We start from the raw sequence: 126,860 nt of genomic DNA on the forward strand, positions 1-126,860 counted from the left end.
CCACACCGTAGTTATGCTTCACCGCGAGCTCAGTAGCCCAGCACTGGAATTGCGCTCTTGTCCACTCAAACTTGTGATCATGGTTTCGGAACTTGCAAGGACCAGTGTTTTCTTCTGGCTCATCTTCCTTGTGCATAGCTGACCTCTGGAGAATTGGGTTGTACTCATAGTTAGGTGTGGAAACAATGAGCACCGTCGGACGGAATGAGCTCAAGACAATGTTGCCAAATAAACTTGCTTGGTCCTCCTCCATGTGCTCGATCACCTGCAGTTAAACTTGAGTTAGTTGAATCATGTGTCGACACAAAAATTCCATTCTAAAATCTAGAGAAGCAATAAAGAAAGCACAAAGCTTACAGATTTGAGCATAACCATGTTACCACATTGTAATAGGTTAACTCGAACAAAGCTTGCAGATTTATACAGACGAGCATCCTACATAAGTGTTGTTTTAGTTTTACAGATACGCCTTATGTGCAGTATGATCCTAGATCCAATCGATTAATTGCAAAGTGCTGTGTTTGGAACTAACACAACATAAGAGTACAACAAAACAGTACAAGAGGAAAGGTTTGTTACCTCGAGACAAGTGCCAATGTCAACCCCATATAAGCGAGAATCATAGTCTGTTATTGATCCATCGTAGAGCACAGCTGATGGAACACTAGTCTGCATCAAGGATTTCTTGCTCAGCTTCTGGTGAAGGCTCTGCGATACCGGGAGAGGTGAAACAAATTAAAGTTAATGCATTGGAAAGGACAACACAATGGTTCAAAGGATGAACCAAATATCAACAGCCACTAGGTCTAGGATATGCTCTGCACCTTTGCTGCTCGTGTGAGGCCTTTTCGAGAAATATCAACACCGACAATCTTTTCAAGTGTTGTTGAATGCTCAAGCAGGGAATCAAGAAGACTACCAGATCCACAGCCAAAATCAACCTGAAAATGCACCTTCGACAGTGAAAAACAATAATTTTCGTAAATAAGGAACTAAAGAATGAAGGGGAATATACAAGTGTGGTAGCATGCAGCTCGTTGATGTGCCGGACAGCAAATTCAACTCTTTGTTTAGATAATGGAGGACTGAACAAAGCTTTCTCCATTCTATCTTCTAATGGTTCAGTTACCTGCAAAACTTTTACAGAGAACTCCAGGAAGCAGCTCTCTGCAAGGATGTTTAAAATATGCACATGATGCTGTTGCCCAATTCAAAAAGAAGTTACACAAAGCAAATTACAAAATTAGGTGTTAACATGGGCAACTTACCTCTAGATATCTTGGAAAGGTCATGTGAGAACTCAGTAACTGCAGCCAAGATCAAATCCCTAGGAGGTGGTTCAGCTACAAAACATGCAGTTTGATTGACTGATAGCTGAGTTACACATGATTCAAGCTGATAACTAACAGCGCTCGTCCCTATCTCAAACTCAAACTCATTGTTGCTTTCCAACAAATATATCTTTGCTTCATCCTTCATCACGAGGGAAGCAGTGTAACTTATGCAAGTCAATGATCCGTGGGTTGGAAAAACACCAGAATCTGGACCCTCAATGTGTGTTAAAGTTGCACTGTTTTCAAGCTGCTGTTTTGGTGTATCCATAGAAGAAGGTCCAACTGCACTGCACATTCTTGAATCATTGCCTCCAGTCTTACCATAAACAGAAAAGCACATTGCAAACTCTTGCATAAAATTATTCAGATGTACCTTAAAGTGGTGAGTGCACTCAGAAAGAGATGGATTGTCCATCTTTGTATTTAGTTGCTTGAAATAATTGTTGAACCAAATCAAGACCTTCAATGCAGAATTCTGAATAGCATCAGATTCCTTGCTCGAAGTGTCAGCTGCAGAATACTCTAGTAAAATTTCCTGCTTCCTTGAATATATTTTCACCTTACATTTGAACATATCCGGGTTTTCCTTGTTGATCCTAACATCATTTGTGTACTGATTTTCTACAGTCTTTAATGGCACTTCCCTTTCTTCAGAGCTCGCAGCTGATCCTACCACTTCACAGGAGGCGCTCACCCTACTGACAGCAAAATGGGGCTCTGGTAGCCTCTGAAGGCGACAGAATGAACAAAGGAGATCTCGTGGACAGAGGCCTTTCCAACTAGAACGAGAGTATACAGATGGAAGCTCTGCTGCAAGAATTGAGTCCCTAGACATCTTATAATTTCCATCAGGTAACTTGCCCAGAAGGATCCTGAGGAACCAAAAGCATGTCAGTATGTCACAAAAAAGAACTAGAACAAGGACGGGAAGAGAAAGTTCGGTGCATAAACAGTAGATAAAAGAAGTCCAAATACAAAAAGCCAGAGCATGAAACCAATATCTACAACTAGATGATGATTACTCATTTACTCTGGAAAAAAAAAACTGATCGTTTATACCAATTATTTAAAACAGAATGCATTCTTGTTTCTAGCATACAAGTGAAATATTCAACAAGGCTGTACCTGTAATAGGTACATAGATTGACATCTTCAGTGTGAAGTTCTGAATCTCTCCTTGTATATCCGATATTTGCCAAAATCGCATCTCCATAAATTGTTTGACCAGAAATGTAGGAAGCTCGCTTATTTACTTGGCAGTTGATGTTGCCATCTCCATGACAAGCAAGCACATTCTTTGATAAATCAGAAACAAATTGAACGTTTGGAGCTGCGAAATATAACCTTATCTCGGAGGATGCTTTTCCAATTGTTCTGTAGTAAGACAAATGCTTCAAAATTGTCATGCACGGAAAGAATATTGGAAAGGCTCAGAAGTCAGGAATTCACTGCTTAGTTTTGCTTTACCTACCTCGAGACAAGAACATGGGAGGAATCAATCACTGAGAGCTTTGCTGCGATATAACCCATGTAATGTTCGTTATGCTGTAAATTAATTCTTACTGTCTTTGGTTCATCCTCCAATACACAAGGAACAAGAATCGCTTCTACTTCTATGGGGTCTGACATATCAGACCAGCGCTTAAGTGCCAAGTCAACAGCCTCCAGAGAATAGGGCTTTTGACTCTGAATCCAGAAGTTGTTGTCACTCACGAAAACACCAGGAGATTGTTTCGCGGCATTGTAGATTAATGACAAAATCAAGAGAGGGTCAAATTCTGCCTTAGGGTCAATAACTTTACACAATGTATTGACCTTCATATCACATGCTGCAACAGCAGACATAGGTATCCTCCCAATGAGGTCCCCAGTTCTTCGGAGAGTCACACTCAAGTGGCCAACAAGAGGATGAGAAGATGATAGGAAGTTCTGGAATGAAGTACATGTCCATGTTAGAAAAGGTGTATATTGGATCTTTCTTAAAAAAGAAAAATACACCGAAGCTCAAAGGATGACATGAATAACTAATAGCATGCTTCTACTAGTAGACAGAATGATTCAGAAATGAATAACCAATAGAATGATTCAACTAATAGACAGAATGTTTCAACTAGTACCCCAATAATCTTATAAAGGTATTAACATAGTAGAAAAGTGAGTCAGATTAGATTACAGCTGCAAAAGATTAACATAGAAAAATGACAAATTAAAATTGAAACCGTATGTTCGGTTGGCCTTTGCTGCTTACCCCACGAACTGCCAGTTACAGTACTATAGGGTCCTCATTCTCAAATCGTGAGAAAAGATTCACAACGTTTATTATCACACACTGCCACAACAGAGACAAACTAGCAATCTAACAAGGAGTCTACTGCAATTCTCAAACGGCACAAGAGCAGCAGTGCATGTACTTTACTCACGAACTATGACAGACACAATGTCAAGACCAGGCTAAAATACTGACCTCGTCTACCAAGAAACCAGATATGCGAGCGATCAGTTCATCCCACGCTTCTTCTGGTGTACTGGGAATATTTGTTGCGGGTTGAATACCAAGCTGCAATGAAAAAAAAAACAGTGGTCGCCACAGGTCATTGCATGAGAACATGAGTACAGGTCAAATATCTAGCTTATCTCAAAATTAAGCATGCATTGCCCAAACCAACCACAGAATCAGAACTTCAATTCCTGAATACCAGATACTCTTGCTTCCAAACACGACATAAACGGTCACTCCATGTAACAGAGCAACAATTCAGTTAACAGAAATGCCCCATTTGCCATATCAAAATTTTCTATCTCCTAAATTCTCAGTTCCAGTTTCGTTAAAAAAAACAGCTCTAGTGTAATTTGCAAACCCCCTATTCTCTATCAACCAACGTTCAGGTTCAGAAACAACCAACTCCGCAACGTCACCAATCACAGCACGAAAGCACCGCATCGCACGCACCTTGTCGAGCGCGATCTGCGCGGCGGCCTGCTCGGCGTCCTTCTTCCTGAGGAAGGTGCCTGGGGTGGTCACGGAGAGGCCTGGGAGGTCGAGCGCGCAGCGGTATACGCTCCTGGTCTGCGGCGCGAGGCCCGGGCACCCGCCCATGTCCTCCCGCACCTCCTCCACCGTGTACCGCGCCTTCGCGCCGAACCGCTGGTGGAGCACCGCCTTGGGCGTCGGCGCCGCCGCCGGCATCGCGGGTCAAGCCCTAGCGCGGACGCCGGTGAGACCTGTTGGGGGTGGAATCGATCGGTGAGGGTTAGAGAGCGAGGGGATCGGCGGCGAGGGGTTGGTTGATCGCGGATTAGGGGAGGGGTTAAACCCCGAGAGGCCGAGACGGGGGGAGAGAGAGAAGGGTGCGTTGCGGCTCTTGCAAGCTAGAGAGAGAGGGGAGAGAGGAGGGGTTGATATTTTGCTATTGGCTATTGCCCTAAAAATGGGTTTAGTATTGATATTTTTTTAAAATTTTGTCATATGTCATGTTATAAATTGGATCTAGACTTCTTAGTTTGTTTATTTTGGCTTCTGTTTTTGATTTTTTTCTATTATCAGAAGCTAGAAGTCAGAATAAACGGAATTATTGAAAAGTGGTTTCTAAGAAATCAGAAGCCTGTTTTTGAGAAAATGAACTAAAGCTGAGAAACTATATAAGAGTAGTGTACTGAGAAATTAAAAATTTATTGTAATAACCAACAGCTAAAATCCAAAAACACCTTTAAAAAAACAAAATGCAGAATCCTAAATAAACAGACCCTAAATACATGAGACAGGTCTCATAAAATTATTTTTTATCGTGTCAGTGTGCTATGATTAAATTATAATTTCAAGTGCACAACATTTCTAGATATTGATATGGTGGTAAAAATATCATTTTATTTGTTGGTGAATGCAGTAAGTAGAAATTTCATTTGGGATTTCATTCTTAGGTACTCCCATTGGCCCTAGAGTCTAGGGCGAATCGTGCTTCGTTTAACATTATCGTGGCTTTTTCGATGCAAATAATTGTTTTCAACATTAGGATAAGACAATTAAATTCATTTTAAAATACATACCGACAAAAATACCGAAATAAGTAAATATATCAGAGATGTAATTGGTTAGATTGTACTACATAAACGACAACGCAACATAACAACCACAAATTGATCTTTGTTACTGTCAAAGCACGAATAAGTACCAATCACATTAACACATTTCGCATGCTGTGCACACATGCACAAATGGCAAGAGAAATAGGAGTAATATTTTGGATGATAGTATCAAACATCATGCTGGTAGCAAACCTCATCAAGCTAGGTCATTTTCAGCAGATATTTTAAAAATTCATTATCTATAATATTATTATAGTACTTTTATTTTTTTTCATCTCTAGCAACTACCGTATTTCCTACCTTATATTACTTTCCTCATCCTTTCAAACCTACCATCACCTCGAATTTGAGTAACTCACTCCATATCACTGTAGCACTTGAATTGAAGCTCTACTAGAGCACGGCTCCAACCGGCAAATCAACAGAAGCAATAGTAAAGAATGGTACAATATTGCCGATCGGCTTTTGCTGACTCTGCTGGAGATAGCCTTACCACATAGGAGCACTCACACGTGTATGAAATGTGTGCAACTATACCTTAGTGGGTGAAGCATATATATATACGAGCAACCGGAATTTAACCTCAAGACTCCCAACTAATCATGGGGTTCTTCATGTAGACACCCATTGGTTCTTCATGTAGACACCCATTTTAATACCAGTAACGATTCATGCCTTCCCACATTTAAATTGCCAAGGGATGTAAAATTTTCCTCAAGTACAATCGTGCATGAACAAAATTATGTAGTTGAAACAAATGATCACAATAATGAGATATTGTCTACTGTCATCAAACCAAAATGCTTGGCTTCATCCTACTCGGGCACCAACAAGAGGAGATTCTCTAAAAAAAGATGTACTTGTTGTTGTGTTGCGTTATACCAAAGTTGATAATATATTCAAAATTAATCATCATTTAATCATGTCTCACTAGAACTAATTTATAACAAAATAAACTTTGTTACAAACTAATCTTTGTAAGACATATGATCAAATGATAATCAACTTTAGACATATTATAAAAGGTCGATCAACTTTGAAATATATAATCAATTTTCCCTTTGAGTGCTGATGAGTTGAAGATCAAAAGAGAGGAACCTATCACATTGAGCAATGATGGATGGTAGCTGAAGACACAGAATTCAGAAGACAGAGCTGCAGATCAAAAGTACAAGACACATAATTCAGCGTGAGAAGTAACTGTGGTAACATGCAGCAGTTCCTCTACAGCAGAGAATCCATTTCCATTAAAACGTTTCATGCTTGGTACATGAAAATCCCAAGTCACTGAATAGATTTCAAAGATGGTGAACCGGCCAATGCGTATTTAACCCTGCAGTCGCACACAAAATCAGCAGAATCCATACGCAATGACAGGAGCTCAAAATTTGAGACGTCATTCCATATCTTCAAGGTCCATAGACGATTGGCTACATACATTATGGCATTGTAATAACTCGATAGAAATGCAAACTCCAATCAGGCTATGTTGCTAGCGCTAGGGGGCTAAAATCTAGTATGTTATGAGCCACCAAGAACGGAAAACATGATAGATCGGCTGATACACCACACATGTCAACAAAACAGGTTTGCTGTTAAACTTCACCTAAAAGGATCGACAACCATTCAAGTAACCAGTCAAAATTTGGTTCTAAGTAATGCATGCTAATCTGCTTCAGGAACCAAAGTCAGCCCACTATGCTGTTCATGTCTAGAAGATCAACGGTCAGGCTTCAGCATCATCACACGTCTAAGGTTCTGCTGTATCAACTGCTTTTCCTTTCCCTGTCACCTTGATCTTTCTCAGACGGCGGCCCTCGAATAGCGCTTCGTACAGAAGCCTTTTACTTCCCGACTTCCACCAGAAGGGCCCTGGTCCTCCTAAATGCTTCCTTTTCTTCAACTCGTTTCCTTTGTAAGCTATACGTACAAAAAAAATTGAATTTCAGAATCTTGGCTTATCAAGCTTTGCTGGTAAAACAAGCATACAAGAAACAGAAAAGGATCCTCAGATAGTTCATAGCTTCCATGACATTTTCCAGAAATGAACTAACCCAAGAGTGAAAGTAAGATCAAGATCCAACACCCTTTTATCTAGGTCAAATGATCAACATTCAAGAGCAACTTAAGAAAGAAATCAATGCAAAATGTTTGCATGTTTGAAGCTCTCGGACATGTTTGAAGCTCTCATGTTAAACACTTGAAACAAATGTTTGCATGTTTTGTTATGCGATCTAATGCATGTCCCTCACTTGGATTCCTTACAATCATAACACCCACTCAGATCATCCCTTTTTTAAGGAATTCACATAATTAATTATACGGCGTCAGCATAGCAAGCTGCAGCACAAGCTCTAGGTATCAGTGCCACAGGTAACCAGCTAATTTGGTGTAAGGTTTCATGATGTTTTATGTAATTCAATCATCAGTGATTTTAGCTGTGTATTTTTGGTTACTCACTATATTTGGAAAAAACCGACCCCTGCTGTTCCTGCAGTGATGCATAGGTTGGACCTAAAACTGGCCAAAATTGTTGCTGAATCTTCAGGACTTTTAAAACAGTCTTCAAGCCCTCCTTTGATGGTGCAGTTGCAACTGCATCAAAACTTGGACCGTCCCCAACTAGGACCTGCATTTGTCATGAAAACAAATATTGATCCCACAGCTGTAATGCATGACAATGTCAAAAGGCTGAATCATCTGCAATCACAATCCACAATGTGGTTGGGTGAACATTTTAGCGTGCCTATGACCAAATAACTAAGCAAACCCTATTTCCATTTCATCATTGCTGTCTTGCCTAACACTAAAAGCAAACAATGAAACTTTTGATGTTCGTATGAACATAAAACTATTGCTTTTGTTAGACAATTAACACACTGGGCGTTTGGATGATGTTAAAACAGCTGATTCAAATTAAACATAGTTGAGATAATTATGATATTTACACGATCCCATTCTTACAAAACCAGTGTTATTGGAAAGAATACAAACCTTAACAACTTCAGTAGCTGATGAGGATATCGACCGAAGATTGTATCTGCACATCGCAGATAAGACAACAACGAAAACAATGAGTGACTATTGTTCGGGGACTGCTCAAATAAATATGCCTACCACCAAAACATTTGTTAAATTAAGATGAATCTTTTTAAAAAAAAAAAGGGTATCATTTCCTACAAATTCTAACCCTAAAGATGCTATGCATGACAGTGTCCACATTGACAGCCCAATGGTAGTACAGTAGCATCCAGGCAATCATTCCTTTGGATCTTGATCTTGCAACTTGGCATTAGCATCGCAGTCACCCATTTTTAGTTAAAACAAATACATCTTTTCAACTTGCACAACATGACAATCAATACCTAGAATTTTTTTATGTGGGATTAGTGTCCACCTTACAGCATAGAAGTAGCACAGTATAACGTCCTACCTTAATGTATTATTATATTTTTATTTTTCATTTTAACTTCTTAAATCAAGAGAGAACCAGGTACCTACCCTCCCTCAAGTATCACCAACAATCTTCCCTCAGAGCAAGCAGTTAACATGGATGTCATCCTAGAGTATCCAGCTGGAGTGACCTATCATTGAGGAAGCGAAGTTAAATAAAAACTACCAGGCTTGACATAATTTGGCTTCTGCATGTAATTGCATACCAGACTATGTCAATACGACACAAACATTACAAAGAAGCGCCTGAGTTTACAGGAACAAACTAGAAAGCAAGCATGAATAATATCAAAGTCAAGGGTTGTACTGAAAGTTTAGCTTCCAACCTTCATTTTGGGAACTAAAATCATCTTATATTTGACTAAGCTCTGGACCTACCACCAAATTACAGGGGCGGATCCAGGAAACAAGAGTATTGGTGTCAATCTTTGAACATAGTGGTGTCAATGTCTATCTACAAGAGATAATTGCAACTTTCAAAGAGAGTTTGTTGCGGACCTAGCAAGAAGTCATTGGGGTCACTTGACCCCAATGCTAACATGCAGCAGAGCCCCTGACCAAATACAACAAAAGGAACTGTGATCTTTCACCCATACCGTGATAACAAGTTCTAGATTTACCTAAAGAAGTACGAATGATACATGAGGTTGAACCCTAATGACTAAATCTAATGCTTAAAAGCATCCCTCAAGAGGTACAAACAGGATGGCTCCAGTTACAAATCTAGCCTCTACAAGTGAGGAAGCCCAAATAAACTCAATTTTCTACACAATGTAAAAATGAAGGTCAGACTAACTTCCAAGAGGAGAAAGTCATCAGCATAAGCGTGGAGTCTGACCATCCATTTCCCAGTAGAAACAAAGTACAAATGTAATGCACATACAGCCATACAGGGCGGGAGGACAGCAACTGCATTTCAGAATTTAGCAATCAAAAAATTAGGAGGAATCTTACATCACAACAACCCAGAGGGTCACCTCTAGCTGCATCGAATCCTGCAGATATTATAGTGATGTCGGGGGCAAATTCTGCAGCTGCACAATACAAGAAAATTCAAAACAATAAAAAAACAAATGCAGTATGAGCGTACAAGGAAACAGTGAGGAAATATTGCAAAAAGAGGTGTCCATGAAGGCATGAACATTAAATAATCTAAATACTATAAGCAGACGTGTTTTCCCCCACAAAATAATAACACCCAACCATATCAAGCAAACAAGTCATCTTTCAATGTGGTAAATATATTAGTTCTGTGCCTTTCTAATAAGAATCTAAAATGTCAGAATGCAGGTCTCCTTGAAGACAAAGCACATAAGAACAACGAAAATATTGAGAACAGCATGGGCTTCTTTTGATTTCTACACATTACAGAGAAGCAAGGCTAGGCTGAGAAATTACTGTCATTAGCAACTTTTGAAAATAGCACACATCTCAATGTTATTTATATCATTACCTATTGGAAGCACAATGTTCTGAAAAGCAAAGATGTAGTCATTGTCTCCAACACCACCACGGCTCCAAGGTACATTAACTGAGAATCCTTGACCATCACGAATTCCCACCTGAGGTGATATTCATGCAAGAAATTACAACTGGATGAAAAGGTGGCATGTCAATTCTAAAAAGAGATGACACAACACAACCACCCCTGATTTGGTTAACCAGATGTAGTTGGGTCCAGTTGGGTGTATTACAACAACAGCAGCAGCATTTGTCCCAAGCAAGTTGGGGTAGGCTAGAGATAAAACACACAAGATCCAACTAAAAAGATGATGTGAAAACAATAATGATAATAAAGGTACTAGTAATAGTAAAAAAAAAGTAATAACGGTACAAGGAGATTGATGCATAAGTTATAGTTCTGGCACATAGATTGCTAACTTCCACGCGCTTCTATCCAATTGGATGTATTACAATATTAAAAATGAACTTCCAATGTGTATTAGATATTCGTCACTCTAGATAATTCTGAAGTCTAATGTGATATATAGTATTTGTTTAGACTCTAGTCTAGAGCTGGCCAAATAGGCCGAGCCTAATGGGCCAGCACGTGGCCCGGTACTGTGGACACGACCCATTTATAATCGGGCTGGACTGGCACAACACGACGGGCTAAGTCGTGCCTGGGTCAGAACCGCAGCACGCCATGGCCCATGGCATGTCCAGCACGGCCTGGCCCATCAGCAACGGTCGGCACGGCACGACTTCAGGCAATCGGCTAGCAGCAATGCAGCACTACAGCAACATGCAACCATGCAAGTGCAGCAGCAGAGCGTCAGTGACTCATCGTAGGGCGGCCGTGTGGTGCACCCATGCCCGCCTGCCTGCTCAGTTGCTCTCACATGCAACAGTGCTCAAAGAGATGGGACATGGTCACATGGGAGCTCAGAGGCAATAGTGCTCATACGTCTCTAGTCTATACTCTCTCTCACACACACTCTCACTCTCACTCTCTCTCACATGCAACAGTGCTCATAGGGATGGCCGGATGTGGGGCATGGGAGCTCAAAGGCTCAGAGCTGAATTTTTCTGATTTTTTTATTTTCCTTCTTTTCGATTTGTTCACGTGCTAATGGGCTTAACGGGCCAAAAAAGCCCATCAGGCCTACCATGCCACGGGCCAACACGACCCGGCCCAGCCTTACGTGGGCCGTGTCTGGATCGAAGGCTCGGCACGAAGGCCAGCATGGCACAACCCGCTTGGCTAACGGGCCTAACCAGGCCGTGCCGTTGCCGAGCCCAGGCCGTGTCGTGTTAGGCCGCCCATTTGGCCAGGTCTACTCTAGTCCTAGTACCCTATTCTATAGAGCTGTTAGATTTAGCCAGATATGGACATTTCACTTACAAACAAACAAGAATAGTTGCTAATCAATTGGTTAACTCTAAAATATCCAATGCAGTCGCAAAAGAACACTCTAAAATATCTGAGTAATGCTGATATGTGAAAATAGAGTTTTTTCTTGTAATCTATTCAGCTAACTTGTCAAATTTTCATTTAACTATACAGTTGGAAGAAATAATCTAATGCCGTGAATCTGTCAAAGATAGTCACCTCATGTGCTGCTCCAGTTCCAGGGTAGAAGTTTCCATCCTCATGACGATGTAACGATATGTACAAGACCTGAAAATTAAAAACAGAAAAAAAAGGTTCCACATGAGAAATACAAATTTGGGGACAGCTAATGAGCTCATGGAAATATATTATACAGAATGGTGGACAGAAGGACAGTGCAGGGGGTGCTGATAGTTGATCTGTAAACGAACCAAATTACTCTAGATATGACGAACGACCCTAAATATGACTAAGAGAAGATTCATGGCACATGAGCATAATAAAATGTGATTAAGATCACAGATTAGACGGCACCATTAAGGTGTTGAATTCAGTTTAGTTGGATAACATACCAACTCTTGTGGTAGAACAAAGATACTAGCTCTAGAAGAGAGCTATGACTCCACATCCTTGTGCCTCCTAAAAGTCCACATCATGACCGAAAACAAAAACATGGTGGATATAATTTTGAAAAAGGGGGGATATGTATTTCCAACTCCACTTAGGAGGTCGGTAAAACTACATACTGCTCATTGAAGCGGCACACCATTTAACATGCCATTGCTATTAACTGTTCCATGCGATCCTTCCATAGGCGGTGAATTTGAGAACAGCTCAGCAGCATGTGGTAGGAAAAGGAAATAAAAGAATAGGCCATAAAAAAGAGAATCGTGGACAATGTCAAAACAATACTAGAATAAGAAAACAGTGTGAAATTTCAGAAAATGCTGGGTTTGACTTTTGCTATCCTGACCAGAAAAAAAGGAAGGCCACAAACATAATTAAAAGGAAAGGAGCCAACTCACTGATTTATCCCCTTCAAATATCTCTTGTGTTCCATTTCCATGGTGCACATCCTGCAATAATAATTGAGAAAACTAATGATGAGATCATTAATATTAATTTGCATTATTGAATATGAAATAGATATATTTGTGCAAGCTTTTAGCTAGTATTACCCAATCAACTATGAGGACTTTCTTGGCACCTGCTCTTTGTGCAGCTAATGCAGCCACTGCTGCATTGTTGTGAAGACAAAAACCCATTGCTTGCTTCACCCCTGCATGATGCCCAGGAGGTCTCACCTGTCTTCCAGTAGACACGATCAGTATTGTTCACAGCATATAAAATCCCAATTGTGTCACTGTGCACGGTGCAGAATTGGAAGTTAGATTAAAAATTGAAGTTACAAGATCATCAGCATGGTACCATTGCGAAGCCATTGCGAACACACCCGGATATTATCAAGCTAGCAAGATCAGCACATAGTCCTGCTGCAAGTTTGGCGGCACATGCTGAGTGCCCATTTGCATAAGTATCCGAAGTGAAATAACTGCAAATTGAATAATTAGCCCCAGAATGATGTTCTAGCAATCAAAATCTTTTCAGGACTGCTAGCTCACAAAAATGCCAAGATAGGCTAAGCATGCATTAATTATACTCAAAACAGTAAGCGCTAAACTAAAGGATCATGTTTTTTTCAAGAACGAACTAATCAAATAGTACCTGTAAAGCATGTTCTTTGTCTGCTCGACACTTTCGATGTGGTCTGGAGTATGGACCTAGAAGTTAACACAATTTGAGAGTATTGGGATTATCAAAGAGATTATGAAATGAAAAATCTATAGTGGGGGAGTACATGGCAGCAAAGCTAATCCGGCTGCAAAACAACTTGCTAACCGTTTACTTACCATTAGGAGTTCCTCCTTGGTGATTTCTCGAGGAGGTACCAAAGCACATTTTGAGGGAAAGACTCCTGAAGTATGAAATATGAGTTAGTGTGTACTGATGACAACCAGAATAGAAAGGACGTTCACAAGTCCACTTTGTTGACAGGAAATCATGTTTCTGTATTTGCTACAGAACCACAATCAATGTAGGTGTTGTCTATAAGATTGAAATATCATCTATAGTTTTTTTACTACAATGGAAAGAACATTTAATGACACGAATGAAACTCCGCGTTTGACATGTATAAAATGTATCAGAGCCCAGAGGCTACACAAAAATTCAATTGAACAACCAAACTATAACAGAGGTAAATAATTGTATGCACCTGCAGCAGCAAGACTAGCAGCAATTGCGCGAATGCGGTCTGGTCTTTCTGGATGTGGATTTGGCTTAACTTCTATCTGATAGCATAAAAGAATACAATACAATCAGTTCAACAATAATTACAGACACTATGCGCTGATAGAGAAAACTAGAGGAGGTCAAAAGATGGGAACTTACAGGAAGCAATCTAAGAAATGCAACTGATTTTGCAAAAGGATTCATATAACCTTATGTTGAAACAGAATCTATGGCCTTACATTCAAGAAAATAAACTGCATCGTTTAGATGCAAACCAACAATATAAATTGTATGCATAAGTTCTTATGTTTGTTTTTCTATGTGGTATTGAACAGGCATATATCAGGCGCAACATGCAATCAAATAAAAAGGTCACCAAAGTGAACAACAATTAAGATTTATACAGAACATCCTGCAACTTGTAAAATGAGAGCTACCACCATTGAAGTAAGAGCTCAAATCCAAACATTATATCATCATATCTGCTAGCTCAAATTGCATAAGTCGGTAACTTACCTCACAGTGGAGCAGCATTCTTTCGTCAAAACCAATCGCCGTAGATGCCTGCAATTCTGTATAGAATAGTGTGAGTGTATGAGATATTTGAAACAGTACAGTATGCATATGAAAAATCGATGCTGTAGTCATGCATTCAATTGCTTCAAACTACTGTGTGAAGGTGAACATACATTGGGTCACAGTGTCACAACATTCTATTTCCTTCTTTATCATGATTCCAATGTTTTAGATGGTTTCTTAAAATGCATTACATAGATGCCTTGCCATTTGTTGGAGATAAGAAATTTGAACCAAAAAGTGTTAATTTGACTAAGTCACCAGGTCATGTTTTAGAAGCCATATCAACAGCAAAGGCAGGTTTCTCCAGCCGGGAGAGGAACATGCAGCAGGCAAATTGACTACATATTTGGAAACAGGGACAGGGCTAATGCGTATCCATCTGTTTGCTTCGGACCATATCGCTGGTCCAAACTCGAAACAATTTGTGAATCACATGTATGGATAAAAGGATGCTCACTTGGAAAGATTTTGTGAGATGGAATTTCTATTAGTATGTAGCCAATTTCAGTAGCATCCTTGCATGGCCACTCCTTGTCCACAGATTGAAGTCAAACATTAAAAAAACTTATTTTAATATCCTTTTGTATCGAGTTCACGAAGGTACAATTTGATTTTTATTTGTTCATATTAGTTGACAATGACCTTATTAACTAAGGTGTATTAGGAATCTTTTCCGATTTAGTTACTTAGTCTATTCTGTATTAAAGAATTTCCCTAGATTGAAACAATGAAACAAGGCTAGGTCAATTAACCTAGTTTCTCCCTCGCTCTCGTGTTTCTATCTTTCTTCTTTTTCCTTTTTAGTTAGTTGGTTGATCGACCTTGCCATCCTTGGATCTGACCCGAGTGGTGGCATACTAATCACACATTAGTTCAAGCAATGAAATACAACTAATATTTTAAAGGTGTGCATTATTTGGTGAAAACAAATCTTGATACTCAAAGTAAGAAACAAGAATTAAAATTTAAAACCAATATCTGACACATGATATAATAAGTAATGGCAAAACATATCTACAAGTGCAAACAGCACCTTTGTCAGCAGATACCAAAGCTGCCTCTGCAATTTGAGTTTTGAAAACATCATATCCAGCTACATCAGATCCCTTAAGCTCATGGCAATTCTAGAATATGAGAACAAGAACCAAGAAGACACGAGTCAAAACAATGTTATTGGATGTACTGAGACAAAATTTGTAGAGTCGCACAGCTCGCTGACCACCAAAAAAAATTATCCTACCAGGCAATATGCAAGCTCGTCCATGTTTGGCACTGTGCAGTTCAAGCAAAACCACCTATTCACAACAAGGTGAGTAGTGGGTTCCCAGTCACTGTCATCTTCCTCTTCGTCATTAAAGAAAAAAAGATCGTCCACTGTGCCCCCAGCTTGTTCTCTCTCAGACTCTTGTGGTAGATCATCACCAGCCATGCAGCTCCCACTTTTGCCATCCAGACAGACATCACGGTCAGCGCTCTCAACATGCCCTGACCTTGCTATAGAACGTCTAACCTCTTCTACTATAGCATCAGCATGATCACAGTTAAAACTGCAGGCTCCAGAGTTCTCTTTCGAAGCCTTCCCCTCATTATGACTCTCAATCAACGAGGAAATGGCATTCGCTCCAGCACAAGACGATTTTCCATCACCGTCACAGCTTTCGCATTTGCCATGACAAGCTTGATCAGAAACTACACAGTTCTCAAGGCCACGGGAGGGTATCTCAACCTTTTTGCCACTAAGTGGTCTCATATCAGATGCCATAAGAAAGTATCTAGTGTGACGCTCAAAACTGTATGCAAAAAATATCAGCAGATAAACAAAAGTAGCTAAAGAAACACACTTGAAAAATATAGCACCAAGCATTATTAATTACCCTAATAATTGCAGGGCGCCATATCTCACTGTAAGCAAGCAGACCTAATCGCATCCCACCTGGACCACAGGTCGTGACGCCCACAACCATAATAGAACAGTTGCATCAACATTACTGACTACCAATTAAACATCACCACGAGCAGGGGCGGATCCACCACTGAGGCGAGGTCGGGAGGCCGCCCGAGGTGTCCCGGCGGCGGAACGAGCAGAGGAACGCGCTGGCGCCTGTCGGAGTTGGAGACGAGGTGAACCGCGACGGAATCGAGCTGGACAAGGAGAAGAGAGGAGACGGGGAAGGCGAGGTTGCAGATTGGGTAGAGAGGGGAGGAAAGCTCCGCTTTTAATAAGGATTAATTCTCGGAAACCCTAACGGCAGCCCAATGGGCTAAATGGGCTGCTCGGCATTGCCTGGAGTAGCCGCCAACCGCTGCCCTGTTTCCTCTCTTTTTTTCCTTTTTTCCATAAAAATTCCACATTTCAAATTTTTACAAACTCAAATTCGAAATTTATGAAAATTCCTAAATTTTCCAACAGTTCTTAATGAAAGATTAAGTTGTGTCCCATTGCATATTGTCATTGAAATATTACACTTAGATATTGAATATTCAATCTATATGTGGAATCATGCTTAAACATTTAATTCAAGAACGCACACTATGCCATATTATACCTTGTTGGAAATATATCAGAATTGTTTTAAGTTTTATGCATACTCTAATTTGTAATATGGTATAACCATTAGCAATAATATTTATTATACCTTAGTCAAGATTTTATTGTTTCCCCCACTAATCCATTTATACTTACCTTTACTTAATTTATAGGTTTATATTTTCTTATTGTCTTTTGTTGGGTAATTAATATGTTCTCTTCATTACTGAGGTATTATTATTTACTTAGACTATGTGTCTCCTTAACTCAAAATTATTCGTGTATCTATCACTGGTCGAGACGGTAAGCGTCGTAGTGAGCAAGGTAAGGATAGGAGACGGTGCTGCTCAAACCCTAGATCAAGGTGGAGGTAACCGATGGTGAGTTTCCGAGAGGAAGAAGGGATGACACGGCCGTGCCCCGTGAGGCCAATGCGCATCGGGCGAAGGGCATATGGGTTCTCTATAGAATTTTTAGACATCACGAGGGTAGGGGTAGACAGTGAAAGGCAAATCCATATATATCTCTGGTCTTCATCACAGATCTGACGACTCTCATTACAGCGCTTTGGTTGCTTTCTATTCATTTTCGCTTTCTGAGTTGCTAGAAGATTTACTTCAGTTTTTATTAGAAAAATACAACCAATTTTAGACTCTACACTACAGTTTTAAAATAAATGTTCGCACTTTGACTAATAGACTAACATTCGTATCATGGGGGCACACACACTTGGAATGCAAAAGATTTTGTATTCTCATTGCAAAAGTTCAACAAAAAACTGCATAGTTCCCTCATTGCAAGAAGAGCGATCATATGTCCGTGCGGCTTTTCATTACTGCAGCATACTCTCCTCTACATTGTCAGGCTCATTACTTAAACACACAACCTGATAGAGGCAACATACAACACGCGCTATACCAGTCATATGGCTTCCACAATAACTTTTTCATTATAACTGCAATCTAGTTTATATTCAACTAAGTATTGTTGAATTAGCAATACATACATGAAATTCTTTAAAATAGTTTGGAGATTACAAAAGACTAGAGTTGCCATACTTCATGGCAAAGTAAATAGATGTGTAAACATAGATATTTCTTACCAGATATTTTATATGGTAAGAAATATCTATATTTTAGATAAAAATGAAAAAAAAAATAGAATTTAGATATTTTGTAAGATAATATGTGGAATGTGCCGCATACCAACATTCCAAATATCTTGCATCAAAGGACAATATAAATATGGGTGGCATCCTCCCCCACTAGCACTAAGTAACTACAAATTAGAATATGGCTTTAAACCTAGATAGTTTCACCATATATTGCTAAAGTATAATATGTCATAAATGTATCGAATACAAAACTTATTTAGGTTATGATCTCATAGAGTCATTTCACATTACATGAATAGAAGTATATAATCTCGTATTGTATTCTTCCTTACTTAGACTATGTGTCTTCGCTCTAGCTCAAAATTATTCCTGGATCCATCATTGACCACGAGTCGCAGTGACAACACTGGTGTTACACTTGCAAAGGTACTTTCCAGAAATGAGGTTGTCACCAAATGCATATAGATGCTTGTGCAGTCGCAACAACCAACTTTTGCCGCACAATCCATAAAACCCTTCCAAAACCTCACGTCTCTCATATAATAACTTTTCCGCACAGCCACACTAAAACCCTAGCAAAACACTGCCTCTATCCACTATCACTAAGCCAACCGCAACATCACCAAAAGTTGTTTCCTTTTCACATTTTCGGCAGGAAACAAACCCAAATTCTAACACCTCCCAAGTCCCAACCCTAACCTCCCACACATAAATAAATAATCAATCTACCGGGCACAATTTACAGCTAGCCATGGGGTTCACTTGAACCCCTAAACATGAAAATTCTTTGGAAAAAAAATCCACCATCAGCCCACCACACAACAAACTACCCTGGCACCAAACTGGATGGAACGGGGGATAATCCATCTCGGCAAAAATGATGTGGATTTCATCGTACACAGAAAATGAAAAATGCTGCAGACCAAAAAAAAATCGCTCCTAGAACCATCCATCAAGGCAAGCCTGGGATTCCTTAGCAACAGAGGATGAAATCAACCCAAGCCCAGACGGATCCACACTCCTCACCAGTCCAGCGGAGAGGAGGACGAAGTTGATGGTGCGCTCCGCTTCGGTGGGAGGCTTCGAGACGAACAAACCAGGGAGCCGCGAGGAATTCGGCGAGCTGCGATGATCGGTGGCCTTTTCCCGGCGTCGCGAGGAGGGGAGGGGAGGGTTAGGGGCCGTAGGGATGGAGGGGCCTAGGACGCATTTTTATTTCCTCGTAAGGCTATTTTCAGGTAATTTTTACAATTTTGCCCCACAACTTCAGGTTCTCCAAACTTTTTTTGTAATTTTTTCTATTTATGCAGGGTTTGATATGATATGAGTCGAGACCTTGAAATGAATGAATTGAGTGTTTTTCTATTGCAACGGATGCTAAATAAACTCTATCATGAAATATAAATATTGCAAGAAATAATATCATCAGTCTCCATGTACAAAGGACGGAGCTAGCATCGGGACAAGCAAGGTCACAAGAACAATAGAGGAAGGACGGCACATATCCTTTGATATGGTTCAGTGCTCGTAGCAGCGACCAGCCATGAACACTACAGAAGTAGAAGGCAAGGTCACAGAGGACGAAGAAGATGATGGTTTTGTGGAGACATGGATGGTTGGATACCTAATGAATATGGATCGGATTTGGGCTCCCCAAGTTGTAGAATCTAGGTCTCGAGGTAAGTGATAAGTGTTTTGGTGATTAATGACACTTATATCATTGTGACTAAAAATTTATTTTGAAGGGAATCAAAAATTTAGTACACAATGATAATTGGATATTCTTAGTCCCTAAAGCGATTATATGGTCAATCAAAGGACATATACATCAAGTTTAATGATCTTCTAGTTCTAAGTGTCACAAAGAAGATGAATGACACTTAGAGTAGTGTAAATTTTCTTTCTTAGTCTTTTAACCGTACTATAAAGAGGGGCTAAGAGTAGTAGCTTGACCTAGTTGAGTCTAGACTTAGTTTGATGCACATTTGTAAAATTATAGCACTAGGTAGCTCAGAGAAGCCCATGGTCGAGATATCGAGAAGTTAGAGCTCAAGAAAATTTGAATTGGACGAGCTCAAGAAAAATTTGATTCATCGGATGATCTGACAGAGTAGTAATTGTACTCACTGGAGCTTTATTCTTCCAAGTCAGAAAACTCTTTAGAGCAAACCGGATGGTCCGGCGATCAATGGTTCTTTAACACCGGAGCATTTCCTATGCAACTTGAGTCTGAAAAAATTTGAAGTCCACGCCGGATGGTCTGGCGTTAGAAGTTGGGTACGCCGGAATGTTTTCTGCAAAGAGGTTGGAATGGCTATTTGGCGTGCCTTTGTTCACTGGATGGTGCGGCATATGTCAGGAATACATGACAGAGCTTTTTGTGCAGAGATGGTTGCAGTGGATGGTTCAGATGGTTTTGCTCGTCGGATAGTCCGGCGTGGCTATTGAAGTTTCGCCGGAACATTTCTTGCAGAAAGGTTTTCATTTGGTGCGTCGGCGTGGATCTAGTCGCCGGATGTTTCGGTGTGTGACTGGGTTTTTCGTCGGAGCTTTTTGTTATAACTACAACGGCTAATGACAGTTTTCAATGGCTAGTTAACAGCTAAAAATCAGAGGAATTAACATCGGATGTTCTGGCGCAGTGGAGACAGAGCACGCCAAACCTTCTGGCATTCATAGAAAATAGGGGTCGTTGGGCAATGGTTAGTTTTGGATCTCTAGCCTATAAATACCCACATCTCGTCCCCCTACCATCTCTTGCAACCCGGAGGGTTCATACACTTAGTGTGTCATCGAGAAGCAAAAGAGCACTTGCGTTGATTTACAAGTCCATAATTGAAGATTAAATACATCATTAGTACTTAGAGAGTAGCAAGTGTGCATCTAGCTGTAGTCTAGGCTTGATCCTGGTCAAATGAAGTTATTGGCTTGTTACTCTTGGTGGTTGGCAACACCTAGCTAGTCTTGGTGATTGGAGGTGTTCTCGGTGAGCTCTTGGAGTTTTTGTGGGAGCCATAAGAAGAGCTTGTACTTGTTTTGATGTCTGTCAATCCGGAGATAGAGAAATAACAATCATAAGTGAGCACTTGAGTCTTGGTGACTCAAGGGAGAGCGATATCCTTAGTGGATGCTCCAACGAGTACTAGTGGAGTGTCAACTCCTTGATACATTGGGGGAAAAATCCAGTGCCTTCTAGCCTATCTCTTTACAATCCCGTATTTACTTTGAGCATCTACTTTCTTGCAAGCTTTCGTTTCCGCATTTCTTTTGTGTCTTTGCTTGCTTATTTTTGTTGTCTTCTATTAGCTTGATTGTATAGTCGCATTCCCTTTCATCTAGATTAAGGTTACTATTTATTCTAAAAATTGGTATAAATTTTAATTAGTATCCAATTCATCTCTCCTCTTAAATCATTCGATCCTTTCACAAGTGAGAGTTGCAAGCGTACTACATGTAATCAAACGATCACCACTGATCTTCCCTCCAAACCTAACTAGTGGACCACAAAACACACGACACAAGTGGGGAATATTATAACAAGGACATCATTGCAAGTGGGTAGTAGGCTAGAAGCTATGTGCAGCGACTAAACGGGCATACAGTCAAGGCAGGCGGCACGATGAATCGAAGATGCGGTGGCTAGTGCCACAATAATGGACTAAGGTCATTTCTAACAGATACTCTAAAAAGTCATCCTCTATAACACTATTATCACATCCTCTAACATTATTATAGCATTTTTTATTTTTTTTATTTCCAGCAGTTACCTTATTTCCTATCTTCCATTATTCTTCTTTTTCCTTCGGGCCCACAGTCATATACGTGAACAGTGATGCGGCCACCGGTTTCTGTCCGCAAATCTACCGCCAACTCCTCCCGGTCGCATCACTGTAGCCGGCCTGTAGCGGTAAAAACCGTACCTGCTGGAGTGCTTTGCGGGCAAATGGATAGGCAAAAAGTACGTGAACAAGTTCATATTAATTCTACTGTGGTTACATAACAAAGTTCAGCTAGAGTCGTGTTTTTCTGACTTCTCGAGGCTACCATCAAGCAACACAATTAAACAAAAAAGTTGAATCAGAATAGTGCATTTTATACATTTATGTTGTATTTCCTTTTTTGTGCGATTGTGTTAATTAAATACGAGAATTTGCACCTACGTTTGATGGATACTTAGGTTCAGCACTGAGTTGCATGAGCTATTATCAATACCGCAAACTTTTCACAAGCACAAAAAAATTAGCCCTAGCGCACAAAATTCACATCGCATGAATCTATGATGGCAAGGCTCGCAACAGCCAACTCACACGAGTAAGAGTAGATTTGGAGTCAGGCATTGTTTGGATGCTTAAGTTATAGGATTTGTTTGGCAGAGCTACAACTCTAAGAATTTTAAAATTGGGTATTTTTAGCTCTAAAAATTCGTGCACTAGAGCTATAGGTATACTAAAGATGTTTAGGTGACTCATTTTATTTCTATTTAATCTAAAAATAGAGACTTAAACTATTTTATCTTAGACTATAAATATAAGATCTGACTAGAGCTCGACCAATCAGGATCATACTTTAACCGTTTCCAAACAAATAAAGAGGTAGTGTCTAATTTACCCCATTGGCAACAGAGGAAGATTGTGAGGCTTATGGGTGACAAAAAAAAGAAAGAAAGAAAAGAAAACACAGAAAATATGAAGATGAGAGCAAATTAAGTTCAGATATTCTCCCCCGCCCTAAGATATAAGAAGATAATATTTAATCGATATGTTCTAGCAATGGACGTCATTTTGACCTTCTGCTGAAACACAACGATTTTAGAGTGTTCGGGCCTTCAGGCAAAGGCACAAAATGACAATGTAAGGTAGTCAAATCTTCCCAAGAAAAACACGAGTTGAATACGTAGCGTGTATTAATTAAACCAAAATTGTGAATTATTCCCAACAACAACGTTCCCATATAGCATTAAAGTAAAATAACAATAGTATTTGACCATTGAAGTGTCATTTTTCATAGGCTTACGATTGCAGCGGTGCTTCACAGAGTTGGGGCAATTGGAGTGTTATTATCCAACTATCCCATATAGCATGAATAAAAATGCCAAAGGGCAGGCAGAATCTCTGTTGTGTTTGTGTGGAACATAGGTACATCGATAAATCATGAATCAGGCACAAAACTACACACATATTACACAAGCAGAAAAGCAATGTAGATCCCACGCTCTGCCGGTTTGGAGCCTCGCTAAGCACCCTTCTTCCATGGTTGGATGACCGCAACGACGATGATCACAACAATCACCAGCAGTAGGATGATGGCGTAGCACATCCACTTCCTCGAGTTCTTCTGCAGCTTCTTTGCATTCTGGAGGGCGCTCACACCTTGCTGTATATGATTGGTAGCATTTGAAACCTTGAAACAGCAAAAGAAGCGAGTTCAGTTAGTTTACTTCAGAAAAGTTGGTGCTTATTCTATTTTCAGTGAACTTGGTTCTGAAGTTGGCAGTTCTTACGTGTGTCTCGATGTGGTTGATCATGTCTCCTTGTGCCTCAACCAGAACTGCCATATCCAGGAATATCTACAAGGCAAAAACAAGGAAATGGAGTAAATTAAACATATTGTCTCTTGATGTTCACAAGACTATGGTGTATGGAAGGAAACCATGGCCTACGTAAGTGGAAACTAGAATTGAACACATGGGTTACTGCGGATATATATATCTCTTAAACATGCATGTGTGTGAGGACTTTGAATCTGACACAAAAATGCCTAGTTATTCAAATTAATCCCATGTCCTTCTCCAATATTATTTCCCACTCCATCATAATCACATCGCCTAAGGACACAACAATTATCAATCTAGCTTTATTTGTCTAGAATGTTCTGCTAGAATCTAGGCACTATATTAAGGGAAACTCCTGTTCATCATATGTCCATCTAATGGTAGGTGATAAAAATGGTAATGCCACACTATCTACAGATGTGTTTTGCACTCAGCTTTAGATAAGAATACTAGATACTCCTGTCATTGGATGAACATCTAACGGTAGATGATAGATGTGATAACGTGGCACTTTTCTTAGATGGGTTTTGCACTAAGCTTTATATAAGATACTAGATTAGATATAAGGGCTTATGCAAAAATGAAAGGTCACCTGCTGCAACTCCAGAAGCTTCCTCTCTAGATCCCTTACAGCATCATGTCTCTCTTGTATTTCAGCAACAGTGTCCAATATCTGGAAAAAAACAAGAGATCATAATAATTAGATTTTGATGATGTAAACAAACAGGACTAGACTTGACGCCCTAAACAAGAAATCCCATAACAAGTACTAGTAATGAATAAAACACACACCTGGCCTCTTCCCTGCTGTTGGATCGCATCTTTGAAAATCTGCTCACTTTTTCCAGTTTCTATTAAATCATCAATTGTCTGCAGGGTCCAAAATAACAACATGACACAAAATATAAAGTTAACCATATATCAAATTCATTGAAAATTGACAACATGAGGATAAGTATAAATTTAAACACAGGAAAATCACGTGCTGCCAGTATTTACCTCTTCATCAGGACGATTACCAGTAACTGTAAAAACCCTTCTCTCAACAACCTCCCGATACTCCTGCCGGATCGCTTCTCTCAAAACCTGCCCAGATGTTGACAGGGTATCACTTTCTAATACGATAACAAATTAAATTCGTTCCACAACTTCTTTGATCATTAGACTATACGCAGGTGTTCATAATGATTAAATCGCCTGGAAGCTCTTCTAGAGTCATACCATAAGCAAGCAAATGCATGTAGACAGCAGAACCATCAGCTGAACATAATTCGTTAATGTTTTAGATGTTTTACTTAATAAAACATACAACTATAAATCCACTTTCCCTGCTTATGACGAGTTAGATATTCATACTTATGCTTCGATGGTTGTTAGGCATGGAAAGGAGAATGCTTTCTCTCTGCTGCTCTGAAGCATATTTAATAGTTCCGCGGAGCAGGCTGATATCTGGAAGTAATTAATTGTATATTTGTATTTTAAGATGACTGTGCTGTTACGTATATATATATCTGATTTTGGAGCCTCTTATGAAGCACCCACACCTCTTCTCTGTGATAACACTGGTGCCATACATATTGCTAATAATACTGTGAAGCATGAACTCATAAAGCATATTGGTGTTGATGCTTCCTTTACTTAATCTCATTGTCATCAGAAAACAATTGCTCTTCAGTATGTGCCATCAGAGTTGCAAGTTGCAGACTTCTTCACTAAAGAACAAACTCAAGCACATCATCGGCTCTATTTGCTCAAACTCAATGTTTCTGAGCCTCCTATACCACCTTGACTTTGAGGGGCGAGGGGGGAGTGTTACATGTATATCTGACCCATATCCACAAGGTGGCCATGAGGACTCTATATATTGTCATCACGACTAATGGATGGATTATCTTCTCTCTCCCACAATTCCAGTCAAGGTAACATGTGCATTACAGGGAACATGCAATCACAGAACAGCAGAAATCATATGTATCGCAAGTCAGACATTTCCGTCAAAGTAACACAGTACCTGAAAATCGTCCATCCGTTCCTTCAATTTCTTTTTCACTGCTCTGTAGAAATTGTCAAGCACAGTGAATAAACAACAATCTCATGCAAGCTACAGAACTAAAGACACCGATATACACTATAAATTTACCCAGTAGTCTGCTCTCTTGATCGATCTACTGCAGACCCCTTTCCACATCCAGGTTTCTGCCTATTCGATAAGTTCTGTTCCACAAGACAGCAAACAATAAGAAATCAGTTGGTGACAACATCGCATAAGTTGGCACAGCCAGAAGTTCAGTAAATGCTACAAACTCATGTAGAGGCATGTGAGCAAGCATGTTCATAAGTTTTGTTGTAATTTGGACACAATAGTCTGAGCTTTCAGAAAAGAAAAGAAAAAATGTTTGTTTCAAGTGGATTTGGGTAGCAGTGCTTAATAGAAAGGTCCATCCTAATGCCATATATCAAAAAACAAGAAGGCCCTCTTTTCCTATTACAGCTACCAGCACTATATAATTGATAAAGTTACAAATTATTTACATAATTTCCACTATAAGCATACCCTTCTTTTAATTCATACAGGTACTGCTAATATAAATGCTATTAACTAGCAGGGTCAAGCGAGAACATACATCTTTTTCCAGTTCATCAACTTTTGTCTTTGCCAGACGAGCAATTTTCCCCACTTCATCAATATCTTTCTCCATCCGCTGCTTAATTGCTACAAAAAAGAATTGTTGCATATGGACATAAGTATAGTGGCATTTCAAAAGGGTTTTCAGATAAGATTAAATCTGCTAAAAAAATACTCACCTTTCATGGCACTTGCTTTTGTAACTGCTTTTGATTCCTCATTAGCAGTCTACATGCAGATGTACATGTACTAAGTGAAATGCATGGCTTCAAATAAAGTAATCATGAAATGTGATGTTCAGACACAACCCATTGCGCTATTAAAATCACATCACCAGCATAAGATAAGGACCAGAAACAACAAGAAATGAATGGGGGATGAATGAACCTGAAGCTTATTCAAGAGGTTTGCGAGCTTAGCAGTTAGGCCCTCGATCGCATCGACCTGTTATATCGCAGATCATCGTGTTATAATCAGAAGGGCAAAAGTTGGACTAACAGCGTAAATGTGGCCAGATAAATAGATGCACATGGAAGGAAACTCCGTGAGACCCTTCACAGATAGACCCCCGAGAGACCCTGATCCACCCCGTTCCTTCTCAATCCAACGGCCTAGCTGAACACATGTAGGAGTGGAGGACACGTGTCATGTGGAGGCAGGGGTCTATCTGTGAGAGCCGGCCTCCTAGAATTTCCTTCCGATGCACACAGTAAAGTATTTATGTAGACAGCACCTTTTTCAAGAAATCTTTTAAGTTGTCTGAAGCATCAGCCTGATGCATTCCCATTTCAATATCCCCATCCCTCGAAGAATCCCGACGAGGGAGCTCAAATGAATCCTGTAAAATAGGAATGTTCATAATATGTTACACATGTACTGCAGTGACTGGACAAAAGACGGTTAGATTGTAAATCCAATATGAGAAGCCAAATGTTCTACTTGCAGCAGCTTAAAATAACAGGACTGCGGCCCAATAAAGCATAGGCACAATAAATATCAACATTCTATTCCTAACAGAGCAGAACTCTATTCCCAACAGAGCAGATAAAATTCCAATGAGTATTTCACTTCCTTCCCATTGCGAATTGTACGTGAATCAATACTGCAATGCACCATGCGGTAAAAAAAAAATGTTGTAGACCATCTAATGCTTAAAGAACGAGCTTTCCAGCATAACAACTCCAATAAATACAAAGCCCCATGAATTAGCACTTCAACAGAAACACTTTTACCACTAGTGTTTTTTTCAGAGTCCAAGGGACAGAGCCCCAGTCCATCATTGCATTGCAAAACAGGACCAACAAACGTTTACAGCTCCAAGTTTAGGACCTTTCACTCAGGTCTACAAAAGATCGAAATACAACCGCAGCTCAGAGCGCCTCATCATATGCTCCGTCAGAACACGGCTGTTAACTAGTGTTAACTCGATCATTGTGACTGTTTAATTAATCCAATAACACAATAACCAACCAATGCAATTGCGCATTGAGATGGCTCTAGCAGCACAGTTCACTCCATAGCTAGAGAAAAGCTCAGAGGAAAACAGAACCTTCATCCTTGATACATCCCACTATTCAACTGCATCCGTACCAAACCACGTAGATCTAACGCGACCAACCTAAAAGCGGCAACCCTACCGCACGCAGCCGAGAAACCCGGCCGGTTCCTTCCACCGCCCGCTTCGCATTCCGACTCCCCGCCACGCTGAAGCAATCCCTTCCCCAGCCGAGAATCTCCACCGCTGCTACCTCCGATTACGCGAACCTAATTTGGCTCCGCGGAGGTTCCTCCCTGGACTGGGAAGAACGCGCTGAAGAGGGCGGTGCCGACTTGCCCGCCCCAGATCTCGAGCTCGCGCGCCGGATCCCGGCGAGCGGTTGAGGAAGTGAGAGGAGTCGTCCCGGAGCAGAGGGGGGCGAGAGGGGGTGCCTACCGAGAGTAGGTTGTTCATGGCGGCGAGGCGGCCGGCGCTGCGACGAGGGAGGAACAGGCAGGCGGCGAGGAGAGAGGGGGGGGGGGGGGGGGGAGGAGGAGGAGGTGTGGCCGTTGCGCCGAGGAGACGCTTAAAGGTTAAAGCGGATGAGAGGGAAGGGAAGGCCAGTGAAATGCAACTTGATTATTTATTTTTTTATATGAGTAAACTCATCTCTCCGTTAATTCTTTTAACTATTGTATGATTTTTTTATTTACTTTTTCAGTATAAATTTTAACATAAAAGAACAGTCATGATGAATATATATGTTCGTATACTTTTGTCTATTCATCTTTACGTGTTGATGCTATCATGCTTCATGTAACGTGTATATCACCACATATGCAAGTATTTTTTTTAACACTTTCTCGCTGTTTTTCACCGGAGCTTGCAAGCCGACTGTGAAAGCTCGTACATTGTTTGTCTCCGTTTTTCTATCGATGGTAGGACGGGTGAAGTGTGTTGGCTCTCATCAGGGACGATTGCAGTTGAAGGGACCGTGAATTAGACTCGGCACTCTAATTATCAGCTTTTCAAATTTAAGATCGACTTTGTTCGCTGCATTGTTTTCTTTATTCGTACCCGTGTACGTAATAGAAGGATCCTCATGCAATTTCAAATGCGTTACCAGCCCTTTTCCAAAATTTCGGCACAACTCCATTTTTTCCTCCTCATGAAAAAGGCTTGCATTGGTGGCAAGAAAAGTCCATGTTCAGTCCAACAATGGTGTGTTTGGTTCTCAGATGAGATTTTGTAGAGCTGCATCGTATAATTTGGTTGAGTAGAGTATGTTGAAAAGAAGAGTGCTTGATTGATTATATCTGTCTGGACACGTTGAGCTAAGTTCTTGATTGATTATATCTGTCTGGACACGTTGAGTTAAGTTTCTATTTGGTTGATCGAATCTAAGGTTATATGAGTAAATACAAGAGTTGAGATTGTGATTAGTTACTCGTATAAAGATAATTTTGTGATACTAACAATTGGCTCTCATGCATGAGTAAATGTAAAAGTCTGCATTCGAGCTTTACTCTCAAGTCAGACTAAAAACGTGTATTTGCATCTATCGTGTAAAACTAAAACAGTAAATATGAATAATAAAATATATTTATCTTTAAAATTATATGTATTCACTGGATTAGACTGGAGTAAAATCTAGCCGCCAAACACCCATAATGGTTCCTTGACTGCTCCCTCGGCCAGGAAAGCGAGTTCACTGCCTCGTGTAGCCGTAGCAAAATTCTGATTTTTTTTTTCATCCTTCGGTTTTGTGAACTGTGACAGGACTGGCTGGTGGCTGATGCTCTTTTTTGGAGTACTCCTCCGCGCTGGAACACCGCGTCGGGTCGGCTGCCACTGCCAGACACAAACAGACGGCGGCGACATCGGGCCCACGCGCACCAGACTCCAGTTGTGGCGCTACGGGCGGTGGCGGTTGGTGCGCGGGGCCCGCAGGGGGGGGGGGGGGGAGCGATCCGAGCTGGAGGACAGCGGTGCGTTAGCCACGAAAGGACGTTTGCTTAGCGCTTAATTTAAGCGTTACAAATTTCCAATCATAGTGCTGCCCCATGTTCCTGGACTAGTCCCTCGGTGCAAAATAAATATCGTTTTAAATTAGATGTAGTTAATTATTTTGAATTTTAGCTATAAATTATTTTTTATATATTAGGTTTAGGTATTTTAAAAGGTATGTATAGATTTATCTAAAAAGTATTTTTATAATAATATATTTTTTATGTTTTATCAACATATTATAATAAAAAGTAGTATTTAAAGTTATATTTTTAGACATATCGATATCCAAAACAACACTTATTTTGGACTAGACGTAGTAGTATATTACTCCTTTCGATCATAAATATATGTCATTTTAGATAAGACATAGTTTTCAATGTATAGCTTTGACAACTATTTTCTATTAAAATATATTTATAAATATATTAAATTGTGATATTATTAAAAATATTTTTCAAGATAAATCTACATGTAAGATGGTAAGGTTTTTAAACCAAATATTTATGTAGCTATTATTAGTTAAGGTTTTAAAAGTTTGATCGATCTTTTTTAAAAAGATATATATTTATAACTAGATAAAGTATTGTATAAAGATTTTTTTTAACATAACATTGGTACTGGCAGATAAATAAGAGACAGGTTGGCACTGGACGCTCTCGACTGCGTCTGAGCATCGATCTTCTATCATGGAGAACGTTCTTAGTTGTGACAACGTTCTTAATACGTGCTTGCATGTTTGAGTGCGAAGCACCCCTTTTATGTGGTGACAATTTTGTGGGGTGAAATTTGTCCAGATGTCCTAGTTTTTCTTAGGAATAATTCTTTATATACTACTAGCTAAAACTTAAATTCTTGATATGTCCTTAGAATTCACATGTCATTGACTGAGTGGTCTCATGTGTCATAGACACGTGATGACATATAAAGGATTTGTGAGTTTTAGCGATGATAAATAAAAAATTATCACTTTTTCTTATCTCTAAGCTTCTTCATGAACAATTGGGTTCTAAAAAGAATGTCTATATGGAGATCTAACTGAACCAATGGCCTTAATGCTTCCTTCTTCTTCTCATTTTTTCCTCTTTCTTCTGACCCACTTGCTCCCGCCCCTGTCCATACACGCCACAACGGGGTTGGATCTCGTTGCCGTGTCGGCCATTGCCGACGAGACCCTACCGTTGTCGCCCCCGTAGTCATTATCGCCCCCGCCCTATACCCTACCCACCGGTCGTCCTCCTCCACCTTGGGCGGCAATGCCCCACCACCTCGGCACCCCACCCACAAACCCCCACTATAACCAAGACGGCCTATAGCCATGGCCTTCTCTATAAGCTCATGGTTAGAGGGAGACTTGACGGAGCCCGAATCCACAAACACTAACTCTAGAAGCTTGCTAGAGAAGTTTCCTCTCGCTGGAGACGGAGAAGATGGCTGGAGCTCATCGGAGATGAAGAAAGTAGGGGTGGAGAAGGGGAAGAAGAAATTTGAGTGAGTAAGGGGGCTAAAACCCTTAATTGAAATATAAGATTTCCTTAAAAGCGTGAGTAAACAAATTTGATTCTACAATGCTAAAAACTTGAATGCTCGGCGAAGTTACCTGACTTAGAGCTTGTCCAATATTAGACCAAACCCTATTTGGGAGTGACCGAAAGCAAAATTTATCTTTCACATAATGAGAAATTCCAATATTAGACCAAACCCCATTTGGGACTCTGGTATTTCATATCGGTCATTACAAATTCTGAAGAAATCCTACAAAAATCTCAAGTTCCACTTGGCGCCTAAAGTTTAGAAGCCCGAAATTCCTCGAAGCCATCGTCTCCTAGATCATGGCTAGATCATCGTCGAGGCACTGGATTGGTGTGACTGAGCATTTTTCAGTGTTCGTCCGCAAACCAGATTCTGCACTAAAGACACTCAGATACCCTTGATCACATCGAGGACTTCGATAGCCAGCCTAAGGAATAACACCACGTCATCCGGGTATAGAGAGACTCGGTGCGGGATGAGACGCAAGGACATAGGCTGCAACAGGCCCTCATCGATGGCTATGTTGATTAGGTTGTTGAGGACATCCATGACAATGATAAATAACATCGACGAAAGCGGGTCTCCCTACCGCAAACCCTGGCGATGCCAAATTTCTTCTCCAGGCTCACCATTGAGAAGTGGACCTAGTGGAGGAAGTGGAAAGTAGTACACTGATCAGGTTGCACCAATTCCGCCTGAAACCAAGGCACCAGAGGACCTCTAATAGAAACGGCCATGAGACGGAGTCAAATACTTTTGAAATGTTGAGTTTCAAAAGCATCCTTGGGTCGTTCTGTTGGTGCAAGGCAACGGTTGTTCGTTGAACTAGGAGGAAATTTCCCTAAATACATCGTCCGTGCACAAAGGCACTCTGGTTTGGCAACACCATCAATGGCAGTCACTATACTAGCTGATTGGCTGTCGACTTTGCAACCAGCTTGGTAAAGCTACGTATTAGGCTTATTCGCCAGGACTCTTTCACTTGGAAAGCAAAGTTAAGGAGGCGCAGGTGTTGGACCTTGCCACCCTGCACCGCCACCAAAGCCGCCATTAGACCATCTTTGATGATTGGCCAACAAGATTTATAGAACCGGCCGGTGAAGCAATCAGCCCCGACACTTTGTTCGGTGGCAGCAGCTTGATGGTCGGCCACACCTCATCCTTGATGAACAGTGCTTCGAACAGCTCCAGGTCATGCTGAACTCCGTGGAAGGCAGCCAGATCAAGAGTGATTTACCCACAAAATTCTTCCTTTTCTGGTGTTGAACATGCGAGTGAAAGAATTTCATGTTCACGTCGCCTTCCTTGAGCCAACACAGCCTGGAGCGCAACCTGGCAATCGTACGCTCAAGAGAGGCTAGACCCAAGTAGGCAAGAACGTGAAAAATTCCACTAGGACATGCGGACACATAGTTTATCAAGACGGTTCATTTGCGTAGATTTATGTTAGAGGGGTAGGTGAGAAAAAATTATGTGATATGTAAGAGAATCAACTGATAGATAAGTATCAGATCGAAGGGATGAACAATGGTGATAGATCATTTGTGCGCAAGGGCATAAGGAGTTGCATTTCCTGCCCAACCAATGCTTCTTGAGGCTTCGGCGTAACCACAACTCATCTGCCGATAACTGCCGAGAGTCCTACTCAATTTCCAAACGGTGAATGATTTCCTTCACTAGCTGGAGTTGCAATTTGATGTTACCCAACTTTCTCTCTCCCCAGCTCTGTAAAGTTCATGGCCAATGTCTTGAGCTTCACCGGAAACCACTCCAGTGGGCATGACTGATCCACCGGCGCAGACCAGGATTGCTAGACAGTGTCATGGATGCCATCAAGGGTTGTGCTCCAGTAGCTCTCAAAGTGGAACCTTCGTTTGCCATGGGGGTTGTCTGTCCTTGAGGCCGAACAGCAGCGAGCAATGATAAGAGACCATCATTGCCGAGCTCTGTAACAGACAGCGAGGGATTTCAATTTTGTCTTATAATTTTTTTCACTGGTGAAAAGATCCAAATTCACAAAATTTCACCGAAATTTTGATCATTTTTTTCCTATACTTTGTGGGTCTTACATGTCAATGAAAGAAAAATCCGAAATTAAATATTTTGTTTCCCTCCAAAATTTCCAAAATTCGAGAAATTTAGTTGAATTTTCGGCAAAATTTTAACCCCTGCAGACAGTCAGGATAGATCCGCTCCCAATCGTGTGAGCAGAAGACTCTGTCACGCCCGTTGGACCATGTATAGCGACGTCCGATCAGAGGCAGCTCCTTGAGGTCCATGCCATCCTGAAACTTGCGGAAGCGTCCCATGGCACGATTGAGATTTGAATGCACCGGCCCTCTCGCAGTTGCGAGCCGCCTGCTGCGGCGCGGCGTGAAATCGGGCGGCGACATTATTTATACGTTTCGGCGACACCGAAAGCGACATCAGCGCGGTGCAGAGCCCGATGTCAATGCGGTCACAGGGCGGTGTAAGTGCCCCTGGTCCAACGCCGTCCAGGGAGGCGGCGCCGCCGTGGCCGACACGGCCGAGGATCGGCGGTGTGGACATGGGTGAAGGCGTGCAGCTACCTCGACGTGTCGCGTCGTGTTGGCCGGGTCAGAGACATCAGCAGCCAAAGGAGGAGACGAAGGCCGGCGCGCCACGGCGAGTCCGGGAGGCTGCGGGCAGTTGTACGTCTTGTGTCCTAGCACCCGGCACCGCCGACAGCGAGTGGGCTGGCGGCACCGCACCTTCTTATGTCTTGGGGCCAAGCAATTGAAGCACTTACCCAACAACTCAGCAGGGTTCACGTAACCGACCGGAACTGACCTCCGACGGTAACCGCGATTACCGATTAAAAATTCAAAAAAATTTAGAGAAAATTCATTCGGCAAATTTTGAATTTTTGCGAAAAAAATCGTGTTTTTACCCTCTTGGTAACCGCTCGGTTTTGATCGGTTATCGAGTGATTTAGCTCGGTTACCGAGCGATTTTCTCGCATTTTTGATTTGGTCGGTTACCGAGCGGTTTGGGTCGGTAACCGCTCGATTTTCTCGATTTATCGAATTTCAGCGCAGTTCAACAAAAAACCTAAAAAAGGGTTCAATATTGTAAAATCAATAACTAATTCATCTGAGCTTCAAATCAAGTGAAACAAATTTTGTTGGCTTCCTTGTAACATGATCTACATGATAAAAGTATTTATACTCATAAAAAAGTTCAAAATTTTCTGTGAGAAATTTTATTTGTTAAACCAAGTTAAATGCATAGTTTACTCTTTGCTAATCAAAAATCATGAAACTAATTTTGTTAGTCTTCTTACATGATCCTATATCTTTTAAAAATATATGAACTCATGAATTAGTTATTGTAACATGCATGATTGTATAAATATGTTGCGACTAGATTAATTCATAACTGACCCATCACACCTCAAAAATTAGTGAAACCACTTTCATTAGCTTATTTATATTATGATTTACGTAGAAAAAATAATAGTAGATATGAAAAAGTTAATTACAGTGCTGTTTCTTAACATATTCACTTTATGCTTGTGAACTTTGTAAAAATCATAGAGAATTTAATAAAACTCTAAATAAAGTGAAATCAATTTTAAAGATTCTCTTAAAATACGTTTTATACAAGAAAAATATGTGTTTGCATGTTACACTTTTTCTTAACGTGAGTTAATAATTGAGCCGCACAGTTCAATTTTTTTCATTTTTTCAAACTTTCTCCCTATAGAATATGATGCAAACGATATTATTTTTGAAAACTTTTTTCACAGAAGGTCTTAGAATTGTGTCTAGTTTTTTTAAGATATTTTTTGAATTTTTTTTTGAAGTTTTTTATTTTTTCAATTTTTTTGAATTCAAATTTCGGTTACCGTTCGGTTTTTGAAACCGGACCGGACCGGGAAGGTCGGTAACCGCGATTTTTTGGCGGTTACCGACGGTTTTCTGAACCCTGCAACTCAGCCAAGACATTGTGACGTTGCCGAGGTGGACCTCTTGCCATTCCTCTGCGTCTGGACCGCACTCTGAAAATGGAGCATGGTATATCTGAGACCGCGGAGCAAGAATTTTTATTTTTTATATATGTTATTTTTTCAATATTTACAAAATTACACGACCGTTTCAACAAATTAAAAAATAAATTACCGTCGCCTGTTCATCGGACGAGATTAAGGTCTCGCCTGATGAAAGAGGAGACCTTGTGAGCCCCGCTAATTAGAAAATTAAAGAATATAAAAATAGGATCAGACCACGTCTCACCTATTTAACGAGCAGATCTTACTCTCGCCCACTGAACACTCCCTCTCGTGTTGTGTTGGTCTATATTTGTTTTTTTATTTAACTTGTGATTTTATCTGAGAGTACATGAGTGGTCCAAAAAAATTAAACATTTTTATAAGTAAACTAGAGCTCACTAGCACCCCATTTTAACTGGTTTGATCCCAAAAGCCTGAGCCGCTATTTAATTAAAATTCTCAAAAAAACCTAATTTTATAACTTCTAGGCAAATTTTAATGCCTCAAATAAATACCCAAAAATCAGGAAAAAATCACTAATATTCTTCTTATGTGATGTAATAATTTATAAAAATATTTCCAACTATAGATTATTTGGTGAAAAAGTGAGTTCATTTGTAATGCTCCTTTTATATGCATTTTTATTATTTTATGTGATATTCTCTTTTTAATTCAATTTGAATTCAAACATGTATAAATTCATCCAAATGCTGCACAATCAAGGGGTAAGTTCGCTAAAAGATTATTAAAAAAATTGCACCAAATAACCTAGGGTAAGTTTACTAAAAGATCATAGGTACAATGTGGTATCTGATAGACAGTTGAGGTATATACCTAATATACATATATTTATAAAGTATAGTCACAAAAGATAACTGCTATGGTTTTATAAATCACAAGTTTGTAATGTAGGATAGAGGTAACTTATGGCTTCATAAATCATAGCCAAAGTTAGATACGGCTTCATAAATCATAGTCAAATATTGTTATAATAATTTATGTTTCGTATAATAATGGCTCGTACAAGCTTTAAATTATTGGTTAAACTTTGGCTATGATTTGAACATAGTTTTTATAGGTAGTGAGATTGCTTTGCTAAGCTTACCTATTATTCATGTAATTATATTTTATCATGTGCTATATATCTGTCTCAATTGTTTTAGTCCAACTATAAGTTAGACATTGAATCCAAATCTTTTAAGTTGTTTTATTGTTATTTTGTATAGCTTTTTCCTTTCAATTATTTATGTAAATTATATGTATAAGTTATCCCTATCATACATTCCAACCTTATGATTTATGAAGCCATATTAGTTATCTTTCATGTTCTAAATGTATGTATATTATGTATATACCTCAATTATCTATCAGTTTATACCACATTGCACCGATGATCTTTTAGTGAAATTGCCCTAGGTTATTTGGTGCAATTTTTTATGATAATCTTTTAGTGATCTTACCCCTTGATTGTGCTGTATTTGGATGAATTTGTGCATATTTGAATTCAAGTTGAATTAAAAAGAGAATACCGCATGAAATGATAAAAATGCATATAAATGGAGCATTATAGTCGGTGTATAGAGTAGGGAGTCCCCTGTTCGGTGGGCCCACACCGGTCAATTACAGTTGGCAGAAGATTATTTTTGAACCAGGGTCCCACCGCGTGACCTGTCTGCGCCTTCACGACTAGGATCCTTACCACATAAGGAAATCTCACGACCAGCCTTGCTTATCGCGAGGCAGGTACTTACCAATCCAGTCTATTCTCATTAGATACTTTCCACTCAAATGTCTTTCCTTCCCTAGGCACTCCTCCTCGGCGGACAAGGTCGTGGCCAGTACAGAGTGCCATGCCCTGTCCCATAGCATTTATTGGGCTCGCAGGCATGACACGCTGCTTCTCAGGCGCGCATGCGAGACCGGTGATGGGACAGGGTAGGCCGGCTGATCGGGGTGAGGTGAGCATGGAGGTGTCCGATGGATGAGACGAGCTCAACAATATCATCAGAGCAAAGAGGGTGTGTGCATCACCTGTTGTAATAGCATAAGGGTGGAATGTTTAGTTAGGATGGGTCTTCTCTCTTTGAGTCTATTTGTAAGTTCTCCTACTCTCTAGACTGGTATATAAGGAGAGGAGGAAGGGAAGGAAAGGGAGGACTGATGGGTAACTAAATCAAAAAATACTCATAACCAAATATACAGGACATAGAGCTGTTATCATTTGAGAGGTCTGAACCTAGATAACCCTTGTGTTCTTGAATTCATCACATAAGCATACGCACACCGCAAGCGTTGTTTACGCCCCCTTCGACTGGTACACCTCGAAATCATTGTCAAGGATTAACCCTCGACAATTACAAAGGAACTCATTTTTTTACCGAATAACCTATGGTTGAAAATATCTTTATAAATTATTACATCACATGAGAAGAATATTAGTGATTTTTTCCTGATTTTTAGAAATTTATTTGAGACATTAAAAATTACTAGAAGTTATAAAAGTATTTTTTTAGAATTTTAATTAAATATTGGCTTAGATTTTTTATCAAATCAATTAAAATGGGTTTCTAGTGAGTTATAATTTACTCATAAAAAAGTTTAAAATTTTTAGACCACTCATATACTCTAGATAAAATCGTTAGTTAAATGGAAAAAAAATAGATACGTACCAACAAACAGGAGAGGGAGTAGGCGCAAAAATAAAAGATTCTGCCTATTCTACTTGGAAAAGCTAATTCGTGCCGATTTTATTAGGCAAGCTAACTTGTTCCCATTTTTTCCGCCGCAAAACTGCAAATGCTGCTTAGGCATCCTTAGGCTGTGTTGAAAAGGCTCCAGAGACCAGCCGGTGCACTCTAGCCAGATGGGTAAATATGTAAGAAAGGTTGTAGCTACTGCCAGTCGATAGAGGCCTAGCTTACGACATCAGCCCACGGAAGCGACATGACAAAAATGGCCGGCCTCTTGACGGCGACCAGGCAACGTTCAGTACGCATCTTATTACCAAACTACCTGGAGGGCATCAAAATGTGTAATTCAGTATCGAGTACCAGCAGCGATCAAACTCCTCGCTTTTTGGCAATCATGTTTTTATTTACCAGCAACAAAAAAAATGATTCACATACACAGATGGTGCAAAAAAGTTTAACCCAGCATGGATAACGGGGCAAAATTTTAGTCAGGGGCATGACTCAAGAGCAGGCAATTAAGCCAACTCAAAAGGAAAAGAAAAAGAAACTGCCCTTTGCTATATTTGGATTTTTCACAAAATGCACGGACTATAGCGTACAGTGATACGGAATGTTGCTGCAGGACCGAGAAGCTGCACAATCTGAGCCATTGGAGACGACTGCATTTGTGGGTAATCGACAAAATCCTCAAACCAGAAATGACTATTGACAAATCAATTTTGTCCTCCATCATTCCATCATTGATCAAAAATGTCATTCCGTCAATGGCGAGCACTGTATTTAGGTGGAAACTGTTGATTCCAAAAAGGCAAGCCGATTCTTAGTGAGAGATATCTTCTCCTCTGCCTCAGATGCTTTTTCACGAACTCCACGAACAATTTCTTCAGGGGCCTTTTCTACAAACTACACCACAAAAGAAGTACGTGATTCACAGGACATTAAAACATGTAGTTTGAACACTAGCACAGAGAACAAGAAAGTCATGTACATTTTGGGAATTGAGGCGAGTCAACAGAGCGTCATATTCTGACTGCATCTTAGAGAGGCGCTTAGAGAGGCGCTTAACCTCCTCAGACACATCAACCATATCGGCCAAAGGTAGATAGGCCTCCAAACCCTCATCAGCAACAATGTGAACCGACTGATTTGCATGGCCTGGTAATTGTGGATACAGATTGTTGTTGACAAACTGCATAAAGAAATATTGTACTTGAACAAGTTACAAGGGACCCACCTGGTGCTGATTCAGTAAAATGTACATTCTGAACGTCAAGCTTTGAAAGTAAAGCTAGGACCTGCTTCTCCTTCTGCATGAATACATAAAGGTTAAATTAATTCTTGCTGAGACTAGAGACATAAGGATACAACATTTGTAAAGCCACGGGTGTGCAACAAGAATCATAATGTAAATGTTTTAGTTGTAACTTCTAATACCAATTAAAGCCTTACAGGGTATCCGCAACATCAAAGATGCAGGACAGCTGTGAAAAGCGCTGAGCTCACCCAACTAAGGACTATGCGTATGTTTTTTTCCAGTAGCAACTTTGATTTGACTACTGAAATTGACCAAATAATCATTGCTTCTGCTACCAAAACATGCATATACACGTGCATGAAATTGCACCTCAAAATTGCTACATCAAAAGGTGATATAATAAGATGCTGTGAACTAAATGGGCCTGTGAACTTACCGATATGTATCCCAGGACATCTGCAGTAGCAACAATAGATGCTGATATCCGTTTAGCAGGCTCGACAGAATATTCTGCTCGAACATTTCTGATTCCTCTTATCTGTTTTTGTATTGCCGGTCAAATAAAATGGTTACCATAAACCGTAGCATCACTAGCAAAGTAAGATCATATAACCCAAGTGCAAATTTTACCAATGATTGCAAGTTCTGAAATCTTTTAATGGACCTCAAATCCTTAGGAAGGTCGATGGTGGGCCAGGGAGTAACCATAAGTGCTTGTTTTCTGTATGGAAATGCCTGAAATAAGAACAATAATGATATGCTACCGATGATGCTTATGGACATGACAGATGAACAATGTTATAAGTAAAAAATTAACAGTCATGTTCCACTACCTGCCATAGTTCTTCAGTGACAAAAGGCATGAAGGGATGCAGTAGCTTCAGTATGTTTTCGAACACATACAATAGAACACTTTGTGCTGTAGAAGAAGCTAAATCGTCACCCGAGTGATAGAGGCGTGTTTTGCTAGCTTCAATATACCTGAATGAGAATTAATTGGTGAATTCTTTGCATCAACAGATGAGAATTCTTTGTATCAACAAATGAAGCTAACTTCCATTTCTCGTATTTTAAATCCAGCATTTATCAACTAAAACAGTAATTTACTAAGATATACTAAGAAATACAGTGGTCTGGAAGATCTCATGTTACTCTATGTTGATGGTCATAATCTATATATTTATCCTGTTCTTGTAGAATCCTTGTTTCCAGACCACTGCCTGGTGAATTCTTTGCATCTACAGATGAGAACTCTTCGTATTTTCCTAGTTATCAAACTTCATTCGTAGTTATTCTGCCTCTTAGTCATTTTATGCTACAGTTATATCACCTTTTACTCGTTTGTCTTTATGTAGAATCCTTATGGATAGAACCCAATAGCATGGGTGGAGGCCCTTGTATCAAACCAGAGATAAGTTTTTAGTTCATGTATTACTCGTAGTGAAGAATGACCTCAATTCCCAGTTGGTAGCTGGTAACAAATCAACATTTAGATATAAGCCAAGTCCCAGACAAAAGCTACACATAAATTTTAGTTTGTGTCCCATCAGATATTCAGATCTGCATAGTTAAAGTGGGATGGAACCTGAAAATTTAGACGACCAGGTCTGTGTAATAAGAAATGAACATTATATGGGACCAAATATGAAGTTATTCTCTATTTTACATGGTGGGCATAAAGGATTTTTAGCAGTGTAGATCGAGTTCCCCAGGTCCCCTCTATCCCCAGGTCCATTACTGGAGGAATAAATATTGAATGGTCATCAAAGTAAGCAAGATCATTCTTGGGTTCTGCAAAATCTTACCAATCAGCAAAATCCCCCCAGAAGAAGTCATATATTTCTCTAGCAGCATCTCCAAAGAAAAACTTGTCATAGCTTGTGCTGACCTTATCAATGAGTTCGTGTAGTCCTGTAACCTGGATTATAGATGATGCTATTCATCAACAAACTGCAGAAAAAGCTAAATAAGTCATGATATTAATGGACTTACCACCCAGCATTCTGGCAATGGCAGTTTCTGAAGTGACGCTTCTGTGTCGAACTGGACAAGAGATGAAGAAGTATCAGCAAGAATTTAAAACACAGAACCAAATTTAGTAAATGCACCATGTGCAATTCGATATTCAGTGAGGAACCTTATTTGCTAACAAGACATCCCATGCAGAGACATCACTTTTATCAGGCAAATTCTGCAACAAAAATTTGCCTGCGTTCCATAGCTTGTTTGTGAAAGCTTTATTTGATGTCAACCTTTCTGTAGAGAGATTGAGGTCCTGAAGTGAAAAAGTGCATTAACAACACAGAAGCAAACAAACGTGATCACAAAGAAATGCCAAAAAAATACTTTATGGAAAAACAAACCTGGCCTGCAGTGCCCAAAGAAAGTGTAAATCTCAAAGCATCTGTCCCGTAGTCTTTGATGGTATCTAGGGGGTCAATGACATTCCCCAATGTTTTTGACATTTTTCGACCCTGTAATGCAGATTGTAATTTAGCATCTTCAGATGAACACAAAGTAAGGACTTAGGACCATGTCAAACAGACTTCACAATGGACCACCAATTGGTCTAACTGGTGACATCACATGCTCATCAGGACAAATGGTAATGATATGGTGAGGCCTGCTGCCATAGCATGTAACAGGATTTCTTTCAGGACCTCAGTCTTGAGGGAATGAATACATAGCATGAGCCCAACTGCTAGAGAGCAGTTATACAGTACATTAGCAGCCAAAACATGAGGCCCAGAGCCAAGTGCATCATTTGTGCAGCTAGGGTTCAGTTCAGGCTAAAAATCTAATCTTCAAGTAAGTTTGCCAGTTTTTTTATCTTCTGCTGGTCATGTCTGCAAAAGCTGTTTCCTTGTGAACCTCAAGGTGGGTAGCATGGGACAAACAGGCAATGACAGCAGCAAATAGCAGCTCCTAGAGTCCCAGTAATAATATAGTAACGATATCATATACAACATGCCTCCAAAAAAACGGATGTGTATTTTTCATAGAAGCTTATGGCTTACGAAGTTTGATCATGTTACATTCGCACTACAACAAAAGGTTAATTTTGATTATTCAACCCTCAAAACTACATAACGTAAACAAGTGATTAATGTGCCTCATCTCACCTCAGAGTCCCGGATAAGACCATGAAGATAGACATAAGAAAATGGTACAGATCCTGTAAACTCAATTCCCATCATGACCATTCGTGCAACCCAGAAGAACAAAATGTCATGGCTGTCGAAAAAACATAAGATCAAATATGGTAAGTGTAATAATAGAGCATCAATGCAAAGAAAAGCAAGTCAGCAACAACGCATATGTTACTCCACTGAGAAGAAAAGGTAAATTAAGATGTTGCCAAGCTAACAGACCCTGTCTCCAGAACAGTTGAAGGATAAAAATGCTTATAATCCTCCCTGGATAGATCTGGCCAACCAAGTGTGCTGAAAGGCCACAGAGCACTGCAGGGCAATAGCAACAAGTCAAAACTACAGAAACTGTGCTTTGTTGTTGTTGAACCTTTAGTACTTCATGTATAAAATATTTGTACTCCTGCCACTTACAGTTCTAAACAAGGTGAATATTCTAAAAGGGTCAGGTGCTAGGTGGATTGGCACCTGGCACCTAATCGCCATGGCAGGCTAGGCGACAATAAGGTACTAGGGCTAGGCTAGCACCTAAGCAGGTGAAGCACCCGCCTTTTAGAACAGTGTTCATACAAATAAGCTTCGTTCAATCAGTTACAGAGCAAAAGGAGAAAAGGTAATATAGTAGCTCAGACAGAACTCTAAACTTGGAGGCAATTAACAAGTTCAGTCTAGCCTTTTGACCAAATTGAAAGTTCTTGTGGAGTCTAGGACCATGAGCGCTACCACACAATGAGAATAACAATTCGTCTGCTTGTTGCAGCTGTGCATTACAGATACTACAAGCAAGGGGCTAAAAACAATTTAGAAGCATCGAGGGGGCAGATATTGGTGAGTTAAAAGCATTGCATGGTATAGCACCAAAGTTTCAGGAGAAAACTGGTGGTTTATATCTTTATAAATATAAGTAAAGTTGTATCCACAATGCAAGCCTGCAAGTAGTCCAAAATGTGTAGGGTCATAAAATCCGATGCTATTAGGGAGGGGGGCTACAACTTCGAAAACAATACAAGAAATGCAGACCTTGAGAACCAAGTATCAAGAACATCGGGATCTTGGTATATTTCAATTGATTTTCCATATTTTTCCTGAGCTTTTGCAAGTGCCTCCTCTTCAGTTCTAGCAACAATATAGTCTTCTTCACACTTTTTTCCAACAACATACCAAACCGGTATACGATGACCCCACCACAATTGTCTACTTATACACCAATCCTTTATGTTTGTTAACCAATGATTATATATCTGCAGCAGAAGCACACAGAAAAAGGAATTAAGTAGTGGCAAGGTTAACAGTTTCTGTAAAAATACATTCAACAGTCTTTTCCCAGCGCATAATGCTATGAGAGAACTATCTCTCTAAAGAGTAGAAGTGAAAGATTCATGCAATACCTTTTCAAATCTCTCTGGAAGAATGGTTAATTGCCCTTTTTCAACAGCATGGAGGGCCTTTTCAGCCAATGGCTCCATTGTGACAAACCATTGCTTACTAATCAAAGGCTCAATCACCTAGGATCAAACAGAAGTAGGTTCATCAAGCCCTATAGAAAACATCAATAGCGTACAAATATCACCAGGAACAGGAAAAAAGATCACACTTCACCACCCCGTTGAGATCTAGGAACTCGAAGCGTATGAGGTTCCTTCTTTACTGCCAAGTTAGTCTCAACAAGGTCAGACCACAACTTCTCTCGTGCCTCGAAACGGTCCATACCACTGAAAAAGGAGACGGGGAGTTAATACCAGAAATATGTTGTACATAGGCCAGAGCAAGGATTACTGTAGAAGTATTGCCCTTCCTTTCTCCATGTGCATTGGTTGAACCAAGTACTTAGTCTTTGTACATAGAAGGCAAATTCAAGTTACATGACAAAGAGAAGCATATATGGGCCTATAAGTAGATAAAAACTGAGACTGCATAAATGACGTAACATGGAATAGAAATTAGAAATTACAGAGGAAAATTGCAAGCGAACAGATAAATTCACACAATAATAAGAAAAGAAAAGTTTAGTTTGCGTGCAGGTTGGAAAGAAAAGAATACCTGTATAATCCAGCAACATCATTAAGTGTACCATCTTTGTTCATAACATTAAGAATTGGCAGCCCAAGCTTTCGAGCAATATGATAATCGTTATGATCATGTCCAGGGCTAATCTTCAGCACCCCTGTTCCAAATTCTGGATCAACATACTGTAAATCATAGAATCAATAGTTATTATTAACAGGAATCATGCAACTTGTATGGGATAGAGAAGGACACTTCTAAGGAAACCATTCATCTTTTACAACCTGAGGAAGGCTACACTGCGGCCCTTAAGCACTCCCTTCAAATATCTCTAGATCAAATTTGACCCAATTTCCAACATGACAGCATAAAACAAATGTTTCCGATTCAGTCATCCAGAGGTCAACCATAAATGAGGGCATATAAGCATGAAGTGTTTATAGAAAACATGCAGATCAAACAAAGATAGCCAGCTTGGGATGAAAAAGTTGGCATAAGTCAAAACTTAACCACGGAACAACATCAACAGCAGCTTTCTTGAATTCAAATCGCAGCAATGGCATAAATGAGAGAACACTAGAGCCCAGTTAATATGGTTTCTAGCCTTTTGCATAGCTTTGATTTGATTAATATTGCAAAAACCCTTTGTGAAATTGCTCGAAACATAAAGAATACTACATAGAACATTCAGTTTTGTACTTACCCGGTCAGCAATAATAGGGACATGTCTCCCAAATGTCAAGGGTACAATAGCTAATTTGCCAACATATTGTGCATAACGCTTATCCTGCATTGCCAGTTCACATATTAAACGTAAGATTTGTCACAAGATCAGCTGTTCAAGAAATAAATAACCTGGCACTGTTATAACATAGCCTGTAACAGAACACAAGAAAAAATTTAATGATTCTGCACAACACTGGAGAGCTCATACCTCTGGATTAACAGCAATTGCAACATCACCAAATAGAGTTTCAGGTCTAGTTGTTGCAATAGTCAGAAAATCATCCCTGCACCATAAGTATAAAAATCAAATATTTGTAAGCAATTTTCATCAATATACAGTGTCAATTGTGTTGCTTTTTTTCTTTTCTTTTTCTCAAATGCGCAGGAGAGTTGCGGTTCATTTCATTAAAGAGAAAGAGGTATTAACAGAGAACAACAACACGCCACAAACAAAATGAACAAAACGACCATATTTTGCTTGATTCCTCGTATAATAAGGCTAAAGATGAATTGTACTTCATGCAAAGATATTATCCAGAAAATGACCATATTTAAACATAACATCAAGGAAAAGAGAATCTGGTGGCAAACACAATCATGCATTTATGTATCATTGGTGTCATGTCCATTCACAATCGAATAATGATGAAATGTCTCGACACACTATCAATGATGTAATGAAAAGCACCTGGTTCCGCCAGCAACACGATACTTGATAAAGTACAAATTTCCAGGTTCTTCAGAGTATTCTACTTCCTGATTAGAAAAAACAGGTCAGAACCAAATCTTGAGTTGGCTCATGCAGAATTATCAACGATGTATTGATGTTTTGCAGCAGTTCTGTGAACTGTATCGAATTTCCATTTGGTTAAATTTAAATTAATATCTGCACAGATAGATGTGTAACTATTTGTAAAAAAAAAAAAGGCTAGTTTTTCACATACTAAATCGGATACTGCAGTTTGCAGGTTAGGTGACCAGTTGACCAAATAAGATCCTGTGAATGAAAATACAATTCGTTAACAACATTTACCAAAGTGACCCAAGGTAAAGCTAGTGCATATTCGAGACAAAAGCACAAGACTCCAAAAAAAATCCTAAATTTCTGTCTGGCAAGAGCACTGACAGCCAAAAAAAGATTTTGAATGATAAGCATGGACATCCTCGACATGAAAACACCCTAAGCATAACAAAGGGAACCATATGTGACACTAAAAAAAACATAGGTACAGTATGAACTGTCAATAACATGTGTTTTTTATCGGATAAATGCATGTTTTACTACATTGGATAGAACAAATGGTGCCTCCTTTCAATCTAGTTGCCATTTAGCGGAGATAGTTGTTCTGAACTTTTAATCAATAAATATGATCACCATTTGACAATGGTTAGACTGGATATCTTGTTAAACATAAAAATGAATGCTGTAAAGTGCAAATAGTTATAAGATTTTACCGCATAACATATAGCATATAAACCACTTTCTGTAAAAAATACGAGTAACAATAAGAGAGAACTTAGTTTTCTAGTACACACTAACAGCGGACACACTTATAGCGCAGTGGCATGACCGTCCGTCGAGAAGGTGCCCGCCCGGGCTCGAACCCTGGCGCCGCAGGTCGCTGTGCCCACCTCCTGTGCAACGGTGCGGAAGGGTCCCAGGCTGCCACGAGCAGCGCTGGTTGAGGTTCCCACCAGGCCTGGTTCGGTGGGCCCCAACTCTTAAGATAATGGTAGGGTGGACGTCTCTCACCCTAGTCGAGTTTTTTTTTTTTAGTACACACTAACAAGGCTCGGTTCATTATTTGCACGGGTCCAGAACCACACCCACACAGTTTTGGCTTAATGGTTTTTTTTCAACCAAGATATCCAATTATTCTAATTTAGAATGTTATGAAATTACTGAAGAAAGCAAGCCTAACTAGGAAGTCAAGAGTTTTCACATCCAGACCAGCATTCCACAATTTGCCTATCTTATCAGCAGTAAGCCAGTAACGAACGAAAAAATGTGTTCGATACATTTTGGGGTCAAAGCTTTAAACTTGTGGCAGGCAGGGATCTGGGAAACTTCTAAAAAATTTGTTGGAATTGATAATAGAAAAGCATGTAGAAGAAGTTACTAATCCATCCCAGCCCTACTTTAGAAGTGTATCTGTGTCTAGCTACAGCTAAATGTTCTGGCAGTGAAAATTTTTTGAGCTTATTTAGTAGTTAATCTACCAGCACTAAGTATGCTAATATAGTCGGCAAGAAATTATGGCCAAGCGAATTGTGTTGTACAACAGAAGATCTTTAGGAATAGAAGAGAAAATAGAAAAAGGGTATACTACATTCAACACAAAGATCAGTACACGATCATGCACACTTTCTCTTTTGTAATACCATGATAAAGTATTGTACCTTGATATATAAGCCCTTTATCATGAAGCCTAACGAATGCTTCAACAACCGCACCTATAAAACAGAACCACCAATACATCAGCTGTGCATATAACCATCAAGATCTGACATTCCGCTTGAGGGCACAATTTACCACCACTATAGTGTGCTCTATATCATACGATGATGACAACACCTATAAATGCTTCTTCTGCAAAGGCTAGGTCAAAGCAAGGCTCTAAAGGTCGGTAATCAGTATTCATTTGATCATCCATCTAGTAGTATTATACAGCCTAACCAGCCCAACTATGCAGCCTAACTGGTGATTAAGTGGTAAGTGGTAACATGTAGGGGCACCTGTTCCCTGCATCTATATGGCCTAGTAGACCTCTTTTTTTAGATCACTGGGAAAAGTCTACAAGTGTCCGTAAATCACTTAAGGTCTAAGGAAACTTCAGGTCTAGCCGATAGAAGATCAGAGTACTTTGGTTCACCATTCAAACTTTGTTCTCATTCATAAAAGTAAGCAGAAATGTCACACTAGGAAGCAGAGTTAGATACCCCAGACCATAATCATGATCCTGACTATATGCAAGTTACACAATACAATGGATGCATCATGCAACTGTGTTGCCTCATCAATATGATAATTTCAGGAGAAGATAGGGAACACAATAACTATAGATACGAAATCCTTTAGAATAAGGAAACAAGCTAGTAACTAGCCACTAAGATAATGACACAATAACACAGGCACTACTAAATGCAAATAGCATCATTTGAAATGGAAAATAACAGCTACACTTACGACTTAATTGTTCATCAAGAGTGAAACGTTCACGACTCCAATCACAAGATGCGCCCAATCGCCTAATCTGATTAGTGATAGTGCCCCCATATCTGTAAGGGAAACAGTGTTTAGAATGAAAACACATTGCTTTTGCACTTTTGCAGACAAACCATCTTTACAAAGACTTCCTGAATTCTAACCAATAAAAATCCTTCTGAAACTAATCGAACAATCATAATAATCTTCTATCGCAGGTTCACTCATTTCACAGTTTACTAGTTTAGAAGTACAATGAAGCATAATTGGTCATCCTGATGATAAGTATTAGGACATAGGAAACCCAACATCACTTGAGAGCGAGATATGAAGTAAACAATCAGAGTAATCAACAGCAAGGATAGCCTCAGATCAGCTAAGGCCATAGTTTTAAGTTGCATAAGGAAACACTCAAAAATTGGTCTAGAATTAGAGAAGGACTAACTTTTCTTTCCACTCCCAAACTTTTTTAGTGAACTCCTCTCGTGTCAGATCTGTCCTTTTGATGCCTTCAGCAGCTAACATCTTTTCCACGACCAACTGAAACATAAATGCAAAAAACTTAAATAGGAAATCCACAAATTACTTCACAAAGATTTTTTGAACTCGAAATGGAGTTTACATCAAATGTGCAACAAGATCTACAAACCTGAGTTGCAATCCCAGCATGGTCAGTCCCAGGTATCCAAAGTGCAGGTCTTCCTTTCATACGAAAATATCTAACCATTATATCCTGAGTCACTTAAATAAATGGTGATACTTTTAGTAAGAAAAATACCATAGGGCCAAACAATTGGAACGAAGCAAAACTGAGCCTTATCTACTTTCATACTACATGAGATCTATGCTACAAGGGTGTTGTATACACAGACATCTAGGAATCTAGAGTACATCAAATGAACTTAAACAGGTTGACTGTAACGTGACAGTTCAAACTTCTAGAGATTAGCTTTAGACAGGTTTTACAAATCACCTCTGCTTATTACAGCTAATTGCACCTAGTGGTCACTTTACTATCTAGTATCTATGAACCATTTCATTGATTCATTAAGAGAAATCAGTTGCCACTTGCCAGTGCAATTGAAAGATAGCATTGTCAAAGGTGTAACAAAAAATGAGAAAGGTGGCATGATAAAAGAACATATTAAATATAAGATTAATAATCATGAGAAGGTAATGAATGGATGATCTGCTGAATCTTAAGATCAATTGGTATGCACAATCAGATTATAGTTATTCAACAGAATAAACGCAATACAATTGGAATTTAATCATCCAACCTCAAGGGTGACAAACATAGCATGGCCCATATGCAGTGATCCGGTAACATTTGGAGGTGGCATTGGGATGACAAATGGATCTCCTCCACGGTCAAAGTTAGGCTTAAAGAATCCTTGAGATTCCCACCTAATAAAGCATGCAGTATAAGGAAAGTTTGTTGTAGCACAGAAAAAACTGTAGTGTATTACATCATGAACTCATAGTTCATTGGAACAAGAAAACAAGGCAACTTGCAAAACATTAAGCTCATAAATGTTTGTAAAGCAATGTTCAAGTACCATTTGTTTTATCGATTAGGACTATCATGTTTTCCACCCTTGCCGTCCTGCATGGGTGTGAATCAAACTACTGTGGCCCCTGCATGGCTTTGTTATCTGCATTGTCCTACTTTCCTAAGCGAGGATGGATGTCTGCATGTAAGTTCCGTTTTCCTAATGAGAGCTGGTTTTTACTGCAATTGAAAGTAGGTTGATTTATTTTGTGTTGTCCTAAACTACATGTTTCCAAAGTACCAACTAAGCTGCCATCTCTCAACTTATTGCTCATAGCAGGAGAACAGAAATGGGTTCAAGCATGCAATGCTCCCATGTAAGAGTAAGACATCAATGTATCAAAGGAAAGGAAGCTCACAAATATGAAATATTGAGTGAGCTACTATACTAAACCCCTGACAGTATTAGTTAGAACATCAGGACCTCTGCAAATTCCATGTGCCTTCTAATTTCCCATCTCTATCACAGTTCATTATAACCGCTAGCATAAATGGCCAAGAGCACCCAAATTGTCCTCACAAAGCGCTAACAATTGATAACCATCGAAGGGCCACTACCAAAAATCTACATTACAGAATCAAAGCATGTGTACATGCGCCAAATCACAGCTCAAATCAGCAACATCATACTTATCATGACTTCGTGAAAAAAGCATAAACGAACCAGCAAACACGCAAAAATTGCTCATAGACACGCGAAATTACCACTTGTAAATGCGCTCCTCATTGGTGAAGTCGAACGACTTGGCGACCTCCGGGGAGGTGAACACATCCCCCTCGGAGGCAATCGCTGCAACGGGGCCAACCCAAACAATCCAGTCAACGGACAATCCACTCTCGAACAACTAAAGCAACGAGACGAGCCCGCTGTTACCTGCACAGAACCTGCGGGCGGCGCAGCGCGAGCCCCACGCCGGGCGGCGGTGGGCGGAGAGGAGGAGCGGGTTGAGGCGGCGGAGGCAGGCGGAGGAGGAGGAGGAGAGGAGGGCGGAGGAGCCCGCGAGCGCCATTGGCGCGGCGCGCGGCCTCGGTGGGGATAAACCCTAGTAGGAGAGCAGGTGGGGATCGGCTGCGCTGCGAGGAAGGGGTTTGGATGTGGAAAAGGATAACGCGGGAGGATGGCGGTCCGTGGCTCCGTGCCCGTGGGGAAGCGGTTCACTTGTCTTTGGTTTTCGAATGCGATAAGATGGTATGGTATGAAATGATACAAGTAGGTAGGTAATTCAGTGACACAGAATATATTTAGTTGAATATATAAGATGATATATGAACATATTTAGTTAAATATATAGGATGATATACGAACGTGTTTAGTTATTTAAAAGTTATATATTTTATTCATATATAATTTAATTATTTTATAGAAATAATAATTTTTATATTTATTATTATAAACAAACTATGCTAACGAGTACTTAATCATTACTAATTTCAGTTAATTATAACTTAAGTTATCAATAATTATCACCGGTGAGCTTGTTGTGGCGCTCTTCTGCTGCATTTGGTGCTTCTTCGGCAATCACAATGCGGCTTTCAGCTTCTACAGCTTGGGCTCTTTCTTCTGCAAGTTGGACATGTAGGGTCTTCCCACTTTTGCTTCTTCGGCTCGACGAATGTATCTTCTTAACTCCGTTGTTTGTTGGTCATACAACGGTAAGGTCGCTTTCTCACATCCCTAAGCCTTTTAAGATCTGCATCCGTGCCATCCAAGTGGAGCGATTTTTCTCCACCGGAGGAAAGAACCTTATTGATGTACGACCGATGGACTTCTCGTAGATCTGGCACAGGTGCCACAGAGCTTTGCAAGCGACAACTTGGTAGGTGTTGACAAACCTAAACCCTATGGTGATCACACTTCATAGCTTCTTCTCTGTTAGTCCTCATTGGCTCTAATGTGGATGGTGACTCCACAGCATTAAGTGTCGTATTCTTCAAACTCCTTGATAATATACTCCGGTGTTTCATGATACCAAGTCTAGTCATGGTAATGTACTCTAAGAAGAGCTATATGGTTGTTGCTATCCAAACAAACATAAGCCTTTTGTAACATACACCCCCCATACACACTCGTATATTAGTACTAGTATTGGTCTATAGCTGCATAGCACTACTAAGATAATATAGTTTGTAGTTAAACAATAGATGCGGATATTCTATCTAGTTATATATATTGGTTTTGAAGCGTGAATTGCGTTGAATTTTCGTATCAGAGCTAAGCTGTCGTATCGCTAGTTGATCAAGGATTTTTGGTTTTCTTAGTAGGAGACACATTGATTTAACACTCTTATCATTTATATCATGCTTTTATCAGCAAGCTTCATTGACACCTTATATCATGCTTTTTGTCAGCAAAGCTATATTGCCACCCCTATTATTTGTATCATGTTATTATCAGCAAGCTATGTTCACACCCTCATATGTAATTTGTATCATCAACCTAAATATTCTTTGTATTTGACTCCAACGGCGCTAAAGCGCCCCTGGGTCACCCCCGTTCTTAAAACTTTATAATTCTAATCCCTGAATCAGACGCTGGTAAAATCAAGTCTTACAACAGGTGGTAACATAGTCATACAACAAAGGGAGTGGTGAAATAACTCCATCAAGCTAATCATACATAAATGATTATGCTAAGACCTACGAGAAACACAGTTCGCAACATCAGAGTGCACAGCTGGGCTAGTATGATGAACACATCACTCCACAGGCAACTCAGATGTGGACGCGACTGAGACCTACTCGTCAATCTCACCGCCCGCGTGAGTAAAGTACGGATCTTCTTCTGAAAACATGAGTAAGGGTGAGTACAAACGTACTCAGCGAGTCTCAACTCTTGCCCTATCACAAGGGGTATAAATGCATGCATATGGTATAGACAATGGTAAAGCTGTAAGGTTAACTTTTGTGAAAAATGTTGAGTTTACACATGCCTAAGGGTTCATTTTTGTAAGACGGGTTTTGTGGAAACAACATATCATCATTATTAAGAGAAGGGGGTTTCGGCTGTGGTGGAAGGTCGCTAGGGTCCAAGTTTTATTATTGCCAGACACTCTGTCCGCAGCAACTCACGACACACTGCCAAACCTATTTCCCAAAAACAGGGACACCTTGCCCACTCACACTCCAAGGAAACACACGCATCCCAAGCTAGTTGTTGTGATCGAATCATAGTTTGTCCATGACTGGCATAGCTATTCGAATGGTTTTACTTCTGCAGAGTGATATACTTTACCCACAAGCTGAATTTGGCAACATACCACTATCACGACAGTGCGGCTCAACAAAGCCATTACCCGCTCAATCATCATCTCACTAGCCATCTACGGGAGCTAACTAGGGGTTCTTGACATTTAACTATGCCTCCAATCGGGTCGCCAAACCTGCACCTGCTTGCACTTGCTCCATGGCATCCCGTTGCACTGCTGCCTCCGGACGACCAGTAGACTTGCATCTCCACCATATACAGGATCGAGTGAATGTATGGTGAAGACTAGGTAGGATGTCACACCAACTCAATCCTTAACCGAGCAAAGATAAACATCTCCACACTAAGGCTGTCACACAGACATCACTTATACATCCAAGGCATTCCTGATGGGAATCTTGATTTGCCCAGCTCTAAAAGATTCTCATTTGTTATCATTATCCAGTGAACCTTTCCATCCCTAACAACTCACAAAATATCAAGCACCAAGTCTCACCCATTTCATAAAACTAAATGTGATTACTCATGAAGTAATAATAAAGATTATAACCCTAAGCATACTAGTACAAGGCGTTTCGTCTTAGCATAAATAAAATAGCCAAGACGAAGGTCCTAGGGTTACCAAGATTTATACTCAGGTTGATAACAATTAGGCTGGCCAATCTACAATAGGTCATAACTAGATCAATAGTTTTAATTAAATCGACAAGTAATATTTCATGCAGTTATTTAGTGAAAAACGGTTGCTACGGGTTGTGGTGATAAAATCTAGGTTCAATATGATTAATGAGGGAAATAGATTGGAACTTTCCTTCGTTGAAGTCCTCGAGGGGATCCTTCTCGAAATCTTGCGCTCTTGGCTCGTCCTCCTACTCCTCAAACTCTCTAGTCTCTAAAACGCAGGCACACCAACAACACAAACACACAAATAAATACAAATAAAATATACATAAATTTAAAATAAATATAAAACTGATGGGAAATGATAAGATTTGAATTTAGATGAATATTAGTGGAAGAATCGTAGAAATCGGATTTAAGACGAAGGAGATATGAGCTTTGGAAGCTACCCAGCAAATTAAGACGGGAAAAACAAAAGGGGAGAATATTCCTCAGAAAAAGGATTTTTAGAAAAAGATATAGTTTATTGTGCTAGGGTACTATTCATTTTGGGTCATTTACTATGCATCTAGGCTTTTACTGTGCGAACGAGCTGCAGATCTATGTTGGGCTGGGCTACTGTTTACTTGGGATGCGCGGGCCGCTCGGGTTTGCAGGCCACTGGGCCATGGCGATCCAATCTAGCCCACAGGAGAACGGCGCCCAGCCGAACAAGTACCAAGTGGCGCTACCGCTTGGCCGTCGGCTCACGGCGGCAGACTCGTCGGCGCATCGCCAGAATGGCCTTCCCGACCACTGTTCTCAACAGCGACAATACCGGGAGCAAACCAGAGATGATGGAAATCCATTTAGGGGGTTCTCGAGCTATGGAGAGGGGCGAAGGCAAGCCGGTGGCAAGCCACCATTGCCGCAGGCCACCGAGCCCATGGGGAGCTCGATGGAGGGCGAGGGAGAGGGAGAGGAGGATAAGCGGGGGAGAGGTTGACAGTGGTACTTGGGGTGCTCTAGGTGGTTGGATGGCAGAGGAGTCGGGGCGGTGGAGGAGATCGAGAGTGAGGGGCAGTCGGAGCTCGTTGGTGGGAAAAAAGAGAGGAGAAGGAGGGTGACTACCTTGCTTGGGGAATTTGGCGGGTTGGGAAGGGCGGTGGCTCGATTGGGACTTAAATAGGTGGAGGAGGGAGGTCGCCCACGGTAATTGTCTGGTAAACGCGGTGGACGCGCAAGCGTGGCATGCAGCTTTGGTCGAGGGTGGGGCTGGCGTCAACTCTCACCAGTGTTGGAGGTGACCTCGCGTGCGTGCTAGCACAGGGAACACGAGAGAGAGGTGGGAGGAGAGACAAGGGTGGTGGTTTGCGCGGGTGCTTTGCGGTCGTCTCTGGCTCTGTGTTGACGACCTCACAGGGAGGGGCAGGGAGACAAGGCGGCGAGGGCGGCACAACAACTAGCTATGATGACAGTTGTTTGTCAGTCTCGGGGCGTGCGGGGAGCAGAAGAGTCTGGTGTAACATGTGTGCGATGCAAGGAGGAAGGAGATGATGGCGGGCTGGACTAGTGTAAGCAGACACAGGAGAGAGGGAGAGAGCGGGGATGGGCTGGGCTGAGAGGGAGAAAATGGGTCGGTGGAAGAAAACGGGCCAATCGGGGAAAAGGAAAAAGAAAGGATGGGCTGGCTGAGAGAAAAAGATGGATTGAGCCTGAGAAGAAAAGGAAAAAGGTTTTGACTTTTGGAATTGATTTGGAAATGTTTTGAACTGATTTCTTTTGAACAAAATTTGAAATTCGATTTTTCTGAAAACTGGGATGTTACAGTCGCCCACAATATCATAAACCTGCTCTAGGTTTACACATGTCAGTTAGATAGTTTGAGACACTTCCATATGGGGCCATCTAGGGAGCCGGTTGATTACTCCCATGGGGCGTATATTACTTAAATAATGAGTTGAGGACCAATCAAACCGCTCGGTAATGGATCACAACAAAATGTTTTAACGGGACCAAGTTTGATATACTTGCTTACAAATAAGAGCCTGTCAGCTGCTGCTCTCATATATCTCGCAATATACACTCAAACACCATACACTAATATTAGTATACATCAACATTACTATAGTTAGCTGCGCTAAAAAAAAACATTACTATAGTTAGCTGCGCTAAAAAAAACATTACTATAGTTGTAAGTGGGGGGGGGGGGGGTCTTCGAGCATCAGACTACGTTAGATTTCCTTGGGTGCCATATTGCTAGTTGACAAGGGAATTTCAACATTCTTACAAAAGAAGCAAGCTGTGTTCACACCGTGTTAATACATCATATTCTTATCAATGCTTTTTATCTGTTATTTTCCAGTATTTTTAATACTTTGTTACACATTGTTATTCACAAAAATACATTTGAAGTTATAATTTTATAGAGCAGAAATATAGATGGTTCACGCTATCCATAAATAATCATCAGTCTTTAATTTAGTAATTTTACCCCCAAAAAAAATCATTATTTGTCACTCAAAAGACTGCTATTTTGATTATATATTCCACTCGTGTCAATGGCACATGAGTCAGAGTGGCAAACGACTGAAACCTACCCTTTGGAGTGGCAAAATAGCAAATAAGATGGTAACATGAACAAAAATGTTGATTATATAAATAGAGGTCTGATTTGGCACAGCTGAAACTTATGTGTCTTTTTGGAAAACTACTTATATGAAAAGCTATTTATAGCTTCTAAGAAAAACGGTTAGCTTATAGGTTTAATTTTTAGGCTCTTAGCACACCAGTTTTTTAGAAAAATCGATCTTAACCAGCTTATCAGCTTTTAGTTCATTTCAGAGAAGCCAGCTTACCAGAAAAGCAATAAACCAGCAATAAGTTTAACGTTTATTTTAACTTATTAACTTTTTTGAGAAGCAGAGACTGCTGACAAGCAGAAACAAAGGACATAACTATGTTATTGTGATAAACAACTGTTGTCTGATTTAATTCACAAACTTGGAGTTTATGCACCAAGTACAAACACAAAATTGCTAAAATCTACCATGCCATAGTTGATACTTGATACTAGAATTTGTATAAGGCTCAAAGCACATTATTACCCTATGATGGCACACAACAGTGCTATATTAGCATGGCTAGAGATTAACATTGTAAACTGTGTTTCTTTAAAGGAACTAGGGATAACCATGTACTTCTAAGAAAATACATTGTTGCTCAAGGTTCGCGGTCTTGATCTTTTTTCCCTTCTTATTTGACAAGATTGAATTTGTATGTTTAGCTAGTACTACAATTTGAAAATAAGCGTGCTAAATGTGCATAACGTTTTTATAATTTTTTTATCCAGTCATACAAGTATTTTTTTGGAGGAAGTAACTCTTTGTATCGAATATATGCCGTATAGGGTTTTTGAGAGGCAAAAGAAAGTCCTAAAGAACAGTGAGCCAAAATGATTGCGTTTGCCGGGAGTCGAACCCGGGTCTATTGCTTGGAAGGCAATTATCCTAACCGTTGGACTACAAACGCCTTGCTGATACTTTCTTTCTATAATAAGAATTATAAATAATTATCTTTTCCACACGCTCCGATAACCCAGCGCAACGATGATCGAAACCGTGGACAAGTGGTCTTCCTCGCTCGGCTTCCCGCTCCACGCCATGGTCGCCTCCCTCCTCCGCCTCTCCCGCCCCCGCCGCGCGCTCCTCCCCCTCTCCTCCCTCCGCCCCCCGCTCTCCACCCAGCCCCACGCCTCGACCCCGTCCCCTACCCCTTCCTCCGCCCGCGGCCTCCCGCGTTTCATCTCCTTCCTCGCCGCCACCGCCGTGGCCTCCGTGGGAACAACTGTCGCCCTCTGCGACTCCGGCCTCGACCACCGGTGCCGCCCTCATCTAATCACATCACAATTGCTTCTGTTCCGTCACTCGCGCAGTTGAGGTTTAGCTGAGTTGACCCGCCGCGCCTTGTCTGCCTGGTTTGCTTTGGCTCAGGGCCGGGGGCAAGGAGAGCACCGAGCTGGTGGTACGCGGGGAGCGCAAGGTCGTGCCGCAGGAGTTCATCAACGAGCTCGCGTCATTCCTCGGGGTGAGTTCGATGATCGGGTCGTCGTTGCCTTCAGTTTGCGGGCCGCGATGGTCATGTGTCAAGTGTTCGATGTTTGTGCTGGTGGGTGAGTGGACGACTGATCGAGTGTATATGTGGATGTGTGTGGGTTTTGCAGGAGAATCTGACGGTGGACTACGAGGAGAGGACCTTCCATGGCACGCCACAGAACAGCTTCCACAAGGCGGCCAACGTGCCTGATGTCGTCGTGTTCCCAAGGTGATGCAACTATCTCTTTTGTTGAAATGAAGCTTCAGAAGAGAAAGTAATCAAGTGCTTGCCTATAATAGGTTGTCGTGCCAGACCTTACAAATTCATGTATCTGCACTTGATAGTATTGGAATGTGCTGAACCTGTTTCGTATCTCGGTCATGTCTTTATCGAATGATCCTTTTATGGTAATGCTGTAATGCCTTCATCATCAAATTGCAGCTCGCAGGATGAGGTACAAAAGATTGTGATGGCCTGTAACAAGTACAAGGTATGTTTTTCTTCTTATCAAGTCATTAGTGCAAATAATTAAGGAGGATAGAGAAAACACCATCTGTACTTACCCGTCAGGGAGAATTATTGCGTTAGATTTTACCATGTTTTGACAGTTTCCAGGACAGTCCCATAACCACTAAGCTGTTGACTATATTTCAAACTAGTTATATTATCTGTTTCAAATATGTGTGTTTGGTGTTGCTCTGAGTGATCGCTAATCACATGTCATTAGTGCATAACTGAACTTATAACTGAACTTTCTCAAGTTCTGCATGCTGGAGTTGTTATATATTTTTGTTATAGAATGCAACAGTATCCTGTGTAGAAACATAGAAATTGACTTTTCCTAGGACAAGCACAAGCTATGCTGTCATTCCACAAATAGAGAAATGAATTTTCATATATTCTATAAATGAGGTTCCTTAGCTTGATTGCTGGTTTTCTTGCTACAGGCTGAATAACAATTAAGAAGCAGGCAGTTTGCATGTCTTACAAATTCTGATTTGCACAGTGAAATTTCATGTATAAAGGTTGTGTCATGGATCTAATTTACGTTCTTTTTCCTTGTGCTAAGGTTCCAATTGTACCATATGGTGGGGCTACCTCACTTGAGGGTCACACACTGGCACCTCATGGTGGTGTTTGCATTGACATGTCTTTGATGAAGGTAGACATTGAGCAATATAATTTAAACCATATAGCTATAACTAAATGCTAATAATGATATGAAAACGATGTATTTGCCAATGAGCTAAAACTGTATGCTAATACTTAAAAAAAGCGCTAGGGTGTTTGGTCCACCTCTTTTTTACTTTTTGTTATGCCAAACAATTTCTTAGCAGTGAGTCAGTGATATTGACAGGTGTTTTTTTAAAAAAAATAACCAACGCTGGATACGAAGATATTTATCTGTTAATTTTCCGTTCTTCTACTCTGTGGTGTGGTTCATCATGCCATAAACTCTTGACAGAAAATCAAATCCCTGCATGTCGAGGATATGGATGTAGTTGTTGAAGCCGGAGTTGGATGGATTGAGCTTAATGAATACCTGAAGCCCTATGGCCTCTTTTTCCCTCTTGATCCAGGAAAGCTCCTTGTTCCTCGTTCATTAAAAAATAATAATCTAATTTCGTATGCTCATTATTTTGTTCAAGACACCCTGTTACGAACTCCTGAATAAATCGCTCAATGTAGAATTGCGTACAATTTAACTTGATTGCAGTTGATCAGCCATAATTCTCTATGTATTTGTGTAAGTTCATTGTATCATCTAGAAACTCAACTCTTAATTAGTAGTTGTCTGGAAGTCTTGATTGAGGTATTAGTAGAATGCAGTTATATTCATTAATTCCACTTTTGCTATTATTTCCTTTAAGTCTATAAAATAATATATATGTTTAATTCCCAGTATCATGATCTGGAGGTATCAGTAGAGCCCTAATCATATCTGGAAGTTAAATAATCATGTTAAATTCTACATGCTTCCCAAACTCAGCACTTGTGTGATTTAAGCTTGGTTCTTTAGCTCAAATAAATTAATCTGATTTGCAGGGCCTGGGGCCACCATTGGAGGAATGTGTGCTACTCGCTGCTCTGGTTCATTAGCTGTGAGGTAATTATCTGTTTATCCTTATATTTTCAGGCTATTGTCAAGGTTCTACAGTACAACCATAAACTGTCATAAAAAAGGAATGTGCAAACATAAGCCATATGTCAGTGCATATATTTATTTGCTAGCTTTTTATAATTACTAAACATAAGCCATATGTCAGTGCATATATTTATTTGCTAGCTTTTTATAATTATTGTTAAATGGTTTTTATGGTTTCCTTCCTAGATTGTAGGTATGGAACAATGCGGGATAATGTAATTAATCTTAAGGTATTTTTCCACCTGTCCTCAACAAAACTATTTTGCATTAGCTTCACATACAAATAGTAAATTCTTCTTGGTATTGCAGGCTGTTTTACCAAATGGCGATGTTGTCAAGACAGGCTCCCGGGCTCGAAAGAGTGCAGCTGGGTATGCAGGACACTCTCCTGATTGTTTGAGTTACAAAAGCTTGTATTTTTGGAAGTGAATAATATTTTCAGTGTTTGGTGCTTGCTTTATCCATATATGTGTTCTATACACATCTTATTTAATTCTTGCCATCATGTTTTGCAACTTTCTTTACCTCTGCTTTTTTGAATGTCAGGTATGACCTTGCTCGTTTGATCATTGGGAGTGAAGGAACTTTGGGTGTAATTACAGAAGTGACTTTACGACTTCAAAAGCTTCCATCTCATTCTGCGGTGAGTATTTTGTTTTGATTTAGTCAATATCAGATTTAATGTTTTGCTAGCAGTGTGAACTTGTTTGTATAGACTTGGATCTCAACATATTGCTGTGTAGGATACCCACCCTTAATGTACCACATTGATTATTTTGGAAAAATTTCCATTCTCTTTAACGAGAAACACCTTCTCCATGTTATGACATACAACTGTTGTCTTGCATCTTCAGAAAGATTGTATGCAAGCACTTAAATAGAAGACAAAACCCTCAGCCTTATTGTCTCTGCTATTTTAGGTTGCAATGTGCAATTTTCAAACAATTAAGGATGCTGCTGATGTTGCTATTGCAACCATGCTTTCTGGGATACAGGTATGTCTTCTCCCTACTGATTTTCTTTCTTTACAATGACCATTTGAAGCGCAGGTGTGAAATATTTGATCTCCTGTGATTCGTATGGAGTGAATGTGCATGCCTCTAACTCCATGTTTGTGCATGTGATGTAATATGCTTGTTGCAAGTCAACTGGTTGCATATCATGGTCATGGTCTTTGAATTATTGTTTGGCCTTTTGTAGGTGGTAGGTTAACATTGAAAATTTAAATGCATTTTACAACTCGTATCTATGTGCATCAGTGGGCAATCCTGTAAGGTTTTTGCAGGTCTCCAATACTTATGTTTTCTGCGTGACTAGGTTTCAAGAGTGGAATTGTTGGATGAGGTTCAGATAAGGGCAATAAACATGGCAAATGGTAAAAACTTGTCTGAAGTGCCAACCTTGATGTTTGAATTCATAGGGACAGGTAACACAAGTTATTATATTATCAGTTATAGTGTTATACTGCATTATGCATCTATTGTGGCAATACTCATTCCTCGCAGATGAATCTATTTTAATAAAAACTGGCACATGAACTTAGTCAGATGAATAAGAGGCTTTTTATGTAGCCAAGGCGGTTCAAAGTCTGCTATGTGCAATCACCAACCACACAAAATGTTTATCATCACAATTCTTGCCACACCTCAGAAATTTGTAAGAGTTATATTCTTCATCTGCTTACAGCTTGTGAATTTGAACTTATTTGTGATCAATAATAGTGGTTAAAGATTAAAGAATGATAACATAGATCCTGTCGTGTCAATATGCTTGCTTCTGTTCTTTACAATCTCAATTAGCGAAGGTTTACTCTTGCAGTTTAGGTTCCGTGCACACATAATTCTCTAATAAACAAAATTCAGTCTGTGCACGGTACACTCTACTGTTGAGACAACTTTTTTGGAACATTATATCTGATAAAAAAAATGAGTGGTATTTTTCAATATTTGTTTTGTGAAGTTGATTTGATAACATCCAGTATTACTATATGATTGCTTGTATTTTCACAAGATATCATTCCGTAGCTCGCTAGCTTGTGATGTTTGTTAATTGCTATCTTCGGGAAAAGACCAGCATATATCCAGTAATATACTTTAGTGGTTTCTGGAAAGTGCCAATTAGAAACTCTTTTGAGCTGTCAAAACTTATCAAGTTGCAGCTGTTCTTTCAGCCTGTATTCAAGAACTGACTACTTTCTTTTCTTTGTTAACATCTTCCCCTTGCGGATATCCAGAAGCATACGCACTTGAACAAACACTCTTGGTTCAAAAAATTGTCGCAGAACACCATGGATCAGATTTTGTTTTTGTTGAGGAGCCAGATGCTAAAGCGGAATTATGGAAGGTCAGCAGAACTTTTTATCTGAAGAGCAGCATATTCTCCACTATCCAATGTCTTTTGGTGCTACGTGATCTTTCATGCACATAAACATTATGTGCAGAATGAATTTGCTTCCACTTAATTGTAGATGATAGTAGCACCAATGCAAATGATCTATGTTTTTGAAATATATTTGTAACAATGCTCAACCCTTTAAGTGCAGATCAGGAAGGAGGCACTTTGGGCTAGTTTTGCTATGAAACCTGATCATGAAGCTATGATAACGGTTTGTTTTCTTACTACTTGTTAATACATATAGATGTCATCGCCATAGCCCGGAGTGACATCTAGTATTGTGTATCATGTGCCTTAATGTTTGTTTCCTCACTTGTAAGTCTTTCTGCATAAAAAATGACCACAAGTGTGATCCCAAAATAAGTACTATATTTTTAGCTACCGAGCGTACCCTCAGTTATGTGACCCTGACCCTTGTTTGAATAAGAAAAGACATTTTTCTCATTAGCAATTTTTATCACCTATTCCTATGCTTGTGTAGTTTGTCCAAAAGGTCATTGTGATCGTGGCGACCTTAAACGGTGTCAGTTAACAATGCATGAGCTGTAATGAGTCTCGTATCACCACCCTACTTGTTGTTCGTGCAGGATGTTTGCGTTCCTCTGTCCAGACTTGCCGAATGCATATCTGCATCAAAGCGACTGCTTGATGCATCACTATTGACTTGGTATGCATTTCCTCTCACAATTTCTCCTTGGCTTTATTTTGCTAATGCAAGAGATGGAATAATAACATTATCTTTTCATAGCTTCAGTAAGACAGGAATATATCCTAGGACTTCTCTCTCTTTTCTTTATTTTCGAGGACCGGACATTTATCTCTGATATATTTATGTTTCCAGTCTGGTTATCGCTCATGCTGGTGATGGAAATTTCCATACAATTATCCTATTTGATCCAAGTCAGGAAGACCAAAGAAAAGAAGCAGAGAGACTAAACCATTTCATGGTTCATACAGCTCTGTCTATGGAAGGTACAAATAGTATACTTCTCATCAATGGAATGTCTTGGAACAACTTTCTGATCTAAAGTTGTCTCATTATTAGATAGCGTTCATAACATATACGATTTTTCTTTCTGTTTTATCCCTTCGTGTGAGAGATTTGATCATTGTATAATCTTGAAGTGCATGAAAATATTATTGGTGACTGTGGTACCTAACAGGTACATGCACAGGAGAGCACGGTGTTGGTACAGGGAAAATGAAGGCAAGTGTCTGTCTATCGCCTGCTTTGTTTACGGCTTTTTTACAGATGCAAAAGCTTACTAATATCACTGATATTTTCCCCTAAGCGATAGCATAAGAACTGATGGGCGCGAACCACTTTTTGTTAAGATCGGAAGGTTAACATGAAGCACATGATTGACCATTAGACATTCAGTCCATTGCAACCAACATTTATAGGAGAAGTATACAGAACCTATATGCTTTAGATACCCAGTTGTAGTTTGTTTAGAATTTCCTCATAAAACATTATTCTTATCTTGCTGGTGGCCATTATCGCCTCATTATTGATGAATAATAACTTTTGTTGCAGTACCTCGAGAAGGAGTTGGGGATCGAGTCACTCAGGACCATGAAAAGGATAAAGGCCGCGTTGGATCCCAACAACATCATGAATCCGGGGAAGCTGATTCCACCTCATGTCTGCATATGACGCTCTGAATCGCAACCCGACTGGAGGACTTCCATGAGTGGACTTGATTGTCCAAGCTTAGTGGCTAAAGGCGTGTCGCAATGCTGCCCGTAAGTGCAATGCGTCGAGCTGCTCCGGACTGTAGTATGATACTATATGCGTTGGAGGGAAATACACGTAGGCATCACGTCACAATTTTACTGGTAAAAAACCGAAATGCTTCAGGGTGATGAAATAATGGAGCAGAACATTACGTCATTATTCTCTTGATGTCGTTTTAACAGGAGAAACCAATCTAGAAGTATGTATTGATCTCATTCACCTGGCAACGACAACGAACGTGCATACAGATTCTTTTGATCTCCCGGGAGGCACGGAAGCACAAGAGACAACTGATGCTGTGAGATGGTACTGGGAATTTACCCACTTGCAGTTAAGAGAAATATCGTGTTACCGAAAAAAATCAAGAGAAATATTTCAAAGAGCCGAACGCTAATATTATGAGCAGGAACAAATGGTACATCTTATAGTGTGACTGTAGAAATGTGGGAATGCAAGGACCAAAAACTCTCAGTTGAACTAAAAATACACTTTCATCTACTTAAACTGAGAGTAAATCACGACAAAACTTCTGAATGCATTAAAATAGTGACCTAAAACAACTTTTCGGTTACCTACTAGCATCCTTTGAGAAGATATTCAGAGATAGGAATAAATGGTCTCTATCCATCTCCTGATTACTCTCCATTCTTCGAACCAGAAACTCATTAGTCCGTGATGATGCAACGGACACTTACTGCTCTATTTGTATCCTCTGTATGGTATACCTCAAAGCTATAGAGATTGTTCACTAACTGCAATTAGATTTTTTTTATTCTTCTTCTCTTAATTAATTTAGACAGAACTCCTACCATTGCCAAAAAAAAATAAATTACAACGGACGCTTGATTTGTACGCATCCTGGTGCCGGCCGGCCGAGGCGGCACCCACCTCCTGCGACGGCCGCGCCACGTCCTCCCCCCGTGTCGCTTCCGATGATGGCACGGCCCAAACCACGCAGCACGCAACCATCTGAAACGACAAAAGGCGCGTGCGGGTGCCTCCCTCCACTCGCGTACCTTCCCCGCGCACACGCCACCCTCGCCGAGCCGCTCGCCCGCGCACTCTACATCACCTGACCTCGCAGCCTAAGCTCACACTCGCCACTTCACTTGCCGCGTTAGCCATGGCGTCCGAGGCTGCCTCCGACGCGCCGCGCGTCGTGGACGAGTGCCGGGGCGTGCTGTTCGTGTACAGCGACGGCTCCGTGGTGCGGCGGGCCCAGCCGGGGTTCTCGACGCCGGTGCGGGACGACGGGTCCGTGGAGTGGAAGGACGCGACGTTCGACGAGGCCAACGGGCTGGGGCTCCGGCTGTACCGGCCCCGGGAGCGCGGGGGGCGGAAGCTGCCGGTGTTCTTCTACTACCACGGCGGAGGGTTCTGCATCGGGTCCCGCGCCTGGCCCAACTGCCAGAACTACTGCCTCCGCCTCGCCGCGGACCTCGGCGCCGTCGTGGTGGCGCCGGACTACCGCCTCGCGCCGGAGCACCGGTTACCGGCCGCCATCGAGGACGGCGCCGCGGCGGTCCTGTGGCTGACGGCGCAGGCGGGGGACGGCGGCGACCCGTGGCTCGCCGAGGCCGCGGACTTCGGCCGCGTGTTCATCTCCGGCGACTCGGCCGGTGGCAACATCGCGCACCACCTCGCCGTGCGGTTCGGCTCGGCGGCGGGACGCGCCGAGCTCGCGCCCGTCACCGTCCGCGGCTACGTCCAGCTGATGCCCTTCTTCGGCGGCGTGGCGCGCACGCGGTCAGAGGCCGAGTGCCCCGACGACGCATTCCTCAACCGGCCCCTCAACGACCGGTACTGGCGGCTGTCGCTGCCGGAGGGCGCCACGGCGGACCACCCCGTGGCGAACCCGTTCGGGCCGGGCGCACCGGCGCTGGACGCCGTCGAGTTCGCGCCGACGCTGGTCGTGGTCGGCGGCCGCGACATCCTGCGCGACCGCGCTGTGGGCTACGCGGCGAGGCTGAAGGCGAAGGGGAAGCCCGTGGAGGTGAGGGAGTTCGAGGGGCAGCAGCACGGCTTCTTCACCATTGACCCCTGGTCCGCCGCGTCCGCCGAGCTCATGCGCGCCATCAAGCGCTTCGTCGACTCGGACGGCCGGTTCGACTGAACCGGCGAGCTAGCTGCGTGTCCCGACGGGGTTACAGTTCAGTGGTTTGCATCGCATCCTCTCTTCCATGGTTTGATTTGGTTTCCATTCTTCGCGAACCGGCTTTCGGAATCTTGGAATATCATAGTGGAAAATCCGCACAATAATCCATCCGACCTATGTTGGTAGGATCGAATCCTAGTATGTTGGAATCTGTGTGGTTTTGTGTTTGTCAACCTGTCATTGCTGGTGACGGTGTTCTTTTGTACGTTGTATTTCCTATAGCTTAGCCGACTGAAATTGTTAAATTTCTTAGTTGACGGACACAGTAAGGTTAGGGAAGGGGACTTTGATGCCCCCCCTGATAAGAGGATGCTGGGGGAGCAGGTGGGTCCGACGCTGGTGGTTGTGCTAGAGTGGGGGCATTTAGACGCGATTGGCCGTGGGTGGTGGAGGACCGCTGGTTGGGCCGCTGTCAGGACGGGGAGCTCAAAAATGAATTGATTAGCATGGACGGTGCAGGCAAGTGTGACGCGTGAGCGTGTCGCGTAGGCGCATTGGAAAAGAAGAACGATTCTGCCAGTTGGAAGTTGAAGAAAAGAGGATGACCGTTGGATTTAGATTGGATGGTTGCGGTTGTCGACTTGACGAAGAGGTAATTTCAGACGATTGTATCACCCTGTTTAACAAAGCTACAACTCCTAGCTCAATGCCAGATCTTGTATTTGTAGACTAAGATAAAATAGTTTAACTATCTATTTTTAGACTCAAACAAAAATAAAATAGCTCACTCTAACACTCTTGGTGTACCCATGGCTCTAACTTACAAATTTATAGAGCTAAAAATATCCGGCTCTAAGAATTTTTAAAGTTGAAGTTCTGACAAACAGGCTCTATATGGCACATATGACTGGGCCGATGTGGATGTGTTGTGACCCACAGGACGTAGCATCAAAATATGGGTTTTATGTTGCCTCACACACTCGGTTACGGGCAGGCTCAATAGGCCTGATTACTATGAGTAGTGATTTATTAGTGGGCCAGGTGAATTGAAGGTCCACTGTTTGCTCCCAGCTATGATCTCAACTATGTTTCGGTCGAGAGAGTAAGAGGACAAACAGCTCCCATGTTTGGCTTTTTGAATAAGTAGCAAACATAAAATCAATGTATTACGGAGGAGTTTGTGGAGCAGGAGGCAGGAGGAGTTTGTGGAGCAGGAGGCAGATGCTCACGGGCGAAAGAGACTCGGTGTGTCTTCTCCTCGGAGCTGCAGATGGAACCGAGCAAACGAATAGGTAAAAACCAACTTTCTTCTTAATTCAATTTGATGCCACATCTCCTTTATATAGAGGCGGATGGAGAGTCTAATAAACCAACAACTGAATAACTAAGCTAACTAATTCAGTCTTTATCTAACTAATCAAATCCTAATGCTAATCTAAATAACAACCGAATCAACTAACTGAACTAACTGCTGAAATGAACTGCGATCTTGAGGACGACGTCTATGGCGCAGCCAGCACTGGAGTATTGCGACGACATTTGTAGCGGCGCCCCAACATAACATCTCTCCATCCCTAGAGAAGTAGCTCGTCCTCGAGCTGGAAGGATGGAAAGCATTGTCGGAACGCGTCGAGGTCCTCCCATGATGCCATTGAATCTGGCTAACCCACCCATTCGATGAGGAGCTGACACACGCCGTGGTAGAATCGTGCCTTGTGAGCACGTTCGGGCACCGATAGCACCGTGTCGAAATGTAGGGGGTGGAAGTGCCGACAGGGACTATGGTGGCAAGCCCACAAACTTTTTCAGTAAGCCGACATGGAACACATCATGAATGCGTGCTCCCGACGGCAGGTCCAAGCAGAACACCACTTGGTTGACCTAGCTGACAATCTTTTAAGGGTCATAGAAGCATGGAAGGAACTTCTCGGTGGCGACGATGACGGAGAGCGGTGCCCGGTGGCGAAGGCAAAGCCACAACTAGTCTCCCACAACAAAGGTGACGTCACAATGCTCTCGGTCGTAGGCGCGCTTGGCGAGCTGTTAGGCTTGTTCGAGGTGACAATGTACATCAGCCAAGAACTTGTCTCATTCCTCCATCGTCTTGGCCATGATCACCACCCGAGTGTCGTCGGCTTCATAGGAATGGATGGACGGCGGCTCGCGACCATAAGCCATGCAAAACGGGGTGTCGTGCAACACCGAATGGAAGGTGTTGTAGATGCACTCCGCCCATGGCAGCCAGCGCACCCATTGCCACGGTTGATCCCCTGTCATACAATGCAAATACATGGCAATTACTTTGTTCACAGCTTTAGATTGACCATCCGATTGCGGGTGGAACGTCGTGCTCTTGTGCAACTTGGACCCCGTCGTGTGGAACAACGCCTGCCAGAAGGCCGACGTGAACACTAGGTCCCTGCTCAAGACAATGGATGATGGAACACTGTGGAGACGCACAATCTCGGCGAAGAACACACAGGAGACGGTCTCGATGGTGTAGGGGTGGTCGATCACAATGAAGTGTGCGTATTTTGAGAAGCGGTCCACCACCATGAAGATCGCAGACTTGCCGTTGACCTTGGGGAGGCCCTCAATGAAGTCGATGGAGATGTCATCCCACACAGCGGCAGGAACTGGCGGAGGAAGAAGAAGACTCGCAGGGTGGAGATGATCAATCTTGCTCCATTGGCACGTGACACAGGCCCAGACATAATCTTGCACCACCATTCGCTTGCTAGGTGTGTGAAAATCCTAGCGGAAGCGATTTAGAGTCTTCTGCACACCCTCGTGGCCGTCATTGTGCACCACAACCAGCACCTAGGGGAGAAGCGGTGATGACGAGGGCACATACAGACGGTGCTGGTAAGTGACCAGGTCATCCACCAGTGCCCATGGGTCCCCCAGGGTGCCAGCTACAGCTGATCCCAAAGCGCATGCAGAGCCAGACCGAAGTCAGTTGATGCCTTGAGGTCCACCATGATGTCAAAGCTTGGCGCGAATAGAGTGTGAATAACAACTATGTCGATGTCACACCGGGAGAGCGCATCCACAACCGTGTTGAGGCGGCCTGTCGTGTACTACATGGTGAAATCGAAGCCCAAAAGCTTGCTTACCTAATGATGCCGAGGGATCATCGCCAAGAGTTGATAAAGGAGGAATTTCAAGCTCTGGTGGTCCGTCTTGACCATGAACATGAGGCCAATCAACTCGCATTCATAGGCGGTGAGTAACTGGTGGCGAGGCACAATTGGGCGGTTGAAGAACAAGATGGGGCCTGAACCTTGATGCAGCACGACATCGAATTCGGACCCTTAACAGAAGTGCGAAAATAGGCATTATGAGGATGGGCACGATCGTCAATGCCTGCTTGAGGTTCTAGAACGTCTCCTTTGCCGATGATGACCACGCAAAGCCGTATTTTTGCAGTAGTTTCATCAATGGGCCGCCACAACATCGAAGTTGCGAATGAACTTTCTGCAGTAGCCGGTGAGGCCCAGGAAGCCCCGCAGCGCACGCGTTGAGCGCGGTTTCGGTTAGTCCATGACCGCCGTGACCTTAGCATCGTCCATGGTGACTCCCATCGCTGACACCACATGGCCCAAGTAGGAGACCAGATCGATGCCTAAGGTGCATTTGCTCTGCTTGACGAAGAGATGGTGCGTGTGCAGGACATCCAGGATGGCCCGGACATGGCGATGGTGGTCCAACCATGATGAACTGTAGATCAGAATGTCATCGAAGAAAGACAAGGATGAACCGCCGTAGGAACGAGAGAATGACGTCGTTCATCAGAGCCTGAAATATAGCTAGCGCATTGGTGAGGCCAAATGGCATGACGAAGAATTCGTAGAGGTCATCATGGGTGTAGAATGCCATCTTGCCGATGTCGTCGGGGTGCATGTGCACTTGATGGTAGCCCGACCTAAGATCCAGCTTGGTGAAGAAGGTTGTGCCGTGCAGTTCGTCAAGGAGCTCATCCATGATAGGGATCAGGAACTTGTCTTTCACCGCTTGGGCATTAAGTGCACGGTAATTGACGCAGAATCGCCAGGATCCATCCGCCTTCTTGACGAGGAGCACTGGCGATGAGAATGCAGATGAGCTGCGGCGTATGAGGCCCTGTGCTTCCATAACGCAACACTAGCGCTCGATTTCATCCTTCTGGAGGGCCGAATAGCGGTACGGGCGAACAACTATCGATGCTGAGCCAGGGAGAAGGTGAACACGATGATCACAGGCGTGCGGTGGTGGCAGACCTGACGGCTCGGCGAACAAATCGTCGAATTTGACGAGGAGGGCGTGGAGCGGGTTGCAACTGTCGCACACTTGAAGTTGGGCACTTGTCGGTCCGGGAACCCGTGCCACTAGATGCGGTGATCGACGTGCCAGAACGACATGGACATGCGACCAAAGTTCCAGAGGGTCAAACCTAAGGTCACCAGCCTCTGTGTTCCCAGCACGACATCATAGCCGCCCAGGGGAAGGAAGTATAGGTTTACCGTGAAGCCTTCATCATCGATGGAGAACACAACCTGTCGTAGGACACTAGAGCATGACACACGGTCGCCGTTGGCGACGGTGACATGGAGCCCGGTGCACTGGGTGCGCAAACCCGTGTGTGCCGCTGCACGCTTGGAGAAGAAGTTGTTGGTGGAGCCTGAGTCAAGCAACACATTCAACGTCATTGCTTCGAGCCGCACCATCACTTGCATGGTGTCCTTGGTCTTGATGCTCTCCATGGCATGGAGAGAAATCCTGGAGTCATCCTCCTCTACGGTGGTGTCGTCGTCCAAGACGGTATCTTCGTCCAGCTCCAGCAAGAACAATTTCTTCCAGGACTGATTGTGGCTGCGAATGTACTTCTTGTCGCAGTTATAGAAGAGGCTGAGGCGACAACGCTCCTCAATCTTGGGTAGCGAGAGGCGATGGACGGTGTGGCCGCCCACCGTGGTGGTGTTGGAGGATGATGGAGTCGTGGCTGGTGTAGAGCTGGCGTGGGTGCTTGTCAGCGGCGCCGTAGTCAGGGTCGTCAATGCAGGGCCACAGTAGGTGGTGGAGTGGATCTCGCGTGCCAGCGACGCATCTGTTGCTCATGGCGCTCGAACGCGCGGGCGAGGCTCATGGCCACCTCCAAGTATTGGGGGCCCTACAACTGTACATCCAAGCTCATGGGTTCCTGTAGACCCACCGTGAAGAGCTGGACTTGCTGATGCTTGGTGAGAGGACCAGCGCGGGACAAGAGCTCAAGGAAGCGCTCCTGGTAATCTGCCACAAACTCGGTGCGGCGACACGTGGTGTGCTCGCCCAACAGGTTTGCGCGAAGCAAAAGTTGATGAGCTCGGAGAATCAGGGCAAGGACGGCGTGCCCTGGTCATGCTCGACGCGTATGTACCATTCCTTTGCAGCGTCAGTGAGGTTGAAGGAGGCGAGCCAAACCTTCTCTTCTTCCATCATACGCTGGCTGCGGAAGTGTCACGTCCCAATTCTGTAATCACGTCATTAAACATAATGATGCATCATAAGCATCATGTCTAATTGTTGAGTGCTTGTTAATTTCTTTTTGTGGTTTAAAAATTTCTAAGTGTTATGAAATACCCGACATTAGAGTTTTCCTTTAGTTTAAACTTCGCTTATGCATTGTGAGTGAATCCATTTGAAAAGGGCTCATCTCATTTTGTTATTGATGCACCATAGTTCCTAAAATTATTGGAGCACAAGAGAGAAAGAGAAATATGAGAGAAAAATATGAGGGTGCAACTGAAATACATATCTCTCTTGCAAGTGGGACCCACTTGACTGACCCCACACCACCTCCCCTCTCCCACACGGGTGCACAGCAGCAGCCCCTTCCCTCTGAATGTACTTAAAGATGCCTAGAGGAGGGGGGGGATGAATAGGCTTTTCTGAAAATTAAAACTAAACAACGGATTAAACAGATGCCGGATACTCCGGTGAAGGTCGGATACTCCGGTCTGTCCGGAGTATCCGGTCTAGTCCGGATTATCCGGTCTATACAGAATCTCGAGAACAACTGAAGTTAAGCAAGTACAACTAAGGTCTAAAAGGTAACACTAGTTCTATTACCAGCACAATGCTTAAACAATAAGAGATAATAGCAAGATGATCACAAAAACTAATTATATGAGAAAATTCCCAAAACTACACAACTAGTAAAACTTGCACAATTGATGAGACAAGAAATTATCCCAGAGTTCGGCCACCTCACAAAGAAGTGCCTACGTCTCCATTGAGGAGCTCACAAAGAGCCGGGTCTTTTCCAACCCTATCCTCTTCTAGCGACCACAAAGATCAAGCTAAAATTTCCTTACTCAAGTCGATGTCGATTACAAACTTTCCGTGGCACTCCACAATGATTAGGTGCTCTACGGGCGACGTCTTGCCGTCTAAGAGCATAAGACTCCAAGAGAAATGATCACAATGTATGCTCGATGATGAACTCAATGCTCAATTGTCTCAACTTCACTCCAAACACAATCTCTCAAATTTGGCACAAACTAGGCACTAGAGATGTTTGGAGGGCTTTTAAATGCTCTTGGGAAGCTTTTTGAAAGTGGAGCTCAGCAGCAACAGTAAGCAATAAATGCTAGGGGGTGTGGGGGTATATATAGCTCACCCTAAAAAACTAGCCATTACTGTTCTGACATACCTACCACGGAGTATTCGGTGAACACCAGAGTCTCCAGCCTGAAATCCAAAACGGTGTCAGAACTAGCCGTTACGATTCTGTTGAACTGTCGGAGTCTCCGGTGAACACCGGAGTCTCTGGCCCAGACTTAGTTACCATGGAGAGAAAGTCCGGAGACTTGCCAGACTCTCCGGCTTCTCCAGGTACCGGAGTATCCGGTGAACACCGGAGACTCCTGTCTTTTATATTAAATGCTAATCGAGTAACTCCGACCAAAAATATTTTCTTACCGGAGTATCTGGTGAACACCGGAGACTCCGGCCTTTTTCTATCAAAAATAAATGATTAACCGAGCCACCCCTGGTAGAGTCTCCCTCGTAGACTCCGGCCAAAAATTCACCAACTACCGGAGTATCCGGTGAACACCGGAGACTCCGGACAAAATAAAAATATTTGGAATCGAGGCTCTTCTGGCGGAGTCTTTCTCGGAGACTCCGGCCTAAACACTGAGGACCGGAGTATCCGGTGAACACGGAGACTCCAGCCTCAGTACACACTACCAATTTTCTCGGTGTCCGTGGGTGAATGTGTCTCTCAACTATTGGTTCTAAAAGGTTATCTTGAGTATTGAGATACCATGAAAGCTAACAATTGCAACCCTCTTAATAGTACCGCTAACCTAGACTCAATTTCAAAAATAGAATAATTTAAATCCTATTGAGTGCTACATATTGCTTCTCTTTTCTTTTCGAGGGGTGTCAATCATTGTGAGTCTTCACAATTGAAACTAATACCTGTTCATAGCTTCGATAAACATATTAGTTTCTTAATCGTTTTATCATCAATAAGCCAAAACCCACTTAGAGGGTCTAGATACACTTTCACCCTCCACCCCACTCTCTCCCTCACGTTCACTCTCTCCCTCTCCAACAGCCAAGAGCAAAAGAGGCCACACTCTTTCTCCTTCCCTCTCTCAAACTCTCACTTTCCACTCAAATCCCACCTCAAGCACTAGGGTTTGAGGTATGCATATTATACTACAGTTTTTTTCCTCCTTCTTAACTTCCTTTACATTGAAGAATCTCTTGCATGCATGGAGTTTTGATGGAATTACAAGCAATTTCGTCACCACCTTTGTTCTGAAATTTCAGCAGCACTTTGACTTCCTTTCTCCAAATTCTTCCCTCTAATTCTTGCCCAAATCGATGGTCACAACCCTTGACAAAGGAATTGGGGTAAGTCTCTAGTGTTCCTTACTAGAAATGTACATTTTAGCTCGATTTTTGATGGATTTATGAGCTACAATCGAGGAATAGTGAAGTAACGTTGTGTTCTTGAGGTGATAGAGCTAGAATGAAGGTTTGGATGAGTTAGAGCTATTGATTCGTACTTGTAGAGTGGATAAAATAAGTCTACAACTCTTGGTTTAGTGCCTATGCATGTTTAAGTGGTTAGGAATTTGACATGCAAGTTGAGTCAATCGAAAAAATATCACAAAACATGTATTCTGCAGGAACCCGGAGGTTCCGGGTGATCCTAACCAAAAATACCTGAGAATGTCCACCCGGAGGTTCATCCAGAGACTCCAGAACCTAGAGGGTCTGAGTTCAACCTAAAAGTTCTGAGTGATCCCAACCAAAAATACCCGAGGATCCTCACCCGGAGGTTCACTCGGAGACTTCAGAACCCGGAGGGTCTGAGTTCAACTGGAGGTCCCAGGTGATCCCAACCAAAAATACCGAGGACTCCTACCCACAGGTTCACCTGGAGATTCTGGAACCTGGAGGGTCCGAGTTCAACCCAGAGCATCCGGATTTACTGTTCATCAAATATTTTTATCATTTCCTTTGCTGATAACTTATAAATTTCATAATTAATTCATACAAACTCCAAAAATTATGAAGCTAGTTGCGTTAGCTTCGTATGAGTGTGAACTACATATCAAAAATGTTAGAACTCAAGAAAATACTTTTATAATTAATTAATTAAATGTGTTTCAGCTTAATTAAATCATGGTTAATTAATACCATGTCCTAAAATTATGAAACCAATTGGACAATTTATGTTTCGATCAGTGCTATCTAGGAAAAATATACTTTAGTATGAAAGTGTTGTTTAAATTATTGAAGTTCATTTGATCTTGATATCAGTTTAGTGACGGTCCTGGTTTGATAGCCCTTAAATAAATTATTTATACATGAGCCTATGTACTTTAATTCGAGTATCTTTTGCTGCATTATATTAACGCGGGTATGATCGAGGGTGATCCAGAAGTTATTTCCCTTACTTGTGAAGCTGATCAACAAGGCAAATATTTAAGAATTTTTATCCTATTACTTTGGATCATATATTGTGTCAATTGATAAGTTATGCTTTATATATGTTTGCATATCAATGAATCTTATGTCGGGTTTTAGGTTAGATTCTAATTGTTGCATTACCCTCCCTTAGACATTGTTTATTGCTTGATACTTTGTAACATGGGTTGTTCATATCACACAATGGTCTAATTTAAAAAGAATATGTTATGCTTAGCATAGCTTAGGTTCTCGATAGAAGTCGAGCGATAGTTCGATCATTGTTCGCAACCTTAGAGCTTACTTTATATCACAAAGATAATGATGATGGAGGATGGTATAAGTTAATGAGGATGCGTCAAAATTTGGGCGGGCAATAGGGATGGCTCGAGAAGGGAGCCTCAGATGCTATAGGCCCACTTGAATTGATTAAGTATCATCCATTGTTGTAGTTGGCTTTAGCACTTGTCCATATTTACCATGTATCCGTATATGGGACGGATGAGCCGAATACCTTATGTAGCTGTAATCTTATGGTGTGCTAGTTTTAGGTGTTATCGGTATAATAGGCTTGTAAGGGGTATCTAGTTTGCTCTGGGAATAGTTCTAGATGACCTCCACATGCCGAGAAGTATGTTCAAACGGTTGGGGATTATTTGGGAAATGTTGGCATGAGTACCCCTTGTGTGGACCTATGTGGTTACGCAAGCCGTATGATCCTTAAGTCGTGTGGGTAATGGAGTATTCCCTGCAGGGTGTAAAATAATTTGAATTGTCACGCCCTCGGTTACGAGCATGCTTCTATCCATTTGTATCAATCGTAGAGTTCCGGTTATGGCTGTGATGGTATGTTGGGAAATGTATGGTGATGTTATTGAAGTTTTGATACGGTTTAAGTTATAATTATGGTATGGTAATGATCTCATGATAGAAGGTTGTTTATTGTTAGATATACACTTGAGTCAAAATTGCTCTTGCATATGAAATTCACCTACCTTTGTGACCGAGTTCTTGCTAATTATTCAAATTACATTCTCCTTGTAGTCGAATTATTTATAAGTGTCTATTATTGATTAAGTCTTGCGAGTACATTTGTACTCACGCTGCTTGTTTTCTTTCCAGGTGAAGATGGGTGCCGGTTGTTCAAATCCCACCAAGAGCGGTGTAGTGGCAAGTAGTCGCTATATTAATACTAACCCCGGTTGGTTGCCTTGTGGGAAAATGGCGCCACCAGCCTTCATTTTATTCTAGATGTTTTTCTTTTGATGCGATATATACATTTATGCTAGAAAACACTTGTCCTTATTATTTCGTTCAGCTTGTAATCACTTGTAATCTTTTTTAACTTAATGTTGTGATATTCATGTTGTAAAGATATATATGGGTAATAGCTCTCCTGAGAGTTACCAGAGCACACATACCGAAACTACTAGAGTTAGACTCACTTTAATCATTCGTGGCTGCGATTGTTGTTGTGAGATGTCGGTTAGCACATGACGTATCGAGAGACAAACGCAGGCTAGCTCTTGCCTTATTAAAATGATCATCCTAATGATTAACTCGAATTTAATTTGGACGGGCCCTCACATGAAGTACTACTCACATCTGTTGAGAAAAGGCCTCAGATCTGTTGAGAAAAGGCAACGGATCCCCTTGGCTATTGTACTTTGGGAAGTCAAGCTTGTGCATGTGTGGAGGAGCGCGGTTGTCGCTATGGAAACCGTCGTGCGGTTGGGGCAAGGCCTCGCGGCCGTGTTCTAGGCAATTGTTGGCAAGATGGTGGGCACGCTGTTGTTGGTCAAGGTCGTGGAGTTGGTCCTCCATGACCTCGAGATGATCGAGCTTGGCGAGGATGGCTTTCATCGTTGCGAGTTTGTTGTCATCTTTGCGGGCAGCTTTCATTGTTCATCTTTGCAGGTGTGTTTGCCAGCCATGGTCAATGGCGCGAAGCTACAACAGGGAGTGATGAGAGGATGGCTGGAATCTAATACCAGATATTACGACTGGAGGAGTTTGTGGAGCAGGAGGCAGGTGCTCATAGGAGGAAGAGACTTGGCGTCTCTTTTCACCAGAGCTGCAGATGGAACCGAGCAAACAAATAGATAAAAACTAACTTTCTTCTTAATTCAATCTGATGTCGCATCTCCTTTATATAGAGGTGGATGGAGAGTCTAACAAACTAACAACTGAATAACTGAGCTAACTAATTCAATCTTTATCTAACTAATCAAATCCTGATGCTAATCTAAATGACAACCAAATCAACTAACTGAACGAACTGCAATCTTGAGGACCGTGACTATGGCGCAGCCAACACTGGAGTCTTGCGATGACATTCTTAGCGGCGCCCCCACATAACACAATGTGTTTAATTAACTTCTTTTGAAAATAAAGAATGATTAGTTTTTTATAAAGCCTTCCTAAGATAATTTGACGATTAGTCAGATTAATGACGAGTCACTGATGCTTGTGTGGTCCAATCAATTTGATGTGTACACACTGATATAATGTGGCAAGTAACAGTGACTATGACCAAGGATTTTCCTTCACGGTCCAAATTCCTGTCGTGAAGGGATTTTCGTTCCCTTCAGTGCTTCAACAGTTTCCCTTCACGGTTCTCATCACGAATGGATTCCCAGTGTCATTCCCTTCAGGACGGGATTCTCTCTCCTTTCCCTTCGCGATTCCCCTCGAAGTGAAACTGTTAAAGATGAGAGAAAATAAAAGAAATAGAAACGGGGAAGAGAATCGAGAAGAAAATGAAATAAAGAGAATATGATCAGAGATAGTCTTATATCTTACTGTTACTTACAAAACATAGCCTCAGATAGCCAATAAGACTAGTTCTTCTAAATCGATGGATACAATCAATTTGTTTTTTTCTTCCTTTTCCCATTGATTTTTTGATATACTGATGATCCAGCACCCTCTATATCTCCTGGATAAGTCCATGACGTCTCCGCTCTTCCATCTCTGTCAACGTAGCCATCTCCTTCCTCTCATCTCACTTCAGCAGAACCACACAACTACCAGTCCAGCAACCTTTGATGTTACAAGATACAAGCACGTTTGCATCATGATGAATATTCATGTCAGTTGAATCTGAACTCTTCATCAGACTTTTCCTGAAAGTATACTCGTCAGTTGTCACCCAGATTTCCTTGGAAGATTTGGCACTTGTCATCAGAAAAGAGATGCTATTGCTTATCAGAGATTGCTCTGATCCTTTATTTCTGTTGATGGATCTTATCTGAACAAAATAGTATTATTGCGCCCCTTGATAGTTCTTTTTTTTTACATCAACCTGAGAATTGATTATTTATCCATGTGCCCCGTATTAAAATTACAGGAGTGAAAGAAACATCACGACTGACTTATCTCTTGAGTTAAATCATCGGAACTTTCTTAGAATTCATTTTAAATACATACTAAAACGTAGGAATTTGGATCTTAACGCCCCTCAAATACTCAAACAGTCCCATGGCAAAAACAAGAGTATTAGGAGGCAACAAGGATCACAAAGAACACCATGCATTTTAGAAATCACGAAATGTTGGATAGATAAGTCCAGTGACTAATGACGAAAATTAGGGGGCTCTGTTAAATGTCGCGTTAAGCACTGCCACACCACGATCCAACGGCTAATAATTCCCAGTTACCACAGACTCGTTCTTATCATCAGCTCATCAAAAGCTAGCAGATGGTATGATGCAAGAGGGCGCAGCTACATGTAGCTCGGGTGGTGTACTGATATCGGTGTTTTTTTAAAATAGGAAGTTTTTATTAAACTTAGATAATTATATCAAGTGATATAACTATGCTAAGAACATTTTTGGTCTCTGCATAATAAAGATGCATTCAGCCAAAAAAGAAAAGGGACAGCACAATAATTTTTTTTATCATAGGTGGAAATAGGAGTTGATACGGTAAGTCGATCCTCCCACTAGACCGTCACCCATAAATCTAGGTAAAACACTCTCTGACCATCCGCTCTAAATGCTGACACGTCACTGCAACCATATCTCAAGAATCCAGCTTCTATAATATAGCCCAAGTACGGAGCCAGTGAGTACATAGGTAAATGACTTGAAAAGGAGAAGAAATATTTATTTTATCAAACATCATATCATTCCTACATAACTTTAGTGAACAGCAAGTAGCAGCCGCCTCCAGCAGGACTTTTAGTTTCAAGTCCTTCCTAATACCCCTTAGCCAAGTGCCAAAGATATGTGATATGTTACAAGGTCAGAAGAGTCCTGAAGTCGCTTGTATGATAGACCACACAACGTGGACAGGACGACATTCAAAGAACATATGTTTAATTGTTTTCTCTTTGTGATAAAAGTAACAGTTTATATTGTCTTGCCAATTACGTTTAGCCAGATTATCTCTTGTCAGTACTACACCTCAACGTAAGTAAAAAAAAGATGTTGACTTTGAGTGGCACCTTCAATTTCCAAAGACCTTTGTTAACACTGGGAACATAACTATGCACTAATATCGGTGTGAAGAAAATTTTAATTATATATATATATATATATATAGACACACACACGGTGAAACGACACCAGGATCATTTAGGCTCTAAGTTCGCCCTTGGATGCAATAGAATGATAAGTTGAACTTGCATGATCAGGCCATTAGCTCTACTAGTGGCCACACGACAGCTGGTATGGCCTTAATCAGTCCCCACTTGTTTGCAACTCAACTTCGCTATCAACCTAAAGCATGGTATTTATATGCTAAGTTGATATGGCATAAATATGTATAGTGAGTGATCTGATATGGGCAGAACTTGGCCAATGCCGACTCAAAGGCAACCAACCCAAGTTGGCCATTATTAATTCATTATTAAACTCAAAGTGGTAAAGGATGATCAGGTCATACCCTATGTTTGACCAATCATACTAAATTGCTAATTAATTAAAATCAATTAATTGATTATACCCACTCAGTTACCAGTCCAGTAATTGGTATTAGTACAAAACACAAACAATTTCCCATCATGCATGAATCCAGCTGCTGAAAGGCTTTTAAATTTGAGCATTTCATTCAATAGTTTTCAGAGACTATTGGTCAAAATAATTTTTAGAGACCTTTTATTCAGGTGTATTTGTCAGTTGTCAGCCACACTTCCTTGCTATATTTCAGATTGAGGATCTTTGGTTGAGACATTTTATTTTATTTTTTAAACTAAAAATATATATTTAAAAAAACTTTATTTTATTCTACAAGCTTTAAATCCTGCATGAATAGAGTCTATGAATCCCCAAATCTAGGATGAGACCGCGTTCCAGAATTTTTTTTAAAAAAAAACAGAAGCTAGTCCAAATAGGTCTGTGATTTTTTTAGTCCAAATAGGTCTGTGATTTTTTTAGTGTGTAAATCACGTCTGACTGCTTATCCCAAGTGTAAAGGTCACTAGCCTACTACTTTGATCCAGAGGAAAAAGCTAACAAACTGGAGATGAACCAGAGCAGCCAAATGTTCCATAGATAAATCAAATACATTTTCTTCCTATCAGCTTCAAGCATATGTGGACCACAATAAAACGTGACGTACCTGTTGTTTGTCGAGTCAAAGGTTTCATGAATCTCTTCAGGATGTATGTATAGATTATATATCTAAGAGTATGTGAGTGTATATAGAGTATAATGTGAGTTCAAATACTACAACTTATACTTCAGTATTAAAGACTAAAAAAACAATGACCGATGGCAAGGGTAAAAGGGCTCAAGTGAGTTGCAGTTCAAGTGTTCTGTTATAAGCACCGCTTCAAACTCCACTGGCTCAAGCATGTACAAAGAGGGTGTTTACATAAAAAAAACAGGTTTATTTATATCAAGTCACAAGTGGTGGGTGTCAGGGAGAAAAATATGTATAAGTTTACTTTAAGTGTTTAAAGTGTGCTGACAAGTTAGTTGAATCTTTTTAACACCCATTTGCATAGAAGGATTTTTCTGTAAGTGCTTAGTGACGTTACAATATTCTTTTTCTTAAGCACCCGTATGATGAGCACTTGCATGACGAGACCATTAACTCACCAACGTGCCAATTGCTAATAAAGCAAGGTGTGCTAATTGCTAAGCTGACATGGCACACATGCACATAGTGCGTGCTCTGACTGACAGGATTTGACCAATGCCGACTTAAAGGCCACCACACATGCTGCCCATTAAATATTGCCATTTCCTTGAAAGCTAAGTATCTTGGAGGAAGTTCAAAAATATATGAGTGACATTGCAAAGATTTGAATCTCAGAAGTGTATATCTAATTAGGGCTAACGAGCTGAACTCGAACCAGCTTGCTCTATCAAATTTGAGCTTGATAAAAAATGGAGCTGAGCTCAAGCAAGCCTATGATGGCGACTGAGCTTAGGGATGGACTTGAGCGCAGCTCGAGTCAAGCTTGCCTAAGCTTGGTAATGGAAGAAAACTCGAGAAGGCTTGAGTAGGTCTTGCCGTCTGGGTTATTTTTAAGTCGTGATCACTTAAGTAAGCTTGAGGATGATCCCTTTCTTTCAGCTCTTGCAACATCTTCTTGGACCCTATAGATACATAAGAAAAATTAATGTCTTATTAAAACGACAATGATGTCATCTAGAGAAGAGTGAATAAGTGATTTTACAAAACTTCGACCCTTTTACTATTTGAACTAAACTTATAGTGAAAAATCTAAATATGTTAGGCTCAACTAATACACAAACACCCTAAATAAGTTTAAATGTTACAAACCAAGGGTGTGACAAAGAATATCCGAATCTAGCAAGATATGCAAGAAAATATCCAAAGTTCGGACATCTCCATTTGAGGTTCCTACGTCTCCGTTGAGGGGCTCAATCACACTTGAGTTGAGTCTCTTTTAAATATTTTCCTCACCAAGCTCGATCATACTTGAGCTTGAATTTTTACTATTTATTTCTTCCCTTGCAGAGGCGAAATTCAAGGCTTTATAAACTTCCCGCGACACACGACAACTTTAGGTGCTCGTTGGCGACGTCTAGCCGCCTAGGAGCTTCAAGCTCTAAGGGTAACAAACGCAACGACAAACTTCTTGTCGATGAACTTGAGTGTTCAAGATCGGAGTTATGCTCACTTCAACTCAATCTTCTAATCTCTCAATCCAACTCACTTTCTTCTCAAATCTCACACTAAATCGGAGTGGGAAGAGCTCTAATAGCTTTGGCTTTGAGTATTTTGGTGGGAGCACCAACACTTCTCAAAGGAAGGGTAAAGGGGGTATATATAGCCAGCCCCAAAAACTACGTTAGATAAAGGGCCCAAGAGGTTAAGGGCAGGGGAGGCTGATTGATTCCTTCCATCTCCGCTCTTCTCTTTTTGACTGGAATAAACCTCTTCGGTTACTGTTGAAGATAATTGTCCCAACAGATAGTAACTACAAGGAATATTTTAGTACTAATTTATGTGAAAACTTCATTAACAATTTTACAAATAACTTTCTACTAACATTGTATGTAACTTGTCAATATATATAAAATATCTCTGGAATGTATGCAATGTTGATCTTATTTTGTAGATCTTGTAGTAAAGAATGCAATGGTACAAACTAAAACAAACATCGAATTAAGGAGTAAAAAGAGTAAATTTTGCAAAACTATACTACGATTATCAAAACTATCACAAAACTACATATTTTCCTTCTATTTTACAAAACCACACTTATTTTACATCATTTTATCACAAAACTACACTTCTTTTGGTTTAAGAATCACAAAACTACATTTTTTTCTCTACTATTTTACAAAACCACACTTACTTTACATCAGTTTATCACAAAACTACACTTCTGTTACCGTGAACAAATCTGATAAGATGTGCCCATGCGTCATACTTACATGTTTCAGCCTTGACCTTTTGCTGACCTGACCGACTACGTCATTTCACAATTGCTTAATAAGTTAGTAGATCCTATATAGTCTTTGTGCTCCTTATCTTAGGAGCTACCGATCTGACACGAGTTAAATTACTGTGCATGAAAGATTGATGCTAGTGAGGGTTGGTGTGACACTATTTAGCCACCCAAATAGTATCATGCTAACCTCCACCAGCGTCACTTGGGTCGCTAAATAGTGTCATGCTAACCCCACCAACGCTAATTTTTTGCGTGCATGAATTCAACTCGATCAATAGTTTTCAAGAGAAGGAGGCCAAACGCCACATATGATCTATTAATTTAGCAAGCAATTGTGGAATGACGTAGTCGGGCACGTTAGTAAACGGTGAGTACTGAAGCCTATAAGTATAACGCGTTGGTCTATCTTATTAGATCTATTCAAAATAACAAAAATGTAGTTTTGTGATAAAATGATGCAAAGTAACTATGGTTTTGTGAAATATGATAGAATAAATGTATTTTTGTAATAGTTAAACTAAAAGACGTGTAGTTTTTTTATAAAGTGATATAAAATAAGTGTGCTTTTATAAAATAGGAGGGAAAAAATGTAGTTTTATAATAATTTGGGATCGTAGTGTAATTTTATAAAATTTATTCGAGTAAAAATCATTTAAAGTAACTAGAACGGTGCACGGGACATGTCGCAGCCCCACGTAACTAGAACGGGCCAGCCCACTCGCCGGAGCATCTCCCAGATCGATTACACGTCAGCTGCCATCATGCGAGGAGCCCAGATACAAGGACACGTCACCATAAACTGATACAACAGGCAAGTTGCACTCGACGACACTCGGAGTACTACGCATGCAGCACGAACCTCGATGCAGCTTTGGACTCCTACGTGGCACATGCATGGACCACATGTCCGAATTGATTAAGCAGCAGCCTCGGCGCAGCTGTGGACGAATCGGCTCACGAGACTGATCAACTCGCCGGCGGCCTCGGACCCCGGGTCCAGCGTGTAGAACCCGTGTGGCTCGCTGGCGAACTCGGCGAACTCCACTGGCTTGCCCATCGCCACCAGCCGCTCGGCATAGTCGGCGACGCGGTCACGCATCATGTCGAGGCCGCCGGCCACCACGAGGACCGGCCGGAAGTCCACCGAGCCCAGGTCGGGGCTGTCCGGCCCGAATGGGTTCGCCGCTGGGTGGTCCCTGGTGGCGCCGACCGGCAAAGAGAGCCGCCAGAAGCGGTCGAACAGGTCCAGGTTCAGCAACACCTCCGCGGGGCAATCGGCCTCCGACGGCATCCGGTGCACGCCGCCGAAGAACGGCATCAACAGGACGTAGCCGCGGACCGTGACCGGGTCGAGGTCGAGCTTGCACGCGGCCGAGCCGGCGCGCACGGCGAGGTGGTGCGCTATGGTGCCGCCCGCCGAGTCGCCGGCGACGAACACGCGCCCGAAGTCGGCGGCCTCGGTGAGCCAACCGTCGGCGGCGCCAGCGTTCACGGACTGCTCGCGGAGCCATCGCAGGAAACCGGCCCCGTCGCCGACCGCCGCGGGAAGCCGGTGCTCAGGGGCGAGGCGGTACCCTGCGGACAGGACGACGGCGCCTGCCTCCGCGGCGAGGCGGAGGCAGAACGCGTGCACGTTGGCCCACGTGCACGACCCGAGGCAGAAGCCGCCGCCGTGGAAGTGGACCAACACCGGCAGCTTCCCGGCGGGCGCGGCCGGCTTGTACATGCGGACGCGGAGGTTCTTGACCTTGTCGTAGACGGCCTCCTTCCATTGCACGGACGGGTGGCTCTCCGGGAAGGTGGTCGGGCAGAACACTGGGTCCGCTGACCGGAGGACGGTGCCGTCGCTGAGGACGCGCAAGAAGCCGAAGATGTCCTCGACGACGCCGTTCGCAGGCGGAGGCGCCGCACCGGTGGCGGGCATGGATGGCATGTTGGTGTGCGCGCAAGCCTGGTCCAACTAAGACTTGAGAGGACTGGAAGGCTAGGTTGCCAAGATGCAGCGACCTCAACCCTCTTATATAGCCATGAGCCATCAGTGGCAACGGGCATCAAGCAAAACATTACCTGTAAATAAAATTTATTGAAGGTAAACATAATTTATTTGAATAATGGATATATTGGATAAAATTTAAATAAAGTATCAGTAACCATGATATATTTTTTCTACTGGATCCACCGATAAACCTAGTAAACTAGGTTCATCAATGATAATGCTTTCCCTTATAGAAATTTTGCATTTTAATATGCCGATAGTTCTGTCATCGTGACACCATGATAATGTTTTCCTTGATAGCAATTGTGCATTTTGATATGCCGATGATTCTATCATGCATGATAACATGACGTAGGCACACTACTACAAAACTAGTTTTATATGTCGGTCCATCACTGTCAGTTTATATCAAAGATCGACACTAAAAAGCCATTCGAAAAGAATCAACAGTAAAACTTGATTATCACTGTCGGCTCGTGGCTAGAGCCGACAGTGAAACCTTAACTATCACTGTTGGTTGGTGGCTAGAGCTGGCAGTGATAGTCGTTAAGCATTATTATCGGTTGGTGGCTAGAGCCGGCAGTGATAATCAAGGTTTCACTACCAGTTCGTGGCTAGAACCGACAGTGATAATGGATGATAATTTTTTTAAAAAAAATCGTAATTTTTTCATACGAAATCGGATGGAAACAAACTTCATGTCAAAACTATAGCCCTCGATGAGATCTACAACTTTATAGTTGAATTTTTTTCCATTTGATGTCATTTAGATATCCAAATAATCATATGAAGTTCAGGCAGAAGATATAAAAAAGATTGCGTATGCTAATAGTAAACTAGTACTTCTATAATGGTATGATAAGGACATATCTCGCGAGCTGAGAGGTTCTGGGTTCGAGTGCCACGAACCGCACGTGCACGTATTTTGTGAAAATTGCGTGCCTTATGACTTGCGACGGTGTGGAGTTCCTCGGGTGCAATTTTTTTTTCAATTTTTTCTAACCCAAAAAAACATCGATTTGCCGTTCGACTATCACTGCCAGCTGAAAGTTTCAGCCGGCAGTGATAACTCTTCATTACCGACAGTGAAAATAGTTTTAGAGCTGGCAGTGAAGGGATTTATACAATAGTAGCACGCCATGTTTAGCAGCCACACCGTGGAAGCTTCTATGGAACCAGCCTCACTATTATAAAAGCAGGGGTCCTAGTTCCTGCCGTTGGATTTCATGATCGATCCGATCGGACGGTCGGTACGCGGCGTAAGTGGCGCAGCCAGGTTGTCCAGAGAATGATCCCATGGAGGTTACATCCGGTGTGTCAGTGTATGCCAGGTCATTAAGATATATATTTAGCACCTCAAGTAGCATCACAAGCACAAATCCATCATCTTTTGCTAGTCTTTTGTGGTAATGAGTCATTGTTTTCATCCAGCATAGCTGAGGGTAAAGCCTTCATCATCTTTTGCTGCCTTTTTTGGGAGGTGAGAATCAATGGGCAACATGTGTGGTGGCCTTTGAGTCGGCATTGGCCAAGTCCTGCCCATCAGATCACGCACTGTGTCCATGTGTTCCATGCCATATCAGCTTGCTTTAGCTTGATAGATACGTTCAGTAGGGGACTGAACTGATTGAGTCAGTCCATGGTAGTCGGCGTGTCGGCATTGGCTGAATTCATGGCCTCATCATGTAAGTGCAACGAACTTAGAGCTGTATTATAGCATATCACGCATTGGCTGAATTGGGATAGTGGAGTCTGTGAAGCAGTGCTTAACGGAGTACTTGAACTGCAGCTCACTTTTAATTTTACCCTTTTTTTTCTTGGCCATCAGTCATCGTATTTATTTTTATTTGGTAGAAAAATGCCGTCATTGTGTTTATCTTTGGAACATCTGATTGCTCTGGTTTATCTTCCAGATTAGGTTGCCTTTTTCCACCAAGATCAAATGGTGGGCTGGTCCCTGGTGGCTTTTCCACTTTCACACTGCAAAAATATCTGTCCCGTTTGCGGCAGCTTCTGCCTTTCAAAAGAAAATGAGAGGTCAGAGTAATCTCGGATAGGCATAGGTCTCTCTTTCTTGATGGCATGGGGTCTGAATCTGAAATCTTCCAAGGAAATCTGGGTGACAACGGACAACTAAACCTGGATAAAACTGACTGAATGAAGAAAAGATCAAATTTAAAAAGCTTTTGTTGTTGTAGTAATATCAATGACTGGAGTACTGCTAGTTGAGTGTGTCTGCTATCATCTAAAAAGAATTTTAGTGTGTCTGCTAGAGTGAGAGGAGAGGGAAGAGATGGCAATGCTGATAGAGACGGAAGAGAAGACACGCCATGGGCTTATCCAAGGGAGATGGATCAATGGGAAACGAAAGGAGGGGAAACAAATCAATTGTGCGGATAGATGCAGAGCTTGGAGTGACAGGAAAAAAGATAAGTTTTGCGTGATGAATAATGAGTGGCATAATTTTGGCCAATGAGAACTGACAGTCTGATGGAACTAGTCTTATCTGTATGCCACAAGTTCAGAGTAGTTAGCTGTTCAGTTGAGCTCTGGACTTGGATGGTAAATTAGTCTGGCTTAGACTACTAAACTGTTTAATCAGATGTAGGCTGTACTGTGTAATTTTTTAGTTTTCAGATGGAAATAGATCAAATAGAAACAATGATTCAGTTACTTCACTAGTTGCAGGTATATATAATAGAACCATATGCGCATCTGAGAATTGCTAGCCTCATGGAAGTAATCTTATTGGCAAGCTAGTTGAGGCGCCATAAAACAAGAGATATCTCTTTTTTTTTATTCTTTTCTTTTAGAGGAAGCAAGACATGCCTACGTGTACAACAATGCTGCCACATGGCATCAGACATATGGAGCCCATTGCCACATATGAGCAACGTAAGACAAAACCGGGTCAAAACCACTGAGAGGGAAAAAACATTCGGTTTGAAGAGTGGAGAGAGCAAGAAAATCTAGTTTTATAGTTGAAGGAGGAAAATCAAACTGGGGCAAGAGTTGAAGGGGCAAAATAGACTTCTTCCAACTCAATAACAAGGTGTTGAGCGATCATGATGAACATTTCAGTACATATCAAGGAAGAATCCCGAGAGAATATGACTAGCTGAAGATTATGCTGCCAACAAGGCAGAGCTTTTGGTAGAGAATGGCACGCGGTTAATTATTGTGATTGAAAAAAGATGAACTTTATTAATTAGCAATGTTCATGATTGAGACATGAAATCCATCAATCTAACATAATGGACACATGAAGATCGATTGGAGAGATTGCCAACATTTCTCCTTATTTTACCTAGCTAGAATTTTAAAATAGTTCCAACACAAAGTGGCAGCTCAGGCTCAGTGTCTCACACTACTAGTAGCTCAGCTCAGCATGAGCAGGCCTTGTCCATGAACTGCTGCACGACTCTGACCAGCTCGCCCACCGGCTCGCTCCACGGCCGGAGCGAGAAGAAGGCGTGCCCCTGCCCCGGGAACTCGACGACCTCCACCGGCTTCCCCATCTCCGCCATCCTTCGCGCGTACTCCACGTTCCTGTCCCGCAGGATGTCGTCCCAGGCCACGACGACCAGCGTCGGCCCGACGTCGAGACGGTCCAGCCTCGGCGCGTCCGGCGCGAACGGATTCAGAAATGGGTGGTCCGCTGTGGCGCCGGCCGGGAGGCACAGCCGGATGTACCGGCCGGACATGTCCCTGTTCAGGAACGCGTCGTCCGGGCAGCTCAGCTCGTAAGGAGTCGGCTCGGAGCCGGTGAAGAACGGCATAAGCATGACGAACCCGCGGAGCCGGATAGGGTGTAGCGCGGCCGGCGCGCCGGAGAAGCGGACGTTCATGTGATGCGCGAGGACGCCGCCCGCTGACTCGCCGGCGACGAAGACTCTGCTCACGTCGGCGACCTCGGCGAGCCAGGGGTCAGCGCCGGCCTCGTCGCGGAGCCAGAGGAGGACCGCGCACGCGTCGTCGATGGCGGCGGGCAGGCGGTGCTCGGGCGCGAGGCGGTAGTCCGCGGACAGGACGATGGCGCCCAGCCCCGCGGCAAGCCTGCTGCAGGCGGCGTGGAAGATCGGCCACGCGTAGGAGCCGATGCAGAAGCCACCACCGTGGAAATAGACCACGACAGGGAGCTTCCTCTTGCCGGCGTCCGCCGCGGGCTTGTACACGCGGAGGCGCAGGCCTTGCGCGGCGTTGTAGACGGCGTCCTTCCACTCGACGGACGGGTCGGCGGGGACGTCCGCCTCGGTGCCACCGAGCGGCTCTGCGGACCGGACGACGGTGCCGTCGCTGAGCACGCGCAGGACGCCGCGGCAGTCCTCGACGACGTGCGGGGGCGCGTCGCCGGAGGCGACCGTGGAGGCAACCATGTCGACAACCGAAGAGTAGTGTCCAGAACGCTGATGTCTGAATCTTCCGGCAGGACTGGCAGCTCGGGAAGAAAGATCAAGAAGAGATGGTGACTTGCCACCAACTGGGCAGACCAGAACTCAGATGCTTGCTCTGTTTAAATTTGAAAGGTGTTCAAACTTGGAACAACAGTTCGTGTAAGGCATTGACAATTCGTTTAACAAACAATCGTCTGACTGCTCGCCGCTCGATCCAAAAGTGAGGAAATCGGCTGAGATTTAGCCAAATTTCAGATAATTCAGGCTTGGCCATTCCGAGACTAGAATTATCAAACCCGATCACGAGGTGTGATTACAAGTTTATTAAAAAGCTCAAAGTTCGTGAGCTACTTAAGTTTGACTCGTTCTAGATTTGATTCAAGCTAGATTCGATCTCAAAACAAGCTAAATTCGAGCATGAACTAAGACTCGAGTTATTGAGTATTATAATTTTTATTTGAGCTTGCCACTCTATCAGTCCTACATACAATTAATTTTTCTTATGTATCTCTAAGATCCAATAATATATTGTAAGGATCAAAAGACATAGATCATCTTTAGGTCTACCTAGATAATCACGTCACAATAACAAAAGATGTCACAACAACCAAATTGGAAAGACCTACTCGAGATTTTCTTTATCATCGAGCTTAGACGAATCAAATTCGAGCCTACTCAAATTTAACTCGGGCCTATTCTTAAACTCGATCGTTATCGTAGGCTAGTTTGCTAGAGCTCAGCTGCTTAGTTGACAGCTTATGTGTGAAAGTGAAACCGCACACAGAGCGACTGCTAGGCAGGCGCCGCCGTCTGAGACTGAGAGGAACCCTTGGACCAACTCTGACTACTATTCATTTCAGTTCGAGCTTATCTTCTCTGCAGCTAGTCTAGCTAAGCTCGACTGTCATATCTGCCTCCTCACTTCGCTACTAAACGAGCAGAAGTACATCTTTGCCCATGAGTCACCTACGGACACGTGGCACGTGGAAGAAACGGTGGTGTTGTCACGGAGGACTGTATTGTCCTTAGACTTTGTCACACGAGGAGAGAAAAATCTCCTCTCGTACACGAGAAGAGCGCGGGTGCAATCCGCACGGCTCTCCGTCTCCGAGTTGTTGTTGTGAGAGGCTGATCGGTGGGTCCCACGGTTCGGTCCAAGTCAAACGAGCAAAGGCAAGTGCATGCATGGCTAGCTATCCTTGTAGTGCTTACGCAGCTGCACTTACACAGTTGCACTCCAGTGATCCAGTCCGACTCGAGCCATGTCGTCGTCCTCGTCGGCGGCGTCGGATGTTTCAGGCTCGGAGCCAGTGCCGGCGCCGCACGTCGTCGAGAACTGCCTCGGTATCGTGCAGCTGCTCAGCGACGGCACAGTGACCCGGTCCACGGACTACTCCAAGCTCCCTCTCCCGGGCGGCGTGCCGTCGGGCCTACCGGTCCAGTGGAAGGACGTCGTGTACGACGCCACGCACGCCCTCCGCCTCCGCATGCACAGGCCCACCGGCGAAGGAGGGAGGAAGCTGCCGGTGCTCGTGTACTTCCATGGCGGCGGCTTCTGCATCGCCAGTTTCGAGCTGCCCAACTACCACGCCGGCGCGCTCCGGCTCGCCGCCGAGCTCCCGGCGCTCGTGCTCTCCGCCGACTACCGCCTTGCGCCCGAGCACCGCCTACCTGCCGCGCACCACGAAGCCGAGGCCGTCTTCTCGTGGCTGCGCGCCCAGGCCGCGTCCGCAGCGGCCGACCCGTGGCTCGCCGAGTCGGTCGACTTCGACCGGGTGTTCGTCTGCGGCGACTCGGCCGGCGGTAACATCTCGCACCACATCGCCGTGCGGGCACGGCTCGGGCCGGCTCGCGCTCGACGCCCTCCGGCTCGCCGGGTGCATCATGTTGTGGCCGTACTTCGGCGGCGAGGAGCGGGTGCCATCCGAGGCCGCGTACCTCGCCGACGACGTCATGGGCACTGCGCTGTTCGACCAGATGTGGAGGTTGGCGCTGCCGGCGGGCGCGACCAGGGACCACCCGGCCGCGAACCCCTTGGGGCCGGGGAGCGTCCCGCTCGATGAGCTCGCCGTGGACTTCCCGCCGGTGCTTGTCGTTGACCCCGACCAGGACTCGGTGCGCGACCGTGTGGCGGACTACGTCGCGAGGCTGAAGGCAGCCGGGAAACCGGTCGAGCTCGTCGTGTTCGCGGGGCAGGGACATGGGTTCTTCGTCATGGAGCCGTGCGGTGAGGTTTCCGACGAGCTGATACGGGTCATTAGGCGGTTCGTGCATGGTGGTTAATCTGTTTGGCTTATACTATTAAATTATGGAGTGAGTCAGAAATAAGCTGTGCTATGCAAATTATGAGTTTTCAGAAGAAATAAACCAAACAGAAATTATGATTGCAGGCCCGAGTCAATCTTTGTAATGCGTTCCATGGTATTTATGACTTAACTAGCTGAAATGATACAGAGTTTGCAAACTTGCAATTGCAAACTTTTCAAAAGCTAGCTTTTCAAGCTGAAACAAACAGGTTTCTGAAAAAAGTTAACTTCTGATGAAATAAAATAAAAACTGAGAAGCTGATTGAGAATAACTTTTCTGATTTTTGATGTACTGAAAACCTAAAAATTTCTTATAAAAGCCAAAAGCAATAAGCCAGCTTTCAACAAAAGCTCAAAAGTCTCAGCTCAAACAAACAAGCCCTAATAATACTAACTTTTCTGTTTCGGTTTAGAACATGTCTGAATGATACACGACATAGCAGCATCAATGAAATGCTATGTTTGCTTCTATTTCTTGAACTCTGTTAGGTGGGATGATGATTGGTCGTTTTGGCAACGGGATGTGCAAAAAAAATGTTTGATACTAAATCTCTCTAAAAAACTCTGTGTCTCACTTTTGGTCCCATGATGAAATGGCTTTGAAAAGTTTCAGGTCCCCATAAGATTAAAATTATTATGTTGCAGCATAATTTTTTCGTGAAAACACAAACGATTTGCCCGTCATTCCAACAAGTGAAGTTTAGTATATCCTATAACCAGTACAGTAGTACATCCTGTGACCAGCACAGTGACAGATGACAGAACTCAAGAGCACTGTGGCCAGTCCGACAAAGTCCAGGAACAGATACTACAATATCAGATTGCAATCTAACTACCACCTCAACAACAAGAAAGCAGCCAAGAACCCAAGAGAATAACCTATCTACCACAAGTCCACAACGGCACCTGCCTTTCTCCAATCTTGCAACTCAGATTATTTGCACTGACAATGAACTCAATGCCTATCTCTTTTTCCTATGTCCGATAGCAAAAGCAATCCAGGGGATAACTAGTTATTTTCTTAATATGGCTACAAACATATGGGTCCTGACTCTATGTGATCAGTTTATCCACACTGAGTTGGACAATACGGAAAATCAAAGAACAAGGATTGCCTTGAGAAAAATGTTGTGAAATCTGCTATGTGTCTTTATCAAATCTTGGGCAAGTCTTCCTTTTCAAAAATATTGTTGGGTCTGCTCTCTGCTGAAGGATAACTGGGGGAGGAACTCATGGAAGGTGCAAATCTACTGCTCATGGTGGTTTCAACTCTGGAAGAAACTCCTATCCCTACTGACTACTGTTCCTGCACTGCTCGCCCGACAAATATAGACCCTAAATGCGACGATGAGCAATTCGAGTGATGATGATCGATGAAAATACATCCCTGTTCTTCTATCTCCAGTTCAATGATTCAGTGTCATGTTCTGTTTTACTCTCCACGTGGAGTTATCTGACTATATATCTACTTTGAGAGTAACTCAGCAACTTATTTCAGAAATCGATTATGATGTGGTGTAGACTTGTAAGAGTTCTCAGCTTTGTGATGTGGAGACTTGTAGTAAGAGTTCTAAGCTTTGTGTTGAAACATTGTAGTAGTGTACTAGTCTGTGTGCATCATGATGCATAGGTCGGAATTATTTTCCATTATCTAAACAAAGACATGTACTTAGAGTATTTCGATACTTAAACCATCGAGAGGTCCTGCCCATTAGTTCGGGGCGAAAATTGAACTAATTTGTTGTCAATTCAACGAGATTGAATCAACTCTAGCTATAAAAAAAGAGTAAATATTATAGTTCGCTCTTAAAATCACGTGCGAAGTTTCGTTTTACCAAAATACAGTTTATTAGGTCAATAACATGTGAGTGTAGGTCACACTTATCATTATCACAGCCTAATGGAATTTTATCAACCTATACTGAGTACTGCTTAGATTTCCATATATTGCCACTACCAGGGATTAAAATTTCCCAAATCTTCGGTAAAATTCTGCTAATTTCAGTAATTTTGGATGAGAATGAAATATCTAATCTGAAATTTTCTTTCACTGACACGTGGAACTCACGTAGCAAAAAACGAAAGTAACCGAAATTTTGGTACTTCCGCTAGTGAAAAAAAAAATTATAAAACAAAATTGAAATCTCTAACCACTTTTTTTAGCAATCACTCACACTTAATTGCCAGCAGAGCACATTATAGCACGTCAAACACCAGCTGGCGGCCTAGCACCATGATATAGCACGTTGCTTGCGACGTTTGTCCCATATCACCATGTCGTCGTCCACCTCGCCGCTGCCCCACGTCGTGGAGGACTGCCTCGGCCTCGTCCAGCTCCTGAGCGACGGCACCGTCAAGCGCGCACCGGCCGCGCTTGTCCTCCCTGACAACGCGCCCTTGCCCTCCGCGGCGCCTGTCAAGTGGAAGGACGTCGTGTACGACGAGACCCACGACCTCAGCCTCCGCATGTACGTGCCGTCCGCCGACGCTGGCGACGGCTGCGCCAAGAAGCTCCCGGTGTTCGTCTACTTCCATGGCGGCGGCTTCTGCATCGGCAGCTTCGCCATGGCCGACTTCCACGCAGCCTGCCTCCGCCTCGCCGCCGAGCTCCCCGCCGTCGTGCTCTCCGCCGACTACCGCCTCGCTCCCGAGCACCGCCTCCCCGCGGCGCTCGACGACGTCAGCAGCCTCTTCTCCTGGCTGCGCGCCCAGGCCTCCTCGTCCGCGGCCACCGACCCGTGGCTCGCCGAGTCGGCGGACTTCGGCCGTGTTTTCATCTCCGGCGACTCGGCCGGCGCCAACATCGCCCACCACGCGGTCGTCGGATGCGGATCCGGGAGCCTCGCCGCCGCCCCCGCGCACATTGCCGGGTGCGTCCTGCTCTGGCCGTACTTCGGCGGCGAGCAGAGGACGGCGTCCGAGGCAGCGTGCCCGGCCGACGCGTTCATGACGCTGGCCCTGTACGACCAGATGTGGCGGCTGGCGCTGCCGGCGGGGGCGACGAGGGACCACCCGGTGGCGAACCCTTTCGGGCCGGACAGCCCCGTGCTGAGCCCCGTAGACCTCCCGCCGCTGCTCGTCGCCTCCGGCGACCGCGACATGCTGATCGACCGGAGCAGGGACTACGTCGCGCGGCTGAAGGCGGCGGGGAAGAATCACGTGAAGCTCGTCGAGTTCGCGGGGCAGGGACACGCGTTCTCGATCTTCAAGCCGAACAGCGAGGCCGCAGCCGAGCTTATCCGCGTCGTGCGCCAGTTCGTGTACGGCTGCGACGCGCCGGCGCCGGCGCCGGCGCCCCCCAGCTGAGCGCGCGTGACTCGGTCCGCTTGTCCGGACGCATCCCGTGACACTGGCACGCTGCTCGCCAGTCAGTGTAACGCTTTTGTCGTGTCATGCTTTGCATCATTGCAAATTTTGCATTGTGCATGTTAAATCGAGCATTAAACTGGAAATAAAGCTGCGGTGAACTTGATTAAACAGTTGCTACTACAGCAGGGCATTGCTTTAGCCGTGTGGTTGCTTAAATTTGTGTTCTCTCTCTTTCTTCGTTTGGTTTGTAAGAACTGTATTCCGTTCCGTCTTATTTGTGTTCTCTCTTGTTCTTCGTTTGGTTTGTAAGAACTGTGTTCCGTTCCGTCTTAATTTCACGATGCGTAGCTCCCCTATGTATTTTAAGAAAAAAATTACAATCGTGTTTTTTTTACATATGCTTATGCAAGTAGCAGCTCTTGACTTAAGGGTGGTAACATGTCGGGTCAGGATCAAGTGGAGCGATAATGTACCCGATCTAAAACCCGACTATCAAACTCAACTCGACTCCGAAATTCTTATCGGGTGCAAAATCACCCTCAACTCTCGCCCTGTCAGGGACCCAAAACCCGATGATGTTGTCGACTGTCGGCCGCAGGTGAGGGGGAGCCGAGAAAGGGGAGGCGCCGCACAAGGGAGGGGGGAGTGTCCACCCCAGATCTGACCTAAATTGGGGCTCGCGAGCCACTGTAGATACAAATTAAACCTAGACTCCGATCCCGACTCAAATCGGGGACCCAACCCGATAACCCCCGCGGAGCAATTTCTACACCCACCTAGCTTCGTCAAGAAACACCAATAGGCGTTAGCTAACTTTTCATCAAGAGCATAAGCAAGATCCTCGTGGTACTACCACATACCTCTCCTTTCAGCACATTTTGTAGTTTCAGCAATTCTAAGTGCCTTAGCCCTCAGCTCATAAGTACTCAAAAACTATTCCATTTACAGGAAACACAAGATACCAGGAGTTTTCAGTCCTAAAATCTCACCTCCAGTAAACCTTGATGCTGCAAGATGACACATATCATATTTCTTTTTTTAAGAGATTCCATATTTCTTCATGCTTTTATAAATATCTTGGCTAATTATCACTCTGCTAACCCCTCATTAACTGTCCAATGCACAAAATTTCTATTTATTTGATGTGCCGCGTGAAAAAAAAGATAATTACGCTAATCCATGGCTACAGCTAACCGACTCTCTACGGTCACTGATAAAAAAGATAAATAGCTCAAAAGATCTCACATAAAGGAAATCATGAAGGCATGCTTCACCGGTCGACATGGCAGCATGATATGTTATTTTGTTAAGCTAATATCTTATACATTAGGCCCGTGGCCGTATTGAAGCAGCGATAAAGAAACACCAACTATACTGCATTGCACCTTTTAAAATCATCTCCAATCATATTTATATCATTTCGTTCCTTTTCTGATTCGTTTTCCATTCTTGTTCTTTTTATTTTCTTTCATCTATCAACTTATATTTGAAGTGATTTGTGAAAAGGAAGGAGAAAGAATCCTGTCAAAAAAATAGCTTTAGAATTTTTTTTGTTAAAAAATCGTAAAAAGAAACTATTAAATTTCTTTATGAAGAAATTCTCGTCCACGAAATAACTCTCGGGATGGTCTAACGACCATCAGTTTGGTGGATCGGATCTCCTCCGGATCGTCTTCCTCCCGCCGACACAATAATTCTCTCTGCAAAAGGTGAAAAAGGAAAAGCGCGTACGTTTGTGCGAGCCATTATTTCGACAAGGAGTGAACATTCAGAGCAGTGAAAAGGGCGATCAAGAGTCTACAAGCTTAATCTTCATTTTGATTGATTACTATCGTGATCAGATTGACATTGTTCTTTCGTCGAATCTAAAAGTTGTTGGAATTCTATGAAAGGTGAAACAAATTAAGGTCAACTCTAAAAGAGTCGGCATCCAACTCCGGATCGATATCTACGTCGGATGCCGTTTGCTAGCGCCCCAACAGAATCTGTATCAGCCTCTACAGTAATGTGGAGCTCCGCAAAAATTATCCAGCCGACGGCAAATTTGAAGGTGGATGGAGTCGACCGCAACACTGTGGAGGTTCCTGTTCCCCAACCGCCGCGCCTTTCCCGCGAAAGGGCGGAGCCCGGTGAGGCGGCTGCTTCTTCCGCGAGTAGGTCGCCGCCGCTGTGGCTGAAGTAGTGTTCGTGGAGTGGCTCTCTGACGGCGGCCCGACGTACACCATCTCCCTCCAGTTGTACTTGCCGAGCACGGCGACCAGGTTGTCCGCGCACAGCACGGTGTTGGAGCTCGGGGAGAGGGGGCGCGGTGGCGGAGCTCGGTGGCGGACCGCGGTGGAGCTCGGTGCCGGAGCACGGTGGACCTCGGTGTCGGAGCGCGGTGGCGGATGGGGAGTAGCATTGGTCCTCCATGAAGCTGAGCACCATCCGATCCAGTGCCACCGACCCCACATCCGCCTCCCCGCCCGTGCCCACGCCCATGCCCGGCAGCCTCTTATCCTTCTCCCTCTTCGTCTCCTTACCGTCCCCGGCCAGTCGCTCAGCCGGGGCCACCCGCATCACCAGCCTCCGGAACATCGCCGGCATATGGGGAGGGAGAGAGGGGGCGCTATGACGGATGGGGAGGGTGGGAGGGGCGCGGTGGCGGATTAGGAGCAGCACTAGTGGCCGACGGAGCTCGGTGCCGGAGGGAGAGAGGGGGCGCGGTGGTAGATTGGGAGCGAGGAAGGGGGCGGCGAAGTGAACGAAGATGGGGAGGGAGGGGAGGCGGAAGGAGATATTTTGAGGTGTGGAGTTAACGGCTCGGTTAGAGAAAAATAATTTAATATAGGAGAGGAAAAATAGAACTGATTTATAGAGTATTTGTTAGAGATGATTAGAAAAATCAGTGTTGTAATAGTGATAATAGATATTGTAATAGTATTATAGGGTACGAAATTAGAGATAGCCTAAGAGCAAATCGTAGACGGAAATGAGAAGCAAAAAGGAACAAGAAATCCATGCATCCGGCGATTAATCAACCCATCCTAATCCAGAAAATAATTGACACCAAGAAGCATAGCAAAGCAAAGCCATCCATGTGCGATGTGGCGTGCCATTATTGATCCAGCAGTGGTTAACCCGTCCTACTCCGAATCCATGTGGTCGACGACGAACCGCCGGACGACCCGGACGAGCTCGTCGGCGCGCTCCGACCACGGGTCCACCTGGAAGAAGCCGTGCCCGACCCCGGCGAACTCCACGTACTCCACGTCCTTGCCCCACTCCTCCTCCATCCGCTGCGCGTAGTGCACGTTCCGGTCCCTGAGCACGTCGCGCTCCGCCGCGACGACGAGCACGGGGGCCATCTCCACGGCCTCGAGCCCCGGCGCCTCCGGCCCCGCCGGGTTGATCGCTGGGTGGTCCCTGGTCGCGCCTTCGGGCAACGAGAGCCGGGCGTACCTGTCGCACATCTCGGTGGTGAGGAACGCGTCGGGCGGGCACTCCAGCTCGGCGCGCGTCCGGGCCTCGCCGGCCATGGCCGGCGTGAGGAGGACGTACCCGCGGAGCCGGACCGGCGGGCTGAGGCCGGTCTTGCCGAATGTGGCGGCGATGTGGTGGGCGATGTTGCCGCCCGCCGAGTCGCCGGCGATGAAGACGCGGGCGAAGTCCGCCGCGTCGGCGAGCCAGGGGTCGGCGGCGGCGTCCGCGCGGAGCCAGGACATGGCCTTGGCACCGTCCTCCTGGGCGGCGGGGAGGCGGTGCTCGGGCGCGAGGCGGTAGTCGAAGGAGAGCACGACGGCGGGGAGCTCCGCGGCGAGTCGGAGGCACCAGGCGTGGAAGTTGGGCCAGCGACCGGAGCCGAGGCAGAAGCCGCCGCCGTGGAAGTAGGCCACGACGGGGATCTGCGCGTCGTTGGCCGCGCCGAGGTGGCCCGGACGGTAGAGGCGCACGTTGAGGTCGTGCTCCGGCTCCCACGTGACGTCCTTCCACTCCACGCCGCAGTCGTCCTCCGGGACGTCCACCGGGAACGCCGGCTCGGCGCTGCGCCGCACCGTGCCGTCGCTCATCAGCTGCAGCACGCCGCGGCAGTCTTCCACCACGTACGGCTCCCGCGGCGGCGACGACGACGACATGGTTGGCTACCACTAGATGTGTTCGCGTGTTTAGTACTTTTGGGAGAAGCTGCTTTGATGCGTTGCGGGAGCAAGTGGTGAGGGCAGAGTGCTTATATAAGACGGGGAGAAGTGAATTTTTAGGAGAGCCTCCACCCAACATTCCATTGTTTTTGAACTTCTACCTAATTTTTTATCTATATAAAATACACAAATTATAGCAGAATCATACGATCTCTATCGTTCACTCGAGTTGATCAAACGGTTACCGTGCAAAGATTATCTCCATTCCTCTTTCTAAAAATACATTTAATCTCATATTAATTAACTTCTATATCTAAACGTCCAATATTTACCTTTCATATATTTTAAAAATACATTTAATATCTCATTATTTATCTTCTATATTTATACGTCTAATATTTACGTTCCATATATTATTATATTTTGATTCTAAGTTGATTTCACGTGGGTGAAACATACGCGCAATTGCTAGCAATTTAGAAAAGGTTTAACTTTAGTCCTTCAACTCTTACCTCAGTTTAAACTCAACTTTTATACCAGATTAGAATGCCCTCCGACTCTCGAAACCGTTTAAAACTAGTCTCTCAACCTGTTTGACTCTGGTTTTGGGATGAGGATCCACTGACATTGCGCATCATCACCGACATGTGAAACCAGATCCACATATCAGCGACGAAATCACCGTGATGTCAACATCAGGGATCCGAATCTGGCCCATGTGGCGTCAAGTTGGCAACGACGTCATCTTATGTGGCGTTTGGCGCATGATACTCTTGCACTTCGAGTAAATTTGAGAAGACCATGTATGGAGCTTGACACGAGGTGTGTTATGTGCAAAAGATTAGATGATGACTAGAAAATAGCACGCGTTGGCGCGCCATATGGCCTGTCGCCAAGGCAAGAGCGTGCAATAAGCTAACTGAGGTAGAAACATAGATTTTCTCACCCATATAGACCCTAATAATCCAATGCCAATAAACAAGCTAACTGAGGCATCTCCTGATCCAATTAGGATCACAGTTGATGCAATTGACATGTGACTACTGACCAACTTCTCTGACATGAACCCTAAACATACTCAAAGAATCGAAATCTCTACACTGATATAGTATAATTCAAATTTTCAATCAACTGTTTGACACTGTAATTAGGAATCAAATTGGTGTGCCCGATGTTTGACGTGTCTTTGGGCAGACATTATAACCCAAGTCAAGCCATTTCCTGATGAAAACCCGTTCATATGTTTGACCCGATGCCACAATCACGGGGTCTGACATTAGTTCAAGGGAAAAGGGGCAACAAAAAATTAGCAGGAATGGGCACTCCATTAATGCTATGCATCTGCTCTTCTTCCACATGCTTATCAACCATATTGTTACATGCTTATCAACCATATCGTTGATACCTTCTTCTCCCTCGGATCATAAATGTTTATTGCTTTTGATTTTTTATGATCTTTGATATGCAACTTTAACCATTATTTTCTATTAAATATAGTTATAATATCTAATAAAAATATAATATCATGAAAATATTTTTTAATACAAATCTACATATATGATTTTTATGTTTCTAAACTAAATATTTTGAAAGCTATTAACAGTTAAAGTTTTAAAATTTTGACTGGATCTTGGTAAAACTGCAAATATTTATAATCGTCGTTAACTCTCATTTTAACCTTGGCAAGAGCAACCGCCTCCATCAGCACCTCTTGGTTTGTGGATAAGCTCAAATAGACTTGGATCTTTGCCAATGTCTCTGACTTCGGCATAACATTTCGTGCAAGATCCCTGGAAGCCTCCATAATGACAACCATAATTTTCTCACAGGGAAATTGCTTTACTTTCTGAAATTGCAAGACCAATCATTAGAAAATGAGATCATTTCAAAAGAGTGGCATTGATATGACGATAACAGCTGTTTCATTACCTCCAAGTGCACTGGAATACAATTGGTTTCTGGTGATAACATGAGAGAAATCCCACAGAAAACCCTAAAACCTCTAGGATAGAGCATCCATAAAAAATAATCATCAAACAACAAGCTCTGTCCACACCAAGTCTGATGAACTTAAGAGTAAGCAAACAAGTTGTTGCCAACCAGAGAGAGCCATGACAAACCTAATACGAAGCTCAGCCTCCCTACATCAATGACAAGCAGATCAAAAAACACCCGAGCCTCCTCGCATTTGGTTTAATTTCCTCATCTTGCAGCTTATTCATAATGCAGTGCTCTCTCTATGTCACACAGTAAATGAACTTAAGGAAATTTCACTTGCCCTCTTGCAACTTCACACAATACTTGCAAATCCTGATACCCGTATATAACTCACAATATATAACTCAATTCCGACAAATGTGACTTCCTAATAACCGCAGATAGTCAAAACAATTTCTCTGCAATGCCCTAAAGCAACCGGTTCATACACGCATTGATCCACAAACTGACAGAATCACTTGGACGTGCGCAGCCTATGTAGCCTGTCCGATCAAAAATGGAACACGAGCATCCGCAATAACCCTAAATTAACAGACGTATCCACCCATCCAGCACCAAAGTAGCACTATCAGCGTTGTTCATTGCACCAAAACATAGAGGACTGCCGGGTCTCTGTCCTGTGCGCAAGGCAAAGACCAAGGCAGCACGAGTGAATTTGTCAAAACATAGAGGACTGCTGGGTCTCTGTCCTGTGCGCAAGGCAAAGACCAAGGCAGCACGAGTGAATTTGTTCGTGGAAGGGGACAAGCTAGCTAAGTAAGCTACAGAGGCCGCAAAGCAAAGCGAGGAGGTAAAGTGGGGGTGGTTATGGGATTCCTTACGGAAGAGGAGGAGGCTTGCGAAGGCGCCGGCGAGGGAGGAGTAGGCGATGCGGCGGATGGAGAGGTCGAGGCAGGCGTCCCACTTGGCGTCCAGGTCGTACCGCGGAGGAAGGCACCGGCGACGCGCAGCTGCGTGGCGAGGTCCAAGTGGCGGACGACATCAAGAAGCCTCCGGAAAATCCGCTCCTCCTTCTCCGTCAGCTCTACGGTCTCCCTCGCCTCCACGCTCCGCTGCTGCTGCTCCGGCGAATCCTCCGCCATACCGGAGCTGCTAGAGAAGGCTCGTATACGGGAGAAGAAGAAGGTTCTAGGGAGTGCGGCCGAGGCGACGCTCCAAGGACTGGGGCAATTGCTTTTTTTTTTATCCTATCGGATGTCACAGGTCAAAATGCTACTCTACCAAAACTTCGCTCTATTTACTACTCGAGTCCGCTTGTTAGTGAGATCGGATAAACAGTAATAATCAGGAGCTGAAAAACAGTACTTAGAGCTAAAATTTTTGTGTAATTTAAACTAAAAATATGTTGATTTTTTACGTGCTCTATAATTCATAAGCAACCAATTTTAACTAAATTTATCTAAAAATATGTGTACAATTTAAACTAAAATTTTCCAAAATATGCTATTTCTAGCATTTTTTAAGGCCTTACAAAAATTCTCAAAAAAGCTAAAAAAAACACTAATATTCCTCTAACATAATATACTAATTTCTAAAATTATTTTCTACCCTAGATTATAAGTGAAAATATGAGTTCCTTTGTAATAGGCGTTACTAATAAATTAGTACATCACATTATAATAAATGGGCATTACAAAGGAACTCACCTTTTCACCTTATAACCTAGGGTGTGATATAATTTTAGAAATTAGTAAATCACATTAGAGGAATATTAGTGACTTTTTTCAGATTTTTTTGAAATTTTTGTAAGGCCTTAAAAATTACTAGAAGTTGCAAAAGTAGCATATTTTGGTAAATTTTAGTTTGAATTCTGCACAAGAATTTTAGTGAATTCAGTTAAAATAGGTTTCTTATGAATTACAGTGCATGTAAAAAATTGACATATTTTTTGGTTTTTTTGTTTGAATTACACCAGAATTTTAGCTCGTAAATATTGTTTTTAGCACCATGATGGCTACTGTTTATCCAATCTCATTGACAAGTGGACCCAGTGACAAATAGGAGTGAAGTTTTGGTAGAGTGGCATTTTGGTACGTGACATCTGGTAGGATGAGAAAAAAGCAATCGCCCCCTCTTGCAATGGAAGAAGGGAAAAATGAAAAAAAAAAACTCAAAAGTTACTTGAATTTTAACTTTCTCTTTAAAAATTATTTTTTTAAAAAAAACTCTGAAAGTTTGATTTTGTTGCAAAAACACCCCTAAAAATTAAAAAATCATTAAAAAAATTCTAAAATAAAAATAGAGACAATTCTAAGACATTTTGTGATTTTTTTTTTCAAAAATAATATCCTTTGCATCATATTTCATGGAGAGGAAGTTTGAAAAAAAAAACGTGCAGCTCATTTATTAGTTTGAGTTAAAGCATAGTTAATTATTTACTAATCTAAAAATTATGAAACCAATTTTTTTAGTCTTCTTACATGATCCTCTATTTTCTAAAAATACATAAAATCTTGAAATAGTTATTGTAACGTGCAGGATTGAGTAAATGTGTTGCAGATAGATTAATTCATAACTAATCCATAACACCCAAAATTAGTGAAACCACTTTTATTAGTTTACTTAAAGAATTATTTGTGTAGGAAAAATAATGGTAGACATGACAAAGTTAAAATAACATGAGTTAAATAATGAGCTGCATATATTTTTTTTTTCAAACTTCCTCTTATGAAATATAATGCAAAGCATATTATTTTTGAAAAAATTCATAGAAGGTCTTAGAATTGTCTCTAGTTTTTTTTTAAAATATTTTTGTGATTTTTTTAATTTTTTGGAATTTTTTCAACAAAGTCAAATTTTTGAGAGGTTTTTGCAACAAAACAACTCCTAGGAGGAAACTTAAAATCTAAGTGAATTTTGGGAGGTTTTTGTATTTTTCCTATGGAAGAAAGACTTCATCTGACATTTTCTAATGCGGTAAGGCAATGGTGGCAGGAACGGAATAGAGTTAGAGAGAAGGAGAACGTCGCCGAAGTGCAGCTGATTTGACTTTTATTGTACAGTCCCAATCAGAGGAATTTTTAAAGTTGGCAGAAAACGAAATGAAGAGTAGTATTAGAACCAATAAGAGGAAAGCTTATTTATAATATTATGAGAAGCCAGCTGTCATAAAAAGTGGTTGCCTGGATAATCTGTTGGTTAGAGAAGCTTACTGTTTGACGGTCCTAATTTTCTTTTGAGTACGCAGATTGTCTGATATGAGTATGTAACGATTATAACGTCCCGAAGACAAAGATAAATAATTTTTTAGGGAACCATCTGTCTAACATTCAATCATTTGTGAGCTCCAGCACCTAGTTTGTGAGCACTACCTTCCTCACCAACTCCTTCTGGATACGGATCACATGTAGTAATGCACAGAGACTACAGTAATGTATAGATGCTGATACAGGGTCTGGACACATATATCAAGCTCTGTGTATTACTGTAGAGGGTCCTAATCCACTCCTCCCACCTTGCCTACTTGATATTCAATTATTTTCTCGACCAATAACTAATAAATCTCTGTTTGGTACGTAAAGTCAATAAAGTACCTAACTATTAATTTGCACCAAGAATACTTTAAAATTGCATAAGTTCTGACACAAATATAAACATCGGGTATTCGAGGTCTAGAAACACCTGGTTTTTCATACCTCAACATTGCGCACATAACTTGAAGAAGAAAACGATGAAGGCAAAAAAAGTGTTCCAAGGGCATAAAACACTCGGTTATTGTATAGAAAAATTGGATTTTAGTTGAAGTTAATAGTGATAGAGCGTCTCCGCTCCTACTCTATGCCAAACAGTGGAGGACGTAGATCCAATGGGTAGGTGAGTCTCTCTTCTTCCTCCTCCTTCACCTCCTCTTCCTTCTTTTCTTCTCTTTTCTCTTTCTCCTCCTCCTCCACCTCAAATCTTCAATAGAGTTCTAGCCGACAGGAGGCTAAAGCCCCCTTAAGATCCACAGCTATAGATCTAACCTAGATGCTAAGGACATACTCACCACCATCGATGTTTGTGGGTATTAGTACCAACAAAACTGCTTCAAGCCCACAACCCAATTGGTAGGATGCATCATTTCTCCTCTGCTACCGCCGGCTTCCACATCCAATCCCGTCTCCCGCCTCTTCATAAACACCTTACATAAACTCTCCAGATCATCGTCCCAAAACCAAACAGTGAGCAGTGTCTTTATGTTAGAGAGAACAAAAAAACGAGCTAGCGAGTGAGAGAGAATGTGTGAGACAAAAGGAAAAGGATATAAAGGGACTTTGCATGTTACTCCACCACCTTTTAAGACATGAGTGGAGCTAGAATTTAAACATAGAGAAGCCAAAACACCTAAGGCAGAGTGGAGGGGGAAGGACGTACATAATATATTGGGGCTCACCCAATTTGGCGTCAGGTACGGTGCCACGCCGCGCATCCCTCTCTTCCGCCTGTAGGTGAGCCATGGTGTTGAAGAAAGCTTGGGAGGAGGATGGTCTATGTAAATTCATAATGTGGTATGTACGTATGATTTATCTCGGTCGTCCATCTCTTACACCTTATACTCATCTATCCGTTGATATTCTCACTTATTCATGATTTTTTCATCTATCCCAATATTAATATCAATACAAATAAATGATTCTAATAGAATATATGTACGCACTATATTACAGAATTTCCCCTTCCGAAGGACAGAGGAATCGGCCTCAACCATATAGCACATACAAGCGATAGAAAGCATCTGTCGAGCTTTGAGGGAGATGATAACAAGATCTACAGTGACCAAGAAACTGCAACACTGACGTGTGGGTCAGAAGCCTGAAGCCATATCATCCCAGCTAAGTCAATATGACTCAGTTAGAAATGCCACGTAGGACAGAGTTATATCTTGATGTAATAAGGACTCAAAATTAATCAATGAAAGAGTTTGAGGGACTAAAAGTATATTTTTTTTCTTTCTAAACTTTTACTACCTTATTCTTTTCTTACAGAACCAACGCTGTAGATCCAGCAAAACCAATGGTCGAGCTGTCGACTTCTGCGTTCTCCAGCCGAACGCTCCAGCAAAGGACAAACGCAAGCAACCACTGGCTCTCATTGTTCCTGCAGACAAGGAAAAACAGATTGTTCCTGCAGACAAGGAAAAACAGATTGAGATAACATTTTGTCGCCTCTGCCGAATTTTTTTTTCGTTTCCTTGTTTATGAATGTTTATAGAACTTCTTTTTTGGGGTAAATGAAATCTACGGCATGTCCACCTGCACTGTAGCTAACTAATCTTACACTGAGTAGAGGAAATATAATTTTGTATGTCCTTACACGTACGATATATCTCGGTTATCTTTCTTTCTCATATATCTGTAATTTATTTTACATATCCCTTTAAAATAAATTTTAACGTAAATGGAATTTTCGTTTTCCAACTCAACAGGTTTGGCCATCTCCAACCCTGCAGGCTGCAGCTGTGGTCGCGCTTCGATCTCATGGCTCAAGGCAACGTGGAAAGCTCAACCATACACCTCGACGCAGCTTGTCCAGCCCATACCTCTTGTAATCCAACCCGGCCAAATTGCCGCCCGTCTCGTCCCGTTCACCACCTCAACCGTTAACGGTCACCGGCCGGCGGCCACCACACGCTTCCATGGATCCCGGCTCTGCCACCGCCCCGTCGTCGTTGGCCACCACGTGGCGCCGCTCGGTGAGGCGTCGCTCGCTGGGTGAGGCCAGAGTGCAGGAGGCGGCGGCGGAGGCGCCGGGCCGGAGGGTGGAGGAGCTGGAGGAGGCGGTGGGGCGGCTGCGGGCGGAGAAGGAGGCCGCAGAGCGCGCCGTGGCGGCGCTGCGCGCCGAGCTGGACGCGGAGCGCGGGGCCGCGGAGACCGCGGCGAGCGAGGCGATGCTGATGATCGCGCGGCTGCAGAGCGACAAGGCCGCGGCGCTGATCGAGGCCCGCGAGTTCCGCCGCCTCGCCGAGGGCCGCGCCGGCCGCGACCGCGAGCTGCAGGACGAGCTCGCGGCGGTCTCCGCGCTCGCCGAGTTGTACGCCGCCCTCCTCCGAGCCCATGGCATAGACCCCGACGACGACGAGGAGAGTGCCGTCGAACTCGTCGTTGCAGAGGCGGGCGGGGTGAGCCACGGCGGCAACACGGAGGCCAAGGGCCCGGTGGTTGAGGAGCCGTCGCCCTTGCCGCCTCCGCCTCCGGCCGCGCAGGAGTTCGAGTACACGGTAGACGTGCCGTGCTCAGCCGCTGCGGCGCTGGTGGGGAAGGAGCGTGCCGTCGATGCCGCAGGGTGTCTCAGCCTGTACGCGAGGGTCGATGCGCTGGAGGCGCACAGCGCAGTGGTGCGGCGGGAGTTTGCGGCGCTGCGGGCGGAGCGGGCGCAGGTGGCACTGGCGAGGGAGGTGGTGCGGCAGCTGTGCTGGTGCCGGGAGGGAGCTGCGGCGAGGGCCGTCGTCGTGGCGGCGGAGAGGCCGCGCTTCTCTGTGCTCGCCATTTGCAAGGTACAATTTTTAGTTCTGCAATGATGCTGTTGCTTGTGAACTTATCACGCTTGGATACTGGCAGACATACTGCCATACTGGATGCTGGATTGACAAGTAAAATTGTTTCAATTTTGAGAGCAGCAATTTTTCGTGTTCCTGTTTTTCTATCTTTCTCTAATGCTATTAGCCGATGAGATGATCATTTACCATTGTGATATTAATGTTAAACACATCTAATTTCTGCAGTGGTTCTTCTCCACAATGTTATGGGGAAAGACAGGCTCTACATCTGCAGCCAGGTAAAAAAGGCTTCTTCTAGAGTTCTATGTATACTAGCGGTGTCAGTGTCACCTTCCATTTCCTCTGTATCTGTGTGCAAGCCAGCGGAATATGAAACTGACCGTACGCCACCGGCGTCTCTCGAATTCCAGCTCGTCGACGACGTTCCTCCTCGGACAGCATCTTCTCCTGGAGCGATCCAAGGGTGATCACCGGATGCAGAGCCAGAGCATACGGCCATGGTGTTCCCCGTTGTGATGACTGTTCCGGCTCGCATTTCCGGTTTCGACTCGTAAGTTGTGGCCTCTGTAGACCGTTTGGAAGGCAGGAATTTCATAGTATACAGTTCAGGTTCTTATAAGAATCTGAAAGAATTTCCGTGTTCTGAACAGGGCCTTAAGCCTAATGTGTATGTACGCAGTTCAAATTACGTAGAACTCTTGTAAATAGAGGGTCAATTCAAACATCCTGCAATGCAAGCCTAATGTGTATGTACGCAGTTCAAATTGCGTAGAACTCTTGTAAATAGAGGGTCAATTAAAACATCCTGCAATGCAATGTTGCGTATCATGCACCGTGCTGGTGTTGGACAAACTATGTTGTGTTCATCGGGAGAGACGAAGAGGTAGAGGTCCTAACTGCAGGCAATGTGGATACCTAGCAGGATGAATCTGACTTACTGTACCTGCATGTATGCATGGCTACTGTCCACTGACTTGTTGCTAGATTGCAGAGCATTTGCGAGCGTGTGATCCGCACGTGAGACACACTCCAACGTCGCCACGTCTCATCCTAAGTAGCCACATGTGGATGAGAAAAAGATCCTCTAATGTAACTATAACATGACGTGATCACTAATATATAAGCTAATTTTTAATGAATCTCACATGTCAGTGACGAAGTTAAACCGTGGGGAACCGCTTTCTTACGGACGTGGCTCTCCTGTTCCTCATCGGAAAAGCTACTATACCGACACGTGGCACCACGGGATAGTTACACGTGGCGAGCGCCTCGTACCACCATGACGCGAAACGCAAGGATGTGTAAGCACATACGTCCACATACACTTCGCGCCGTCTCCGTGGAGCGCAGCAACACCGACCGCCGCTCACGCAGTCCAGGGGGCACCAATCGCGAGACCGCGAGAGACGGAGGGAGATCGTCAGAGATGTGGCCGTCGTCGTGGCCGCCGTTTCTGTACCCTCCGCCGGCGTCGGTGCTCGTGACGGCGGTGTCGCTCGTGTCGCTGGCGAACGGGGGACTCTCGGAGCTCCGCGGCGAGCACATGGCCGACTCCAAGTTCTCGCACATCGTGACCGCCAGCCGGGGGTCGAAGGCGGGTGCCGCCGGCGCGCTCCTGCCGAGCCGTGACGGGATGCTGGTGCCCTACGCCCCGGCGCTCGTCGCCGCGGAGGCGTCCTTTGCCGCGCCGGGCGCCGCCCTCGCCGTCCACTTCCTCAAACGGGTTCTCGAGGTGGTTAAATGCTCTGAACTCCACTCTTGTTTTCACTTGGCAGTCCAGTGTACAAGTAGAAATAGAAGTAGAGCAGCTCTTCAGTTCAGATACTCGCCAAACAAAACTAACATACAACTCTTTTGACATGCCGTAATTTTATATTTTCTACGCGAACTGTAATATGAATAGTTCATACATTATTCCCGTGAAATTCCTGCGTTCTAGATTGGTCTCTAGCCTCTAAGTATGAAAGTCTGCTTATGCTTTCTTTTCGCAGGCACTGTTCGTTCACCGGTACAGTGGGAGAATGCCACTCGCCACGCGGCGCTCACCATCTCCTAAAGCTACCTGCTCAGCACCGTCACCATGATCTACGCGCAGCACCTCAGGTAGTCAGCTGGAGCCTACCGGACCCCACCGTCGACCTGCTCTATCCCGGCGTCCTCATCTTTGCCGTCGGCATCGCCGGCAACTTCTACCACCGTGGCAAGGGGTACAGGATCCCCAGGTGCGGCCTGTTCGAGCTCGCCACCTGCCCGCACTACCTCTTCGAGATCATGGTGTTCTTCGGGTTCGCCATGATCGCGCAGACGGTGTACGCGCTCTCCGTGGCCTCCGGCACGGCGGTCTACCTCGCCGGCCGGAGCTGCGCCGCTAGGAGGTGGTACGAGTCCAAGTTCGAGGAGTTCCCGGCAAGGATCAAAGCGTTGGTGCCGTATGTCTTGTAGTGAGTTCGTGCTAACTCTATATACTTTCTTGTGTATATGATATTGTTGTGATCAATTGATCTTGATTTGTTGCAAACTTGCAGTTGGTGACTTGTACAGTTTTGCGATTGAAAAACAGGGAATTTCGCAGGAATTTCATAGGAAAAATAGGAACTTTACATGAAGTCATGAACGATATAATTCTGACCGCGTGCCCCAAACGGGTGCACGGATAATATAATTTCATGCTGCGTTGATTAATCAAAAAGTCTGAATGTGGCAAACTTCCTTCTCAAGTGAAGTATATTTTCTTATCATAAAGTTTTTTTTTTGCGGGGTTTCGTTTCAATTCATCAGATGATGCAACTTATATAGTTATTTACTGCTTATCCATTCTGCATAATATGTGAATCGTTCTACAACCTCCTTTTTCTTTCCTTTTGTTCATATACATATATATACGTGTAGACATCCTAATCTACAATGCAAAGGTGCGCAATCTTGCGTGTTCTCGGAAAAACAAACAAACAAATGTACCTATGAAGGTGTGCAATCTTGCATGCTCTTTTTTGCGTTCGGTTTCGTTTTTCTTCTTTTAGTTTTTACTGAACTGGCTCCTTATAATAGAAACCAGATTGAAAAATTATCTTTACTGGGGGCTAATCCCCTGCCTTGTCAAAAAAAGAAAGAAATGAAGGGAAGGACGTAGGAGCTGCAACAAAGTATAAAAGCAACCAATTCAACATTCATAAACTAGCATTGACATGCCTTACATAGTTTTTCTTTCTGCCAAACTTACAATATACCCAAGCTATTACCTAGACGAGTTCCTTGGCCTTACACAAAGACAAGCCGTAAGCAGAGAATGCACTTGCTTTATCACATAGCCATAGACAGATACTAGCTGCAATAGTGAGCAATGCGAGCTGACGACAACACCAGTGGCAGCAGATGCCATCAAAACCCGCCTTCCGATCTTCTGCAGGGGTGGATCTACCATGGGGGCGGGAGGGGCTCAAGCTCCTCTATCCCTCGGCGCACCTGAGAGTCCTTCAAGCCTCCAATTTTTTACAAGAGAAGAAGAGAGAGATAAAGTGAAGGAAGAGGAGAAAGAAGAAGCGCAACCCGCTACTTCCTTCCCCTACGCCCGCCACTGATCTTCTAGTATCTACTTGACTCCTTGAGGTCCTCCTCTCTGTAAAAAAGAAAAGGACGATGGGCAAATATAACTCAGATCATTTCATTTCAGGTAGATCAAAGATGTATAACTCGTAGTGCCTTTACCTCCTGGCTTGTTAGGGTTTGATAGGGCTTGGATTCAAGGCGAAGGGACCAACAAAGCAACCTGCTGGGCTTCGGGCTGACCTGAGCTAAGCACTGTCAAACCCCTGAAGCACTGTGTTGTATCCTGTAAGAGAAAAACACTTAAACCCCTTAGGCCTTGTTGGGGTATATGATGGCATTGTTCACTGCTATATAAACACTCATTTTTAACAGCTCATTATTATCGATTCACTAAAACCTACGGTGCTAATATTATCACTATCGGTTGTTTAGCTTCAATAGTCAATTATGACCGAGGAGCAAAAAACTAGTGGAATTGTGTTGTTATAGTCGGTAAGACATATAGTAGGTGGCGACCAAAGATAGCAGCAGATCAAAGTGGCAGTTTAAGTTATCTTAGTTGGATTATGTAATTTAGGAAGGTTTGGATAGCTAGGATAGTCGGTTAGGATTAGGAGGCCGTGTTCAATTCGGTAGGTAGAGATAAGATTGGTAGGTTTGGATTGCAGTCCAATTTAGTTAGGAGTTTGAGTCGGTTTGGGTCTCGGTCAAGGACTGAATAGAAGTTGTAATCGACTGTTAGCCGAGTAGGAGAGGTAGTCGGCCAAGCTCTATATATAAAGTGCAGTATGACATTTAGTGAATCAAACAATAAAGCAATCATTTATCTTATCCCAGATTCTCTACTTCTCATCTCCTTGATGTTTGGCTACCCTAGCTACCCGACGCCACCCGGCGTCCTTCATCCCCCATCACCGGCAGGAAGTTGGCCAAGGAGAGGCCGACCACATCCCATAGCTACCGAATTAGGTCATTACCTCATGGTCGTCACATATGTCTGGAGGCCTTGGCGTGCAACGAAGCTATATCGTGAAATAATTTTGTTGTGGTTGGTGTAAAGTTTTATGACTGAATCATAGGAAATTTTATAGGAAACATGGGCATGTATGGATAATAAAGTTTCATTAATTTCCTAAGGTTGCCAACATTTTCCACACTCGCCTAAGGTTAGGTAAACAAATTTGGTGCCACACTTTTAGCTAGTCTAAGGGTATCTTGCCACACCTTTTGAGTCTATGACATGTGAGACCCAGGTGGTAGGAGAAGAATCTTGCGACAATTGTAGCTGTGAACCAAACATGCGTCTAACATGGTCAGCCTTGCCTAACTTGAAGTGTGGCAACTTGTGATCATGAACTAAACATGCCCTAATCTTGCCACACTTTGTGGCAAAAAAATTTGACCATCTAACCTTGGTGAAGTTTGGCAAAAAAAAAAAAACTTTACTATATGATAAGTGGGCCGTGTGGCTAAAAGTTAGTCAAGTTCTAGTTGCGGCAGCAACCAAACAATGGCTACTAAAAATTGTGGTTGCCTAAGATTAGGCATGGTAACTTTAATTTGCAAACCAAGTAGGCCCGATATAATCCGACCGTGTGGTTCAAAGTGTGCAGGAAGAATAAGATTTCATGCTGCATTGATTGAAAAAAAAAATATGAATGGCTCAAAAGAATGACAAACTTCCTTCTCAAGTGAAGCATTACTCAAAGCTGGGCCGGCACGAGGCACGGGTTTTTTGGCCTAGCCTGAGCACGGCATGACACGATTAGCCAGGCCGAGGCCTCGGCACGGTGTGCTGGCACGACCCGGTATGGCCTGTTAGGGAGATTTTTCATGATTTTTTTATTTTTTGGGATTTTTCCTTTCTAAATGGTCTAACTAGGCCTAAACGTGCTGATTGGGCCCACTCATGTGCTCGAGCCAACCCGGCCCTGCACGCTCCATCACGGACTGTGCTGTGGGCCGAGACAGCCTGTCAGGTCCATTAGGCCAGCTTTAGCATTACTTCCATTTTTGTCACAAAATAGAGGGGGTGAAGTCTAAAGGTCTTGGGGTTTCAATTCAACCCAGCAGATGATGCACCTTAAATTTACTGCTCTTCCATTCTCTGCATACTATGTCAATCTCTTCAACCTGAAATTGTGTTAACTACTTCATTGTTACGTTGAATGGGTTCATTCAAATTTGACTGAATTCAGATTCAAAAGTCAGGATCATAACAACTGATGACTTGGCTGAATGATCGTAGTTTATGATGGTGTCATATGATTAGCAGTTCTATTGAAAGATTTTGCCAAGGTGTACTGAAATTAATTGACAAGGTCTTGATCGATCCTGCGAATGGTTTGGTTTCAGACTACACACTTGAACTCGATCCACTTCAAGATGTCAACAAATCTGCACTGATTGTGCTAACGCCGATCTGCTGACTCTGCGAAGAAAATTGCGGATTAGCTAGACTTTTACTTGTATTAATTCAGGGCCCTGGGTTGTTATAAGTGTAGTTAAACTGTCATTATAGTATGATTGGCCGGTCAAGGATGAAAAGCCACGCCACTGTGGGCACTGGGCACTGAGAGTGACATGTTTAATTTACTAGCAAGTCATACGTGCCTAGACGGCTAAGTTATCTGAATGTTTTTAAATGCGTTATGAATTCACACAACCTTCTCTAATGTCTTCATTAAAAATGTAGTCAAGAAGAACCTTCCGAGACTGGTAAAAATAGTTTTTGAGATTGCCAATCACGCTATGAAAAAACATAAATCCTACTTCACCGATAGTTTGCTTGAAATTAAACGTCATTGCATCGAATAAAAAAAATCGTCGTCTACAGTTGATGACTCAGACTGTGCAGATTAAGGTATTTGCGAGTACTTCTGGTGCAGGATTATATACGTCAGTTCAGAATCCAGATTAAATATATAATTAATTAATCATATCGCGTCAAATGTGAAGACCTGTTTGAACTTTGAAACAAATTTCAAATGTGAAATGTTGGGACAGGTTAAATTTATCCCTGTGATCGTCAGGTGAAAGATCGATTGCGCGCTATATATATACCGTGTTACGCATCCCATCGCAGACAAGTTGACGCACTTCTCATTTCTCTGATCACGTTCTTCTCTTTCTATGACCTACCGGCTTCATTAATCAGAAATTCAAAAGTGTGCTAATCATGGTTTCAGAACAAAAACTTCTCAAAGTGCATATAATTCTGAACCGACAAGAATTGTAAATTGGCGTAAATACACACCTAAAAGGACAAAATAAGGGGAAAAAATCATGTTACACATCTGCTAGCTGTGTGTGTAGATTTTTGTCCAAGTAGCAAAAAAGATTGCACGGACAGTTTCGCGTATCTGGAATTTCTTAATCGCTTTGCAGCTTGCCCACTTCTTTCTTCATATGCAGATCCGGCAGCTGATTAGAGCAAAGCTCTCAGCTGATGAGCTCCTGTATGGCCCGCATGGTGGCGGGGGAGAAGAGGAAGCTGGCCGGGGAGAGAAGGAAACCGGCGGCACCCGGACCACCAGGAGAAGCCGGCACCGCCGAGTAGTTATCAAGCGGCGGCGCCTGCTGCCCGAGCGTGAGCACCAGGGGGTCGGCGACCTCCGTGGCCTGCTCCGGCGGTGTCGCTGTCGCCTGCGTAGGATGGAGCTGTTGTTGCTGGCATCCGGTCAGCCTCTGCACGACGGCCATGAACTCGTCCGGCCGCGCGTGGATGACCTTGGGCGTGTGCTCGTACACGATCACCGGCCCCGGTCCACCGACATCATCGCCCCCACCGCCGCCGCTGACACGGGGTCTCTTGGACGACCGCCGGGGCGGCGACGTGGTGGGCAGGCTCAGCGGCTGCGGCCTCGGGCCCTGGAGGCGGCCGCCGCCTCCTCTCTTCGCCTTCGACGACGACGAGCACGACATGGCGCGGCGCCCGGGCGTTGGTGAGAAGTCGCTCGATCGCGCACTGCTACGGCTTGCACGTCTCGACACGGGTGAGGCTTGCGAGGCGACAAGGTGCATACATATATACTACTCCGTACACACACAAATTAAATGGCCATACGGTCGTCGCACCAAGATGTCAAGGAAAGCAAGCGTTGAATTCGTCTGCATGGCTCGATTCATCTGCGCGGGAAAAGGTCAGAGACGGGGATAAAATACTGCTCCGTTTGGAAGACGCTGGAACTGATTAAGGATGCACGTATATGTTAACTAAGCCTCTTAATAATCTACGCAAGATTTCGTTTGGTGGTGGTAGTAACTGTGTCGGTTGATGACGTGGATGTATGTTTAAACCATTTAAATTCAAGTTCTTTTGGACGTGAATTCGAGGGTACATTTTTTAAAAATCGGCTAGTGGCTCTATACGTGGTGCGTGTATGCATTGCATGGTCGTTTCGTTCGTTCTTCCCAGGGTTCTCCAAAACAGAGCTGCATTTAACATGCATGGGATCGAGTTGTTCACAGAGATTAAACTCTGCATAACCAATACGGGCAGTCTATTTGTGTTACTAGAAAATGAATGTTACGTTTACATCAATATGTTCCTTATGACGTGATCTACAAAATAAGACTCACATTACATATGATTTGGAGTTATTTATGTTTACTATCAAGTTATCTTTAATGAGACTAACAAACTTAAGTGTAAACTTGCTCCACATAAGTTGATACCAAGTATATTAACCGAAGTTTCGCTACCTCATGTGAAGTTGCTATCGTATCTACATATATTGCTACAAAATACCTCATGAAGTTGTTACTTCATCAGAAGTTGCTACGCCGTCTCGATAGAAGTTTCTACCACGTATATGTGGTTGAAGTTGAAATCAAACATGCGCTGAAGTTGACACACTGATGAGACCAAATATGCTTCAAATAAATTTTCTATACAGTTTGGTTCATTTTTATTTTGAGGTGAAACAAGGCATATTGAAGGAGAATGAAAAGATTGATGATGTGGATGTTCTGCCGTGCAAGAAATTATTTGTCAGAGCTAATTTACACAAGGAGAAGAAACTAAAGTCATGCATTCAGATTGGCTCCATGCATATGGAGTTACATTCGGACTGTGGCTAGTTAGTTTAATTAGGAGAGTTAGATTTGGGGATTAGTAATCTAGCCACATTATTTTAATATTTGTATACGTGAGTTATAGCCAGGTTGCAAGTGACTGCATTATTTTAATATTTATTATTAGGTATTAGTATGAGTCCTTTTGTTAGATCAGATTGCTAGTTATTTGAGTCTGACTAGAGTCTGGTCTTGTGTTCGAGTCGGTCATGCTAGCCTGGGCGCCATCCCTTATACGTAGATTGGATTATCTGGTGTTTGCTGCTGACAGCATCTCCTCTAGAAACCCTAACATGATGCTCCCATCTTGTACTCTTGTGAGTTGATTTTCCCTTTCAAATCGAGTTGATTTGATTGGTGTTGCATGATCAAGCCGTTGCCGTGGTCTCGCTGGAATTCCTTGGAGTCCTTCTCTCTAGATCGTGGTTGTTCTAGGGCACGGATTGGAGAGCTTTTACCCTGCTGAATCAGTCTATTATTTCAGCTTGCTGTGTCTGGCTTGGTTGAGATATTAATCAGATCACGGTTGTTTTCTGCTGCTATACTATTCAACATCCTACGCTATTCCACCTACTAGATTGAAGAGAACGCATTATTTTCTGCTGATCTAATTGACAATTTAGAGAAGACATTTGATACTCTAATTTTGTACCGTGAAAGAGAGGACCAAATCAAAACATCAATGTCGGGTGCTCATCACACACGGCATCCACATGGAACCAACTTTAAGTTGGATTTTTTACGTTGCTATATAAGTTGTTACATAACTACATAAGTTGTTACCAAATATTCATTGAAGTTGCTACCAAATTCAAGTCATAGCAACGTCTGCAAAATAATTTCTAGCATTTTAAATCATAGTAGAATTTGGTTTGCTACACGGTCTCTACATAATTTGTCACCAAATATTTACTGAAGTTGACACCCAATATTTTGAAGAAGTAGCTACTTAACTTTTTGATGAAGTTGCTACATAACTTTCTTCATCGAAATTGCAACCACAAAAGCTACAAACAATTTACTATCAAGTTAACAACAACTCAGTCAATAATTTTAGTGAATATTTTGTAGCAACTTCTATGAGTGTATGGTAACAACTTATGTGAAGGCTTCAATAAAAAGTTTACACATAAGTTGCTAGTGCACGTAAAATATTTTTAAAACATATACAATATAGATCTCATTTTATTGGCCCTGTCCTAACCAAAATGAAAAGGTCTCACGTTAGCCATGTCCTAACCAAAACTCATATTCCTATCACGCAAACAATATCATTGCAACTTTATTCATTGTATTAAGATTATCATTGTGATATAAGTAACAGTCATTCTTCTCAATACACTGGTGTGTATTCAGAAGAAAAGATTTTTTTTATGCCATTGCTACAATTACACTTTTGACTTGCGCCACTGTTCTTTCGACGGAGAAAATGTGCAAATTGAGCAGACAACATATAACAAAAATTTCCCATCTACAACGATCTATATCTCCTCTAGTATCCTAGAACAAAATTTTTGCCAAACAAAAAATGTTTGAAAGAAAGCGTCTTTATGGCATTCTAATTGGCAGTGAACCTAGATCTTCCGATCATTGACAACAATTGGCTGGGAAATCTAGGGCATATCACCTATGGGAGACGTTGCAGGATGTTGAGCTAAATATGGAAGCCCTTGACACGATCATTTGGTGATGGACTGATAATGGGGAATACACCAACAAAATGACATATAACATTTAATTCATTGGAACGAGACAATAATACAACATGAAACCTGTGCGGCAAGCTAAAATCGAACCAAAATGCAAGTTCTTCTAAAGAACAAGATTCTGACGATAGATAATCGTGCACGAGGAGGATGGCCACATGATCAAATGTGCAAACTACACGAGGAAGATGATGAAACGCCGGCCCACCTCAGTAAAGATTGCATATACACAATGGACGTCTGGGCATGTATCGCAGGATGGAATGTCACGGCCCAGAGTTTCTAAACATGTAATTAAGTGCTAATGGTTATCATTAGAATCATTTGTTTTTATTTTGAGCAGTATAGACATGCAATGTGGATTAAACCGAATTTGGTTAAACCAGGTTTAACTGATGCGTTGTAAAGCATCTCCCAAAACTTCTATGGAACATAGGGCTGGTGATAATTTTAGAAATTAGTAGATGCCAGGAGAAGAATATAAATGAATTTTCCCAAATTTTTGGGAAATATTTAGAAGGCATAAAAATTATCACAAGTTGGAAAAGATAGCATCTTTGAATAATTTTTATTCAAAATTGGCTCAAGCATTCTGGGTCAAACAAGTTCAAATGGGTTCCTTATGAATTTTAGTTTCAAACAAAATTTGTTTTACCAATTTTGGACCTTGGAAAGGCATTCAAATGGATGGCTAAAGTAGTGGGGATATTTTGCCGATCGGTTACTGTTCATCGGGCTTGCTTGTCATCCCCCCTCCGGTTTCTCTGCTCTCTCTGCCGTCCCCTCTCACAGAGCAAGCGGCGGCCGCCCTTGTTGACTTCGGTGGCCAGGCCACGTCGCCGGAAAACCAGGACACGACACCGTGTCCTTATCCTCCCCTCCCTGCCCTCTGCTTTCCTCTCTCTCTCTGCTCCTCCTCTCGCGCGGCTGGCAAGCAGAGCGTAGAGCATACACACACGCACTGGCCGCCAGCCAAATCACCACGCCACCGACGACCTCCACCGAGCCCGGGCTAGGAGAAGCGCAGAGGAGGGTCGCCGAAGCTCTTCCCCACCGTTTCCCCTCCTTTCCCGGCGTTTCCCGCGCGGATTGAGCTCGGCTGATTCTTCTCCCTCAACGCAGGCAGCCTCCTCTCCGCCCCTCTCTGTCGCCCCGCTATTCTACAGCCTCACCGGCCCAACCCGCTGCACGGTGAGCTTCCCCATGCTCCTGTACACCTTATGCGCGCGCCGTCTTCCCTCCGTCCCGTCGCCGGCGCGGTGGTCCGCGATGGTCGAACCGCCGCCGCCTCCCCGCGCATGCCGCCAGCCGTGCCGCCGTCGAGCTCATCGGCCGGGAAGCACGCCGTTAGGTCCACGCGCTCACGTAGAACGTGTAGGTGTGCTCAGCCGGGCTTATTACGCCGTTGTCTAGTCGCCGGCGGTCTAAACCGAGCCGCCGCCGTGCCCGTTCCGCTGTGCGCCGCCGCTCGCCGCGCTTCGGCCATCGTCGGTGTCAATGTGTGACCCCACTGAGTCCACGTGCCTCCCCTGGTGGTGTTGCTGCCCTCCCCGGCTACCGGCGTGGCACCGCTCGCCGCCGGCGGGCACGGCCCGAGCCGCCGGCCGTCTCAGCGCCTTTGGCGCCTGGCTGTTTTGACCCGGGGTCAAACAGCCGGCCCCACTGGTCAGTCCCTGGGTTAGCCGTCCCGGGGTAGAAAAAGGTTTTAGGGATTTTAATATTCGGTAGATGGAATTTTGAATTGTTTTCCAATGTATAAATTCGGCTGAAACATTGTAAATTGCATAGAAAATTGTAGATAGCTCCAAAAATTTTGAAACCAATTTTGTTGGCTTTGTTATGGAATGCTCTAACCATTAAAAATACTATGGGCATGAAATGTGTGCTGTAATTTATTGAATAAATGAAACATGTTTAAGCTTGGATAATTCATAATTAAATCTTGGTAACTAAAAAATTGATGATTCCAATTCTGTAAATCTTGTTGATTTATTCCCTTTTTAATAAAAATATGTACTTTCATGTTTAGCACAGTTAGCATTCTAGATTGATTTAAGCCTTGGTTATGCTTTGATTAATCCAAGGATAATTAAATGGTTAACCCTAATCTCAATTAGGAAATCTTTAGTGCATTAAACTCGTGCCGTGACGCTTTACACTGTTGTCGCATACTATGAAGCATCATTCTTTTCATAACATTCATTACATTGCACGCGTTATTCTTATAGATAACGTCGATCCGGCGAACGAGGCGAACGAGGCTGTCCCTGGAGGTTCCCGCAGTGGTGGTCGTGACTCGGGTAGTGTCGGGCAGCAGTCAGGGCAGCAAGGCAAGCATCTATCATATTGCACCGTGTCAATTCGAAATCTAATATGTTATCTACGCTTATGTATACATTGCATGTGTTGGGTACCGAGTTGGGTAGAACCTATGCCGATGCATTATCCCATTTTGGTCACGTGTCAAGTGTTATTCCTAGGAGCCTAGTGGTGTCGTCGAGGTCTAATTATAGTTCACTATGCTTAGTGGTACTTAGGCTTTCCGGTAGAAGTCGACGACGGCGTCCACCGTTGTCGCGAGCCTAGGGCTTATTACCTGTTCACGTTTGTGGTTGTGTTGATGATGAGTCGGTTTGGTGAGTGGTGAGTTGAGACGAGGTGTGGGCGGTGTTAGGGGTGTCATCTGCTCACGAGGAGTCCTCAGGAAGTTCGGGGAGGGAACCCGGACACCGTAGACCGCTTGCACCAGTTAAGCACCGACCGTCGGTGTAGTCGGCTTTAGCACTTACCTTACTCACCACATGCTGATATAATGGTAGGCGAGTTGATTACCTTCGCAGACGTGGTCATGTGGGCCTCTTCATAGACGGTGTGAGTCCGGTTTGAGTCCGGGCTTTTAGCGGTATTCGTTTGCTCGGGGAGTAGTTCTAATACCGCCGCGCCGAGCTATGGTTGATCCACATGGTTGGGCCTGGTTGGGAAAGGTTGTCACGGGTACCCCTTGTGTGCATCTTAGCGGGTGGCACAAGCTGTATGGTCCCTGTGTCGTGTGGGTCCAGGAGTATCCCCCTGCAGGGTGTATAATCAGTTCGAGCTGCCGCGCTCTCGGTCATGAGCATTGCTATCGCTTATCTCCACCGAGCGACCATGTTTTGGTCGTAGAGTTTCGATGTGGGTTGTGGCACGGTTGGTTTAGGTGGTTTGGTCGGTATGTGGTCGGTGGTTTGGTGGTAATGGTTTACTCTTATACACTTGTTGTTTATACATCTGTTCTGATCAGTTGGTTGGCAGGGTTTGAGTTGATGGTTGGTTAAGTCAGTTGATTACACCTAGAGTCTAGGTTGATTACCGCTTAATGAACTTAAACATGTCTTAATCCTTGCTACAGCTTTAAATGCATGATCCTTGGAGTCGATAATATATATACTCATACTGTGTAAGACTTGCTAGTACCTTCGTACTAAGGGTACTGCTCTTAAGTTTCAGGTTCACAGGTTGGCGAGGAAGAGGTAGTGTTCGGCTACTTTGTGCCTGCCGATCAGGGTGGCGGGCAGGAGTAACACCTTCTACTCCGAACTCTGGCGCTTTTGGTATGGAGCCTAAGGGCATACGGCTCCATACTCTTTTATTGTATAGGTTTATCTTCCGCTGTGTAGTTGTTGTTGTTCCTCTTTTGTTGTAAATTGTGGAAGCAGTTGCATGTTTAAGTATCGTAATACAGCTTAATTACTTACTCTCTATTAAACTGTGTTGTGATATTTGAGTTGGAAGGCATGTGTTCCGATCCTGGGCACAAAACACGTGCCGGGACTACCGGAATGGTATTCTGATTAATCGTCGAGGTTGTGATTATGAATAATGATCCTCTTGATGATTAATTAGAATACTATTTGTACGGTTCCTCACATGGAACGGGATGACATGTTTGCTGAATTTCAGCGACTATCATACCATCAAGCGATGGTGGCAGGACGCAAACAAGGCAGTGGACTAACACATGCGAAATGAGTTCGATAGAATTGCGATTTTTTTCTTCTGGTGGAGCATTTGGAAAGAACAAAATCTGAGGACTTCCAACCATGAATTCCTGCCAACAACACAAGTCGCTTACAAGATCAAAGAGGACGTGGACCAAATAAGGCTAGCATTTGCTGAATTGCAAAATGAGTAGTTGGATCATGGAGCGATCTATTACTCTTAATTTTGGGCTTTTGTTTTTTGCATGATGGGGTTGTAGTGTGCAAATCTAGGGGATGTTTGGTTTTAGCCCACGCCTACACTGCCAAACCTGGGCATGCTAAAAAATTAGCAAAGGGATCAACTGTCAGTGTTTTTGTTAGCGTGGGTGTGAAAAATGAACTGGCGGTCGGTGTCGGAATGTGAGCGAGCCAACCGCCATGTCAGGCTTGGCATGGAGAAGGCGTAAAGGAGCCAGTGATGAAAAGGTGTGTTCAATGTGAGTAGGTGTCTGAGGGCGGGTGTGTGCGTGCGTTGGAGAGGGCACACGCAGGTGTGTGTGTGTGTGTGTGCGCGCGCGCACGCGGGAGTTGGTGCGCGGGAAATGCGTTGTAAGGAACCGGTATGTTATAACCGGTATGAAACTAGAACACGACAGTTGAGGTTCATCTGACCTCGCTGATCTACCCTTCCTGGTCCCTTTCTACCTCCAATTTCTTGCTGAATCCTTCCCTCTTATCTTTCATCTACCGGTTCTAAGTCTCGGATCCGGCTGAATCGTGCGGGTTTGTGACAATTTGGTATCAGAGCCATCGCCTGCCACCTGTTCGACGAAAGTTCCAGCTGTTGATTCGCTCTGGCGACCTCCGGTCCGGGCGGCGACAGCCCTTATCTGAAGCCTCGGTATGTATCACGGCAACAGCAGCATGTCAAGACGATCGAGAATCAGTTCGTCGAGTTCCTCAAGAAGTACGCGGACGATCAGCTGAAGGTCGAAGCTGATCGTCAGGAACAACGGTCACGGATGGAGGCGATCCAACTGACGATGGATGCCTGGAAGTCCATGGATGAGCGCGTGCAGCACCTGAGTCATGCGGTGGACGACTTGCGACGAGATGTGAGCCAACTTCATCAACACCTTGCTCTGGCGAGGTGATCACCGGAGATGCAGGCCGCTGATGTCGTGGACCGATCCGCCATGGCGACCACGACGTCTGTTCTGGGAGCACTTCCGCCAACCTCACATCCAGGGCTTCATAGCCACCGCGTCGATCATGAGCATCAGGGGCCGACATTGGGGTCGGTGACGACCCTACTGCCCACCCTGATCAGACGTACGCCTGACGTAGCTCCATATGATTCACCGTCGTTTGGCTCGTTTGGGGACAAATCGCTAGGAATTTCACATGTTGGCCCCTCATCCAGTTTAATGGGGCACTCACTCAAACTTGATTTTCCTGATTTCGAGGGAGAGAACCCGCAATTTTGGAGGAGGCGCTGTGAAGACTACTTTGGTGTATATGTAATCTCGCCGGAGTTCTAGGCGAAGATTACCACGTACCACTTCCTCGGCCGCGCCGCGCTCTGGCTGCAGGCCCAGAGAGAATTCACGTCATGGGCAGATCTATGCGCCAGGGTAACCGATCGGTTTGGTCGAGACCAATACCAAGAACTCATCCGCCAGCTGTTTGAGGTCAGACAAGCAGGATCAGTGTCTGATTACATGTCCCGCTTCGAGCCACTGATGAATCAAATTCTGGCACATAACCCCTCTTATGACCCTGTGTTCTTTACCACGAGGTTCGTCGATGGTCTGAAGGATGAAATTCGGGGAATGATTCTTCTGCATCGACCGAAGGATCTGGTCAAAGAGATGCTGCAATCAGGTTTAATCCAAACTAGTGTCAGTCCATTTTCATCTCCCATTTTGTTAGTTAAGAAGAAAGATGGAACTTGGAGATTCTGCATAGATTATAGACATTTAAATGCAATTACTATTAAGAATAAATATTCATTGCCAATCATTGATGAACTGCTTGATGACCTATCTGGGGCTGCATGGTTCACCAAATTAGACTTGAGGGCTGGTTTCACCAATTTAGAATGCAAAAAGGGGATGAAATGAAAACTACCTTTCAAACTCACCATGGACATTTCGAATTCAAAGTCATGCCATATGGTTTGTGCAATGCCCCAGCGACCTTTTAATGTGCTATGAATGAGATCTTAGGGCTTGTTCTCAGAAAATTTGTGCTAGTCTTCATAGATGATATCCTCATCTATAGTTCAACACTAGAAAGGCATGTTCAGCACATCAGACAAGTTTTTGAGCTCCTCAACTCACATGGTTTGAATGTTAAGAAATCCAAATGTGTGTTTGCCAAACAGCAAGTATCAAATTTAGGCCACACCATATCAGCCACTGGGGTGTCCCCTGGAGATAAGATCAAGGAGGTTCAAACATGGCCAGCACCAACATCAGTCAAAGAATTGAGAGGTTTCTTGGGTTTGGCCAGTTACTATAGGAAATTTGTTCCTCAATTTGGATTGATTAGCAAGCCACTTACATATCTCTTAAAGAAGAACACTGTGTTCATGTGGACACCTTTGGCTCAGACAACCTTTGAAGAACTCAAACACAAGCTCATTCAAGCTCCTGTGCTAGCATTACCAAATTTTGCAAGGCCTTTTGTGGTAGAGACTGATGCTAGTGATAAGGGTATAGGGGTTGTGCTCGTGGAAGACAATCATCCTATTTCCTATCTCAGCAAAGCATTGAGCCCAAAGAATCAAAGCTTAGTAGCTTATGAAAAGGAGTGTTTAGCCATTCTTCTAGCTGTGGATCATTGGAGGCCTTATTTACAACAAGCTGAGTTCATTACTAGGACTGACCATAAAAGCTTGATCCATTTGACTGAGCAAAGAGTCAGCACTCCAATTCAGCAAAAGGCTCTCACGAAACTCATGGGGTTAAATTTTTAGATTCACTACAAACAGGGACAATACAACAAGGTGGTATATGCACTGTCTAGGAAACCTGCTACAACTATGACTGAAATTGTGGCCATTTCTGTTTGCAAACCAGCTTGGTTGCAAGCCATCATTCAGAGTTACCATTCTGACAACTTCACCAAAGAATTGATGGAGCAACTTTCTCTACTTGGAGGCTCTCACCCAGAATACAAGTTAGTGGATGGAATCCTGAGGTTCAAGGGTAGAATCTGGATTGGTAATGATTCTGAAATCCAGGACCATATTATTTCTACAATGCATTGCAGTGCCTTGGGAGGGCACTCAGGGTTCTTTGCCACTTACCATAGGATCAAAAGGCTCTTTGCATGGAACAAGATGAAGCATAAAATCAAACACTTTGTGCAACACTGCTCCATCTGCCAACAAGCAAAAACAGAAAGAACATCACCAGCTGGGCTTTTACAACCATTGCCAATCCTTGATCAAGCTTGGGCTGTGGTGACCTTAGACTTCATTAAAGGTCTTCCCAGGTCAACTCACTATGATACAATCTTGGTAGTGGTTGATAAATTCTCTAAGTTCGCTCATTTCATCCCAATTACACACCCATTCACTGCATTGTCTATTGCTAAAGTGTATATGAACTATGTTTTCAAGCTGCATGGTCTTCCGCAAGCCATAGTCTCAGATAGAGATCGTATTTTCACTAGTGCCTTGTGCAAGAACTCTTTAAACTCACTGACACTCAGCTTCGAATGAGCTCAAGCTACCATCCCCAATCTGATGGGCAGACCGAGAGGGTCAACTAGTGTTTGGAAACATATTTGAGATGTTCAGTGCACTCTTGTCCCAAGAACTGATCTCATTGGCTTCCTTTGGCCGAGTATTGGTACAACACTTCATATCATATCTCTCTCTGCACCACACCCTTTGAAGTTATCTTTGCCAGGAAGCCCAGGGATTTTGGAGTGGTTCAGCTGGCTGATATTACTGTACCAGATTTGGCAACCTGGTTGAAAGAGAGAGGCATTATGCAAGACTTGCTGTAGCACAATCTTCATCGAGCTCAGATACGTATGAAGAACCAAGCTGATAAACATCGCTTTGATCATCAATTTGAGGTAGGAGATCAGGTATATCTTAAACTTCAACCCTACATTCAAACTTCCATTGCTTCCAGGCCACATCAAAAACTAGCTTTCCGGTATTACGGACCTTACAAAGTGCTGCAGCGCATTGGTTCGATGGCCTACAAACTTCAATTACCAGCTACAAGTTCTATTCATCCAGTGGTGCATGTCTCTCAACTGAAGCCAGCCTTACCTCCGCAGACTCCTGCTAGTACTAAGCTGCCACCCAGTGCGTTCATTTTGCAGGCTGCCGGTATCCCTAAAAAGATCATCGACTTCAAGCTGACTAAGTGCGACACGACTTCAATTCGTCGTGTGCTTGTCAAATGGACTGGTCATTCGGCACATCTGGCTACATGGGAAGATTTGTGCACGTTGCAACACCGTTTCCCTTCCTCACCGGCTTGGGGGCAAGCCGGATTTCAACCGGAGGGGAATGTCAGGCTTGGCATGGAGAAGGCGTAAAGGAGCTAGTGACGAAAAGGTGTGTTCAGTGTGAGTAAGCGTCTGAGGGTGGGTGTGTGCGTGCGTTGGAGAGGGCGCGCGCAAGTGCGTGTGTGTGCGGAAGTTGGTGCGCGGGAAATGCGTTGTAAGGAACTGATATGTTATAAGCCGGAGAAGGAAGAGGACAAAGGCATCAATGAAATGAAACTAGAACACGGCAGCTGAGGTTCATCTGGCCTCGCTGATCTACCCTTCCTGGTCCCTTTCTACCTCTAATTACTTGCTGAATCCTTCCCTCTTATCTTTCATCTACCAGTTCTAAGTCTCGAATTCGGCTG

The 126,860-nt window shown here is 43.2% G+C and overlaps 12 protein-coding genes, 1 non-coding gene and 2 pseudogenes across 20 annotated transcripts in view; 6 read left to right on the forward strand and 9 right to left on the reverse strand.

Annotated features, from left to right (window-relative positions):
* The window catches only part of LOC133892690 (small RNA 2'-O-methyltransferase), a 5,088-nt gene extending 362 nt beyond the window's left edge, over positions 1-4,726 (reverse strand). Inside the window, exons 1-9 of the mRNA XM_062333593.1 lie at positions 4,285-4,726; positions 3,799-3,891; positions 2,806-3,263; positions 2,460-2,708; positions 1,269-2,206; positions 1,016-1,167; positions 825-941; positions 580-708; positions 1-265 (exon numbers count right to left, since the gene is read on the reverse strand). The exon at positions 1-265 is cut by the window's left edge and continues 362 nt beyond it. Coding sequence (XP_062189577.1) covers positions 1-265; positions 580-708; positions 825-941; positions 1,016-1,167; positions 1,269-2,206; positions 2,460-2,708; positions 2,806-3,263; positions 3,799-3,891; positions 4,285-4,521 — 2,638 coding nt within the window. The 5' untranslated portion in view covers positions 4,522-4,726. The remainder of the gene's footprint in view (positions 266-579; positions 709-824; positions 942-1,015; positions 1,168-1,268; positions 2,207-2,459; positions 2,709-2,805; positions 3,264-3,798; positions 3,892-4,284) is intronic.
* A 2,067-nt stretch (positions 4,727-6,793) lies between these two features.
* On the reverse strand, positions 6,794-16,796 carry LOC133892351 (histone deacetylase 15). Of its 3 annotated transcripts, none has more exons than XM_062333067.1 (17): positions 16,449-16,796; positions 15,815-16,364; positions 15,608-15,698; positions 14,512-14,567; positions 13,979-14,054; positions 13,614-13,678; positions 13,429-13,484; positions 13,132-13,255; positions 12,882-13,007; positions 12,729-12,800; positions 11,923-11,991; positions 10,324-10,432; positions 9,825-9,904; positions 8,919-9,001; positions 8,412-8,457; positions 7,898-8,046; positions 6,794-7,337 (listed from the first exon to the last, which is right to left on the reverse strand). In XM_062333067.1, exons 2-17 carry the CDS (start codon positions 16,334-16,336, stop codon positions 7,262-7,264), a joined length of 1,800 nt encoding a protein of 599 aa, XP_062189051.1. In that variant the 5' UTR covers positions 16,337-16,364; positions 16,449-16,796; the 3' UTR covers positions 6,794-7,261. The 3 variants fall into 3 exon arrangements, with proteins under 3 accessions (XP_062189051.1, XP_062189049.1, XP_062189050.1); XM_062333065.1 differs by having other exon boundaries at positions 7,878-8,046; positions 16,449-16,794; XM_062333066.1 differs by having other exon boundaries at positions 7,878-8,046; positions 12,729-12,779; positions 16,449-16,793.
* A 6,375-nt stretch (positions 16,797-23,171) lies between these two features.
* Positions 23,172-28,460, reverse strand: LOC133893160 (syntaxin-132-like). Its single transcript, XM_062334131.1, has 12 exons — positions 28,326-28,460; positions 27,126-27,230; positions 26,780-26,836; positions 26,572-26,620; positions 26,391-26,479; positions 25,907-25,980; positions 25,778-25,820; positions 24,766-24,852; positions 24,559-24,636; positions 24,359-24,439; positions 23,716-23,781; positions 23,172-23,615 (listed from the first exon to the last, which is right to left on the reverse strand). Exons 1-12 carry the CDS (start codon positions 28,341-28,343, stop codon positions 23,448-23,450), a joined length of 915 nt encoding a protein of 304 aa, XP_062190115.1. The 5' UTR covers positions 28,344-28,460; the 3' UTR covers positions 23,172-23,447.
* Positions 28,461-38,486: 10,026 nt separating this feature from the next.
* LOC133892334 (valine--tRNA ligase, chloroplastic/mitochondrial 2) lies at positions 38,487-51,169 on the reverse strand. 3 transcript variants are annotated; one of them, XM_062333035.1, is made up of 27 exons: positions 50,877-51,169; positions 50,708-50,792; positions 49,731-49,857; positions 49,100-49,183; positions 48,896-48,990; positions 48,433-48,524; positions 47,646-47,699; positions 46,190-46,242; positions 45,934-46,001; positions 45,454-45,529; positions 45,223-45,306; positions 44,556-44,704; positions 44,110-44,227; positions 43,904-44,020; positions 43,536-43,756; positions 42,738-42,827; positions 42,489-42,600; positions 41,730-41,840; positions 41,504-41,641; positions 41,359-41,409; positions 41,172-41,284; positions 40,200-40,347; positions 39,997-40,101; positions 39,803-39,904; positions 39,346-39,418; positions 39,100-39,266; positions 38,487-39,014 (listed from the first exon to the last, which is right to left on the reverse strand). In XM_062333035.1, the coding sequence occupies exons 1-27, from the start codon at positions 51,010-51,012 to the stop codon at positions 38,892-38,894; spliced, it is 2,892 nt and encodes a 963-aa protein (XP_062189019.1). In that variant the 5' UTR covers positions 51,013-51,169; the 3' UTR covers positions 38,487-38,891. The 3 variants fall into 3 exon arrangements, with proteins under 3 accessions (XP_062189019.1, XP_062189020.1, XP_062189022.1); XM_062333036.1 differs by lacking the exons at positions 50,708-50,792; positions 50,877-51,169 and having other exon boundaries at positions 49,100-49,191; XM_062333038.1 differs by lacking the exons at positions 38,487-39,014; positions 39,100-39,266; positions 39,346-39,418 and having other exon boundaries at positions 39,997-40,087.
* A 6,097-nt stretch (positions 51,170-57,266) lies between these two features.
* On the reverse strand, positions 57,267-57,338 carry TRNAG-UCC (transfer RNA glycine (anticodon UCC)). Its single transcript has one exon. It is a non-coding gene; the product is annotated as a tRNA-Gly (tRNA).
* Positions 57,339-57,409: 71 nt separating this feature from the next.
* LOC133891992 (D-lactate dehydrogenase [cytochrome], mitochondrial-like) lies at positions 57,410-64,413 on the forward strand. 2 transcript variants are annotated; one of them, XM_062332728.1, is made up of 18 exons: positions 57,410-57,687; positions 57,800-57,893; positions 58,030-58,130; positions 58,344-58,392; positions 58,972-59,064; positions 59,368-59,479; positions 59,946-60,009; positions 60,242-60,278; positions 60,358-60,419; positions 60,595-60,691; positions 60,969-61,043; positions 61,366-61,474; positions 62,282-62,391; positions 62,591-62,653; positions 63,030-63,109; positions 63,284-63,414; positions 63,606-63,649; positions 63,980-64,413. In XM_062332728.1, exons 1-18 carry the CDS (start codon positions 57,416-57,418, stop codon positions 64,097-64,099), a joined length of 1,713 nt encoding a protein of 570 aa, XP_062188712.1. In that variant the 5' UTR covers positions 57,410-57,415; the 3' UTR covers positions 64,100-64,413. The 2 variants fall into 2 exon arrangements, with proteins under 2 accessions (XP_062188712.1, XP_062188713.1); XM_062332729.1 differs by lacking the exon at positions 58,972-59,064.
* Positions 64,414-65,061: 648 nt separating this feature from the next.
* On the forward strand, positions 65,062-66,502 carry LOC133891993 (carboxylesterase 15-like). The gene has a single exon (XM_062332730.1). The coding sequence runs from the start codon at positions 65,304-65,306 to the stop codon at positions 66,291-66,293; it is 990 nt and encodes a 329-aa protein (XP_062188714.1). The 5' UTR covers positions 65,062-65,303; the 3' UTR covers positions 66,294-66,502.
* A 17,211-nt stretch (positions 66,503-83,713) lies between these two features.
* LOC133892839 (carboxylesterase 15-like) lies at positions 83,714-85,096 on the reverse strand. Its single transcript, XM_062333805.1, has one exon. It carries the CDS (start codon positions 85,025-85,027, stop codon positions 84,011-84,013), a length of 1,017 nt encoding a protein of 338 aa, XP_062189789.1. The 5' UTR covers positions 85,028-85,096; the 3' UTR covers positions 83,714-84,010.
* A 3,181-nt stretch (positions 85,097-88,277) lies between these two features.
* LOC133893450 (carboxylesterase 15-like) lies at positions 88,278-89,764 on the reverse strand. Its single transcript, XM_062334473.1, has one exon. It carries the CDS (start codon positions 89,464-89,466, stop codon positions 88,474-88,476), a length of 993 nt encoding a protein of 330 aa, XP_062190457.1. The 5' UTR covers positions 89,467-89,764; the 3' UTR covers positions 88,278-88,473.
* An 809-nt stretch (positions 89,765-90,573) lies between these two features.
* Positions 90,574-91,873, forward strand: LOC133892921 (carboxylesterase 15-like; annotated as a pseudogene).
* Positions 91,874-94,023: 2,150 nt separating this feature from the next.
* On the forward strand, positions 94,024-95,267 carry LOC133892920 (carboxylesterase 15-like). Its single transcript, XM_062333913.1, has one exon. It carries the CDS (start codon positions 94,065-94,067, stop codon positions 95,094-95,096), a length of 1,032 nt encoding a protein of 343 aa, XP_062189897.1. The 5' UTR covers positions 94,024-94,064; the 3' UTR covers positions 95,097-95,267.
* A 2,804-nt stretch (positions 95,268-98,071) lies between these two features.
* On the reverse strand, positions 98,072-99,390 carry LOC133892840 (carboxylesterase 15-like). Its single transcript, XM_062333806.1, has one exon. It carries the CDS (start codon positions 99,212-99,214, stop codon positions 98,225-98,227), a length of 990 nt encoding a protein of 329 aa, XP_062189790.1. The 5' UTR covers positions 99,215-99,390; the 3' UTR covers positions 98,072-98,224.
* A 1,415-nt stretch (positions 99,391-100,805) lies between these two features.
* Positions 100,806-102,437, reverse strand: LOC133893353 (uncharacterized). Of its 3 annotated transcripts, XR_009904474.1 has the most exons (3): positions 102,037-102,437; positions 101,147-101,832; positions 100,820-101,063 (listed from the first exon to the last, which is right to left on the reverse strand). XR_009904474.1 is itself a non-coding variant. In XM_062334354.1 (2 exons), the coding sequence occupies exons 1-2, from the start codon at positions 102,295-102,297 to the stop codon at positions 100,821-100,823; spliced, it is 504 nt and encodes a 167-aa protein (XP_062190338.1). In that variant the 5' UTR covers positions 102,298-102,437; the 3' UTR covers positions 100,806-100,820. The 3 variants fall into 3 exon arrangements, 2 of the variants coding, with proteins under 2 accessions (XP_062190338.1, XP_062190339.1); XM_062334354.1 differs by lacking the exon at positions 101,147-101,832 and having other exon boundaries at positions 100,806-101,063; XM_062334355.1 differs by lacking the exon at positions 100,820-101,063 and having other exon boundaries at positions 101,080-101,832; positions 102,037-102,433.
* A 4,203-nt stretch (positions 102,438-106,640) lies between these two features.
* Positions 106,641-108,433, forward strand: LOC133893352 (uncharacterized). The gene is made up of 3 exons (XM_062334352.1): positions 106,641-107,687; positions 107,916-107,968; positions 108,101-108,433. The coding sequence occupies exons 1-3, from the start codon at positions 106,830-106,832 to the stop codon at positions 108,204-108,206; spliced, it is 1,017 nt and encodes a 338-aa protein (XP_062190336.1). The 5' UTR covers positions 106,641-106,829; the 3' UTR covers positions 108,207-108,433.
* A 612-nt stretch (positions 108,434-109,045) lies between these two features.
* Positions 109,046-110,274, forward strand: LOC133893311 (protein DEETIOLATED 2-like; annotated as a pseudogene).
* Positions 110,275-126,860: the final 16,586 nt, after the last annotated feature.

The sequence above is a fragment of the Phragmites australis genome, chromosome 15, assembly GCF_958298935.1.
Source record: "Phragmites australis chromosome 15, lpPhrAust1.1, whole genome shotgun sequence".
Taxonomy (NCBI): Eukaryota; Viridiplantae; Streptophyta; class Magnoliopsida; order Poales; family Poaceae; genus Phragmites; species Phragmites australis.

Coding starts and splice junctions, on each gene's coding strand:
- LOC133893353 (XM_062334354.1), bottom strand. CDS start 102,297: ATGGCGGAGGATTCGCCGGAGCAGCAGCAGCGGAGCGTGGAGGCGAGG. Junction 101,064..102,036: donor CGCAAGCCTCCTCCTCTTCC/GTAAGGAATCCC, acceptor TTGCAATTTCAG/AAAGTAAAGCAATTTCCCTG.
- LOC133892840 (XM_062333806.1), bottom strand. CDS start 99,214: ATGTCGTCGTCGTCGCCGCCGCGGGAGCCGTACGTGGTGGAAGACTGC.
- LOC133893450 (XM_062334473.1), bottom strand. CDS start 89,466: ATGGTTGCCTCCACGGTCGCCTCCGGCGACGCGCCCCCGCACGTCGTC.
- LOC133891993 (XM_062332730.1), top strand. CDS start 65,304: ATGGCGTCCGAGGCTGCCTCCGACGCGCCGCGCGTCGTGGACGAGTGC.
- LOC133892920 (XM_062333913.1), top strand. CDS start 94,065: ATGTCGTCGTCCACCTCGCCGCTGCCCCACGTCGTGGAGGACTGCCTC.
- LOC133892334 (XM_062333035.1), bottom strand. CDS start 51,012: ATGGCGCTCGCGGGCTCCTCCGCCCTCCTCTCCTCCTCCTCCTCCGCC. Junction 46,002..46,189: donor AAACTGCAGTATCCGATTTA/GTATGTGAAAAA, acceptor TTTTCTAATCAG/GAAGTAGAATACTCTGAAGA. Junction 41,841..42,488: donor GTCTTATCCGGGACTCTGAG/GTGAGATGAGGC, acceptor TCTGCATTACAG/GGTCGAAAAATGTCAAAAAC.
- LOC133893160 (XM_062334131.1), bottom strand. Junction 26,837..27,125: donor TAAAAGATTTCTTGAAAAAG/GTGCTGTCTACA, acceptor GCGATATAACAG/GTCGATGCGATCGAGGGCCT. Junction 26,480..26,571: donor AAAAGCAAGTGCCATGAAAG/GTGAGTATTTTT, acceptor TCTTTTTTGTAG/CAATTAAGCAGCGGATGGAG.
- LOC133892351 (XM_062333065.1), bottom strand. CDS start 16,336: ATGGCATCTGATATGAGACCACTTAGTGGCAAAAAGGTTGAGATACCC. Junction 14,568..15,607: donor TTTGGTATCTGCTGACAAAG/GTGCTGTTTGCA, acceptor TATTCTATACAG/AATTGCAGGCATCTACGGCG. Junction 13,485..13,613: donor CCAAGGAGGAACTCCTAATG/GTAAGTAAACGG, acceptor GTTAACTTCTAG/GTCCATACTCCAGACCACAT.
- LOC133891992 (XM_062332728.1), top strand. CDS start 57,416: ATGATCGAAACCGTGGACAAGTGGTCTTCCTCGCTCGGCTTCCCGCTC. Junction 57,894..58,029: donor AGCTCGCGTCATTCCTCGGG/GTGAGTTCGATG, acceptor TGGGTTTTGCAG/GAGAATCTGACGGTGGACTA. Junction 60,010..60,241: donor TCTGGTTCATTAGCTGTGAG/GTAATTATCTGT, acceptor CCTAGATTGTAG/GTATGGAACAATGCGGGATA.
- LOC133893352 (XM_062334352.1), top strand. CDS start 106,830: ATGGATCCCGGCTCTGCCACCGCCCCGTCGTCGTTGGCCACCACGTGG. Junction 107,688..107,915: donor CTGTGCTCGCCATTTGCAAG/GTACAATTTTTA, acceptor TAATTTCTGCAG/TGGTTCTTCTCCACAATGTT. Junction 107,969..108,100: donor GGCTCTACATCTGCAGCCAG/GTAAAAAAGGCT, acceptor CTCGAATTCCAG/CTCGTCGACGACGTTCCTCC.
- LOC133892839 (XM_062333805.1), bottom strand. CDS start 85,027: ATGCCATCCATGCCCGCCACCGGTGCGGCGCCTCCGCCTGCGAACGGC.